Here is a 123,394-nt window from a genome sequence, read left to right as displayed (position 1 = left end):
TTCAGTTCCTTTTTTCTCTCCTAGTTTGGATATCAAACTAAAATTAACTTTCTCTTTGCTTTAATTGCTTACTACCAATATAAAAAATTAAAAGAAACTTCCTAGCAATTGTTATGGAATACTAGTTTGAGATGCGTTACATTCATTTATACTGTGGAACATTTGTTTAATGATGCAAAGATGTGTTGCATTCTTTTATGTTGCATTTGTTTAACTCTGTGAAGCTGTGTTACTTTGCCTGTCTAAAACACCTGATTGGTCTAATAAAGAGCTGAACAGCCAATAGCTAGGCAGGAGAAGGGATAGGCAGGGTTGGCAGGCAGAAAGAATAAATAAGAGGAAAAATCTGGGAAGAAAAGATTGAGGTGCAAGAACAAGGAGAGGAGGACACTTGGGACCAGCCACCACACAGCCACACAGCCACATAGTCACACAGCCAGCCACAGAGTAAAAGTGAAAGTAAGATACACAGAAGTAAGAAAAGGAAGAAGCCTAGAGGCAAAAGGTAGACAAGAAAATTAAAGTTAAGGAAAGCTGGCTAGAAATAAGACAAGCTAAGGCTGAGCATTTATAAGTAAGCATAAGACTCCATGTGTATATTTATCTGGAAGCTGGGTGGCAGGTCTCCAAAAGAGTCAAAGAGCAAAAAATAAAAACAACCAACTATAAGCAATCTTAATGTCTTACTTTAAAAGAATATGTAACCATGCATTGTTTAACAATGGGAATAAATCTTGAGCATTAATTTTAGATGGTTTTATCATAGGTCAAACATAAAGTGAATTAGCACAAAACTAGTTAGAATGAATAAGTTATTTTGTATTTTCTCTTGATGCATGTAACTAAGAGATACAATTAACATGAGAAGTATGGAACTGCCACTGGTATAGCATAGCATACTGTTTTATAATAAGTCATTTTAAACAGTCAGGGGTACCCTGCAAAACAACAATTAAAATGGTATAGTAAATATATGAATCAGCAACATTATCATAATAAGCCAGTATATGGTATTTATGTTATACTATGTTCAAGAGCACAGCAATTCACTTTACTACATCATGGATTCAAATACACAAGTAATGCTTTATGCTATGGCATTTAAAGCTACAATGTCAATAGGAAATTTTTCAGTTCTTAGTTGTCACAGAACCATATGTAAATGTGGTCTATTGTTGACTGGAATGTTTTGTGGCATATTTCCTATCTTCTTTTCCCTCATGTAGAACCATTCCTTTGCCCTATCTGAAGCCTTGAGCCTAGTCTTAAGTCTTAGTACCCACCCTCCCCCATTTGGAGCAGTGCAGAGTGGAGGATAATAGTGGGATTTAAATTATCATAGGTCTGTGCTAAACTGGCTCACTCTCAAGTCAAATCACACACTGATCTTTTTCATAATTCAAATAACTGACCTTCAAGCTCCCTTGTACTACAATTCTCATGCCAATTTTTTTTTATCTTGATTACCCAATTCTTCTCACAAGTCTCTTCCCTCTGTCATTCAAAGGTTGCTTCTACTAGCCCATTATATACCAATATATTCATCATCTGTCCTGCTGTTTTAGTCAGGATTTCTATTGCTGTGAAGAGATTCCATGACCATGGCAGCTTTTATAAAGGAAAACATTTAACTGGGGTTGGCTTACAGTTTCAGAGGGTCAAATCATTTATCATCATGGTGGAAAGAATGGCAGCACACAGGCAGACATGGTGATGGAGAAAGAAGCTGAGAGTTCTACATCCAAATCTGAAGGCAGGAGAGGGAGAGAGAGAGAGAGAGAGAGAGAGAGAGAGAGAGAGAGAGAGAGAGAGAGAGAGAGAGAGAGAGAGAGAAGCTGGGCCTGGCTTGAGCATTTGAATCCTCAAAGCTCACCCCCAGTGACACTCTTCCCCCAACATGGCCACACCTCCTAACAGTACAACTCCTGATGAACAAGCATTCAAATACACGAGTCTATGGGGGTCATTCCTGTTCATACCACACACCTTCCTACTTCAACTAAATAGTATCTATATAGCTTTAGTGTTCTTTCCACCTAGATTTCCTGCTTACTGTCTCTTCTCTGATATGGCTGCTTCTTGTTTGCCAGTGATATAAGCTACTTCTTCCACGGCCAGCTGCTGTATAACCTAGGCATCCAGCTTGAAGGAACATCCTGCCTGTACCCCAGTTGGGTATATGCTGGCCCCTGTCCTGTCCAGTTACAGTGAACCCATCTATGTTTAGCTACCAGGAGATGTGACATAAATGACTCGGTTTTATGCATGTAAAACAGTCTCATTGTCCACATATCAATAGCATGATCCAAGAAGTAAAATGCCCTTTTCAGTAGCCATTATGACTCAGTGATCTTCACATTTGGGCTTAGAAAATCAGCCCCTTCCCCAGTGTTGTGACTCAACAATCTCAAAGCCTCTGGCATGCTAGGCAAGCACTTTGTTACAAAGCCACACAACAGCCCAGAAAGTCTTTTTATTTTTTTAAGTTAAAATATAATGAAATTGCCATCAAAGTTTATCTCCCTCCTATGTCCCCAACTGCCTCTCAAATTCATAGCTTCTTTTTCTTTAATTGTTTTTGTTAAACACACACACACACACACACACACACACACACACACACACACACACACCTGCATAAATATATAAATAAAGCCTGCTGTGTCCATTTAGTGTTGCTTGAATGTATATGATTTCAGGGCTGAGCACTTAGTTTTGGATAACCAGTTAAGGAGCTCATCCCTGGGGAGGACTGACTCTCTCTCTCTCTCTCTCTCTCTCTCTCTCTCTCTCTCTCTCTCTCTCTCATCTCCTTAGTTGCCTGTAGTTCTCTGTCTAGGGGTAGGGTCCCCTTGAGAGTACCACTTCCCCATTAGCATGTCTATTGGTGTTGTGTCTGTTCAGATCCTGTTTAAGCAAATATACTGTTTAGGAATCTTGAGTAAAGCTTCCCTATTATTTCTAGGAAACATACTCTCACTGCAGATTTTCTGTTCCCCTGGCTTTCCCATTCTTCTGGCACCTCTATCTTGATGTTTGCTGGACCTTAGGTGCAGGAGATATGCTGTAGTTACATTCATTGACAGACCAGAAAGTCTTAATAGCATGATTGAGTGTGCTGCTAATATGGCCAAATACCAAAAATGAGTGCATGCATTTCTCACTCATATATTGGTAAATCTGTTAAGTAGAATGTAAACAAATTACCTTCGTATAGTGATTCTTAAAATTAATATCTGTATAGCAAAGAGCTTAAAAGAATATTATTTTAAAAAAATTATTGTAATTCTTTGGTTCATGCCTAACTGAACAATGAAGATCACTGAGCATTGGGGCACATATTCTAGCACTGAGGTTTGCAGTCTCCTATAGAAAAGGATTCTTAGCTTAAGGGTCATATAACATGTAACAGGTTAAAATTGGCAGTTCTAACTTACCAGGCTGTGTTCTAGCTTAAACACACACACACACACACACACACACACACACACACACACATCTTTAGAATAAGTAGATGTGCAAGTCAGTTGTTGGGAAGACAGAAAAAAGGAGTAGAAAAAAAGGTCTATCATGCAAAACCACATTTGCTTTGCCTTCAAAAAAGACCTTCACATTTTTAAATATGGCAAGTTTTTCTTGACTATTGACTATTTCGCTAGGATTGTGAATAATTTTTTAAACACGCTTGAATTTTATCAAATAGCAAAAATGTCCATAGGGAGAAGCCAGTAGATTACCTCTAAACCTAAAGAAAAACTTGGGGGGGGGGTATGTTTTGAAGCAATGCATCCCTTAAAAAGTCTTTTCCCTCATCTAATTCCAGCTCAATTCCCAGCTGATTACATTCTTATTATAGGGTTACATTACCTCCAAATAAAAACACAAGGGAATTTTTAAAGCCACTTTGTAAACAAATATGAGTGTGTCAGGTCAACATTGCTAGACGTGACAATCATGGAGCGAGATTTTCATTATCAAGACAAGTTAATGCGGGGGAGAGTGGGGGAGAAGGGCTCTGAGTGTAGCGGGTTACTGGTAACCCTTTTCTGCAATACACAGCTTGCTTCCAGTTTATTTACAAGGGATACCCTCGGTCACAATGTATCTAATAGGTTCTGGGAAGATCTGAGAAAACGGAAACAAGGGCACGCGGGGGTGGGGTGGGAGGGGTGGAGACACATTTTCAGAACAAAACATTCTCAGGGATCTGCCTTTGCTACTTGGTTTTGTGGCTCTAGCGTTTATCACTCTCTTGTCTGATTCCTTTCACTCGGCCAGTTCCGTTAAACCTCTTGTGACTCCACCTTCCTCTCTCTGGTTCTTTCTCACTGGGCTCCTGAAAGCTCCTGCCAATCTTCCCGTCCGCCTGGAAATCTTAGAGACGGGATGTATATTCTGAAACTTCTGAGTGTTTCTAAGTGACGCTGAGCATGCTCAGTAGCTCAAAGGCAAGGTTTGTTCTCCAGCCGCTGACCTGATTCGACCTCTCCAGAAATAGACATTTAACTCTCTGAACCCCTGTTTAAGTATAGAATTCTTTTGGGCGCTCTCTTCATTTCTAAGGTTCAAAGGGAAGAGGCGAAGATTCCAGGGTCTTACCGCCCTCGCAGCCAATGAGGGAGCCCGGGGGGAGGAGCCTGGCGAGCTCTAGCTGATGAGAGACTCGCCCCCAGTAGATGCGGTGGAGTTTGAGCTTTGCTGCATCCGTCACTGAAGAACAAAATAAAGAGTAGAGGAGACAGGCTGCAGAGCATGGGAGGCAGTGGGGCTTTCTGAAACGTTTGCTGGGCTTTCCGCGGAGCATGAGCTTTTAAAACGAATTCTTTATTTTAAAAAGAAACTCATTTGTGTAGCTGGGAAAATGATACATATGCTAAATGCAGCAGCCTATCGGGTGAAATGGACCAGATCCGGTGCTGCTAAGAGGGCTGCCTGCCTGGTGGCTGCGGCATATGCTCTGAAAACCCTCTATCCCATCATTGGCAAGCGTTTGAAGCAGCCTGGCCACAGGAAGGAAGCAGCAGCAGCAGCAGCTTACCCGCCTGCAGAGAACAGAGAAATACTGCATTGCACAGAGATCGTCTGTAAAAAGCCTGCGCCGGGACTGAATGCAGATTTTTTCAAACAGCTACTAGAACTTCGGAAAATCCTCTTTCCAAAACTTGTGACCACTGAGACAGGGTGGCTCTGCCTCCATTCGGTGGCTCTCATCTCAAGAACATTTCTTTCTATCTATGTGGCTGGTCTGGATGGGAAAATCGTGAAAAGCATAGTGGAAAAGAAGCCTCGGAGTTTCATCATCAAACTAATCAAGTGGCTTATGATTGCCATCCCCGCCACCTTTGTCAACAGTGCTATAAGGTACCTGGAGTGCAAACTGGCTTTGGCCTTCAGAACTCGCTTAGTAGACCATGCCTATGAAACCTATTTTGCGAATCAGACCTATTATAAGGTGATAAACATGGATGGGAGGCTGGCAAACCCTGACCAGTCCCTTACTGAAGACATTATGATGTTCTCACAGTCCGTGGCTCACTTGTATTCCAACCTTACCAAACCTATTTTAGATGTAATCCTAACTTCCTATACCCTCATCCGGACTGCTACATCGAGAGGAGCAAGCCCAATCGGGCCCACGCTGTTAGCGGGACTTGTGGTGTATGCCACTGCAAAAGTGCTAAAAGCTTGCTCTCCCAAATTTGGTACCCTGGTGGCTGAAGAAGCTCATAGGAAAGGCTACCTGCGCTATGTTCACTCCAGGATTATAGCCAACGTGGAAGAAATTGCCTTCTACAGAGGACATAAGGTAAGACAACGGATGAATTAAAGCAACGGGTGAAACGTGAGCCGGTCCAAGCAGCCGCTGCACGGCTAGATACCATCTGTTGTCCTATTGACAGGCCCACTTTCTGGGCATTTCAGAGTCCGCTGGTAGCTAAACTGGCTCTAATATATATATATTGCATGAGCCCTTTAAATCACCAACTGTTAAAGAATTAAAGAGCCCAAACTTTATGAAGTTTCATGAGAATAAAAGTTCAGACTCTTAAAAAAGAGAGCCTACAGAGCCTGTTATTCAAATATAACTGAAATGGCCTCAAAGGCATTTCCTGGTAAATTAAATACTAGCTTGGTGAGTGGCTCTGTACATGTGAAGGAAATGCATATTTGGGAACTAAGAGTAAACTTCTTTGGATTGAGATGGAGGTGTTAGGGTAGTATTCTTTGTTCTTTTGTGTCCAAGAGAGGGAAACTACTTTCAAAGAGAGAACAGTTTGGACCATTTTTTCAAGACTGATCAATGAGCAAGTGTCCTAAAATGTAAGAAATGCAGAGGGGTGTCTAATGAAATGGCATTTCCTTTACTTTTAGTTCATGTTGAACATGTACTTTTGACAGAGATAATTACATTTTGCATAGTAGAGAAGTGAAAACAAAGATTAGGAGGACAGAAGTAGGTAGATGCACTAGGGTGGTATTTTTAAATGTTATGGATCTTCAACAGGAAAATAATTAGCCCAGGTACATAAAATTGTAGCATGTAATAGTTGCTTCAGAATGTAGAATATGATATAAATTTGGGGGTGGAACGTATGAAATCTTAATATCAGTGGTTTGACAATTTATAATGAAGTCCTTAAAGATATATTTTTAATTACCAAACAGAGTGGTGTACTTTTTAAAGCATCAAGAATTATCGTTGTTTCTTTTCAACAGCAGAACAAACCCAAAGAAAAGTTTAAACTAATTTAGGACCTCTATTCTCACTTGAAATTGACCTTGGGTGTTGTATGAATTGTGGTGATTTGTTATTTTTGAATTATTGAACTCAGTGGAAATTAGTGGATTCTTTGCTTAAAAGATAAAATCTGGGAAAGTCTAATTATACATGTTTTGTTTGTTTTTGGATAATTTTAGTATCCTCAAGAATGATGATGGGTTTAACATTGCTCACCCATATATTTATAGAATATTATTTAATTTTAACATCTTAAAATTTAAAATCAAATTATGTATCTCTCTGTCTCTGTTCATTTTATATCTGTCTAACTGCCTTCCTCCCCACCCCACCCCTCTCTCTCACTGTGTGTGTGTGTGGGGGGGGCTCTCTGTGTCTGTCTGTCTGTCTTCCCCATCTTCCCCCCCCCCTCTCTCTCACACACACACACAGAAAGAGAGTTAACTGTTGAGAATTGTACCTCAGGCCTCATGTATGTCAGCAACAGGCAAGTGTTCTAACACTGAACTTTACCCCATCCCACTCATGTGCATTTCAAACAATATTTACTGAATACCACGTTTTAAAAAATAACACCAGTGTAGGCTAAACTATATAATGACTAATTCTAATATCTAGTTACATTTATTGGTTATAGAAATGTAGCAACAATGGCTATGCTAAATAAAGCAAAATAGTATACTCATATCATTAAAGAGAATCTTTGAGTAATTACAGAATTTATTCCCGTAGTTCATGCAGGATTAATTATTATATTTTTCTCTTTTCAGGTAGAAATGAAGCAACTGCAGAAAAGTTACAAGGCTTTAGCTTCCCAGATGAACCTTATTTTATCCAAGCGTTTGTGGTACATCATGATAGAACAGTTCTTGATGAAATATGTGTGGAGCAGCTGTGGACTGATTATGGTGGCAATACCCATTATCACTGCAACAGGCTTTGCAGATGGTGGTAATAACATCCATACTTAATCTTAACTAGATGCTTAACATTGTTTCCCTTTAAGATGTCATTTAATGTCCCATGTGTGGCTGTGTAGACAGGCACTGTCTGTAGTTATTTGTACTAAGAAACAGTGGCAGTTTTCAGTGTTCAATAATGAGACCATCAGTATGAAAGGAGCAACAGGCGGCTCAAAGGACCTTGCCAAGGAGGTCTCTGACATAATGTCTCTGGAAGTCTATCTGGAATAATTTTAATTACATTGCCCAATGACTTTTCAGTTTATAGTTAACCACAAAGAGAACATATTCCTTCAAAAAGGGTATGACATAAGCTCACCTCATGTTTTGTCCTTAACATCTTATGGATCAAGCATATAAATTTTATGTAACTTAATTTGCCCTGATTTGTGATTTGGAAGTTGGTTGGCTTACGTTAGATAAGCAGGAATGTTGTTTTAGGGTGCATGGAAGTGTCATGGAATGGGTTCTCTGTTTACATAGAGACGTTCCCATGACATGATTTGGTGATGTTTGTGGTGGCCAGGGCAGTGCATATCAAAGCCACAGCTATCTAATTCTGTCCTCTTTCTCTGAACAGTTCTTTTTTTTTTTTTTTTTTAAAGCAACTATTCTTCTTTTGGTATAGCTAAGGAAGAGATGGGCAAGAAGGACAATGTTACAATGCTCTTCCTGTATGAAAGCTTGGATCTTTACTGTTAGGAATGACAGGATGACAGTTATAGCTCAGCTTCCATAGATCCACATTCAAGGATTCAGCCAAGCACAGAGCAGACATGGGAGTCCAAAGCCAACACAGAGAAAAATCTGTCCATAATCAACACGTACTTTTTATTCCCTAGAGAATTCAGTGTAACAACTGTTTCCATAGCATTTGCATCACATGAAGCATTGCAAATTATTTACAAAATATTGTAAATTTTCATTTAAACGTTGCCAAATTTGACTCATTACTAAGCTAAATATAGTCATGTCAGTGAGCTGTGACTTGTCGGTCCTTCTTTGTGATCAGCACTAAACACATAATGAATACACTCCACGAGTGAATTGCCAAATCAGAGCTCTGAGCATTGATTGTTAGTGCTTGGATGTGTTCAGATTTACCAAGAAATAATTGTAGATTTGTATTGGGAAAGGTGTTCTTCGTAATAGTGTTCAAGACATAACAACCTTTCCAAAGGAGCATCTACAGTGACAAGGAAGACACTGACGAGCATATGCTCTTAAGACCGACTTTGCTAAGGAATTTGGCAAAATATAAATTAAAAAGTTATCTCTTAAGCTAATAACATCCATCAGAAAGTTCCATGTTTAATGTACGTTAGAGATAAGTCCCCATAAGAAGATTATAATACAATGCCGTTAGCAGTGTTTGGTCTTATTAGAAAACCCTAGTGTAATCCACACAGAATAGAAAAAAAAATGCAGTTATTAATGGTGACAAATTAACCCCACTGAGGCTAGTAAGAAGTAAACATGTATGCTATGAAACTAACTAGCTCACCTACCAAGAGGTAATGGGATGTCTAAAAATAACTCCTACAAATTAGACAATACCAGCTGAAAGGAACATTTTATGTTGGAATCGTAAGTGAAACAAAGTGTCATGTAAAGCTCATCCCAAAGACGATCTTGCAGAGGTGGGTAAGGTAAAATCCTCACAGAAGAGAAGTGAATGTTTCGAAGTCTGTAAACTTGAGGTTGCTGTATGTGTGTGGTGTGCCCACTCTACTAACTATATTTGGCCTCTGGTGACTTACCAAGTGAAAAATACCATTTCACTCAGTGAAACATTTTCTTTTCGGATACTGACATCACCTTCAGATATAGAAATTATATGTTGTATTCTCTAATATAGTCTTAAATTTTAATTTAAGCCTAGGTGTGGTGGTGCAAGCCTTTAATCCCAGCACTCTGGAGTCAGAAGCAAGTGTATTTCTGTGAGTTCCAGGACATCCAGGGTCTATAAGTCAAGCTTCAGGACAACTACTAAGGCTATGTAGAAAGATATATATATATATATATATATATATATATATATATATATATATATATATATATATATATATATTCTAATCACTTAATTGTCTCTCACATTACAGATAAAATAATTGCACGGTGCTATAGGTTTTAAGGCATAAGAAGATGGAAAATGAGTGAAACAGTGGCTTGAGACATGGCTAGTGGTTAAGAGCACTTGCTGCCCTTACAGGAAACTAGAGTTCTGTTCCCAGCATCCCTGTTGAGTACCTCATGGGTGCCTGTAACCCTAGTTCCGGTTCTCTCATCCTTTTCTGGCCTGCGTGGGCAGCATCTGTCCTCACTTGCACATACCCACCTGCCCCCACACATATGCATGATTAAAAATTTAAAAAGTATGAAACAGAATAGAAAAGAGAATGAGCAATCTATAGGGGGAATGGGTATATGTGGTGGGGATAGAAAAAGAGAAGGAGGGAAATCCTTGGCCGGATGTAACAGTTAACCAAGCCTTGGGAAGACTACCTAAATTTAGAGGCCCCAGTTTAACCATATGGATAATAACACCTGTCTTTCAGAGTTGCTGTGAAATTATAATGTACTGGTGTGCTTTGAAACAGTCCTTGTTAAGTAGTAAACAGCAAGGTACCAGTTCTTGTCAGCATTTAGTACAGTCACCAGCCTGTGGGATCTGGATTAGAGTGCTTGAGCTTAAAGGCAAGCTCTCCTGCCTACAAGTGACTCTGGGAAAGTCATTCCACTGTTTTGTGGTTCAAATTCCTCATACCCAAAATAGGGAAAGTTAGCAGTGTTGTTGTAAGGATTAATGTAAAACTTAGTATGGCATCTGCTCATAGAAAATAATGAATGGGCATTTGCTGATATCATCACTGTTGCTGAAAGAGGCGAGGGTATGAAAGTGACTAGGAAGTCAGAAGTCAGGCTGTTTAGGAGAAAGACTCTGTATAGCTTCTGTTGGAGGGAGGAAAAGGTAAGCAGCAGCTGTTGTAGGTCTACTTGGCCACGCTTTTACACTGTCAAGTGAGCATTCACAGTAAGGACGGGATATTTACACTGAAAACAAAATCACTTCTAGAACGTACTGTTTTTCTCTTCAGAAGAGGGCCTCAGAGCCTCTTGCATGTCTACATTCAGATGTGTAGTTAGGTGGAGCTCTGGGGATGGGAGACACTGTGTAACTCCTGGTACCCTGCCTTTCCCCCTGCACCACGGCCACCACACTGAGATGTGCCCTGTAAGTTGACAGTCATGATGTCCCAACCACTGAAGTGGAAACATTGGAGTCTTCAATTATTATTCTGTTTATTATTTTAAGGCTATGCACCCCTTTCTTTTAAGAGAAAGACAAAATAGGCAAGAAAACATGTTAGTGGCGATTCTGTTCTTCACATAAGAAACGAATGTGCTGACCTGAAAAATAAGATAAGTGAGCATTTTAGGTCATGGATTTATATCTCTGACATTAAGGAATCTGGCCTTGTCAGAGAGGCCAGGCCCTTAACGGTTCATGCAGGGTTATCATTACTGGCGCTGCTTCCATGGTACCTGCCAAAGAACAAGGTAGTTTGAAAGTTACACACTGTGAGAAAATATTTACTTTGTTGCTAAAAGCATAAAGAAAACCCAGAAGGCCTTCATCTGCCAAAGCAACACCAGGGCTATGATTCCTTATCAACCTCTAGTCCATCTGTGCAAATAGTTTTTTGTTGTTTTTGTTGTTCTTAACGGAGATCAGTGAAAGGTCAAACCCCTTTTAACCCACATTCATAAAAATCCAGTGATTAGTTGAGATGGTTAGCCAGATGGTCAAAATCCAAACCTTTTCTTGGTTTTAGCTCACAGACAATTCACTATGTCAGTAGCGGGTTGAGAACCCTGTAGGATTGTTCTGTTGGTTATCTACATCCCATTATACATTTCAATACATCATCAAAACTTCTAGAGCCAAGCACGTGCTGCACAACCATAACCCTAGAACTCAGGTGAACGGAGACTGGAGGATCACAACGTCAAGACTCAGTCAGTTTGGTCTATGTAGTGAGAAGAAATCAAATGTGTACATTCCAAAGGACTGACAGAGATGGGTATGTTAGTGATTCAGCTGAACCATGGGGTAGAAAATGTTTGAGAAAAGAGGAAAATACCAAAATTATGAGGGCCAGACTAGTTCAAACTCCTGTTATAGCAACCAGACCATAATTATTTTTAATTTGTATTCTAGTTAGTAGGTTGGTGCAAGGGGACGGGTATGTGGTGTATGTACATGTTTGCATGGGCCTGTGCATGTATGCACATGGGTGTATGTATGCATGGGGTGTGTGGGTGCATGTGTGTGAAGATCACAAGTCAATGTCAGGCATCTCTTGAAATAACTTCACCTTTATTTTTTAATGTTGATTTGCTTTCAATTTTTAAAATAATTTTTTTTATTATTTAAAATTATCATACATGTATACATATATTACTCTGTATGTGTCTGTGTTTGTGTCTGAATGCAGGCACATATGTACCACATCATGTATGTGGAGGTGAGAAAACAACTTTTGGGAGATGGTTCTCCTACCATGTAGGTTCTGGGGATCAAACTCCAGTATTAGGCTTGGCAGCAAGTGACTTTACCCACTGAACCATCTCAACAGCAACCCCTCCTCCCCTTCTTTTTTTTTTTAAACCTAGAGCTCATTGATTTATGCTGGCTGGCCAGTGAGCTCCAGAGACTCTCCTCCTCCTCCAGTGCTAACGTGATGGCCACGCCCAGGTTCCTTTATAGAGTGTGTGTGTGTACAGGGAATCCAAACTCAGGTCCTCCTCATGCTTGCACAGAAGGCGCTTGACTGAGCCATTGTCCCAGGTCCCTCAGTTTAGAACTTCTGTTGAGACTGTCAGGAGAGTTTGTTACACAGTTGTGATGGTAGCAGAAAGTTGGGTACGGAAATGGTCTAAAGGAAGCTAAAAGAGAATAGCCTAATGCCTATAGATTGAGTTGTGCTAACTCTTGTTCTAAATAAATAATGTAGAACAAAACTTCTTTATTTACTTTATTTATTTGTTTATTTATTTATTTGTTTATTTATTTTGGTTTTTCGAGACAAGGTTTCTCTGTGTGGTTTTGGTGCCTGTCCTGGATCTCGCTCTATAGACCAGGCTGGCCTCGAACTCACAGAGATCCTCCTGGCTCTGCCTCCCCAGTGCTGGGATCAAAGGCATGTGCCACCACCACTCAGCCAGAACTTCTAATAAAACCTAAATTCATTATATTTAATAATATATAATAATTAATATATTTCTGGGAAGTTGCTGGTAGTAGTGAAATATTATTATTTTAGCCATAATTTAATTAATATAAAATAAGACAATTACTTAAAAAGAAAAAAAAAACCTCAATATTTCTGTGCTTTTTTTCCTCTTAGATCTGGAGGATGGCCCAAAGCAGGCTATGGTTAGCGATCGGACAGAAGCCTTTACCACTGCCCGAAATTTATTGGCCTCTGGTGCTGATGCCATTGAAAGAATTATGTCTTCATACAAAGAGGTATTTGAATTTCTTGCAAATTTGCTTAAAATATGAATACATCTGAAAATAAAGCAAAGTGTAAATTATGAAGAATGCATAATATTTTAAAAACATTTTTTTCTCTCTCTTTATTCAAAACTGCCAGGAGTATAATTGAGATGAAGGGCAGCAACTCTGAAGTGAGGTGTTCAGTTATTTCTGTTTACAAGCATGATTTTAAATGAAGAGAACAAGAAATAATCGCTCTTGTGTGGCCTCTAGAGCCCATGCCTAATCTACGTTCAGACTTCATCATTTACACATCACACGATCTCCTCAAGCTCCTTGTCCGTCTGGATCCCTGTTTCCTTCATTGTAAATTGGGGTGATGACAGCAAGGATTTTACAGGGTGTTAAAAGTTCATAATGTGGGATACTCATGTCAGTGCATTTCAGTGCTCAACAGCGTTAGTTAATAATACCACTTTACTCTTGTAAACTTTGCTCATCCTTCATTGGTGAAGTCTCACCAATAATACATAAATAAAACCTCATGATTCCACTTCTTCTAGCAGCCTTTGAAGCTCCTGGGTGGGCTTCTCTGTCTCTGTCACTTTACCACAATATGGTTCTCTCCCCTGTACCTGACCCTGAGCTCTCTGATCACAGGGAATGTCATGCTCATCTTTTCATTCCTAGAATTCATTCTAATACTTAGGAATGTAGCTAAGAAGTATTTTTAAAAGAATGGTAAAACAACAACAACAAAAAAAAAAAAAACCTGTAGCTAACACTGGGTTAAGATTAAAAAGACTATTCAATTCAGGTATTTCTAACATTCTATTAATTAGTCTTGCAGATCATAAAACAATATGAATTGCTCAAGTACTATTGCAAATTTATCTTCTAATTTAATTAAAGTACAGTGCATGATACAGCTTCAAAGTTTCTAAGTTTATTACAGAACTGATTTATTGAATTGAATTTTTTTCCACCTTAAAACCAATAGTTTGGTACCACTTATTGAAACTACTCAATTTTTAAAAATTCAAACAGTAATTTTAATAACCTGGGAGCATAATCTTGGGGATAGTTTTTAAAAGTAGTTCACTTTAATATTAAGCAATAAGATATTTACTATTAAAATTAAATGATGACAGGCAGTGGTAGCACATGCCTTTTATCCCAGTACTTGGTGGGTAGAGGCAGGCAGATCTCTTGGGAGTTCAGGGCCAGCCTGGTTTGCAGAGTGAGTTCCAGGACAGCCAGCGCTACACAACAAAACTCTGTCTTGAGTTAGGAAAAAAAGCAATAAATAAATATGACAAAATAATTTACCCATCTCACATAAAAACATGCTAAGTCACAGAAGGACCATCATTTAACCATTCTAGATTATCTCCAATGATAAACATGCCTTCATTTGTCATTATCTTGACTTTGTATGTATTGAATCTAAGAATATTCAGTTCTTAAAAGCACATTGTGCTACTGTGAGTGAACAACTCATCATCCCTTCTCCACCAGCTGCAGGGGAGCAGAGGCTCCTTCTTATTTGGGATTCTACATTCCACAACAAACTCCCTGGTGCCCCAAAGCACTTACTTATCTTCTGGCATACTCTTAGTTTTTATAAGTTTTTATGGGTGAGCGGTGCTGCATGACACTTCTGAGCAGGTGGTCCTGAGCTGTATAAGAAAGTGGGCTGAGCATGCCATGGGAGCAAGCCTGTAAGCAGCACTCCCCACGGCCTCTGCTTCAGTTCCTGCCTCCAGCTTCCTGCCTTGAGTCCCTGCCCTGACTTCCTTCAGTGATAGAGTGTGACCTACAAGCTGTAAGATAAAATAAACCCTCTCCTCTTCAGGTTGCTGTTGGTTGTGGTGTTTTATCATGGCAGTATAAATCCTAACTAGGACACACAAGTTTCTTTTAAATCCATATTTTGTTAAACCATGTCTCTCTTTGTCGCTACTTAACAGCTCAAGACTCCCTTCCAGATACCATTTTCAAAGTCATCCTTTAGATAGCTATAACATTAACATTCATCAATAAATGATCGAATTACAAGCCTCTTCTTCAGTAGAAGGCCCGTGGCACCAACACCTATTCATTATAGCTTACATTTTATACACAAAGGTCTCAGCCATCTGCCAGCATTCATGTGCTAATCTACATATGACGGTTACGAGACATCTTTTGTGACATGCATACTTATTGGTGTCAGTTTCCCAGTTCTTTTGAGAGACAAATGATACGGATAAGACAAGTCACCTTTCACAGTCCCCTGGTAGCAAGCTGCTCTGGCATAATAGAAAAACAGCAGGGCTTTAACCCAGATGGACAGCTGGTAGAACCAGAGAAAGTATCTTTCTACAGAGCTTTGTGGGCTAAAGCAGAAATTTATTTCACCTTCTCTCATAATCTTATCCAGAAAAAAGTCATGTATTTACAGTTTTCCCTGAGCATTGAAACCATACTTAGATTGACAAGAAGCTGGATTGTGGGATTTCTACTGTGAAGCCTCTCACTGGGCTCACTTTCACAATGTGTGCCCTCTAGCACAGATATTTCTCTGCTCAAACAGGAACTTTGACAACATTTGACTTAGCAACACTCATTTATAAATAAGACAAAAAAGTACTTTTCTCCTATTTAAGATATTCATATCTACATGCACATAAACACACCTGCTTATTGATGCTGCTTGTGTTTAGGAAAACTGCTTCGGATTATATTTGGAGACAGGAAATATGGCTGAATGAGTTGCTTGCCTTTTTAATATATAGCTAAGAAACAGAATTAGAGTCAATGTCATATTGTTTTTATTGTTCTGTTTTGAATTGTTGAATATCTATGTGTATTTGGGGAGGAGTGAACCCGGGACTTCTTATATGCTACACAAGTGTTCTATCACTAAGCTACATATCCAGATGAATGATCTATTTTAAATAGAAAGAGAAAAGGGATGGTAATTGTAATACATAATGTTAATCCCGGTGCTTAGGAGGTAGGGCAGGCAGATCTCTGTGAGTCTGTGGCCAGCCAGAGCCGCTGCACAGTGAGACACTGACTCAAAAACAAAAGAAACAAACAAAAAACCTATACAAACAAACAAAAAACCAACCAAACAAACAAACAAAAAACTCAGACAAACAAAAACCCTAAACAAACAAACAAAAAACCCAAACAGACAAACAAAAAACCTAAACAAAGAAATAAAAGACCCAAACAAACAAAAAACCCAAACAGACAAAAAACCCAGACAAACAAAAACCCAAACAAACAAACAAAAACCCTAAACAAACAAACGAAAAATGCTAAACAAACAAAAACCCAAACAGACAAACAAAATACCAACCAGACAAAAAACAAAAAACAAAAAAAAAGAAACAAAAACCCAAACAAACAAAAAACCCCAAATAGACAAAAACCCAAACAGACAAACAACCCTAAACAAACAAAACCCAAACAGACAAACATAAAACCCCAAACAAACAAACGAAAAACCCTGAACAAACAAACAAAAACCCAAACAAACAAATGAAAACAAATATGAAGGATCGTCATTTTATTTAAACAGGCCAAGTCAGAAATGTGACTAAAAGACCCTTATGAGTCATTCATATTATGAAAGCGTCCCATTTCATTTTGAACACTAAGGTCAATCAATATTTTAGTTTTACAACTCCCATGAGCTCTACGCCGATGTCTTCCTTTATTGTACCTAATGAGTTCTTCTTGCTGTTTGTTTCAGTAATCAGATGTATATTTTTTCCTGTCATATACAGTAAAGTAGAATCCTTAGCAACAAATCAAGAGGTTTATATATGACATAAGGTTGAAAGGTGTCTGTCATGCTGTATTAACTCATTCTTTACATACTGATTTTAGATCACTGAACTAGCAGGCTATACTGCTAGAGTGTACAACATGTTCTGGGTCTTTGACGAAGTGAAAAGAGGCATTTATAAGAGAAATGTCACTCCGGAGCCTGAAAAGCATAGCAAGAGCGGAGGTGACATGGAGCTACCCCTCAGTGACACCCTAACGATTAAAGGTAACTAACTTTGGGCGTTTTCACATTTTCCTTAGAGTTCAGCGTCATTTTACGAAAAGATCTGAAGGTTTCTTCTCTAGGAGACAGCTTTTAACAGTTATAAGAAACTAGGATTTAAGTAGGAAACATTATTTAAACAGCAGTCTATAGTTAGTACTGCAGTTTGAGTGGCAGCGATAATAGCACAGTAAGAAGGAAATACGGCACTTACAGCCAGGAAATGGTGTTCGCATTGTGTCTGGAGACAGCACACGTGGCCGAAAGAATTGTTTGCTCTTCAGATTTCATCAAATGAATAGAATTAGTGCTAGTGCCAAATTGTTTTTCATTATTCTGTGTTTCTAAATGTTTGTCATGTATTAAAATATATCACTTCTTAATTCCCTTCTTGGAACGGTGTATTTTTTCCTTGTAGGAAATAGGGCAACGGAATAACTCTAAATTGTATGGCTAGGTTGTATCAGATATAGTTGATGTCTGCAAGGATAAAGATATTGATATTTGATTATAAAATTATTTTCTTGGGAATGTTTTCTAAATAGATTAAAAATACAGATAGATATTAAACTTCATCCTATTTATTTTTTCCTATGATTTATAGATGTGAATTATCTTTATAACCGAGTTTGCCCATTCTGTCCTATTATTCTTCAAGCTAGTTAGCAGGAACTTGTGACAGCCTCTGTGACATCAACTCCCCCTTGATTCCAGGGACAGTGATTGACGTGGATCATGGAATCATTTGTGAGAATGTGCCCATCATCACACCAGCAGGAGAAGTCGTGGCTTCTCGACTGAACTTCAAAGTAAGATCCTAGTCAAGAGTCTTCTGATTGTTGGCCTCCCACTGTAGAAAACAACTCAGAACCCAGTACTTTATGTTAAACACTCAGAGAGGAGCGTGTAGAAGAGGGGAGGTCGATAAGGTACGCACAGTAGCTCAGTTACCGAGGCAGTACCTTCCCCAGAAAGCAGAGAGAAAAGAGAACTTTCATTTCTGCTGCTTTAGTGCCAGAAATTACATCAAATTACAGACCACCGAGAGCCATTCAAGGTAGCTTTGGGGAACAAGAGGAAAGAGCAGAAATTAATATCTGGAAATGAATTTTAACTTTTTATAAAAGTTGTTAAGAAATCTGTAAGATTATACTTTTACAGACTTTCTAAAAATACTACCTTTCCCCAAAGGTCATTATCAAATTCAGTTTTACTAATACATGTTTTCTAACTTAATTTCTACTTTAAATAATCAGAAGATTCATGGATTCAACTTTAGTTTTTAATACTGTTGAAAATAATTTATTATTCTACATATAATTACAAAACTAAGAAGTACAAAACAAATTTGTAAGCCCACAGCCATGGTGGGTTTTTGTTTTGTTTTTGTTTTTGTTTTGTGAGACAGGGTTTCTCTGTGTAGCTTTGGAGCCTTTCCTGGAACTCACTTGGTAGACCAGGCTGGCTTCAAACTCAGAGATCCTCTTGCCTCTGCCTCCCAAGTGCTGGGATTAAAGGCGCGAGCCACTGGCTCCCCGGCCATGGCTTTAATGAAGCTTTGTGAAGTTGAAACATACCTTTGGAAATAAGTATAAAGTGGCAAACATGTTGTGTTGGTTACTTAAGTCTTTAGGTCAGTACACTGACAACTTAAAATGAGGAAGCATTTAGTTGGCTCCCGGTTTCAGGGCATTTACTTGGGGTTGAGCTGTCTCACTGCTGTGGGCCCGAGAAATAGCTGAACATCTGTCAGGAATGTGAAGCAAAGGAGGGTCCTCACTGCAAGCGAGATAGCAAGCAGAGGAAGGGAATGCACAAAGGGATAGGTCAAGGAACAGTCTAAGGACACATTCCCACTGACCTGCTTCCTCCGTGTCTGAGGCTTTCCACCACCTTCCAAAATGTCCCAGAAGTTGGAGACTTGGTGATCAACACGTGGTGCTATGGGAGACATTTCAGAGTCACATCATACCAACTATAATGAAGGCCATTGAGCTATAATGAAACTTCATAATCAAATTATGAACATCGTAATACTAGAGATTTGGGAATAGATCTTTAGTCTTAATTATTAGACATATATTTGCAATTAATGAAGGTTACTGTGTGTTGAAAAGAGTGGATGCAATATATTGAGCATAGGGAAAATCCTGCTAATAAATTGGAGAGAAATTGTTTAGTCATGATTTATTGTTCCATTATAAACCTATAGAACGGTTTTATTACTAGGATATGACATGAGTACCAATTAGCTACTCATTGCAAATATGGAATATTTTATTATCTATTAATACTTTAGCAATTTGGCTGGGGATAAAGCTAAGTGGATAGAGAGCTTCCTGGCATGCAAAGGCCTTGAGTTCGGTTCTCACCCTGGAAAACAAGGAAACAAAACCAACCTGTGATTTTCATATGGTTCTGGGTTTGTGTTGTTACTTTGTCACTGTAGGTAATATCAAACTGGTTCTTGCTCCAATTCTTTAATAAACAGGTGGCAAGGCCTGAATGTTGCTGTCCTCTAATGATGCCTATGTAGAGCCATCACGCCACGAAGGAAAACACAGAGCCCAATCTCTTGTAGAAAATAAAAAATAATGTAGTGGAAGATTCTTACAGATTTTTAAGATACTATGAAGGTGTATGTTATTATGACATACTGTTTGCTATTATATTTGCCTCTGGAAGTTCTATTTCAATTCTAATATCTCTAGAACAGGAAGTTATACTTTTTCAGTATTAATTGGAAATACATACTATTAAAGGAAAATTATTTTCATCCTTTGTTGGAACTTCAAAATTAAATTTTCACTTACTGGAAAAAATCCAAAGTGTGAGTTAAGGAAATATTAAAATGAAAAAGTTTCCAATTTCCAACTTTGAAAAAAAAGTGTCAAATTTTTAAGAACTCCTGATAGAAACTGACCCTTTGAAAACATTTTATGAATATACCACTCACTATGGCATGTATCTTCCAAAACTCTTTTGGAGAGTTCATGCATCTCAAATTAATCATCCATCATCAAGGAGTCTAGTGAAAGAAGAAAAGAAGCAGGTCAGAGTTCACTCTTTGCACGTTCTCCTGAGAACTTTCTGGAATGCTAGCAATTCACCTTTGCCTTTGATTTTTGGCATTGTGTCTTCTGTACAATGGAAAGTTAGATATTTGTATCCATTCAATGAAAATATAAATGCATAGACATCCTGCAGAGTTCTAGCTCTGGCCTTTTCATCTTATCTTCATCTTCTGCATCACTGGTTATGAAACAAATCAAGTCTGTAAGCAGTGTTCTCGCCCCTTGCTCTTCATGACGCGCTGCAAGTGTGATAGGAAGGCGACCTCCCCGCCCTACTGAACGGAATGCGAAGTTGCGAACTCTAACTGTTTAAATTTAATTGATAACTAAGACAAATGATAAAAGGGGAGCTTCTGATAAGTGACTAATAAGTAACTTGTTTTATCAATGGATAATACATGTATATGATCTCCCTTTATATAGAGAGGGTGAATATTTTATGTGTGTACAGTCTTCCTATGTATCCTTGAGGGATATCCATGACATCCAAATCTGATAACATTCAAATCCTTTATGTAAAATTTTATAGAGAAAAAGATTCTGTACATATTCAATACAGATGCAACCTTTTTTTTTTTCCTTCAAGTATTTTCAGTCCGTAGTTGGCTGACTCTTCAGAACTGGAGTCCTGGCTATGGGGACTTACCTACATGTGTTTAAGCTCAACCTGCAGCTTACCTTATGCCACAGTGGCCTTGCTTTCATCTGGTTTGGTTTCATAAGCATATGTTTTAACATCTGTGAACGAAGCAGAATTAGAATAATCTTTTCTCTTTGATTATGTGCTTTCGTAGCATTTCAGACACTAAAGTACAAAATTAAGACCCCAGCTGGCTCCTTGGATAACTGCTGTATTCTATATTCAATTTTCAGTTGCATTTGGATTTATATAAATTTAAATAGTAATATAAATAAAACAAAATTTAATGTCTTTAATTTAAACCTTACGATTTGTCTTCTTTCCTGTGTAGTTCATTTCTCTGCATATATATGAATCTGATAATACCTCAATCAAAGTGTTGAAGAGTCAGTGTTCTCTCCAAGAAGATCCATTTTATTTGCAATTAATTATTTTATGATACTTTTAGCTTCAGAGACTAGTCAAAGCCAAACTGATGCTCTAATCCTGATATATATTTTTATTTTTTTACCATCCAAGATTATCATGTGATTCAATGTTTTTAAATCACCTTTAAATGCTACCAAATGAAATAATTATTAAATATTGCAGCTTATATATTTTTTTCTGACTTTAGGTAGAAGAAGGGATGCATCTTTTGATAACTGGTCCTAATGGTTGTGGAAAAAGCTCTCTCTTCAGAATCCTAAGTGGGCTATGGCCTGTGTATGAAGGAGTCCTTTATAAACCACCTCCCCAACATATGTTCTACATTCCACAGAGGTAAGACATTTTCATATCAAATGAAGACGATTGCTTTTGCTCCTGAATTGCGCTCATTTCACAGGCTCTTTGGTTTGTGCTCATTTAAGGATATTTTTATTGAGAGAAGCTATTGAGTAAATGGGCCTGAGTTCACTTGTCCCCAGAGTTCTCTTTTACCATTCTGACCATAATAGACTCTGAATCAGTGCCACTTCTTGTAGTTTTTATCCTTGACAAGATGCTAAGAATAGTCAAAGATTTCAGATGTCTTAGGAAAGAATAAATGGATCCAAAGAAGAATTAGATGTCAGATGATCTTCTTACAGATAAAAATATAGTGCTTTGGTTTTATTTGGGTCTTTCCATCGTGCTGCATATACTCATGCATCCTAAAATTATCCATTCATGCCCAAGAGCCCCTTTAGCATCTTTATTGTGATTATGCTAGGTAATTAATAATCTCCACTACCTTAATCAAAATTGTTTTAAGAATGAGAATAAGATAAGCATGGAAAAGTTCGTTGTTTTTTGCCAAAATCTGTAGCCATCTTCCCTCATAACAACACAGAAGTATCTAAACTCAAAGTTATATACTTGGGACTTTGGAGTATTTATTGTGGGTGAGAGAAAATCAGCTGTAAAGAAAAGATAAGCTCCTGTGGCCCAGTGATTTCTTCAAATGTCACCCAGGCTCAATAGATACTGCATTGTATGCATACGCTCTGGGTCACCCTGTGTATCACCTGGGTTAAGCAGACAGGACACAGTGTTCCCTCTGGATCAGAGGACTTCACTGAGGCCTGTAACAGAGCACCTAGGACGGAAGTGTGGGCCTGGAGCACAAGCACATGTCACATTGAGGCCAGGCAGTATCACACACTTTCATTCCCTCTTCTTTGTAGGTAAAGGGTGCTATCATCCTGCCATTTGGTCTGAGTTTTAGGCCATAAGCAGCAGTTAGGTTCTGTGAATTTATTTTCTCTGAAGAAAGACTCATGGCGGTAGCAGCAGGCTGCTGTCTGGTGTATAGGAAGATGAAGACACGTGTTAGCTGAAAATATTAAATATGAGCAGTGTTGTTGGTACCTGAGTTTAACACAACACAAACGTCCTGTGACACCATAAACACTGCTTCTTTTCTGACTTTTGGAAAGCTTTAAATGAAACCTCAGTTTTATTGCCTCGGTTTAAGTTTTACAAATGAATGATAGCAAGAAGCATTATTTCAATTCTGTACTTAAGCTATAAGGTATAGAACCATGAGAAAAATGGTCTATCAAGAAATGTATTCTTGATGAAAATGAAACCACATAAAGTTTACATTTTACCCATTAGATGCTTCATATATTGTATGAATGAAACAACTTTTGAATATACATTTGACATAGTCAAAAGAGTTTTCCAAGCAGTGGGCAAGCTTATGAAAGTGACTAAATCAACCTTTACCCTCAGAGTGAGCTAACCACGATGTTTTACAATAGAAATCATTAGGAAATTTTGTCTTATGAAATGTATTTTTGCCTAAGCAAAACTGTCAACTCTAACCTACTTAAGGAGAAAAATAAGCAGGAGTAGTCTATATTTTCATTCTTAAAGGACTATTGTTTTAAGTTAATTCACCTTAATTATATGCATCTAGAGGCACAGGGAATCATATTTACACTTACCATTTTTATAGAGCCATGGTCCTCCCACTTCTGCTTAACACACAAATGTAATCTAAGGAAGTCTAATTGTAGCATTTATTTCTTGTATTCTAAAAGCCAGTGATTTTTTTTTCAAGTAAGTTTTGTAATGATCACAGGAGATTTTTATCAGGTAAAAGAAGATAAGAACATGACTTCTTTTTAAAATACGTGTCAGTAAATGAACTTATGTCATCCCATAAATGGCTGCTAGGATTAACTTTTCTGCTACTCTCTAGCAATGGAATGTCAGCTAACTACTAGTTTGGCAGAAAAAACCAATGCAGAACTCAAGCCCAAGTTTGAACTCTCTAAGTCATTAAACAGATTTTACAGTGATCGAAGTATTTCTTCTTAGAGGATGGGACTCTTTATGCAGTGATGAAATGCAAAATGTGTTGCTACTTTCACTGGTGAAAATGAAGCAGGTTTTATGGCAGTGGGTTTCTTATATTATGTAGTAAGCAAAACAAAACTACCCGGGAAAAGCAAGCACACTCTTGGTTTTTGACCAAACCTTCACACACAGAGACCCAAACAAAAATGCTCCTTTGGCTCACTTCGTAAATTGGGAAACATGAATTCCTGAGAAATTGTGAAATCGCCCAGTATTTTCCCAGTTGATGTCTTCTTATGCTTTAGCAATGCTAATAATAAGAACCAGATTCTTTGGGAAGCCGTGCCTTGGTACAGGAAGACAGAGTTGGTCTGCATAAATTGAGTCCAAACTATTTTCCCTCACCCTGTCTTCATCAATGACAGAATATAAGAACTGGAGCATCTGTTGGTTTTAGGACAGAATGTTTCATCTGAAAAGCGCATTAGCCACTTGCCTTCTGGGGTGTGGTGAATGGAGAGAGGCTGGGGCTTTGCTCCAGTAGTACCTGGAAACCTACCCTGGCACTTTCCAGCAGATGCCTGATGCTTGTCACCCCTTGCTGGACCGTCTTTCATGACTTTTAAGAAGCACCTTCCACTTGGATGAATCTCCCGAATTGTTTTGCCAATTATTAGTGTGTTTTCTCTTCTTCCCAAGCCTCTAAAGATAGGCTTATGGCCCTCTGCTCCTGCTTTCATTTCTTCACTAATTTGTGGCCTATTACTCACTTACTTATCCCTTGGAGAGTTTCTGTGTGCAGCTGTCACGGCCCCCAAAGCCAGCTTTACGTATATCTAATTTAGTTTTCTTGCTAATTAACACTTTCAAATGCACCATCAGTCATCCAAATGAGATATTGAAATATGGGATTTGGGAGAACCTGGAGGGAAGGAAGAGTGGCAGGGTGGTGACTTTTCATCTCTTTATGCTGCGTTAGTTAACCCCCAGAGGATCGTTTGTGTACATCCCACTCTCTTCTCAGCAACAGTCTATGGTTGGGCAAAATCCAGCATGGATTTGTATTTCAAATGTTCCTGCTCTCACTATTCTTCCTTGAAAGCAATATCTCAGGAGAGAAGTGCTAACAAATATCTTACTATATATAGTATAAATATGTGTAAATCCTGTCCATCTTTGACTCTGAGTCTGAGAAATAAAACATAAGGAAAATGAGAGAAAGATTGCACTCATAAGGATTGTATTAAGCCAGGCATGGTGGTGCACGCACCTTTAATCCCAGCACTCAGGAGGCAGAGGCAGACAGATCTCTGAGTTTGAGGCCAGCCTGGTCTACAGAGTGAGTTCTAGGCCAGCCAGGGCTACACAGGTCTCAAAAAACCAAAACCACAAAGGATTGTATTAAATTAAACAAACCTTCCAGTGGGTGGGTGGTTCGTGTGTCGAGTCCATGGCCTCATGCATGCCGAGCACACACTCTCCCACTGGGCTTTACCCCGGTACTGAATGGCTGACAGATTTCCTGTCTATTGGCAAATTTGCCCATCTGCCCCACGTCTTACACTATGAACCATCTGTCTATTTTGTTACTTGCACTGGGTATATTGCCTAATCCTCTTTGTGATGGATAAATGCCCGTCAATTAACAGTTCTTTTTTAAGGAAATTGCTGGGGCAGTGATGAGGGCTCAAGAGAGTTCTTGAGGCTAATTTCTTGCTTTATAAGCACTAGATGCAAAAAAAAATTGGATGATACAATTTTCATAATGTAAATATCTGTTTTGAGTTAAGTATCTGTTTTTCTAAAAAGCATAAGAATGTGAGGAATGATTTTATGCATTCAGAACTCAAATGTTGAGCTTTCTGTGCACACACACACACACACACACAAAGCCTGACAACATGATTGGTTCAACCTGTGCATTTTCCGATGATTGACAGTGAATATTCATGGTTTGTTCCACGTTCTTACTGTTTGGCCACAGCTGGAGAAATGACATATTACTCTTCAACTTGAGACTCCCATGCCTTAGAGATAAAAATGTTGTTGAATTTTTTTATCACTGTTGTCCAGGTAACTATATAGTTTTAAAATGTTCAACTCTGAGCACAAGGATAGAGATTACGATTTTCTGTGCTCTCTTGTTCTTTCCTCCTTTGTCTCAAATACAGAATAATCAAAAACCAGAGGAATCTAGTAGACAATAAGTTATATCAAAAAGAAATATCCAATAGTTCAGTGCTAGCACAGGAAAATGAAAGTACAAAGGAAATTTTAAAAATATCTAAGATGCTTGTAATAACTAGTAACTATAAAAATATAATTATTGGGGATGGATTTGATCTCAAATACTTTTAGTATGACAGTTAATAGGTTTTTAAGTAGGTACAGATGTATGATTTCACAGAAAAACAATTACAGTTTGTTGCTAAAATTCTTTCCCAGGAGAAGCAAATTTTCCTTCAGGTTTCTATATTTCAGATATTTCTATTAGCATCTTGAAAACTGAGTAGGAAATGAAGCATTACAAAGCTATAATTATTTTGCTTCATCAGTGAAGAATCCTCTTGAGATAAATTTCTATGTGTAAACCAGAGAAAATTAGCTAACTTTGAAAAATCTATAGAAATCATAAGTATGAAGTCTTTTGATGAAGTTCCATGTTTCCCCTGCTTTTATAACAATGAAGGCATCTGAGGACTCTGAATATTTTGAGTCCTTTGAAACCCTGTAAACTGCACCAGTGAACTAGATATTGCCCAAAGAAAATCTTCTAGATAAACTTGAAGTACTTTCTTGAGTACTTCACAGGATCTATCTTTAATATCTATACAGAAACCTGTTATCCATCAATCACATTAAGCATAATAAAACTTATTATAAAAAAAAGCAGACAATTATCTGATGAAAGCAAATTATTTTGTTTTTACTTGTTCTTTTCTACAAGATTTTTGTTTTCATTGCTGGGGATCACCCTGCACTGCATGACAGCCAAGTGCTCCATCAGTCACTCCTCTGAGCTTTGTTTTCCCTTAGTTAGAGAACGCAAGAGAAATGAACTTGTTTAAATGATGATCACTTACTGAGTACCTTCCTTTGCCCCTACGTTATAGTAAACAATCTTACCACATTACTTCACTTAGCTGTTTCGTTCCACACTCATGATAAATGGAATAAAATAAGTGACTTCACGAACGAATTAGGTCAAGTTCAGAGTTGAGTAACAGTACTACAGTAGTGAGATCAGGAGTATATCCCAGAACCACCTCTCTAAAGCCCGTTATCACAACCATTACTCTACACTGTATAGCATAAAGCCCTGGACACTGAACTGCAGATGGAAATGATGACGTCATCAAATCCTAGCCCTTTGTCAGGGTGCATGGCAGAGCCTTTAGAGGTACCCATAGCCTGGATGCATACGTGTATTTTTGCCCTTGCAGTCTTGACTGAGCCGTGTGACAGGTCTGCTCTTCGAATCAATATCTGTGCTTTATGCTAAGGGTTGGAAGGAGCTCTGCACCTACTGATATGTGTTAAGTTGGAGCTGGTATCAATGTAAAGTCAGTCAACATTCCCTTTCCTAAGGTCCTGAATAGTTACTGAGCACCTTGTGACAGCCGTTCAGTGGCCCTACTTCATACAGTGTAACAGTGCTCCCGTTACAATTTGTAGATGTGAATTTAAGGTAATTCCGTTTGTGATTGCTTAAGGTGCTGTGTGTAAGTAAATGAACACAGACTGTATTCTGCTTGAAGAAAATTGGGGTAGAATGGAAAGAAAAAGGGAAGAGGGCTGAAGGAGAAACCTTAAATGTATGGAAATGAGACTGGAAATGGTTCGACCATTTTGGAAAATGGCCTGGCAGTTCCTTAGAAAGTTCTTTACCCCCACAGTTCCATTTACTTATTTATACTCAGTATGCATAATGCCCCAAAGTAGGAAACAATGAAATATCCTTCAAGAGATGGATGGATGAATGTGGCATACCCCTACAATACAACATCATAATAGCATTCGTCTCTAAAAAGGAATATGGCACATTCTAAAACACACATGAACCTGAAAACATTTTGCCATTAAAGAGATGTCAATCACAAAAGAGCACATCTTGTGTGAGACTGTGTATTTGGCATACCCAGAACAGGCAAATCCATGGAGACAGGAAACAGGCTGGTTACAAGGAGCAGACAGATAGCATCTGATCCTGGCTACGGGGCTTCTGGAGGTAGGAGCCAAGAAAAGTATTCTCAAGTTGGGGGTGATGGTCGCTACGGGGCTTCTGGAGGTAGGAGCCAAGAAAAGTATTCTCAAGTTGGGGATGATGGTCACCTGAGCTTGTGGATGTGTTGGAAACCATTGAATTATAGACATTAAAGGCTGATACGAAATTTGAATCACATGCCAAGTTAAACAAAAATACTTAAGTGGTTCTTTGTATTTATAAAGATCTGTGTGTGTGTGTGTGTGTGTGTGTGTGTGTGTGTGTGTAGTTGAAAACAAACATTTTTATTTCAAATAATAGTTAAATATATTACAAAACAATTATGCATTATGTGTCCCTCACAGAAATACTTTGTGAATACTGTGAAAAAAATAGGTGGACATTTGGTCTGTAAAGCATGTTTTGTATTTAAAGCTTTTCTCTTCAGTCAAACACACAGGGCTGGTGTAATTTTTTTAAATATCTTTAGATGTGTGTAAGTGTTTTGCCTGCATGTATTTCTATGCACCACATGATAACTGGTGCCCATGGAAATGAGAAGAAAGTATTGGATCCACTGGAACTTACAGACAGTTGTGAGCTGCCATGTGGGTGCTGGGAACCAAATGTGGGTCCTCTGTAAGAGCAGCCAGCACTTTTAGCTGCCACGCCACAGCACCTAGTGCTTGCTGTCTGTATAAGACAGGCCCTTTAGCTCGGATGACCTGGTGTCCCCCACGAAACCACTCCAGTTGTGTATGGTGTGCGGAGTCCCTGCCTGTGTTAGTGTCCACTGCTGCCGTCACAAGTCACTGAAATACTGATGGTTTGAATACATGAAGAGTCATTCTCTCATAGTTTGAGACTTGCAGAGTAAGATAGAATCAGCTTACACTTGGTGTGAAAGCTGAAGGGGAAGGCCGAGAAGATGATGCAGTATGTAAAAATTCTTGCTGTTGAAACCTGCTTTATTGCCTACATGATCTGCTCATTTGAAAGGATGGCCTTCCACTAGTCCAGAGGAGAGTGGAGTTAGCAAACTGTTTTTAATCATTTTAATAATGAATTGAAACTATGTAGCCAATATTACTTACGTTAATTAATTCCATTCCTATCCTTTTTCCTCCTCTCTTTTGGGGTCATGTTATCTATTTGATAGTTATAAACAACATCCAGTTCCTTGCTTTTCAATTAATTTTAGTTAATTCTTTGATGTTATTCATTAAATAGTAACATTTTAACATAACTATAAAGTCAAAGCTTGTATAGAAAGGATGTGGTGCACATCTTTAACCCCAGCACTGGGAGGCAGAGGCAGGTAGATCTCTGTGAGTTCAAGGCCAGCCTGGCCTACAAAGACAAAGACAGTCTTCTGGGACAGCCAGAGCTACATAGTAAGACCCTGTCTCAAAAAAAAACAGGAGGGGGGAGAGGGAGAGAGAGAGAGAGAGAGAGAGAGAGAGAGAGAGAGAGAGAGAGAGAGAGAGAGAGAGAGAAGGAAGGAAGGAAGGAAGGAAGGAAGGAAGGAAGGAAGGAAGGAAGGAAGGAAGGAAGGAAGGAAGGAAAAGAAAAAGAAAGAAAAAAATGTTTAGAGAGCATGTTTACTCTATCCATATCACCACCTTGGGTGACCTTTTCATGAGGTTCTGGCTTGCTTTTTCTGTTTCCTTCTGTAGGTGTAACCAAATGCGTGTATTTATATCATCCTTCATCTTCTTTTCATAAAAGGTAATATACTGTCTACCAGTGTTTCTCAGCTGGGGACAGCTTTGTAACCTAGGGGTATTTGTCCCTTGTGGAGACTTGTAGACAACTTTTAAAATCATGTTTGAGGAGATGCTGCTGACATCTAGTGGATAGAGACCAGGTATGCCACTAACCTTCCCTGAACAGGATGCCATTGGCAAGGACAAGTCATCCATCAGTCAGTGAGTCAGGGCTGTGGTGAGACATCCTGATCTAGGTCCACTTTCACCTTTTCCTTTTCAGTGAATGATGATCACAGAACTCACTCTGTATTACTCCATGTGTTCCTGCCTGGACTCTTTAGTGCCTCATAGTAGGTACAGATAGAAATCCTCATCGTAGGTGCAGATAGTTGATTCAAGGATTCTCTCCATCTGGTCCTTTAACTTGGTTTTGGATATTCTGAGACTACAAATGGCACTGTCATGGGTAAACTTAGGCAAGTTTTCCTTTTTGACATTTTTAGGAGCATATCCTCCGAGAAAATTCCCAGAAGTAGGTCAAAAGGCAAATGACATGTCAATTTGCCAGATTTCCTCCAAGGAGGTTGGATTTTCACCATTTTTTGGAAACATCTGTTTTTCCCATGGGCCCATCAGCTGACTGAATTATCAAGCTGTTGGATTTTTTTTTTTTTGCTAATCTGATAAACAAGAAAACCCAGGCATATTAATTTACATTTTATTATTAATAATATTACGTCTTTCAGTTTGTTTGTCTATATTGCTGTCAGAACTCCAAGTTTTCTGTTTAATGCAAATAATTTTAGATGTATAGAAACAATATTTATTAAATACGGCTGTGCTAGTCAGGGTTTTCTAAATGAATAGAACTGACAGAATGAAGATAGATGGACAGACAGACAGATAAATATTGACTTAATTAAGAAAAAATACATAAAGGGGATTTATTAGAGTGGCTCACAGGCTGTGATCCAGCCAGTCCAACAACAGCTGTCTACCAATGGGAAGTCCAAGATTCCAGTTGTTCAGTCTCCAGGGCTGGATGGTTTAGCTGGTCTTCAGTATGTGCCAGCATCCCAAGATGTAGGCTGTAATACCAGTGGGGGAGTGGACTTGCCAACGGAAGTGATGACAAGCAGGCAAAGAGAAAAAGCTTCCTTCTCCAATGCCCTATCTATAGGCTGTCACCAGAAGGGGTGGCCCAGGTTAAATGTGGGATCAAAAGAAAAGGATTGAGAATGGGTCTCCCCACTTCCAATGATTTAATTAAGAAAACGAACTCCTCCATAGCATACCCAGACACATGGGTTTTAGTTAGCTCCAGGTTTAGTCAAGTGAACAAACAAGAATACCCATCACAATGGTGAAACAAACTATTTTTGTTACAGAAAATATCAAATGGTTTCTTACAAAAGCTTTTCTGTATGGATATCTTAGTATCTTTTTCATAAACCAGGTATTATTTTGAAGTCTTTCCAAGAAACATAATATAATCCTATAAATTGAGGGTTTAAAGTCTGGTGTGTTCCAGCCAGCAGGGTGTCGTCACCCTGGGTAAGCTAGCATACCTTTGCACCAGGACTCACATGTGCTTGATGTTTTACAGGCCATACATGTCTCTTGGAAGTCTTCGTGATCAAGTCATTTATCCTGACTCAGTGGATGACATGCATGAAAAAGGATACACTGACCAAGACCTGGAAGGCATTCTGCACAGTGTCCACCTCTACCACATAGTTCAAAGAGAAGGAGGTAGAGTATGTGGTTTGTTTTTTTTTTAAGTGTGGTTTAACTTTATTTACAGAGAAAGTTTGGTCTGTGTGTGATGATGTGCACCAGTAATCTCAACACTTGGGTCATGGAGGCAGGAAGATCAAGAACTCAAAGTCACCCTCCCCTATGCAGCAAATGTGAGACGAGCCTGGGATACATCAAAACTTTGTCTCAAAAAAGAAATCAATTAATTAAATAAATAAGCTTGGGTTTTATACTAGGTACCAAATACCCATCAGAAACAGCCCAGGGGCTGGGCTTCTCCTTCTGCTGAAGGTGTCACTTTGTGATGGTGTAAAGGGTGTGCTGTAGCACAGTGCTCTCCTGGGAAAGCTCCGGGCTTTCTCCTTCTCTCCCTCTTGTCCTTCCTGAGCTTTGCACACCGTATCTTCTTTGTATGCCAAGCCTCTCTGGAAGCACGCTCACTGAGACACATGGGTGTGCTACATAATGGGCGACTCCAACTCTAGTCAAGGTGACAACAGCGATGACGGTCCCAGGCGTGTACGAAGTCTGTGATTTCTGAATATATGATATTATTAGACCATAGGTACATAAGGAGAATTTCTTCTTTTTCCTTTATAGATACCCTGGCTTTGCCGGTCTTGTGACTAATATGGCACACTGCACTTTTACCAGTCACCTTCACATCCCCTTTAGTGTTTAAAGACCTTGATATTTGCATGTATTAACTATTCCTTATAGCTCCATTGTTCTAGATGTATGTAAAGTCTACGATGAACTATTTGTTTGCCAAGCTCTCTCAGTTTACATTAAATATAATTTTGGAAAGTGGATCTCACATAACGTGTTTGTCATCAGTCCCACAATCTTTCATATATATATATATATATATATATATATATATATATGTATGTATGTATATATATATGATTAAATAGCGAGTAAAACTTCTTCATTGTGGGTTTCTTTAGAATAAGACATATATGAAAGAGTGGGAATATATATACATATGAGCTTTTAATCCAACTATTTCCTAAAAGTTATTCTCTCAAATATTTGGTAAGTCATATGATTTAGTAGCCCAGAAAATTACTTAAAAAGCAAGCCAGAAGTCTAGGTTGAGTTGTACATGCATAGATTTTATGCTTTTCTTCCCCAGCCTAATTACATTATTGGGGGGGGGGAGCCGTATATGACAATACCTGAGAATATGGACTTTTATTCAGAGTGACAAATCCTAGTTAGCATAGCTCTCTGTGTCTTCAATGGTAAAATGATGAATCATTTTTTTTCTTTTTTTTTCAAGGCTTCTGTGAATATTAAATGAAACTCTCTGTGCTGTATTACTGTGGTGGCAGATGTGTAACAAGTAAACATGAATAGTGAGCTAATCCCTCCAATAAGTAAATAAAGCAGGCAAAAAAGCTATGACTGTGTTTCTATTTATGATGTCTGCCCTCTGAGGAAAGTAGATTTTTCATTTAGCATCAGATGGTCAATCCTGTCCCAATTTCAAAATATTTTAACAGTATAGATTCTACATATTATGGGCAAACTAATGAAGTTTGGAATTCCATGATTAAATAGAAATTGAAAATAAACACAAAAATTCTAGTATTCTTTAGAAGTCAGGATGTTCTAGAACTATTTTTAAGTTTCAAGCCTAGAGGTTTATACCCCTTTTCCTTGGATACATACCAAATTTTGTTTGTTCTTTTTCCCATAAATAAAAGAAAGGAGTACCTGGACTTTAGTGATATAATAGCAACAGTTATGGTTTGTTGAGTATTTGCTGCCCAGAATATACCATGTTCAAACAAGTACCTATTGTTTCTTTCAATGTTCATGGAAGTCCATTGATGATGCATTGCTATCTCCATTGTACAGATTAAATTCGGGGCGGTTACTTTACAGTAATTCCTATAACAGATGGTAGAACAGAATTCAAACACATATTTAACTTTGAATGACCATGTTCAACACTAGGCATGACCTGTGTTCTGTTGTCATATAGCATACAGCACACAGTATGTCTCTTAGCTTTTTAGACATAAGAACTGTTATGTCATCTCACATAAATATATCTTTCCTAAGAAACTAGTTTTACTTAATCTCTAAACATAAGGCATCTAAGGCAGTGGTTCTCAGCCTTCCTAATGCTGAGACCCTTTGATGCAGTTCCACATGTTGTGGTGACCCATCCCAACCATAACATTATTCTCATTGCTACTTCATAACTGTAATTTTGCTACTGATATGAATTGTAATGTAAATATCTGATATGCAGGATATCTACTATGCAACCTCCAATGGGTCATGACCCACAGGTTGAGAACCACCAAGCAATGCAGGAAAATACTTCTACTTACTAGTATATAACTCCCCATTGGAATTATTTAGATTAGCTAATTCTTGGCTTAGCAAAGAATGGAGGTACATCCTACATTTCATTCCCATAAGTAGGTTTCAAAATAGAAAAGAGTAGAATGAAAACAAACAGACATAAATGCAAAGCTTATACATCTTCAAGAAGCAGGGGAATGATGTTCTTCTTAGCTGTCTTAGTCTCAGTGAATGAGCATCAGGCATCATGGCTGTTGCCAAGGATGCTGATGGAGCCCTCTGGGTTCAGTAGAACAAAGGGTACAATTTATTAAAATATGTAAAAATTAACTCTCCCTCGACTGAAAACATTGTTTCTCAGTTCAGGGAACAAATCATTCTCACCAGAGAATCCTTTATAGCGCTGCCATCTAAATCTGTTCCTCAAGTCCTCACTTTCATTTCATAAGTGCTATCAAGTTTGGACACATAAAATTATGATTTCAACAGTTTTCCCCAGGATCAAGCTGGCATTTTGAGGGGTCTTGTAATATAATCTTATAAGGATCTATTTTTAAATAATTTCTAGGCATTTACTCAAGGAAATGAAAGAGTGATCCCTCTGAAGATGCTGACTGATTGTTGTCAGTGGGAAATAATGTTACACTCTAGATGCTACTCTATTGATTATTGTTTACAGATTCCTTTCTACTTTTGTGTATATACTTTGTGAGGTAAGGCTAGTTGAGTACAGGTGCCTAGGGAGCCAGAAGAGAGTGTTGGATCCCTTGGAGCTGAAGTTATAGTTTGACTTTTTTTTTCCCTCAGACCAGAGCTGAGGACTGAACCCAGGGCCTTGTGCTTGCTAGGCAAGCGCTCTACCACTGAGCTAAATCCCCAACCCCTTAGCTGAAGTTATAAGTGGTTGTGAGCCACTTGCCATGGGTGCTGGGAATCAAACTCGGGTCCTCCACAAGAGCAGTGAACCCCAGGACCATCTCTCTGGTCCCAGTATTATGTTTTCTTCTCTCTCATTTCTCCACCTCCCCTAACTCCTTCTAGATTATTCCCCGCCCTGCACTGTTTTATATGTCACTTCTATTGTTTTTCCTTTTTAAGTTTTGGAGGAGAGAACACTTTCACATGATTAAAATTTTTAAAATAACTGAAGATATATCCTTAAAACCGTCTTTCCATCCTTGTTCTCTCTAATTATTATCTCTGTACTCTGTTTAATTTCTCATTTATAACTTCAGGCTTTTTTTTTCTGAGACAGAGTATCAGGGTGTAGCACAGGCTGGCCCCAACTGCTGACACTCCTGCCCTTGCTGCTGACCCAGGATTACAGGCAAGTTTCACTGTGCCTGCTTTAATTTTACACTTTCTAAAACTTGTAGTACACTTTACAGTAATTTCTAAAAGAGGAAAATGTTTAAAAAATAAAGATGAATTCTAATTTGTCAATTAACATACATTATTCTGTCCAAGACTCTTACCTTTTGCATGCTAAAAGATAAATCCATGCCGGGCAGTGGCAGCGCATGCCTTTAATCCCAGCACTCGGGAGGCAGAGGCAGGCGGATCTCTGTGAGTTTGAGGCCATCCTGGTCTACAGAGAGAGCTCCAGGACAGGAACTAAAACTACACGGAAAAACCCTGCCTTGAAAAAGCAAAAAAAAAAAAAAAAAAAAAGACAAAAAAAAAAGATAAATCCCATATTCTGCCTTTTGATTAGCAAAAGAATTAAATAATTGATCTGCTAATTTCTTTCTTCAGGCACCCAGAGTTAGAACAAAGACTCTACTTCTTCCTGTAACCAATAACCAACTCTACTTAGAAATTTTATTAATTATGAAAGGCAGCTGAGAGAGAATGGTGGATGCATAGAGTGTGGCCCTTCTCCAAGGGGATAATTAAACCACAAACACTGAAGATGTGGAAATGTTGCCTTCAGTATTGTCAAGTTTGGACAGTCATTTTCTTCTCTGAAAATTGGAGTCTGAAAAAAGTAGACCTTGGTTTTGTTCTTAAGTAATATTTTCTAATTAATTATGTCATAAATAAAATAGTCATACAAATAATCAAATATTACAAATGTGTTGACTTCAAAAACAAAACTCTCATAATCCCACTCCCAGATGTGTGTCTGACATGTGTGTGCACATTTTCAGAAGGGTAGCCATAATATATGCCATTCTGAAATTTGGGCTTTCATTTAAATTTTTCTGATATTATTTTCATTAAATATAAAAAATAGTTGTCATATATATCCCTTAATTTTAAAATTAGAAGCTCACATTGTAAATGAATGTCAAACAATCAGTAATTAAGAAGTTTTAACAGATAGGCTGCACCAACTGTGAAAACATTAAATAAACCTAAATATAAACCCTAGCTCTAATCTGCTAGATAACTCTAAACTCAGAAGTGTCTATTGCTCCATGAATTCTGCATGCCCCACTTGTAAAATGCAAATAAAACCAGCTATCTTGTAAGCTGCAGAAGAGTGAAAAGACTTGCATAAAATACCAGGCATGTGGGAACTGTTTAACTTAGCTCCTCCCACACTGTTTTAGGCCTTGATGAATGTCCTATGCAAATTGTTTGTCCTATGCAAATTGTTAAATCTCTTCTCCCACTACCCTCAAAAATCAGCATATGTACATCAACCCTTTGAACAGACTGAGAAACAAATGGATGTTACTGAGTGCCAGTATTTACAACTCTTTCAAGATGTCTATCAATGGAAATAATTATTACTCTTTAAAGAATATCATATTTAAAATAAAATACTCATGCATATGGCTCTGGAATCCATCCATATGATCTCCAAAACACAAAGCTCTTCCTGTTTTCAATCAGAACAGGCCAGGAATCGCTTGTCCAAACTAGAAGTAGTAACAAATGAACAAAGTATCCATAAACTATATGTATGTATGCATTTTGTTTATTTGTTTATGTTTGTTTGTTTTCAGGATGGGATGCTGTTATGGACTGGAAAGATGTCCTATCAGGAGGGGAAAAGCAGAGAATGGGTATGGCACGGATGTTTTATCATAAGTAAGTGTGCTGTGTTCAGGGAACTATGATCCATTACTGACAAAGTATTCAGCAGAATTGAGTAGTCCCATCTTAGGTTAAATAATATCTGACTGGGAGATTGGCGAGATGGCTCAGTGGCTAAAGGTGCCTTCCACCAATGACAGCCTGACTTGGATCTCTTAGACCAATGGTTCTCAACCTTCCTAATGCTATGACCCTTTCATACAGTTCCTCATGTTGTGGGACCCCCACCACCACCACCATAAAATTATTTTTTTCCACTTCATAATTGTAATTTTGCTACTGTTATGAATTGTAACACAAATATCTGATATGAAAGATATTTGATATGCTACCCCCAAAGGGGTCATAGCCCACAGGTTGAGAACCACTGCCTTAGACCCACATGGTGAAATGAGAAGCCCAACACCTACTGCACATTGTCCTCTGTCTTCCACACATCACATGATACACACACTCACACACATACAAGTAAATAACTGTAAGTAAATAAATCTAATAAAACAAAGGTAGAGGAACTGAATGACATTTTTAAAAATTATATCTTACTAAAGATGTGTAAAATTTATACTTTTAGGTTTGCTTACTTTTTCTGGTATTAGACTCTCCAAATAGTTTAGTTTTAGTTTTAGTAAGATGATAGCACATATTATTTATCATTAGAAGAATATATCATAATTATATGTTTATTTAGAAAACACAGATGAATAGAAAGAATTAGAAATTTCCTATCTCATTAGCTGTCAAAAACATTGTTAACATTTTGAATAAATTTCTTCCTGGTCTTAGTACACACAAGTTGATGATAATCTTAATTGTCTTCATGTGTTTCATAATTTCCAATTTATATCCCTCCTTTAGTTTCATATGCTATCATATGCCTCTCTTTGCTATTATATAATAGTTAGCCTGAGTTCATTATCATTGTTATAATATGTATGTACTAAGTATATGTTGTAAGTATATAATTCAATAATTTTTATAAATGTAGGTACATTATATAACCAACATCTCAACTAAGATAGAGAATGCTTTTAATAACCTGGAAATGACTTTTAATCCCCTTTTATATTTCATATTATACATATGTCCATATCTGTTCTGGTTTATCTGCTTTATAATCTCACCTAAATGAAATCATACACTATGCAGTTTTATGTATAGCTGTGATTTTTAGTGAGAAAAAAATAGTTGTCTTAATATATGTATTACTTAATTTTACATTGTTAGTATGAGAATAGAGAGTACTTTTTTAAAAAAAAAAAGAACTGAATTTTACCACCTCTGGACTTTTCATGTTGTGTTTTGAAATGCTGCTCTCTCCAGTGAGATTCAAGGGCAAACTGCAGCTTGACATTTATGACCAGCTGTTAGTCCATCTCTGTGAATTGGCTTGGGTTTCATCCATAAATACTCAGTAATATGATCAGCAACACAGCCTGTGAAGGGTGATGCGGTAGATTACAAATGTGACCAGTTTTCCATTTCTCTGTGTTAATAAGATAACCCGACATTTCAAGTACCTCTAATTTGGAATAATTGGTATTTGTGATTGTGAAATGTAGTAGGTATAACGTAATAATGAGTGACGTTCAGGTCAAATCTGTGAGATGAAGGGAGACAAGCACATGGTTAAAAGGCAGCACTTTTGCAAAATTATCAGATAAATTAGAAAATTAAATACAGTGAAGGAAAAGTGTGATGTTGAGGATTTGTTTCTTCCCATCCTCACAGGGTCAACAATAAGGTTATGACAAGGAGATTACAATACATACTGAGCTTTGATAGGAAAGATCTGAGTCGGCGACAACAGAGAACTCTGGCCAGAAATTATACTAAGCATTACAATAGAATATACTTTATGAGAGTCTTATAATTTTAATATTTAAAGAATGACCAGGAAAATCCTGCCTTAAGGGGAATAGCTTTGTTCCTTCACATATCCTACACTATTAGCGATACAGCAAGGGGGCAAAAAAGAAACAAAAATCTAAGAGATGATATCATTTAACACTGTGAGTATTAGTTCTGTAAGTGCTCAGTCCCAGCTGTGTGGTTTGGTATATTTAAACACACACACACACACACACACACACACACACACACACACACACAGTCTAACCCTGCCAAGAAAACAAGTGTATGATTCATCTTACATTCCTTAGACTAGAAGTTGCTATAACAACAGAATATAAAATATACTTTTTCTATTTCAAAATAGCATATCTTCTCTAGTTCAAAGCACTCTAAAAAGCAAGACAAAATACAATACACAGAGTGCCCAGAAGAGCGTCATACAAAAAGAAAATGTTACCTAAATTTTTCTCTCGTATACTTTTCTTCACTTTTTCTACTAGATAAAAATCACAATAGTTGACACAGAGACCAACAATATTTGATATATAATAAACAACTCCACTGTTGTCATGGGGAAGGGGCAGTTATTACTAAATGGTTTCACAATCTTATAGGGTGTTAGAAACGCCTTTTGCTCCTCTATCTATCAGCCTTCACCACCATCTCCAGAACAGGTAACAGGGTCCTATTAATCGGCAAACACGTGTTAGAAAACAACTTACAATACTAAGTGATTATTTATGTAAAATGAGAAGTTTCTACTGAGTTGATGTTAGAGGCCAGGAATTCGAAAGAGAACAGGATGGGTTATATGGGAGGACTTGAAAGGAAAAAAGGAAGGGAGAAATGATGTAATTATAATCTCAAAAAATAAAAATTAAAAATAGATATATAAAAGTAATTTCATGGTAAAAAACTGTCCGGGAAAATGTCGAAACTACTTTTCAAAACTAAAATGAAAACATCAAATGAGAGTGTTCATGTTGACTTTAGTCTCATTAACTAAGCTAGGCTGGGTTGCTGACCAAGCAGAAAAATAAAATAATAAAAAAACAGCTGCTTTTTGCTTTGTCACTTACCACCATGACCAATGATGTCACATTCTCCTGATCACCTCTGAGGTTGTCAGGATACAACTGCTGCCCAAAGAACGACACAGTTCCAGAGCAAACTCACTCACCTATTTGGTTTTTTTTTTTTTCTTTCAGACCAAAGTATGCATTGCTGGATGAATGTACCAGTGCTGTGAGCATTGATGTTGAAGGAAAGATATTTCAGGCTGCTGTAGGGGCTGGGATTTCCTTACTGTCCATAACGCACAGACCTTCTCTGTGGTAGGTGCCTCTAGGATCCTACTCTGGGATGGATGTTCTGTCTGTTTTTCTTAAAGGATAACTTTGTTGGTTCATTCAGAAATCCCATAAAATTGCAAAATAGGAAACAACAATATATCAGCCAGCAAAAGACCTGTAAGGTTTACAAAAATACCACAGAAAGCATTATTAGACAAACCCCCTCCAGGAATATCACTGGGTTTGGTCTGTGTTGGCCATCTACTGCTGGACATGGGGCCTGCCCTAAAGTGGGGTTTGTAGCCCCAGTGAGACTCCATTGGAGAAAAGTTTTTTTTTTTTTCCTTTGTGAGTGGTTATCTATTGGAAATAGCTTCTGGGATAGAGGTGGGGGCTTGTGTCCACTTCTCTCAGCATGGGAACCCCATCTGGCTTAGGCCTCCTTAGCAGGCCCTATACATGCTGGCAGTCTCTAAGTTCGTACGTGCATCAGTCCTGTTGTATCTACAAGGCCTCAACTCCTCAGAGTTCTCTCTCCTCTCTGGCTTTTAAAATCTTTCAGTCTCCTTTTCTACAGAGTTCCCTGAGACCTGGGGTGGGGGGGGGGCGGGATTTGATGGAGACATCTCATATAGGATTGAGTGTTCCAAGGTCTCTTACTCTCCACACATTGTCCAGCTGTGAGTCTCTGTATCTGTTCCCAGCTACTGCAGGAGGAAGCTTCTGTGGTGATGGTGAGTGAGTCATTGATCTATGAATATAGCTGAATGTCATTAGAAGCGATTTTATTGTTAGTTTCTATAACAGATCTGTAGCATTTGGTTTTCCCCTAGATCATGACCTATCTAGTCTTAGGTTCCTGGCCATCTGTTGGGAAGGGTTCCAAATAATGGAGAGGGCCTTAAATCCAATCAGATAGTGTTTGGTTACTCCCACAATATTCATGCCATTATTGCTCAGGCATAACATGCAGGCAGGTCACCATTGTAGATCACAGGGTTTACAGCTGGATTGGTATTAATTTCTCCTCTGCAAGTGTGCAGAATACCTTCCAGTACCATGAACACTAGTCAGTAGAAGTTAAGGATCCAGGTGGAGACCAGCCTGACTTCCCTGTGCAAATGTAAGTGTTGTCTTCAGCAATGGGGTCTTACCATCAATCTGTGGATAGCAACCAAACAACATGGCCTAAGTGGATATGGGTTTCCATGGGGCCTCTTTGGCCAACAATTCAATTGGATGTATTCCGTTCCTGGGACTGGAGGTTTCATTTGGTGGCAAGTGATGTTGATGTTGGGGCTTTGTCTCTCCCATTACTTGGTGTTTCTGTTTAGATGGCTTTCACATACTGTAATAACTTTCCATACTCCTCAAAGTGCCCTAGTTTTACCTATTCCTCCCATATTCCCAACTTCACCCCTTCCTTCCCTTCCCCCATTTAATCCTCTCATTCAGCCCATTCATCCATCCATCCATCCATCCATCCATCCATCCATCCATCCATTTATCCATCCATTTATCCATCCATCCATCCATCCATCCATCCATCCATCCATCCATCCATCCATCCATCCATCCATAACTTTCTATTCTATTTCCCCTTCCTTGGGAGTTCCTTCCCTCCCTACGAATCCCTTACCCCATACCTAACCTCTACGGTTATAAGGATTGTAGCTTGTTTATTGAAAGCTAAACAGCTAACATCCACATGTAAGATAGAAGCTGATTGAAAAGGATGGCTAGTTATAATAAATAATAATTTGGTGAAATAAATATAAGATGAAAAACTGAAGGAAGACAGAAAAACTAAAGACTTGTGAGCCAGTTATGCGAAGTCACCAGGTACAGGTGACTCACCATGGGAACAGCTCTGCCAGCCGCACTCACTTCACCCACCCGACAAGTCCTCTGCTAGGGGGGTTGCCTTCTCTTAGGAGATGGATTGCCTCCCATCTTTCAATACAAATCTCTCTACCTGTCTGCAATTCCTATGTAGCTGAGCCATGGAAGAAGAAGGAGTCTGTGTGGCAACAACAGAATGTCTTTAAAAGATTCCTGGGGGGCAGGCATGTAAAAGTGATTCTAAATTATTATTACCGAGAAAGCTGTGTTTACATGGAATCCATCCCAGAGGATAGTATTACATACAAAGACATTGCTTTTGTGTTTCCTTTGTTTTCTTTAGTTTTTCTTTATATGATCATTTAAATTGTATGGTCTTCCCTCAGTTTTTGTCCTTACTTCCATTCTAAGAAGGCTCTGTTATTGATTCAGAAGACATACTGGGTTATGGGGGGTAAATTAATACAATAATAGTCTCCTTTTATAAATTATATGTACTTGAATTATGAAATAAATTCAGTAACATCAAGAAGAATTTCTTAGAAACTAAAGACTCTGGACTTTAAAAATTACAGTGTTTTCTGAGGCAACTGTAGCAGAAATCTTAAAAGTTCTTATTAATAAAATCAAACCCGAGGCCAGTTATTGGGGTCCATGCTGGTAGATCAGAGAGACAGAACAAGCCACAGCTATCTCACCTCGCGGGATCCTCAGCTGGTCTTGTCTCCTCAGACTGGAGGCCTCTGAGTCCTCATCCGGAATGGGTCTCAGCTGAACTGCTGCTGGAAAGCCTGAAGCTTAACCAGCCACATGCTTAACCAGCCAAATGCCTCTAGTTTCTGGTCCTCACACCTTATATATATATATATCTTCCTGCTTTCTACCACCACTCTCTGGGATTAAAGGCTGGCTTTCTGGGATTAAAGGCGTGTGTCACCATGCTTGGCTGTTTCCAATGTGGCCTTCAACTCACAGAGATCCAGAGGGATTTCTATCTCTGGAATGCTAGGATTAAAGGTGTGAGTGCCACCATTTTCTAGCCTTTGTATTTAGTGGCTGTCTGTTCTCTGACCCCAGATAAATTTATTAGAGTACACAATATTTTGGGGAACACAATACCACCACATTTCCTCTCTTTTTGTCTAAAATTAAAAAAACTTATAACTAATACAAGAAAAACTATCCATAAGTATATACAATATATACAGCCAAAAATTACATTAATGATATCTAGTCCATTAACATTTGACAGATTCAGATAAAAACTCCATTATATATATTAACAATGTTTATCCAGTAACATCTGATAAACTCAGACCAAAAAATTTTCATTACTTATCTTATTTAAAACAAGTAGTTCCAGCCGGGCGGTGGTGGCGCACGCCTTTAATCCCAGCACTCGGGAGGCAGAGGCAGGCGGATCTCTGTGAGTTCGAGGCCAGCCTGGGCTACCAAGTGAGTCCCAGGAAAGGCGCAAAGCTACACAGAGAAACCCTGTCTCGAAAAACCAAAAAAAAAAAAAAAAAAAAAAACAAAAAAAAAAAAAACAAGTAGTTCCTTTTTAAAAGTAGATTCCATAATCTCCCTTTTTATCTTATTATATCCATATTCTCTCTTTGTTCTTTTCATAATACATTCAGTAGTCTACCTTTTGTCATTTTTATATCTTCCCCTTTTTCTTCAGTGTAGATTCAATGATCTACCTATTTATCCTATTATTTCTTTATCTTTTTTCTCAGAGTAGATTCGATGATCTATCTCATATCTATATTCTCTTTTTCTTTTTGCTTTCTAGGGGTGAAGATATCTTTAGGGAATCTTGAAAAGAAAATTTTGGGGTTAATCATCAAGTCCTTTTTCATTTGTCCAGTCTCTGCATAATAGGAAAGTTCAGGGCTTGTTTCAAGTCCTTGTTTGAGTAGTCTGTCAGGCTGGATCATCTCAACTAGTCCTCTCGAAATTGTTCTGACCAGTTTGTAGTCCAAAGTCGATTTTTCCATGTTGTTAATCAGCTTAATGGCTTTATCATAGTCCATGTGGAATCATCATTGTAGGATCCTGTCATCTTTTTGAAGATTTCAAAGTCACTGTTAGGCATGGTCATGGTTTCCTGCAGACTTTCTTTCTTTTTTTTTCTTCTTCTTCTTTTTTTTTTTTTTTTTTTTTTTTTTTTTTTTTTTTTTTTTTTGCCTTCTTTGTGGTTTGGGGCAATCATAGTCTGATAAATGTCTGTCTCTCGGAACCATGAACATTCTTCCCTAGAACAGAAAATCTTCACAGCAATTTTTCCCCACCATTTGTCTTGCCAAACTTTTCCAAACTGACCTTTGCCGATGCTTTCTTGTAACACGATGGTCCTAGCAATTCTTCTCTGAACCAGCAGCAGTAAACCCTTTGTTCCAGGTAGCAGCATCACCGCAGTCACCAACATGATGAGAAGGAGCTGGCAATATGGAAGAGTAGCCACTGCTTCCATGGTCCCATCACTGTTTGTGGTTCAGTCCGGGCTAAAGCTTCTCCCAAGCCTCCTAGGCCGGCCTCAAACTCGGGATCCTACTGCCTCTGTCTCCTTCAGCAAATCCTACCAGCATGTGCCACCACCACCGGCTGAGTGTAGCTTGGGCCTGAGCTGGGGCTCACAAGGCCACAGGCAAACAGCTTTTTCATGAATTCGTAACACGAACGTTGGGCGCCAGATGTTGCAGGATTCTTAAAAGTTCTTATTAATAAAATCAAACCCGAGGCCAGTTATTGGGGTCCATGCTGGTAGATCAGAGAGACAACAAGCCACAGCTATCTCACCTCGCGGGATCCTCAGCTGGTCTTGTCTCCTCAGACTGGAGGCCTCTGAGTCCTCATCCAGAATGGGTCTCAGCTGAACTGCTGCTGGAAAGCCTGAAGCTTAACCAGCCACATGCTTAACCAGCCAAATGCCTCTAGTTTCTGGTCCTCACACCTTATATATCTTTCTGCTTTCTACCACCACTCTCTGGGATTAAAGGCTGGCTTTCTGGGATTAAAGGCGTGTGTCACCATGCTTGGCTATTTCCAATGTGGCCTTGAACTCACAGAGATCCAGAGGGATTTCTATCTCTGGAATGCTAGGATTAAAGGTGTGAGTGCCACCATTTTCTAGCCTTTGTATTTAGTGGCTGTCTGTTCTCTGACCCCAGATAAATTTATTAGAGTACACAATATTTTGGGGAACACAATACCACCACAGGCAACATTAAAATTCAAATGTAGAATATCCACCTCTACTAAAACTTGTCTTTGAACATGAGTTAGAAAATTCTATAGCTAAAATGGCTTTTCAAAATTATGGCTACTAACATTTCATTTTAATTGTGCAGGAAGTACCACACTCATTTATTACAATTTGATGGCGAAGGAGGTTGGCGCTTTGAGCAGCTGGACACCGCTATCCGTTTAACCTTAAGTGAAGAGAAGCAGAAGTTAGAGTCTCAGCTAGCTGGAATTCCCAAAATGCAGCAGAGACTCAATGAACTATGTAAAATTTTGGGAGAAGACTCGGTGCTGAAAACAGATCAAAAGGAAAAGGACTCACCCTGATTTGCCTGGACACGTTTTAAGTTCACTTTTAGGTAAAGCCTCAGAGACTCTCTCTTCACTGCATGCCATCTGTTAAGCTGAGTGCAGAGAAAGCAAGCCAGCAAAAAGTATTTTGTATGATTTTAGCATCAAGGAAGTATAAGATAACTTTTTGAAAGAAAAAAGGCAAATGCATTAGTCAAGGTTAGTCATGACTTCCATTAATGCCCAATGAAAGGCCAGCTCACCTATAAAACAGGACTGTCTACGGGGATGCCTGCGGTCTGAGATTCTTCTTGTGGGAGAAAGCCCCGAAACAAAACAGTAAAGGCAGCACCTGGGTTGATGTCAGGTGCTCAGAATTACAACTTGGAGTGCTGTTTCCGCCCACTTCCCATGCACAGTAGGTGCAGCACCTGAAATCCATAATCGGCATTGCTAGTGGCCAGATAAACATGTGTACAAAACAACAGTTTGTTTAAAAAAAAATTCAATATGAAAAAATGTATTTTAATGACAGTGGTTGAAAACAAGCATGGTTAGACAAGTATAAAGTACTGTATGTAAAATTTTCAGACTTTGAGCATCTTAACACAAAAAAATTAACTTTAATTGGAATTGTGCATATTTATTAAAAACCCTTTTATTTTTAAAAAAGAGAATTGTCCACAGAGAAGAGGAAGATCCAGACAATGCTTGTACTGGCTGTGGCTTGAATCTACAGTGCTATCCACTTCAGTTTTCATGCAGAAATCCTGCTTGTTTTGTGCCCAAAGAAACATTTTAAAAACTTGATTACTGTCCTAAATACAGATCCTGGAGTTCATAGTTATTCCCACATTCTTTTCATTTTACTCTGCCTTTGAAGCAATCTTCTGAGGCATATTGTTTTTTGCTCATTTGTTTCTGAGAAAACAGACACTCAGATTTATTTTAATAGTGTGACTAATTTTGCAAGACAATGTAGCGGTCAAGGGAGATTCTCCTGACTCTGATTAAGTGCTGTTAGCCTTATTGCCCCTTCAATTTAACTGGACTGTAATGTCAATAAAAAAAAAATGAGATAGAGCAGGTAGCTGGCCGGAAATGAAATTGTGGGCAGAGCAGGAGGTAATGGAAAAATTAAAGTAGATTAGAAAATACAGTTGAGGGCATGGAGAAATGACACTTGCTTCTCTTGTAGGAGGTCTGAATTTTATTGCTAGCACCCACATGGTGGCTCCAAAGCTATGTCTAATTCCAGTACCAGGGGATCTGATGACCTCTTCTGGCCTCCAAGGGCCCTGCATTCATGTAGGGCTCATACATATATGCAGGCAAGACACTCCTATACATAGCATTAAAAATAAATAAATCTGAAAGATAGTAATGATAATGAAAATTGGCAATGTTAATATTATTATTTAATTAGTGATTGCAAGAAATGAAAATTGAGTAGGAAATGGAATGGTTACTGGTCTTTGACTTTGAAAGAACCAAGGAAGTCAGCACACCGCAGCTATGTCCATCTCCTTGATGTTGGAGCGTCTGCAGCATCAGCACTCGGAAGGGCAGTACGTTGTACTTCTGGTAAGTCTCATATTGCTGGATATGATGAGAAACAATCTATGTGAGTACATCATGTGAAATGGGTCTCACCTGTTTGTGTGCGCTGGTGTACAGAGCCGTACCTGATGCTTTACCCTCGTCCTCTCTCAGGCATGACGCTATGTATGAAAAACTAAGAGAAACGGACGGTCATAGTGGCTCCAGATTTTGGTTACACATTTAGACATCATCTTAGCGGATGCTCATCTGTCGTAGGCTATCTGGGAAATAGACTACCTGGAAGTCATTCACAATGATTGCTGTGAGAAATTACAGCATGTCCACTTGTTCAGTTCCACAAAACTGGGTGATTTGAATTGTCAATAAATGTAACCACCTTACATGAAGTAATAGAATATATGTTCCAAATCAGTGATTTTTCATTTATCTGTTACTGCTACTTACTACTGGAAATGTGGGGCAAGAATGGAAGATTTTTCTTTAGAGAAAGCGTGGAACTGGAAAGTGATGCTTGTATTTTAAAAGGATTCCATGTCAGCAGTTAGCCAGGTTACAGTGCTAAAGGGGAAATGTTTGAAGCAAGTGTCTTACATTAGCTTTTAAAGGCACCAGAGGAACATTGACGTTCACATTTGAAACTATAATTTTCATGATTTAAAATTAAACCCTTTAAGACCCGAGAGCTTACATTTTTAAGCTTTGCAAAGAATGCTAACGTCAATACTACAAACTTGACCTTATTTAATAGATGTTACCATGAGCTGAAGTGAAATTAAGATAACTCATTAGATGTTTAAGATTCTATACTAAAATTCTGGTCATGGAATTTAAAAGTTAAAATTTCAGGACAAACAAGCTGTTTTCCAATGGCTTAAAAAAAAAAAAAAACTACTGATTATCTGAATTACTTTTTCTAAGACCAAATATCCACTGTCTTGCAATCTGATGTGAACTTGTGTTATGTACCACAACACTCTTTCCAAAGTGGGAGACCAGAACTGATATTCTCACAGGCTCAACTGTGAAAACATTGAGACCACTGAGGCATCTTCTTCTTTGAATAGGACAAAGGAAAATGAAGTATAACTTCAGTCGTCAAACTACTTTTATTTTCCTCAGAAAAGGTGTGAATTTATGGAGCTTGATTATTTGGGAGGTTAACTCATAAGCTGCATTCCATGTAAGTGTGACATTCTATTTCTGCAGCATGCTATGGTATGCCAAGCATGAATCTGAAGCTGTGTGCACTCTTATAGACAAGATAATCTCTAAAATGCTCTTGAATCACAAGGTTATTGATCTAACTTGAAAACCAACCCAAATTACCCTGTGTTTACACAGGAATGGTTTTCCTCTGATGGTAATTTGACTTTTGCCCCAAATTTTGGTGTGTCAAAAAAGGTATGAAGAAATGTGTTGGTTTTTATTTGAGGCATTAATTCCAAGTAAAAGTGTGTATTTGTGAAAGATTTAGCTTATCTTGATGTTTGAAATAGTTTGTGTGTTTTTTTTAAACTAGTGTACTCTCAAAAGCTTGTTATGCGGTAGAACCAAAACCCAGAGGAGGTCACATGCTTAGAGATGTCGTAAACATGGTAACAGTTATTAAATTATTTATTTAAAGAGATACCTCTGACACAATTACTTTGTGGGCAAGAGCGCCCCAGGTTTGAGTGTAGAGTGCTTCCACATGCGCAGCACACCAGAGTGCTGCTGTCCCACATGCAGACATGCAGTGTCTGAAAGTTTGGATGTGAACTTTAAATATTGCCACATGAACGCTTTCACATGGATGCACGTTTTTGAATTAAAAACACATTTTCGCCGGGCGTTGGTGGCGCACGCCTTTAATCCCAGCACTCGGGAGGCAGAGCCAGGCGGATCTCTGTGAGTTCGAGGCCAGCCTGGGCTACCAAGTGAGCTCCAGGAAAGGCGCAAAGCTACACAGAGAAACCCTGTCTCGAAAAACCAAAAAAAAAAAAAAAAAAAACACATTTTCTTCACTTCTGGTGACTTTTCTGATTACCTGGTACACCATTTAATGCAAAAACTTCAGAAGCAATTGTCCTCTTATGAACTTGAGCTGTGTTGATGAAAGTGAATGAGAAGAAATATGTCGGGGTGAGAGTCAGTCTAAAGCTAAGTAAGAATGTGGCTGTGAGTACATCATCACTCACCTCATGTGCCAGAACTTGAGCTCAACACCTTCAGTGGTTTGAATGAGAATGGTTCCCCTAGGCTCTTATATTTGAATATTTGGTTCCCAATTGGTGGAAGGTTTAGAAAGGACTAGGAGGCGTGGCTTTGATGGAGGAGGTATCTCATGGGGGAAGCGAGTGGACTTTGAGGTTTCAAAAGCTCACAAGACCAGACCCAGTCTCATTCTCCCTCTGCCTCCCTCTTCGGATAAGATGTAAGTTCTCGGCTATTGCTCCAGCCCCTGTCTTCCTGCCTGCCTACTGCCATGCTTTCCACCATGATGATCATGGACTCACCCTCTGAAACTGTAAGCAAGTTTTTAATTAAATGCTTTCTTTTATAAGTTGCCTCAGTCATGGTGTCTGTTCACAGCAACAGAAAAGGAACTAAGACAAGATTCATGACAAATTCTTTAATTACTATGAAAAACCATGATTATTAGAGAAGCTACAAGCTATTCCAGTGGTGTAAAGTTCCTTATTTCTGTATTACAACTGTTGGGTTTGTGACTACATATACTTTAGTTACACATTGGGTGGTGGTGCCTCCCACCAGATTCTATCATTTAAGAGGCAGAGGCAGGAGGATCACCATAAGTTTGAGGACATCCTGGGCTACATAGTAGGTCCCTGGCTATCCAGGACTATAGGATAAGATCATGTCTAAAAACAAAAAATGGTGGAAAATTGTTCATAACGTTTCCCAAATAATGGTTTCTTAAGTAATAATTTTTCTATTAGTTCAAATCATGCATTAAATTTCATTTTATGCCAAGCACTGTGCTAAAAACTCTTTTGTCTGCCTATCACTTTCTCTTCTTAGATGATACACAAACTCTTATCAACTGCAATATTCATCACACATAGAAAAACACATGCCAGCTGGGAGACAATTAAAAAGTGCTTGTTTGATAGGGTATGAACAGAGGAGTGAATGAATGAGTTGGAATGTGGCAATAAGGTATATAAAGAAAAGAAAATGAAGTAATGATGAATAATTTCACTGGTGAGAGATAGAGTTCATGCTTCCCTTCACATCCTATATGTTAAACTCCCTGTAACTAGAACTGTAATGTTCATGCTTTCCCTTTTTCTCAACAGAAAGCTGAGGCTCTTGGTGTTCTGTACTGCTTGCTTTATCAACTTTTTCTCCTCTTCTCTGCACTAAGAATTAGTTCACTGCTTCTGATCTTTTCAACAGGATGCTCTTAGATGTACTACAAATGGTTTTGCTCACATCAGCAGCACATATACTAAAAATGCAATGATACAGAGAAGATTTGCATGGCCCTGGTGCAAATATCCCTTCTAATTCCCTGATACAACAGAAAATAGATGTTATATTAACCGTTCTAGTTGAGTTACTTAGTTCCACTTGCATTCTCTTTCTTCTCCAGCCCCCCAAATTCCAAAGTGTGCATTCTTCTTTCTGCTTCATTGAGTGCTTCTCAACATTCCTTGTCATAAGGACAAGGTCCAGGAATCTCTATACCTTGCTGTTTTTATGGATCCCGCTGACCATCTCAGAAGTCTTTGTAAGTAACAGAAGTTAGAGACATGGACAGATTCCTACTTTCTTAATATTTACATAAAGTTTAATATCGTCCGAACTACAAATAACGATGGCTAACTCTCAATGATAAGAAATTAAGGCAGAAATGGATTTAACTAACAGTTGAGCACATTAGAAGCATGATACTCTCCTTTGCCCTGGGCCACAGCTGATTGGGCTTCTTGGTTGATCCTATTATAACCTCAGGGTGAGCGTGCTTCTGAACTAGCTTTTCTGTGCCTCAGGTTTTAGACTCCTTAGATGTGAGGATTAAATATATTAGTGTTTGCACAGTGCTAGGAGAGAGATCGACATGTGAGTATAGCTATTGCCAATTACACCCATACTAAAAAATGAGTGATGTCAATAAAAATCTAATCAGAATCACCCAGGAGATCGTTGTGTTTTATGAAGTCATGAAAGAGGGAAAGAGAATTCAGGGCAACCAGAAATCCTTTTGGATTTAAATACCCCAAATGTGGGTCGCTGGAGGTCAGAGGTCAATGCGTGAGTCATGTCAGCTACTCCTTATGTTTGTGGACTAAATAGTGATGGGGAGGCTGAATGAATATGTGAGTGGGGTATTAACAAAAGAAAGAGATAAGTACGAGCCAAGGATAAAGCTGCTTTCTTTGCTGTTCCAAGAGTCCAAACGTAATGAGGATGATGGGGATTGTCTAGGGAGTTGCAGAGTTCATTCCCTGGCTAGTACAAATAGTTAAATATCCAGGAAGGGCAGAAAACCAAGACACAGAGAAAGGGAAAGTAACAACTTTATCCCTTTGAGATGGGAGGAGCCTAAGGCTGGAAGTCTGCTAACCCACTTGGCTTTGGTATTTTATGTGGTCCCTGGGTCCTCCACTTTCCACCATTGGTCTTGTTTAGATACTGGACCCTGTTCCTCAACCCTCTTCCAACTTTTCTCCTCTGAGAACTAAAAGCTGTCCTCTCAGGGAGACTGCTTTCACTTTTCTTGACTACCTATGTCTGTCTCTCTAACTCCCTTTTGCAAGTTCATGCTGGTGCATTGCTGACATTGTGTGGTCGTTCTGTATTTGGAACAGAATTCTAAAAATGATATGTAAAACAACAGCTACAGAAACCTGCACCATAACTCAAATCTCCTGGGGACCCTAACAATGTCCACTTCGTGGTTATTCCTTCTAGATACTCTGCACATGGAGAGGGGGTTTAAAGAGGAGAAAGGGACTTGGAGTAGTTGGAAGAGTAAAAGATAAGGATGGGACTAGGAAATGTCCCCACGTGGTTGAGGCTCCAACAACAGGGGAAAGTGCTTAAGGAGGAGAGGAGAGTACTCTGGATACAGACCTCCTCCTCTTTCTTACCTTCTCAAGTGAAAGTTCATTTTCTAGAGAACTCTGGAGCCTGGACCTATTAGTACTCTCTTTTTCTTTATAATGAGGTGGAAAACTGGACTTTGGCACATTATCATTTGGGGCTTTTGTTTTGTTTTGCTCAGTTTTTGAGAGAGGGTCTTACTACATAGCTTAGCCTGGAGTTAAACTCACAATCCCTCTACCTTAGCCTCCCAAGTGCTGGGATTACAGGCACACACCACCATACATGGTTTCAATCTCTTATTTATGTATTTTAATTAATTATACAACTTCAAACATTGTAGCAGATCTTTCTTTGGACTGCCAGCTCCCAAATAACGACACAGAGACTTCTTATTAAGAATGAAAGCTTGGCCTTAGCTTAGGCTTCTTCCCAACCAGCTCTTATAACTAAAATTAACCCGTTTGTATTAATTACATTATAATAATTATATGTGGCTCGTTCTCTCCTCAGTACTGTACATTGACTTCCTCTGTGTCTCATTGGCTCAACTATGATTCCCTCCCAGAGTTTTCCTATCTCTGCCCAGAAGTCCCGCCTACCCTCTCCTGCCTTCCTATTGGCTGTTCAGCTCTTTATTAACCAATCAGAAGGTATCTTGGCAAAGACATATCTTAACAATGTACAAAAAGATTATCCCACAACAAAACATGCTATTGACCAGACCCTCCTGGCAAGATTCCAAACACCCACGATCTGGATCACTGCTTCTCTTTATACTCACACAGAAGTAGCTGGATGCCTCTGGAGAAGTTCTCCTTGGTTTACTACACACTCAGGGTGACTCATCTCGAAACTCCCAGCACCACATGGCAATCCCACTATATTTCTTTTGCTCTTTTGTTCTTCCTTTCTCAACAACTAGTGTTTCAAACATTCTCTGCTCTGTGAACAATTGCAACAAACGCACCCTTTCTTCTCTTCCCATGGCTGGCCATTGACAAACCCTTCATTTCCAGTATCCCCTCACCTTAACCATCACTCCTTCCATATGTTATCCTTTCAGAGGACCTACCTCTTTTCCTGCAGACATCAGTTGCTCCTAGGAGTTATCTTTGGCATCTTCTTCACACAAACCCCTGCTTCTCTTGCCTTCTAAATCATAGCTTTTGAAATTATCTGCTCCTTTCCAGATTCATGGTCAGGTTAAAGAAACATTTGTTTCCTCCTAGTGACGCTTCTGCCATTGACCCCTCTTCAGTAATTCCATTGACCTGTTCTTAACGGATTTTTAAAATACCATGGGAGAGTAAACACAGATTGAAAACTGCAATAAAAACAAAACTTTAATATCAGTTTGATTCATCATCACAAATCCAGCATCAGGCGAATTACCACACAGGCTGAGGAAAAAAGCCCACCGGTGGTGCTTCATGATATAAACCTCCTATCACTAACCTGTTCCTCCACCTCTAATGTAGCCACCATCCTCTTTGCCACAACATATCAGTTTTGTGCTCTATGGATTTTGTTGTTATTTCTAGATTATTTTATTTCCCTGGGATTCACCCAGGTTAGGTATGATAGTTGTGTTTCGTTTGTTTCCACAACTATAGAGTAACTCACTGTGTACATGAACACAAATAAACTCATAAACACAAATTGTTTCCTGTTGAATAGCCATAGTTTAAGGCTATCAAGAATAGTGAACTAGGGCATGGGGGAAAAGATGGAGGATGGAGCAGCAAGTGTGGCCGAGAGAAGCAGAACTAGAGACACAGCATCGGCGACAGCTACGGGAGCACAGCCACAGAGGACAAAGGAGTAAGTCGTTGCCAAGTAGAGCTGGTCCTCAGGCCGCGGGGACACTTGGGCCACAATTGGGCCCCCCTGGCCCTTGTCACCACCTGTTAGGACGGTGCCACAGCCCAGCCGGGGACATGGAGCCACGGCTGCTGCTGCCACAGTCGCTACTAGAACTGTTCACTGTCTTCCCTGCTTAGGGGGGGGAGAGCATGGAGCCACCAAGGGCTTCAAACCAGAGGGTTGAACCGCCAGGGTAGCCTGTGCCACGGGCAGGGTGGTGTACAGCAGTCGGAGCTTGTGCATGTCCTGCCTGACCCAAGACACTTGGTTCAACCACATGAGCACCCCAACTCTGAGCAACAAGATACCCAAATTGAAGAACAGTTCATTTTCTGTGTTGTCTCCTCAAGAGACTTCTATGGTTCATGCTGCCACAGGAAACCAGGTTGATGTCCACAATCCGTGCTGCGGGCTGCTATGGGCAGAGAGGCATCTTTCGCCGTGGCATGGATGACTGCAGACTCATAACTGAGAATGAAAGACATTGAAGGCTTCTGTGCCAACCCCCGCCCAAAAAAACAGTCCAGACAACATGAAGCAACCGAAGAGAATCCTTAATGACTGTGATAAAGATGCTAAAGTGAAGCTCTTCACAGTTGACGGCTTCTGCCAGGCAGTGTTGGGGTTCAGGTGGGAAGCATTCAGTTTTCCTTAAGGGCCTGGTTACTGGGAGTTTGACCATGCTTCACTGAGTATATGGACAACATAAATTGGACTTGTTTGTTTGTTTTTTGGAGTGGGGAGTGAGGACATAAGGCTGGGAGGGTGGACCTGGGGAGAATGGGAAGCGAGTGCAATCAGGGTGCATTGTATGACATTCCCCAATAATCAATAAAAACATTATGTCGGTGGAAAGATAAAAATATAGAAGAACTAAAAAAAAAAAAAAATAGTGAACTACATTATGAAGACCTTTAGCTATGTCACACGCTGCACGGGAAACCTCACCCGGCTTGGACACGGACAGGACTGACAGATTGATAGCTCTTTCTCGATTCCTGCATACATTTCTCTGGTCATAGCAGCCAGAGTGGCATTTCCCACTACAGAGCCAAGCCTGTGGAGCTGGCAGTTCAAGCCAAGATCCTCACTTTACCACAACTCATAGGAAAATCTGAAATCTGTACGTTGTCCTGCAAGGCTTGGCATCCTCCGAGTTCCTTCCCTCACTCTCTTTTCTGTTCTGGAAACTTCCTTGCTTGAGGTGGGAACAGCCCTTCTCGGTCACCCTGTAGTCTCCCAGGGTTGCGCCACTCCGACCTTCCACCGCTGCCCCAGCTTACCACTCATTCTTCTTCAGACAGACAGTTGTGTATCCAGCCCCACGGGGAAGCTTTGTCTGTCTCCTCCCCGGTTTCATTTTCGTAAGTCTAGTATTCTTAACATTCACCACATCTGGAACTCCCTCTTCTTTATTAAGGTCTACTATAATCTCCCTGGAGGAAGGAGATCACAGATCAGCTAGTAGGTTGGTCCAAAAGTAATTTCAGTTTTTGCAAGGCTGAAACTTGCCATTTGGCATTGAAATAGATTTTTGATACGAGTGGTTGTGTTGTACATTGTTTTAAGGCACATTTCTTGCATTCTTTTTGCTCATTACTTATTACTTGTTTATTTTAAATTCTGAAATAAGTATTGATTGACAGTTTCATATAGTTGTTTAATGAATAGTTGTTTTCATTCCCATTTTCTCCTGTCATCCTCATCACTCTCCCAATGAAACCCCTTTTCTCAACAAGTCCCCCTCCGATGCTCATGTCTTCTTTTTGTTCGTGGTCCAGAGCTTAACTAAAGTCCCTTGTCCAAGCATGGGTAGGAGTTATTTACTGGAACAAGAGCATCTTATGAGTGAATATACAACTGGAGAAAATAGCATCTCCTCCCTCAACTCCATCATTACTTTGTGTTATGGAAATATTAGACAAACTACAAAGTCATTGTACAAAGCAGTTGTCTCATCTGAGTACAAAATGGGTCGTAAACAGCGAAGACAAGTGGCACACTCAGAAATGCATTTGGCTTGGCAACTTCTGGGGAACATGAAGTGTGCTGGCAGTTCAAGAAGTCTCAAAAGAGACAACAGGCTTGAAGATGAGGAGGAAAGTGGTGGCCATCAGAAGTTGGCAACCAGTTGAGAGTCATGATCGAAGCCAAGCCCACAGGAGAAGTTGATAAAACTCAAGTGGTTGGGCATTTGAAACAAGTTGAAAAGGTGGGAGAGAAAAGACTGCCTCATGAGTTAACCAGAATTTAAAAAAAAAATCATGATTTTGAACTGTTTTATTCTATGTAGTAATGAATCATTTCCTGGTAAGACTGTGTGTGTGTGTGTGCATGCACATGTGCACATGCATGCACCACATGCTTGTGGACTAAGATGTAAGCTCTCTGCTATGGCTCTAGCACTATGCCTACCTGCCTGCTGCCGTGATACCCACCGTGATGGTAACAAACTCACCCTCTGACACTCTAGACTATTTCTTCTATAAATTGTCTTGGTTATGGTATTTTGTTACAGCAATTGATAAGTAACTAAAACACTCATTCTGAATGTAGAAAACCTCAAGACATTTCCAATAAAATATGTAACAAGACAAGGATGCCCCCTCTTACTATTCCTATTCAGTATAACTCTTGAAGTCTTGGCTAGAGCGGTAAGACACGTGAAGGAAATAAAGGGGATGACAACAGGGAAGAAGAAATAAAATATCTACATATGCAGATGATATTATTCTGTATATAAAAGAGCCTAGGCTGTACCAGAAAACTCTTATAGCTGATAAATGCATTTAACCAAGTAGCAGGGTACAAAATTAATACACAAAAATAAGTACCCTTCCTATACACAAATGATAAACATAGCAATAAAGAAATCAGACGAAGAGCCAGGTGGTGGGAAGAGCCAGGTGGTGGTGGTGCACACCTTTAATCTGAGCACTCAGGAGGCTGAGCCAGATGGATCTCTGTGAGTTCGAGGCCAGCCTGGTCTACAGAGTAAGATCTAGGACAGGCACCAAAAGAAATCAGAGGAACAATCTCATTTATAACAGTTTTGAAAATACACATATTGAATAAATATTACTAAGTAAGTGAAAGAATTATGTAATAAAACCTTTAAAACAATGATAAAGAAAGAAATTGAAGAAGACATAAGAATATGAAAAGAATCTCATGTTCATTGATTGGATAGATTAACATCATGAAAATGATCATCCTATCAAAAGCAATTTACAGATTCAATGTAATCCCAATCAAATTCTAACTCAATTCTTCATAGAAAATTGAAAAGATAATCTTACATTTCATTTGAAAATAACCCTGAATAATAAAAAAAAACTTTTGAAGGAATCACCATTCCAGATTTCAAGTTGTATTACAGAGCTCTAGTAATAAAAAAAAGCATAGTATTAACATAAAAACAGACATATTCATCATTTGAATAGAATTGAGGTTCCAGATATAACTCCATACACTTATGGACACCTGATTTTTATGAAGAAGCCAAAAATAAACATTGGAAAAAAGACAGGATCTTCAAGAAATGGTGCTGGACAAACTGAATAGTTGCATATAGAGAATGAAAATAAATCCATGTCTACTGAGCTCCAAAAATTCAATTTCAAATCCATCAAAGCCCTTGACATAAGACTTGATAACCTGAATCTGACAGAAAAGCATGTAATAGGCACAGCAAAGGACTTTCTGAACAAAACCCTGATAGTACAGGCATTAAGACCAATAATAAATTGAACCACATGAAACTAAAAAAGTTTCTGTATATTCAAGGATAACATCATTCAAGTGAAGAAGCAGCCCATAGAATGGGAAAAATCTTTACCAGCTATACATATGATAGAAGTTTAGTTTCTAGACTATACAAAGAACTCCAAAAAATTAAATGTCAAGAAAAGAAACAACCCAACTGAAAAATGGGGCACGGTTCTAAATAAAAAGTTCTCAAAAGATGAAATACAAATAGCTGAGAAATATCTTGAAAAATGTTCATTTTTAGCCATCATGGAAATGCAATTTGAAATTACTTTGAGACTTCATTTTACCCCATTCAGAATGGCCAAGATAAAAGAGACAATGACAACAGATGCCAGCTTGGATACTGGACAAGGGAAACACTCATTCGTTGCTGATGAGGGTACAAACTGGTACAACTATGAAAATCACCGGGAAGGCTCCTAAAATAACTGAAAGTAGATGTTCAGCTACACCACCCTTGGGCATATACCCAAAAGGTTCTATAACCTACTACAGAGACACATGTTCACCTATGTTCATTGTTGCTTTATTTACAATAGCAAGGATTTGGAAACAGCCTATATTCCATCAGCTAGTGAATGGATAAGAAAAATGTGGTATATTTACACCGTGGAATATTATTCAACTATTAAGGAACATGAAATTATGAAATTTGCATGTAAATAGATGGAGCTATAAGTAGTCATCCTGAGTGAGGTAACTCAGACTAGAAAGACAAATGTTGAACATTCTCTCAACCCTGGATATTAGCTTTGCATCTTCATATATAGGTGTTACATTTGTAATGCCCACAAAGGTCAGGAATTTAGCAAGGGGCTATTGGGAAAGGTTCTTCAAGACCAGGAAGATAGAACACAGAGGTATAAAGAGTTGAGGAAAACAGTGGCATGACAATGGTTAAATTTTGGTGGGGAAATTGGAGGGCAGGATATAGAAGTGAATAATAATAGGAATGACTAACACTAAAGGTCTTTTGAAGAAGACATGTGGAATTCTACTACTGTACAACATTATATATATATATATATATATATATATATATATATATATATAGAGAGAGAGAGAGAGAGAGAGAGAGAGAGAGAGTTAATATAATTATCCTGCAATGAGATGAGAAGGAAATAATAGCCCCTACTAGACACCCCATGCTAGAAAATAAAACCAGAGTTTACCACAGATTACTTATTTTTGAGTTGTTGGCCAGCAGAGTCATGTATACATCCTTAAGCGTTATAGGCTATTGTCAGTACTCTTGGCTACTCTCCAGAACTTGACAGTAAGACCTTACTGGTAAAAATTCCACATGCTTAAATCACAGAACATGGAGCAATCAAGCTGGTTCTTACCTGGAAACTTCATTCCTACTGATTAGTGTTCATGGTGCTGAAATGTAATATGCACACTGTTGAAAGAGAAAAGGAATCTCAACTCTCACCCAGATGTGAACCTTGTAAGCTATAATAATGACTGGCCTGACAAGATATTCTAACCTTATGGGATTATCTAACCACAATCATATCTATTGCCCACACCATGAAATGGAATCCATACCTGGCACTATTAACAAGGTCAAGAAATTTTGACTAGATAGGTTATAGGCCCTAGGGGAGAACCCAATACTATTATTCTGCTAAGTGGACATAATATTAAAATGACTCCTAATTATTTATTGCTACACATATAGATCAGAACACCTTTCAACCATCATCAGAGAAGCTTTTCCTTCCAGTATATGGAGATTTGCATATATACTTACAACTACTCAATGTACACAATGTAGAGAGTACAAGACTATGGAGTACTCATTCCTAAATGGGACATCTAGATCACATCTCTCCCTGCAAAGTTCTGGGATCTTTGTGGAAGAGGGGCGGAAGGATTATAAGAGCTTGAGGTGGCCAGTAACATCAAGAAAAGAGTGATTTCTAAAGGGGTTGGGGATTTAGCTCAGTGGTAGAGTGCTTGCCTAGCAAGCACAAGGCCCTGGGTTCGGTCCTCAGCTCTGAAAAAATAAAAATAAATAAGTAAATAAATAAAAAGAGTGATTTCTAGACACAACAAGATAGACACACATATGAACTAGTAGTGATTGTGATAGCCTACATAGGACCTGTGCAAAACCCACCAGACAAAAATCCCAGAATAGAAGTGGGAAGATGAGCAGGAGGTCCCACACTAACTATGGAGCTATTGGCATTTGATAGCTACTGGGAGAGAAAGTCAGTTTTCTTTAACAATGTGAACCCTGAGAGGTTGACCACACACCAGGGCAAGCCCATGCCCAAGGATATTTGGGTAACACTAACTGGACTTGATGGGGAAAAAAAATAAAAATTAATCTCAAAGTTGGGTGGGAAGGGACATCCCTTAGTTAAGATTTCTGTTGCTGTGGTAAAGACCATGAGCATAAGCCACTTGGGGAGAAGAAGGTTTATTTCATTTTACAACAGTTCCTTGTCATAGTCTATTATTGAAAGAAGTCAGGGCAGGAACTCAAGGCAGGAACCTGGAGGCGGGAACTGAAACAGAAGCCATCGAAGAGTGCTGCTTACTGACTTGCTCCCCATTGCTTGCTCAGCCTGCTTCTTATACCATGCAGGACCAAGGGCCCAGGGGTTCCATTGACTCCAGTAGCCTGAGCCCTCCCATGTCAATCATTACTCAAGAAAATGCCCTACAGGCTTGTCCACAGTTCAAGCTTATGTCGCCATCATCTCATTTAAAATCCCCCTTTCCCAGATGTCTACGCTTGTGTCAAGTTGAAGGAGGGTGAATACGTTAAAATTTTTTGAAAAAGAAAAGATGGTTTAAAAAAAAAACAATAAAAATTCTAGTAATCAGAGAAAAAAAAGCCAATGGTTTAGCGGTAAAGGATAAGGCCCCATAAATCCCTCCCTTTCCATGACTGGACCTGGCAGGACCTGTCTTCTGTGTGTCCAGTGCGGGCAACCATAGCTGTGGTGAGTTAAAGGCTGCAGTCATTGTGGAGACTCTGGAGAAGAACATTCTGTAGCCCTTTCCTTATATTCTGACTGACGTACTTCCTGCTTCTCTTCTGCATTGCTCGCTGACACACACACAGGGGTATAACCATCTTATTTAGGCAGGCACAGAACCCTCAAAACTCCCAGCACAGCGGAACACACGGAGTCGGGATTGTTCCCAAAGTACCAGAGCAACATAGTTCAAATAAGAGGATAGTGTGAGCAACCAAGAGAAATACCGAAATCTCCCCAATATGGACTCTCTAAAATGTGCTCATTACAGCCTGAGGTGCTAATACATGCCTGTAGAGCACAGGTGGTAGAGTCGGGAAGACCAAGGCCAGCCTGGGCTACATGAGACCCTGTCTAAAAAAATAAAATTAAAAAGCTGAATATAGTGTTCTTTCTAGGCCATTTTTTGTTTAACACTTTTGACTTTTTGAAACAAGGTTTCACTCTGTAGCCCAGGCTAGCCGAGAACTCGTCATGTAGCCCAGAACAGCCTTGAAATGACAGCAGCCTCCTACATTTGCTTCCCGAGTGCTAGGATTGCAGGTGTGAGCCACCATATCTGGCTCATTAATTTATTTGTTTATATTCCAAGCCATATTTTGGCAGTATAGGATATCATATTTTATAGTTTGTATTTGTTTCTAGGTATGAATACATTTTTACACAAGCAATACATTTCAAACCATGTCTCAAAGTTAAGACATTATTTTAATACTTGAAGTAGCTTGGAGAGCTAAGTAAATATAAATTTAAAAATTTTTGAAACTTAAACAAAAATTGACCTGAGGTGTTTTCTATATAGAGGTGTTTGCATTTTGTTGTTGTTTGTTTTCCGAGACAGGGTTTCTCTGTGTAGTTTCGGTGCCTGTCCTGGATCTTGCTCTGTAGACCAAGCTGGCCTTGAACTCACAGAGATCCACCTGGCTCTGCCTCCCGAGTGCTGGGATTAAAGGTGTGTGCCACCACCGCCTGGTGATGTTTGCATTCTTATTGAATATCAAGATTAAGTTCAAGAAAACGATCCACTGAGCCAGAAACGATGGGTCATGCCTGTATTCTCAGCACCTAGGAGACAAAGGAGAGGTCACTAGTTCCAAGCCTGCACTGGCCACATAAAGACCCTGCCTGAAACAAAACAAAACAGATGCAATCCGCAAGCTAGCTTTGTTGCTGTGAAAGGAAAATATTTGCTCTAACCCAGTGGTTCTCAACCTTCCTAATGCCCTGCAATACAGTTCCGCATGCTGTGGGGACACCAGCCATAAAAGGATTTTCATTGCTTCTTCATAACTGTAGTTTTGTTACTGCTATGAATCATAATGTAAATACCTGTGTTTTCCTAAAGTCTTAGGCAACCCCTGTGGAAGGGTCATTCGACCCCCAGGTTGAGAACCACTGCTCTAAAACATATTTAAGGAAATAGTTTGCAAGGTTCCGAAGGTGGCTCAGCATTTAAGAAAACTTGCTGCTCTGGCAGAGGACCCAGGATTGATTTGCAGCCCCCACATGGTGGCTCACAAACATCTGTAACTCTAGTTCCTGAGGGACTGACACACTCGTTTGGCTGTGCAGGCACCACAGAAGTACATACAGAGGCATTTGCATTCTTATTGAATATCAGCATTAAATTTGAGAAAAGGAGCCATTGAGCCATGTGGTACCCAGACATACATGCAGGCAAAACATATATGCACAAAGCAAAATAAATAATTAAAAATACTTCACATGTGAGAAAACTTTAAAATAAAGTCAAACTTACTTTTAATAATTAAGATAGCAACTTCTGTAGTTTCTTTAAATAATAAACAACCACAGAAATTATAAGGGACCTGAGATTTATTTTTACCATGGATAAATTTTATTTTTTTACTTATGGATTTATAGATCATTTAAGTGTCTAGTTCTCCATCTTTACCTTAGAAGGTGGATTAGATGGTTTCATACAGTTGTTTACACTCAGGTTTCTGATTCCCAGTGTGCTTAGGGTGAATGGACTGCAGAAGCAAATCGCCTGGGAGGATAGATGGACAGATAGAAAGTCAGTTAGGTACTAAGAGAAAAACTCAACGAGAAGCCAGGGCCAGACAGCTTAAATCCAGGATACAATAAAACAGATTGTATCAATAGATCAGTGTTTCCTGGGCAGACTTTGTACCATAAGCTTATTGTTTATTTTCTTAATTAGTCTACAAAAATTCCGTGGAGACTTATTTTTACAAGCAAAAGAATTAGGAATGGGAGGGCAAAGTAGCATTCCCAACAGCAGATTTGAAACTATAGTGTTAGTATTGAATTTCAAAGTCAAGGCCCTTGCAACATTATGTAACAAGTGTGGTTGTTGAAGATAAGCTGGAAGGAAGCTGGTCTTTCGTCTACAGGGCTGCAACCTGTGGTTGGCTCAACAACTGGACTAGCAGGGGCATGATGGATGTGACAGGGCCACCACCCTGCTGCACACCTATCCACCTACTTATGTTCCTGTGGAACTGGAAGTCAGGGGTGGAGTGCACTAATGACTCCCAGATTTATAGCACAGCACCTCGGTTTAACTGGGTGGAGGTGGAAAGAAAACTCGGACATACTACAACCATTTCAGCCAAAGGAGTGATGTCTCTTCTCCAGGTTCTGCAAAGAACAGCACCCACAGGAAGCAGTTCTTTGCCACGTGTACTTATGAAGAAGAGTAGCTTTAGTTTTTCATAATGGCCAGATGCTCTTGTTTTTCCTTTATTACATGTAATAGTGTATCTATAGCCAAAGGCTAGGGATGGGCTGTGTTTAGTAAAACAGCACACTGGTTCCAGGCAATACTTAGAGACACTGAATAGTTTTCAGTGGCATTTCTCAGTCAGGCAAACAACACAGGTGCCAGAGGATGTCTTTGAGTTCTAAATGCTGAATAGCACTTGTCAAAACAAAAAACTCGAGATTATTATTTATTTAAAGTAGTATTTTTGACAGTGATGGCAATTGAACCCAGGGCCTTTATATGATATGTAAGCACTTTAATACTGATCAATACCCATCAAGTAATATTTAAGAAATATTTGAGGAGGCTGGACAGAATAGTTAGTTACAAGCACCGACTATGCTTCCTGAGGACCTAGGTTCAATTCCCATCACCCACATAACAATTAACAGCTGCCTGTAACTTCCAGAGGAGCCAGCACAGTCTTCTGGCCTCCACAGGCACTCCATGCAAATAGTAGTTCACAGAACTACATGCAGGTAAAATACCTATACACATAAATAAAAATGAAATCTCAACCAAATGAAAAAATTAAAAAGAAATATTTGAATTGACTCCTAATAAATATATGTGTATATAGAATATATATGGAAATATATTTGCATAGAAATATATAGAGAATTTTTTCTATGATGTAGTCCTCACTTTAGCAAACCTTTACATGAACATTTTAATTACAACTTAAAGGCTTTTTTTTTTTCTTAAATTATTATTAAATACAAGAAAAACTCTTGGAGCTCTTTGTTCAGACTCTTCCTTAAATATATTTGTTCTTTTAATATTTCCTTTAATGTTCAAAAACTGCCCTAGCCCTTGGTGCTACTTGCGCTGCTAAGATAAATATCTCAGCAGTTTTACTTTATGGCTCTCTTGAGGAAATATATTGCTTAGATCGTCACAATAGCCCTTGTAATTTATGTCACTATCTGTTTTGTATAAAGGGGGTCAGTTGCCCGAGTGTGCATATGGTGACAACTTGTGGGAGTTGGCTCTCTTCTTCCACCATGTGGGTTCCAGTGACTGAATTTAGGTCATGAGATTGGGAGGCAAGTGCCTCCCCCCACTGAGTCGTATCACCAGCCCCAGGAGTTTTATCATTAATGGTAAGAATAACCATGGCGGGGACTGGAGAGATAGTTCAGAGGTTAAGAGCACTGACTGCTCTTGCAGAGGACTGGGGTTCAATCCCCAACACCCACATAGTAGCTCATACCTGTCTGTAACTACAGTTCCAGGGGATCTGTCATCCTCACACAGACATACATGCAGGCAAAATGCCAATGCCTACAAAGTAATAAAAAGTAAACTCATTTAAAAAAAGAATAACCATGGCTTGCAATAACTAAAAAGATGTATAAAGAAAGTACCTTGGATCTCTCCCTCTCTTTAACTCTATCCTATAATACAATCCATCAAATTAAGTACATTTCCACACCTTTCTCTGTCTTTATATCAATACATATAGAACTTGCTTCCCATTTGTTGGTTATTCCATCTATAATTTTGTAACTTCAAGAAATTGCTTAATGCATCATCAATACTTTCCTTGAAATATTTATTCCAAACATTTTTGGGTAGATGTGTATCATTCCATGTTGCAGCTGACCTGTCCCAACGCTGACAGGTATTTTGCTTTTGTGTTTTTTTTATACTATTATGAAGATTACAATAGACAGCTCTGTGCAGAGAGCCTCCATATTGTTATGACTGCAGAAAGTCCCTATAAGTTAGTATCAGAGCACTGACATGTATTGCCAGGGTCTCTTTCTAGGAAAGCATTAGTGGCTGCTCATGGTACTTGGGGTGGTTTAAATGAGCAATGTGCCCCATAGCTCGAACCTTTGAACATTTGGTCCCCAGTTGGTGCTGCTGTTTGGGAAGGTTTAGGAGGGGTGGCCTTCCTGGAAGGAGTGTGTCACTGGAGGTAGGCTTTGAAAGTTCACAGCTTCTCCCGACCTTTAGTTCACTCTGTCTTTCCTGCTTGCAGTTGCTGATGTGAGCTCTCAGCTTCTTGCTCTTGTTACTATGTTTATCGCTTGCTGCTGTGCCTTCCCGCCATGATGGGCTCTAATCACTGTGGAATCACAGCCAAAATAAAATTATTCCATATGTAAGTTACTTTTGGTCATGACGTTTTGCCACAGCAACAGAAAAGTAACTCATAAAGTATCCAATTATTGTTGTCACTATTATTGAGACGAAATTTCTCTTGAGCTGCTCAGGCTAGCTCAGAACCCCTGTACTCAAGTGACCTCCACCCCAACTCAACTTCTGCAGTAACTGGGATTAGAAGTAAACAGATCACCACATCCGGCATCAAAGCATCAAACTGCTTTTTACATTGTTTTTCTCTGACTCTTGGAGGCACTAAACATGTTTTCAAATGTCAGGTTCGTTTGTTTTATTTGCTTGCTTTTGTTGTTCTGTGCTGGAAACTGAATGATTTAGAAAAAAACGATGTATCTCCGAATCTCTGTCACTCAGATTCATTCTGGGAAGCTCCATACCTAAGCTTCCCATTCGTCTCACGTCCAGCCACCACACTTGAGTCTGCTCACTGTACAGGGTCCATTTGTTCCCTTACTTCTTAATTTCTAAGACACCATCTTTACAGCAAGTCATGCAATCTTAGGGCCACACTAAACTTTCTCCCTCTACATAGAATTGCTCCCACTTCTGATTTTCAGTTTATCCTGACACCGTCTTTCTAATATTGCTTCTTTCCCCCAAATATTCCCAGAATATTAATCCAACTAACTGAGATTTTCAGTCCTATCTGTTGTCCCATACCCATTAACAATCTTCCCCAGCCAGGCAGTGGTGGCTCACACCTTTGATCCCAGTACTCAGGAGGCAGAGGCAGGCAGATCTCCGTGAGTTCGAGGCCAGCCTGGGCCACAGAGTGAGTTCCAGAAAAGGCGCAAAGCTACACAGAGAAACCCTGTCTTGGGGGAAAAAATCTTCCCCAAATCAAGCAATGGAAGCTTTTGGGAGTTAGGCTTCTTAATCATCTCTGGAATTGTGTGATATCCAGTGGTTTACAATCTGAGTAGCTCTAGCCACTGTCTGAAAATATGAGAGTCATGCTGGCTTGTCAGTAAGATAAAGAAGGCTCAGACAGCATTTAATATTCAGACTTCTCAGGATGCATGTCCTCCCAAACCCAAGGTACCCACAAAGATGATTGTCCCCACAACAATAAACATGCAGTCCTCTTAATAATCTGATCAAAGCAGGAAGGCAGTGTATAGCCCAAGGGTTCCATAGACCCCCATGAAGCCCATTCTACAAACCCCTGCCTGAACTATATACCATTCAAAACTGGTCAGCAGATTAATGGTCAGAAATTTCTGGGCCTCCTTGTATTAATCTTTCTGCCATACCCAAACAAACTGTTCTTTTCTTGTCTTTTAACAAAGTCTAGTTAAGCATAAACACAATAGCAACCACTTTACTTTGGATCAGAGAGATTAAGAGTTTTATAAGGAACATCACCAAATCTAGAGTTATTCTTTAAAATGCCATAACCTGGATAGATCTGATATAAATTATTACTTCTCACCACAAATGCCTTCTTCCATTTCAAACTCAACCTAAAGAAACTTGTTGTTAAGCAACACCTTTTTCTTTCTGTTTCTTAAAGGATTAGGTAGGGCTTAAAGCCGAACTTAAGCTATAATTTTGTAGGAAACTTGGCAGGGTTTTAATGGGGTGCTCACTCTTCATAAGGTATGCATCAACATGGAAAAATAAAACCAGCAAAGGTTGTAAGGGCTTCTTTCCTCTTACCCCTTTCAAAATTGGTGGAGTGATTTTCCCTGTTTTTTTAATGGCAGAAATAAATACTGGTCTCCGTGTGTCACATCGTTTCTCTATGTGTTCTCACTTCCTGTCCTTCCACTATCTTAGATGACTGTTTCAGGGTGGAAAAATCTTTACCTTTTGTACCTGGCTATTTCATTTAGCACAGTGCACTGAAGGTTCATTCATGCTGAAGCTTCCACGTTTAACTGTTTTCCTTTAAATGGTGAATATTATGAATTCTATGTCTACACCACGTTCTGCTTACTAATGGTGTCTCTTCCACATTTTACCTTTTGTGACTAGTGATGCTATCAGCATGGGTGCATAATTATCTTCTTGAGACTGTGCTTTCTATTACCCAGAGATAGAATTGCTGGCTCAGACAATCCTTCATTTTATTTATTTATTTATTTATTTATTTATTTATTTATTTATTTATTTATTTATTTGAACCTTCATATGGTTTCTCACAGTGGCTGTGCCATTTTACATTTCTCCACATGTTTATCAGTAGTTTCTCTTCTATTGTTCTCCTAACAGCAACCTTATTAGGTTAAAAAGTGTTTGAGGCATGTCAGTTGTCAGGAAGAAAGAAGGACTAGTGCAAATAAAATGGCTAATAAAAGAGAACATGAAGATTTATAATGTCCAGTCACGTGTGAGACTGTCCAGCCTGTCGATCAAGGAAGTCAGTTTTATAATCACAAGAGGACCTGAAGCAAACGTTAAAATGCCTCCCAATGCTAGGTGTTGGGGAGGATGGATAGGGTTCCCCGGTGAGCTTGTGGGCAGCATGGCTGCAGAGATACACCTGGCAACCCCAACAAGCTAGTTTTCACCACTCACCTGTTGACAACGAGAGAAAGGAGATTTATTCGTCCACACTTGGAAGAGGAACAGATAAAGGGTCCAGAAACAACAGGTTAGTTTGTCCGTGCGTGCGTGCGTTCATGCATGTGTGTTTGGGTGGGGTTACTGATAAGAGCTAGGTATAAATAGAAGAATCGGGACAAGAGAAAGGTGTAATTAATTAATCAGTCCTGGTCAAGATGTAGTCACACCCATTATAATACCAGCTTCAATAAGAAGTTGTTATATTCGTTAATCTTGTTTCTACATGACTTCTGCCTGGGTGGCCTTACTGTTCCTTGTGGGGAGTCAATACTTTTTTTTTTTTTTTCCCAAAAGCAGTTTCTAAATGCCTGTTATACCTCTAGAGCTGCAGGAATTTTTGTAGAGCCTGGAAAGGACATAGTGTCAGGCCAGAGCATAGGACTCTGATAATGTCAGTGGACATTAGGGTTCAGTGGACAAACCCCCAAAAGGGTTCCAGGTTCTCACATCCCCAAATAAAGAATTAAGTGGGAACATAAAGTTATGGCAGAAGCAGAGGCAGTTTATCAGGAAGTGGTATGCTTACAGCCCTATGAAGACAGAACAGTCCCTAAAGTGTTGCACAATGAGGACCTGGATCCCCAGCACCCATGTTAACAACCAGGCATGGCAATGCTCATCTGGAAACCTAGAACCAGGAGGTGAATACAGGAAGTGAATGAGACTAACAACAACACTAATCACCCAACACTGATCTTGGGTGATCTTTGGGGTATTAAATAGCCATTCTGAAAAGGATTTTATAGGTTTGTCAGAATGTTAAGTCTGGCTTGTAGCAGGATGTTAGGTCAGACACAGAGAGGAAGCAAGCAATAGGGTCTGCAACTGGCACACTCCAAATCTCTCCATAGTCGTTGACGTTTAAATAAACTTGTCTCTTCAGATGCAATTTCTTTTAGGGATTCTCATTCACAGACTATTAAATATATATATAAAGTTTTTTTTTTACTTTGCATATGGCTGGAGAAAAATTAATCATCAATATCACCCAGCTACAAAACAGAGACCTGCCTGCAAAGACACACTAGTGACAGAAATATTATAGGAATCACTAACCACTATTTTACTGGATTTCAGGTCCACTCCAAGAGATGGAACCCACTATATGACACTGTTGATGTGAGCAGGAACCTGAGACTAGATCATTGGCCTAGGGGCAAACTTACTACTACTATTCTGGTAAAGGAAAAGAGCAATAACATTACTCCTGATGACATATTGCTGTACCCACATATCAGAGCATTGCTCAACCTTCATCAGAGAAGCTTCTCCTTGAAGTATCTGATAATTAACAAAGAGACTCACAACGGGACAACATGTAGAGGATGAGAGACTTTAGAGAACCCAAGCCTTAATGGTGTGTCTTTTTCAAACCCCTCCCTTGATGGATCAGGGATCTAAGTGGAAAGATGAGACAGAAAGATTGTAAGAGCCAGAGGAGATGGATGACTTCAAGGAAACAGTCTCTTCAAGAGAAAACAAAACTGATGAAGATAATAATTTGGAGAGATCGTGACAGTATGCATAAGACATATTCAAACCAGGTGAAGGGGGACACAATCTTGGTTTTGCACCTGTAACTAAGATGCTATTTGCAATTGATACCTGCTGGGAAAGGGGAAATCAGTTTCTCTAATGCAGCGTCATTGAGTATATCGATCATACTCTAGGTGTGTTCCTTGGCCAACACAAAATGGAATCCACAGTTTTGGGAATTTTTTTTAATTTAGTTTATATGTTTTTGTTGTTTGTTTTTTGTTTTCAGAAGAGAGAGAGTATGAAGGTGAGTAACTAAGGAGCTCAGGAGGATCTGGGAGGATCTGGGGAAAGAAGAAAATATGATGAAAGTATTTTGTATTAAAAACTATGAATCATAGCCGGACGGTGGTGGCGTATGCCTTTAATCCCAGCACTCAAGAGGCAGAGGCAGGCGGATCTCTGTGAGTTCGAGGCCAGCCTGGTCTCCAAAGCTAGTTCCAGGAAAGGCTCAAAGCTACACAGAGAAACTCTGTCTCGAAAAACCAAAAAAATAAATAAATAAATAAATAAAAAATAAAAAAAAAGAAAAAGAAAAGCTATGAATCAATCAAATCTTTAGAAAACATTATAATAGCTTGTGTGATTGGAATTTATACTAGTTTATGTTGTTATTTCATTTTAAAGGTTACTGAGCAGTAGTCAAGTTGCTGATATGAATTGTCTCTTGTTTTTATACATATATAAACATATGTATGCTTTTATACTCTATATAAACACATATGTTTTTATATTATATGTATGTATATATGTTTTATACTATATTATATCAAAACTCTTCTCTTTTAGAGTTTGGTCCTTACCCCATATTGTTGCCAGAAGAATGAATATTTATCCTCAACACAAAAACACAACTTTCATCTAAAAAAAAAAAAAAAAAAAAAACAAGAGATAATTTATTCTGGAGACAAATATGAGTGACCATGGCCTGAGAACACAGATTTAGGTTACTCCAAATTGTATGTTCCAATTAGGTAGTGATTTTGTGAACTTTTTGCAGGGTTATCTTGTTTATATTGTTTATTTAGTAGTTATTTCTTGCTTTGTTTTGTTTTGTTTTGTTTGTTTTTGAGACAGGGTCTCACTATGTAGCCAATACTGGCCCAAAACTTCGAACCTTCCTCCATCTCCCAAGCAGTCAGGAGTATAGATACACACAACTGAGTACTGTTCAAAATTATATCTTTTAGGCATTGTGTGCCCCTAAACATGAGCTAACAATAGTTTAAAATCCATTAACTGGTGAACTTAAATTATATCGAGAACTAAACTGATGGTGCTACTAAATTCCCAGTGATATTTCCATGGCTTCTCACATCACCTTTCCTGGGATCCTTCTGTCTTCAGGTGGCTGTCAATCACAGGGGAGTGTTCATGTTTTCTACTCTGAAACAGTCCTATGAGTATTTACGTCAGAGTGGGTCTACTAGCAAGGAAGTCCTCACCTTTTGCCAGTCTGGAAACGTTTTAATTCCTCCATTACCTCTGAGGCACCCTTCTGCTGGATAGCAGATTCCTAAAGAATGTGTGCTTCGTCACTTTGAAACTATCAACCTAATTCTTCTGCGTCTTCAAAGTTTCTATTAGGAAGCCTGCTACCGATGTTACTGAGAGATTCTTGGCATATGATAGGTTATTTATTTCTTGCTTTCAAGATTTTTTTCTCTTTTAAACATTTTTTTTTTAATATTTTCAAAGAGTCTCATGGGCTGGTGTGATGGCTTAGCAGCTAGAAGTACTTGTGTGCCGGCCCAATGGCCTGACTTATGTCATGGAACCCCACATGGTGCTAGGAGAAAACCCAAGAGCTGTCCTCCGTCCTCCTCCACACACAGTCTTTGGCATACATGCACCTGCATATGCAAATGGGGCCACACACACACCTGCATGCACGCACACCCACACACACACACACACACACAAATGAGTTCATTTTATAAACATCAGTGTTAGCCTTGAGTTCATCTTCTTTGGTGTCTATACAAGTTCTTGGTTATTTATATGATAATTAAATCATTGAAGGCTTTTTCTCATCATCTCTCTGCCCATTCCTCTCCACCTTCCCCTTCTGATAGTCCCACAATGTCTGCCTGATGATGTCCACGGGCCCAGAAGGCTTTTCTTCAGTCTTTTTCCTGTGTGTTCATAAGACAATAATTTCCATTGTCTTATCTCCAAGGTTGTGGATTCTTTTATTTGCCTTTAAATATCTCTGGTGAATTTTTCCATTTCGGTTATTTCATTTTATGCTACAACATTTCTTTCTTTTTTTTTTTTGTCTCGTTTCATTATTAGCATTTCAATTTTATTTTCACTTTTTTTTTTTTCTTGACTTTCTTCGCATCTTCGATTTGTTGTTTGAGAATCTTCAGGATGTCAGTTTTTATCCTTGGTATCAGCCATTAGGTTTTGTTCAAAGACAGTTTCTGCTTACTTGGTTGTTGTTGTTGTTGTTGTTTTAAATGAGTCATGCTTTCCTGGTTCTTTACACTTTGGGATTTTTTTTATATACTTTTGAATTCAATAATGGGGTTCTTTTAAAAGTGAGTATCTCCTCCTTGCACAGGGATTGCTATTTTGTCATTTTTATAATTGTCTCTACACCAACCATTAGACTGAGAGATAAGCTGAGAGTTATTTCAAGCCAGTACCTTTCTGGCAAGTGAATTCACATTCTAGTTTTACCCATGCACGCAGTTTGTTTTCATATTCTCATAATATTTAGTGTCTCAGTTAAGGCATGTGTTTTAGTTAAGGTTTCTATTGCTGTGAAAAGACACCATGACCATGGCCACTCTTATAAAGAAAAGCATTTAACTGAGGTGGCAGCTTACAGTTCAGAGGTTCCGCCCATTATCATCATGGCGTGGAGCATGGCGGCATGCAAGCAGTCATGGTGCTGGCTACACCTTGACCAGAGACAACAGAAAGTGGACGGACGGAGACATTGGGCAGTATCTTGAGCATATGAGACCTCAAAGCCCGCCACCACAGTGACATACTTCCTCCAACAAGACCACACCTGCTCCAACGAGGCCACACCTCCTAATAGTGCCACTCCTTTTGGGGGTCATTTTCTTTCAAACCACCACAGTGTGAAAAGAGGGAAATTAAGTGAAAGAGAATGGGCACAGCCCTTTAAATGTCCTGGAAATCAATTCAGCTGGAGCAATAAGGGCTCGTGACAGTAAGTGGAGATGTAATAAGAGTAATCATCTATCTCTTTGTCTGTGTGTCTGTGATGAGAGGCAGCAGCCAGAAACCCAGGTCAAAGTTCATCAGAATTTGGGGTATGTGGTTCCAAGCCTACCTGGGATTCCCAAATCTGACTATCCATGCTGGATCTAACGGCAAGAGATAGATAAACAGCTACTGTACTAAAAGCTGAAATTACTAAAATGAACACATCTGCCTTCCACATCTCCTGCTGTAAGTTGTGAGCCTCCAATAGACTCGAGAGTTTCAAAATATTTACATCTGCCAGAGTCCGCCAGGGCAGTGCCCCGCGTGGAGGCAGAGCCTTGGTGTTTATACACTGCCAGCTTCCCACCATTCTTCAGGAATAGTTTCTTTTAGATTCCCCCCGCTTTTCGGTTATGGCTTTTGACTTGGGAATGGTCAGGAGAATTGATACCGTCATCTTGATGCTTATGAAGATTTACACGCATCATTTTGCTTCGAATGACTACAGCCAAGGTGTAATATCAGAGCAAGTAAAGTGAACTATCAATACAATGGGGTGACATGATCTTAGTAAAAATCCTTTAACCAGAAATAATAATTATAAACCACAAAAAATGTTTTAGCATAAAATATGGGAAGAAGGGTACCATGTTGTAGAATTTTCATAATCAGATCTGTGGGTTCTAATCTCAGTTTATTATGACTCAGTGGAAGACCCTGGGTGTGTCCTGGTGTCATTTTGCATTTTATTTCCTCAGAGACAAGCAAGGCAAGGAGGATATTACTCACCTTACCTCATAGGGAAGATGTTTGGACTACCTAATTAGAAACTGTAGAGGGTGGTGAAAACATACTATGTAATTACTCTTGAATGTACATCTTATCCTATGTAATTAAATGGAAAAAAAGTATTTTATTTTTCTAGTCATCTCTATTTATTTAAAAAATTGTATTGATTAATTTTGTTTTAATTCCATAAATATAATATACTATATATGGTATTATAATTACTTTCTCCCCACACCCTTTTATCTCTCTCATCCCTATCAACTAACCTCATCTCTACCAGTCCCTTTCCCAGGTTTATGACTTTTGGTTTTGCTTTGTGACAAATTTAGATTAACTAGGGTCATCTGTGTCATCACTGGATTGGAAGTGGCCCTTGGGGACTGGTGAGGTCATCAGTGGTTTTGCAGTGGGCAATGATGTCCCTGTCCCCTGAACCTGTCAGCTGCTAATCATTCAGGAGAGGAGGGTAGGACCCTCGATCCCATCCTCCACTGTGCCTTCCTGTTAACAGGCTGTTCTTTTGTAGCACCATAAATATTCAGACATCCATGGATGCTGTGATGATTGCAATAATGGCTGAGCCTTGTCCAGAAGATGACATTTTACAGCCTTCCTCCTTATCTTCCTGCTGTTCCATCCTCCCTGCCCTTCTTTTGCAATGTTCCCGAAGCCTTAGAGGGGATGGTGTGTGCCTGTCTTCTTCAGGGCTGTACACCCATCTGCCACTTATTCTTAGCACCTTGTGCAACCACAGGTTCCTGTGTCCCCACCATCAGCTGGAAGGATTAGCTTCTCTGATTAAGGGTGAGAGTAGCATTGGGCTATGGATATAAAAGGCAGTTTGAAAGGTGGGTGTGGTGTCTCAGACCTTTAACCCTAGCACTTTGCAGGCAGAGGCAGGTGGATCCCTGAGTTCAAGGCCCGCCTGGTTTACAGTCAGTTCCAAGACAGTCGGGGCTATATAGAGAAACCCTGTCTCTGAATGAATGAATGAATGAATGAATGAATGAATGAATGAATGAATGACAGCTTGACATTGTCAGTTTAGCTAAATAACAATTAGAAGTTCTCCACCAGGGCCTATGTCTCCCTGGATGATTTTTTTGACAGGTTGACAGAATCAGGCATGGACTCCCTCCTATAAATAGACTTAAAACCCAATCCAAGAACAATTTGGTGTCCTGGTCAGGGTGTTTTTTGTTTTTTGTTTTTTTGGGGGTTTTTTTTGTGTCTTGTTTTGCTGTCAACTTAACACAAGTTAGAGTCATCTAAGAAAAGGGACCCTCAATAGAGAAGAACCCCTCTACAAGACTGGTTTGTAGACAAGCCTATAGGGATTTTCTTGATTAGTGATTGATATGGGAGGGCCCAGTTCATTGTGGGTGGGGCCACTCCTGAAAAGGTGGTCCTGGCTTGTGTAAGAAAGCAAACTGAGCAAGCCTGGGAAGTCAGTCAGGAAGTATTCCTCCATGGTCTCTGCTTCAGTTTCTGCCTCTAGATTCTTGCCTTGAGTTCCTGCCTTGACTTCCCCTGATGAGGAACGGTATGCTTTAAGCCAAATAAACCATTTCCTCTCCAGGTTATTTTTAGTCACCATGTTAAGCACAGTAGAACTGTAACTATTACAGCTGGCTCTCCACATTAGAGTAATAACACCATTGTCCAAGTGGTCACACCTTGGCTGGCAGATTTGCATTGAAGTTAGTAGGATGCACAGCTGAACAGAACCATTGATGTCTTTTCTCCCCAGCAGTCTGTATAGCATCCTCCAGCACTGTGGAAGGCTTACCAGTAAAGAGGTGGCTTCCAGATCAGTTCTAGCTTGTTTTATGGTATCTTCGGTAATAGAGTCTTATCCTCTACTTGTGGTGGGAAACCAAGAAAAATGGTGAGAGGCTATATTTCAAGGGGAGCCTTTGGAGTATGTGTATGAAACAACTCATAAAGTGTTACACATGTCTTCGTTAGGGTTAATATTGCTGTGATGAAACACCATGACCAAAAGCAACTTGGGAGGAAAGGGTGTATTTGGTTTACATATCCCGAGTCATAGCCCATTGAGGGAAGCCAAGGAAGGAACTCTAACAGGATGGGAACCTGTAGGCAGGAGGTTATGCAGAGGCCATGGAGGAGTGCTGCTTACTAGCTTGCTCCTCATAGCTTTCTCAGCCTGTAGCACCACTCATAATGGATAGGGCCCTCCCCATCAATCACTGATTAAGACAGTTCTCTGCAGGCTTGATTACAACCAGATCTTACGAAGGCATTTTCTCAATTGAGGTTCCCTCCTCCCAGATGACTCTAGTGTTTGTCAAGTTGACATAAAACCAGCCAGGACACATGACATAAATGGTGTTGTTTAATAATCTATGATTTCTGGAGTAGAGTTTTCCAACTATGCACAGTATCTCCTTCAAATTACCTTAAACTAATACATTATTTTTTAATTTGGTTACAAGATTTTCACGTGGCTTTATCAGACCTTTGTTTTTGTTAAGCCCCCTCCCTCCCTGTCTACTTGTCTCCTCTACCCCCAAGTTGACAACCAAAGCTAACCATCACAAAGAGCATGGTAGTAGTTCAGAACAGACACGTAGATCAACGGAATAGAATAGAAGACTGAGGTTCAAATCCATGCAAATGTAACCAACTGATTTTTGACAAAGATGCCAAAAATACTCATAAGAGGAAAGAGAGCATCTTTAACAAATGGTGTTCGGAAAACTGAATGTCTGCGTGTGGAAGAATGAAACTAGACATTTATTTCTCACCTTGCACAAAAATCAACTCTGAATTGGGGGTGGGGGGAGACCAACCTCAGTAAACTGCTAGAGGAAAAAGCAGGAAATATACTACAACTTATAGACATAAGGAAAGACTTCCTAAATAGGATTTCAGTTGCTCAGGAAATAAGGCAACAATTGACAGATGGAGCCTCATGAAATTAAAAAGTTTCTGGACAACAAAGGAAATAGTTAAGTGAAGAAGCACCCACAGAATAGGAGAAAAATCTTTGCTAGATATACATCCACCAGAGGATTAATATCTAGAATATAAAAAGAACTGAAACATAACGTCAAGAAAACAAGTAACTAGTAGAAATGGAGTGTAGATCTGAAAAGAGAATTCTCAAAGTAAGAAACACGCAAGTGAATAATAAACACCATCACAGCCATCAGGAAAATGAAAAGTTTAACTCTCCACTGCCTCTGAAGATTTTATATAAAAATGTCTATTGTTCTTCATGAAAAGAAAAACTTTGCAATATGATGTTTGTGTTAAATATGGCAGTGTTTTTCTAACTTCTTATTGAGAAAGAACTGCAAACCCAATGAATAATTGTGTGTGAACACAGAATATTTAATATACTAAGGTTTCTCATGAAGTGCCACTTCCTTTAGCTAACTCAATAAGTCTTCCTGCACACTTAATTTTGAATTCATCATGAAAGATCACACTTCCTTACCATGTAAATTATGCTCAAATTACCTTAAACAGTGAAAATATTAAACCTCATTCATATTATCACTTAGTGAATAGAGCATTAGAATTTAGGACCAAACTTTAGCAACTGGCATCTATAAAATATTTGGATAAGTCTTTAAAATTGTTTCTTTTCCCACCTCTTACTTTTGATTACAGAAACCAAACTAAATAAAATGAGCATTCTGAAAACTCAAAACATGAAACCACATGGTGGTGGTGGTGGGGTGCATGCCTTTAATCCCAGCACTTCAGAGGAAGAGGCAGGCGGGTCTCTGTAAGTTTGAGGCCAGCCTGGGCTACAGAGTGAGTTCTAGGAAAGGCACAAAGATACACAGAGAAACCCTGTCTCAAAAAAACATCAAAAAAGAAAAGAAAAGAAAAGAAAAGAAAAAAAAGTGAAACCACATTTACAAAGCTTTTTACAAATTGTATTGTTGTAAAAAAAAAAAGTTTTAAAAAGCTACATTGTTAATATCCCTTAAAAAAAATGCTGCTGAGAGAGAATTATCTATATTCCTTTGTCAGTGTCCTAGAAGTAACTGTTGTAAAGCTGTGTGCACCAGGGAATGTTTTACTCTGAATGGAAACTTGAATGTAGGTAATGCTCTCGGTTAGAATGTATCTGAGATGTGATGGCATTGAGTCCATAGATTGCAAATTGTAGCAAAAATCACTACAATGAATCCACTGTACGGATTGGAGTAAAATGTGTCAGATTTGCGGAACCAAATTTCATGAAGCTACAGGTCTATTCAAGTAGTCATAGGTCCAGCATGGCTTAGGGAAGTCATTTCTCGGTGGGTGGCCAACTTGTGGGGTAGAATTAGAGACCCACTAGTGGGAACACACACTCCAATTCAGCTGTGGCTGTTCTTGAAGTCTCGTTCCAGTCCCAGGCAGTCCACGGTATAGGTATAGTGCTGTCTTCAGAGGTCAGAGTGTTTATTCATTTGGTATGGAGGTGGGGTGGGGGTAGGTGTGACGTCTGCATATGTGTACACAGACAATAGAGGATTATGTCCAGCATCTTAGTCATCTATTACCATCCACTTATTCTCTTGGAGTCTCTTGTTCAACCTGTGGCTAGGCTGGCAGCCAGCAAACCCCAGTGACCTCCTGTCTCTGAATCCACTCCCGGTGCTGAGGTTGCAGGTGTGAGGTTAGGTCTCACCCAGTTTTTCTTTTTTTAAGGGTGCCAGGATCCAAACATGAGTCCTCACGTTTGTGCAGCAAATTCTCTTGCTCATCTCTTCAGGCCCCAAGATATTCTTTACAAAGCAATATAAGCTTGGTCACTTGCCTTTTTGGTATCTTTAGATCTTATAGGAAATGTTAGTATTTGCTTATATGCTTTCATTAAAAAAAAAAAAAAAAAAGCTTTAGATAGCAGTGTAGATAGATTTTTCTTTGGGCCTCCAGCTCATGAAAAAAAATGACAGAGACTTATGAATTCTGAAAGCTTGGCTTACCCATTCATATTAATCTACATTTTGCCTTGTGGTTTTTTTTTTTTTACCTCTTTTTCACCCTGTTTCCTCTCTGTGTCCTCTGGTGTCTCTCCCGTGCCTAGATTCGTCCCCTCTCCTTCTCTCTCTGCCCGGAAGTCCCACCTAACCTCTTCTTGCCTAGCTATTGGCCATTCAGTTCTTTGTTAAACCAATCAAAAGGCGCCTGGGCAAAGACACATCTTCACAGTGTACAAAAAGATTATCCCACAACAGAGCAGTTTATTATCCATTCACAGGTGGTATCTGAAGAGACAGGGCTAGTGAACAGAGTTCTCTTATAGCAGGCAGAGTCCCAGAAAACAGGGCAACATGGGGTGCCAATCTGGGGGATTTTTAAGAATTTGTGGTACAAACTGCAGCAACATATTGGAAGAGTGAGTTGGCCATTCTGACAATGCAGCCACGATGCATCCAGGTGCCTTTTCTTGGTCTCAGTTACACGAGCCTCTAGGTAGACGAACATGCCTCTTTAGGAGATAAGAAAGACACAAGGACCAGAGCCCTCTCCTGGCATTCCTGGGCTCCAACATGAATGTTCTCTAGTCTTCTGCTTTGAGGTCCCCACCTGGTCCCAGGCTCCAACATGAATGTTCTCTAGCCTTCTGCTTTGAGGTCCCCACCTGGTCTTATCAGTTTCATTCTCCTGTTCTCACCTGCCCCAGTCTGAAGAGGCAAAATTCAGTTAGCAACCAAAGCAGTGATCAGAGCTTCAAACACTTCTGTATTTCTGGCCTCCAGTCATGACAGAAACAAGGACATTTTTTGCTTATAGATGAGGGCATGAATCAAGGTCCTTATCTCCAAACCGCCTGTCCTATATGCGCTTATTTTTAATTGACAGATTATTTAAACTTACATACTAGCTTTGCCTATAGCTGAAAGGTATTCCCACATCTGAGCTAGCTGCACGGGTGTGGGAAGACGTGAGTTCATTTAACAATTCACTCATAGCCCTTTTCTCATTACTGTTTTACTTTGAGTGTGCAGGGCGGAGCTGAACTTTCCTTCACACCACAAGTCAGCAGAGCTGTGCAACCTCTATTACATTCCAGTGGCTGTCAAAACTAATCCATTAACCATGGTGACCAGGGAATTTTGAACAAATACACATATATTTCCAGGTCCTAATCTGTAGAGTTGTACCTTAATAGATCTAGAGATGAGACTTGTTGAGCCAGATGTAGAAAACACTGCCCTTTGCATGCCTTGCTTCCTATTCATTGCCTTAGACATCATCACCTAACCGATGAGTTATTACATACAGTGTACAAAGTCCTTTTCATTTGACCCTTAAAAGTTCTGTAGGATGTATGTTTTATTCATTAACATAAAAATATTGCAGAAGAATAAAGAGACTAAGACAGAAATCAAGTGGTGGACTTAAGATTCAATCCCCAGGGTGTCCAACGTCAGAGTGCTTGGTTGCTCATACTTGACCTGAGCAGATTTTATTTCATCTCACTTGCTACTGATCTTTTAATGTCTTTTTTATTTTTTCCTTTCTGGCTCCCTACTAACTCAGATGTTGTAAGTTTGACAAATGTTTCCAAGAATTTTGTTGAAAGTAATTTTCAAATGCCCTTTACCACAGTAAGTAGTCACCGAACCTTGAAAATAGATTTTCGCCGGGCAGTGGTGGTGCTCACCTTTAATTCTAGCACTTGGGAGGCAGAGGCAGGCAGCTGTCTGTGAGTTCAAGGCCAGAATGGTCTACAAAGTGAGTTCCAGGACAGCCAGGGCTGAGTAGAAAAACCTTGCCTCAAAAAACCAAAAGAAGAAAAAAGAAAGAAAATAGGTTTTCATTTTTAGATGCTAAGACGTATTGCAGATCAGAGTTTTCTATGCACACTTCACTATGCTTTGTCCCTTTTGTATTCAAATATCACACTAAGCTGACATGGTTTGAAAGCTGCAAAACGCATGTAAGGCTTTTATTTTGTTGCATTGTTAAACTGAAACACTCTGCTTCTAAGTAGCATCGACTTTCAAACTCCTTGCTGACAGAAGCCATACATAGTCCAGGTAGATAATAAAAACTTAAACTCTTTTGTAAAAAGATTGCATTTTTATTTTAATTATGTGTATGCGTGTATGTCTGTTTGTGTGCCTGCAGAGGCTAGGAGATGGCATCAGATCTCCTGGAGCTGAAGTGGAAGCTGGCTATGAGCCACCCAACCTGGGTGCTAGAAACCAGACTGGTCCTCTGTAAGAATGGTGCACACTGTTAGCCACTAAACCATCTCTCCCGCCCCAAACTCAAACTCTAACAATGATTGAAATCTAGATATTAGTCTATTGTTTACCAGTGTGATCTGTTGGGCACTGTGGTGGTTTGGGTGAGAACAGCCCCCATAGGCTCATATGTTTGAATGTTTGGTCTCCAGTTAGTGGAACTGTTTGGGAAGGGTTAGGAGGTGTGGCCTTGTCGAAGGAGGTGTGTCACTGGGGTGGGCTTTGAGGTTTCAAAAGCCCATGCCAGACCAATTCCCTGCCCCCTCTGCCTCCAACTCGTGGGTCAGATGTGACCTCTCAGCTACTGCTCCACCACCATGCCTGCTGACGTGCTGCCAAGCTTCCTGCCATGATGATAGTGGGTGGACTAATCCTCTGAAACTGTAAGCAAGTGCCCAATAAGTGCTTACTTTTATAAGTTTTCTTGGTCATGGACTATCACCACAGTAACAGGATAGTATCTAAGAAAGGTAGTGATGTAAAAAAATGCCCCCATTAAACATATCATGAACAAAACATAACAATCCTAAACTTTGCATTTCATTTTTTTAATAATTAAAATATTGAAATCTCTATTTCTAGCTGTTTAAAAACTTAAAACTGGGCTTGGGGATTTAGCTCAGTGGTAGAGCGCTTGCTTAGCAAGAGCAAGGCCCTGGGTTTGGTCCTCAGCTCCAGAAAAAAAAAACAAAAACTTAAAACTACACACACAGATAAACACACGTGTGTTGAAGCACACACAATTGGAATTCTTAAAAGTGTCACTCCATATAGTATTTCATTGCCGGAAAGTTTGTCTTTCGTTATGGCTTTTACAATATGTGAGTTCAACAGAATTTACCAAGTGGAACTTGCTGCTGTATTAGTGTAGTCTTCCAAATAGCGAAGATTTCCCTCTGCCACAAGAAGACATCTCCCTACTCTGCCCTTTATAGCCATAAGCTTTCCCCATGCATTATTCTTTCATTAAGAAATATTTATTGATTTCTATGTGCCTGGCATTAAAATCTGCTTTTGCATTACTTACTAAAGAAGCGAGGTTAATGAAAGGGGATGAGATCTTTGCATTTTTAACTTCATTTCCTGTTAAAGGAGTATGAAGAAAAAGGGAGTCATTCCTGTGCCTACTTTATGATAATTTCTTATACATATAAATAGAATTAATTAAGTCCAATAATGAAATTGCATCCAAAAGAGCAAAGAATGAGAAAGTAGTCATTTCAACAGACGACAAAGAAAACATGCTTTCCTTATCAAGATTTTTGGTATATTCATCTTCAATATCTAAAATCAATCATTACATATTAAATTGAGTTAACAAGTGCCTATTCGATGCTTTGTGTCTTAGATAACGTGTATGAAAGAATTGTCTGGCATTGTTACTAGATGATTGCCTCCCTATGTTTAAATAGTACATTTTAATGTTTTTAATTGACATAGAATTATATCTCTTTCCCTACTCCCTCTCCTCTCCCCAGCCCCCTCTATATACCCTCCCTCGAATCCTTCAGCATCCCCTACTCTCAAGTTTTCTTTGGAAATTATTGATACATATATATATATATATATATATGTATATATATATATGATGTGTGTATATGTATGTGGAAGTATGTATAAACAAAATCTGATGAGTCCCTTTGTGTTGGTGATGTGTATATCATATATGTATATCAAGGCTAGTCACTCTGCATTGGACAATCAGTAAGAGGCTTCATCCCTGGGCAAAGTCTAATTCTTCTCTTCTTGGTAGCCATTAGTTCCCTTTAGTTCTTCTCTATGTAGAGCTGTGACCCCAGGATATTGATCCCCTTCCATGTTAATAGTCCAGTCTTGTTTATGCAGCCCTTTCTAGGACAGATTGTTTAATGGCAGACTTCCTGGTGTTCTAGTCCTTACACTCTGTCCACCTCTCTTCTGTGATGTCCCCTGAGCTGTAGATGCCGAAGTGTCCTGTATTCATTAGGTCTGGGCTCCCCTGATCTGTTGATCTCTGCATTGTGTCCAGTGTGGTTTTCTGTGATGGTCTCCATTTGATGTAAAGAGGGGCTTCTTTGATGAGGGGTGGCAGCTGTACTTAGCTGTGGGCATGAGGATAAGATTTAGAATGTAGTAAAGAATTATACTATCCTAGCAAAGTGGCAGGTGTAAATTATTTTTTAGGGCCCATGACCTCACTAGCTCCTGGAAACTGACCAGACTTCAGTACCAGACATGATTTCTCTCCCGTTGATTGGGCCCTAAGTCCAATTAGACAGCTGTTGGTTGCCATTGATTTCTGAGTGCCTTTTATTGCAATTTTACGCTTATCTTCCTTTGCTGGTCATTATTGTGGTTCACAGGGTGCAGCTGGGCAGGGTCATTTAATTGCTCCCCTCACTTGAAGTTTGCATAGCATTTTCTGTTAATAGAAATATTAACAGAAATAACAGAAATATTAATAGAAGCTAGACTGCAGGAGAAAGGCTGTTGGTCAGATCTCATTTGAACCATCCAAGTCCTGTGCCCTAGGTGTTCTGTATCTTCAGCCATAGAGGTCCACCCTTGGCTGAGAGGTAACCAAGGGCCGCATCAATAATCTATATTGTTTTATGAGTCACTTGAACTACCCTGACAAACTATTAGAAAGGAGATATTGGGGGTTTTGTTAGTGTATGGCTTTTATGGGGTGCATTGTCAGCTCAAGTGATTTAATTTCCTTTAAGATTAGACAGATAGATAGATGATAGATAGATAGATAGATAGATAGATAGATAGATAGATAGATAGATAGATAGATACAGACAGACAGACAGACAGACATAGAGATAGATAGATAGATAGATAGATAGATAGATAGATAGATAGATAGATAGATACATAGATGCATAGATACATAGATACATAGATACATAGATATGCAAATATAAAATAAGAAGATTCTTTAAGACCTTATCAACCTTGTTATTTGTCCCTTGGCCCCCTTTCTCCTTCTGTATTTACCTCCCTCCCACCTCCCCTGTTGACAGCCTCATTTCCCATTTTATTTCATCTGTATCCTATTATTTCCTTCTCTTCAAGCCCCTCCCCCCGCATGGTACCTTCATATTTTCCTGGTTACTCCATGTGGTATACTCACATCTGAGTAAGGTTACCTCACTCAATATGATCTAGGTCCATTCATTTACCTGAAAATTTCATGATTTCATTTTTCTTTAAAGCTGAATAGTATTGTATTATGTACATGTACCACATTTTCATTATCCATTCATGTGCTGAAGGACACTTAGGTTGTTTCCATTTCCTGGCTGTTGTGAATAGGGCAGCAATGACTATGACTGAGTATCTATGGAGTAAGACGTTGAATCCTTTGGGCATATGCCAAGCAGTGGTAATAGCTGGGTCATATGCTAGATTTAGTTTTGGTTTTTGAGGATTCTCCATATTGATTTCCAGAATGGCTGTACCAATTTGCATTCCCACCAACAGTGAATAAGGGTTCTGGTTTTTCTCCACAACCTCGCCAGCATTTGTTGTCAATTGTTTTGCTCATTTCAGCTGTTCTGACTGGAGTGAAATGAAATTTCAAGATTGTTTTAATTGGCATTTCCCTAATTGCTAAGGATGAGGTATTTCTTAGCCTTTCTATTTCTTTTATTGTGAACTCTGTTTAGGACCCTAGTGCAATCTTTAAGTGGGTCATCTGCTTCCTCAACTCTCTTTTAAGTTCATTGTATGTTCTGGATATAAGTTCTCTGTCAGATGCATAGCTGGCAAAGATTCTCTCCCACTGTGTGGGGTTTTTTCTTCATTCAGTTGATTGTTTCCTTAATTGTACAGGGTTCTTTACTTTTTCTGTGGTGGTGGGGGGTTCGAGACAGGGTTTCTCTGTGTAGCTTTGCGCCTTTCCTGGAACTCACTTGGTAGCCCAGGCTGGCCTCAAACTCATAGAGATCCGCCTGCCTCTGCCTCCTGAGTGCTGGGATTAAAGGCGTGTGCCACCACCGCCCAGCTGGGTTCTTTACTTTTAAAGGGTCCCAGTTGCCAAGTGATAGCCTTGATTCCTTGCCTAAGAGAATCCTGCTTAGAAAGCCCTTTTCTACACCTATATCTTGTAGGGAGTACCACTAATAATTTCTTCTAGCAGTTTTAGTGTTTCGTATTTCAAATTGAGGTATTTTTTTTTAAATCCAATTGCATCTAATGTCTGTGCAAAGTGATATGGCAGGCTTCTTCTTATCTAGTTCTTCTATCTTAAATTAACCCATTTCTATTAGTCTATACTTGGCCACGTGGCTCATGGCTTATTGGTACCTTACATCTCGCTTGTCATGGCTGAGGCTGGCAGCATCTCTCTGCCTCAGCCTTCCACTTCCCAGAATTCTCTTCTCTTCTTGTCCTGCCTATACTTCCTGCCTGACTACTGGCCAATCAGCATTTTATTTATACAGAGCAATATCCACAGCAGAGAATTCTGACCAAGAAAACAAGACAAGAGTCTTGTGACCTCAGTTTCTTCAAAATACAAAATTGTTCTTGGAATGTGTTTGTTTTTGTGCTCCTCCTGGGTGTAGCAGATGGATAAGAGGAAGTTTATTTCAGCTGTTGTTATTCATTTGCCTCTATGGAAAAGCATGCTTTTTGCCATGTGTGACCTGTCTTTGTCATTGTACAATTTACTCATGTGATTCTTCTTAACCCTTAGAGCATAAATTGTTAGATGCTCTGAATAAAGTTGGGTATTGCATGAGACATTAGTCCACTTCATTTTTAGAGCCTGCTCTCCCAGGTTCATACTGCCAGCTAGAGCGGCAAACAACTGGCTATAAAATAAGAGAGTGGCGACCCTCGCAGAAGAAGGTGAGTGAGTATAATGGGGCAGAAACCAGGGAAGGCTCTGCCTATGTTGAGATTGTGTATCATTAATGAAAGGAGGAGCACAGGTATAATCCCGTTTTCTAGACAGAGGAACTTTAGATGAAGAAGTATGGGAAAGAGTGTGAAAAAATATTGAAAAGGCATATAAATAAGGGGGAAAGATCTCTGTTCAATTTTGGATCACTTGGGCATTGATTTGAACTGTTATTAAAATACTTAAAGAAGACAAGGAGGATATTAATCAAGATGAAGAGATGGTTAACTCCGTGAATGAATATAAACTGGATGATCAAATCTTAAAATTGATTAAAGAAGCAAAAAAAGGACATTTATCCTATGCAGGCAAAAGCCCCACTAAATTGTCTCCTGCACATTTTATATCACAAGTGGGTAGACCATTGGAATGGGTTTATTTATGGAAGAGCCATAAAATACCAACTACTTACCTTACGATTCTTGCTCAATTGGTAAATCAGGGAAGAACCTGATGTCAACAATTATGTGGATTTTATCCTTGCTGTATTATATTAACCTTAACTAACAATCATTTTTTAAGAGAATGGCAGAAATCTATGAATTTTCAAATTTCCTTTGCAGATTACCATGGAAGGATAGGAAATCATTATCCGACTAGTAAGCTATAGGATTTTCTGATATATACTGAATTTGTGATTACCAAAGTTGTCTAACCTTGTCCACAGGCAGACACTTATTTTATTGATGGCTCATCTAATAGTATGGGAGAGATTCATGATCCGGATATTCATCAATCTATTAATACTTCTTTTTCTTCAGCCCAACTGACTGTTTTGATTTACCTATTTTGGGTAGTTCATAAACCTTTAAATATCATTTCAGATTCTGCTTATGTTGTAGCATTATTTCTAGCAACAGACTCATATTTGTGCATACTCTGACCTCCCCGGTTTTATTGCAAAAGGAAATAAGCAAGCTGGTGCATTAATCTACCCTATTTTTATTTCTCCAGTAGAAAAAGTGGGGAAGGTTATGCATCTGTCATTGCAGACGGATCCACTGAAACATTGTGGATTCCTCTCTGGCTTCTCCAGCCCCAGACTATCAATGATGAGGAGACAGTGGAAGTCACCAAAAAGATAACAAACCTCCTGCTAAAGGGCAAAAGGAGATATTAACCATATATTAGACATAAAATCTGCCCACCAGGAGATAAGTCAAGACCCTATGCACCAAGGGAGAAGATATTCTACTAAACATGCAGAGCCCTAGGTCACCTGAGAATCTCTTTCTGGCAATTGCTAGCTGCTTTGACCTGTGCCTAGGTGGTGAGTGCTTCCAAACATGTGTATTGCTCTTATGTTCCTCATCCTCATTTACTTCAGCTTATAGATTGGATGGACCTGTTATCTTCACCAGTGACTCTGCATTTATGCCTCAACCTTGGGACTACACATCCATCTGAAGAAGGAACTGCTTGGGTTATAAATCACTTCCTATTTGCATGACATCATTAAATTTGTATACCTAGTAGAAGGCAAAGATGGACTTATGCTTTATCAGACACCAGAATTACTAATCATATAGGTCTCTTTTCAAGCCATTCTCTAGGCTTTTCTGATCGATATAATAATGTATCCAATAATACTGGATCCTGGTTGTGCTATTATTTCTTATGAAAATTACAACTATATTCCTTTTCCCTGGTTCAGATGCTGAAGTGAAAAAGGAAAAATTATTCAACACGGTGATCATATGTTAATTGGTTGGGGTCCTCATGGAAGATTTGTTTCTAACTGTTCCATGGATAATAGTTGATGGTGTAATTATAATCAGTTGATTCTATGGCATGTTTATAATCACAGTATTTTCCACTCTCAACCCACAGGGTTAATGATTTGGCATGATGTATGCCTAGCTCCCCCTAGGCCTAGGTTTTAGTTTAATAATAAACTGGGACCTGAACAATGGCATATTTGGAAAATTCCAGGAGTATTACATTCTATACAGACATGTCTGGCAATTTTACACACACCCATCCCAGTAATTATACATTTTGCTTTAATAACCCCTTTCATATGACTTGTTGTATAAATTATCCTATGTTTTAACTGTAGGTAGCCCTAACATTATTCTTAAATTGAATAGTGTTCATTGTTTTGATTGCAAATTATATATGTGCATTAATAATACTATTCCTTTCAACAAATCCCTACAATCTACTATTCTATTAAAGTCTAGGATAGACTTACGGTTACCTGTAAACCTGACCAGGCTGTGGGAAGAAGGGCTTGTTGCTGGTATTATGATACAAGTCTTCGATAGGTTACTAGAGAGGACAAAATGTTTTATTGGGTGACTTATTGTTGCCATCATAGGAATAATAGCCATTGCAACAACCTCTGCTCTGGCTGGGGTAGCATTACATACACCAATACAAACTCACGACTTTGTATAAAAATGGCAACAGAGGAGCCCCCAACTGGATCAGGCCCTCCGGATAAATAAGACAGTGGATTAGCTTGATCTGCTTGGGAGGCATCCAGACAGTGGGACTGGGTCCTGTCCTCAGTGCATGAACTGGCAGTTTGGAACCTGGGGCTTATACAGGGACACTTGGCTCAGCCTGGGAGGAGGGGACTGGACCTGCCTGGACTGAACCTACCAGGTTGAACTCAATCCTCGGGGGAGTCTTTGCCCTGGAGGAGATGGGAATGGGGGTGGGCTGGGGGGAAGGCAGGGGTGGGTGGGAGGGGGGAGAACAAGGGAATCCATGGCTGATATGTAAAATTAAACTTAATAAATAAATTTTAAAAATGAAAAAAAAATGGCAGCAGAATTCCCATCATTTGTGGCTAAGACAGACAAACATTCACGAGCAAATAGAATCAGAAGTAGAAGAGTTACAATGGAAGGTGGAATGGTTGTGGGATCAGATCATAAACATGCAAAAACAAATGTCTTGAGATATAACCGGAATCCTAACTTCCTTTTGTATTATCCCTGCAAAATTTATTCAACAAAATTATACATGGGAACAGATTAAATATCTTTTACAAGATTTGCAAGGCATGTTGTGGGATGGGCCTGATAAGATCTGATTAGCTTCGGAGGGCTCTGATTTAGAGAACAGATGTCATTATCTCATGACTTGGCCACTTACAAAAGCAGCCTGCATTAAAAGCAGATCCAGCCCCCTGGCCCCTTGCTTTCTCTCCCTTTCTGGCCCTTCAACCTTCCACCTTGCTGTGATTCAACAAGATCTTCCTCAGATCTGGGTCTGTCAACCTTGATCTTTCCAGCCCTCAGAACTATAAGAAATGAGTTTCTTTATGAAATACCCAGCCTACAGTGTTCTTATAACAACACAAAGTCAACGAAGATACGTGGTAATAGTAATAATGTTAAAAGCCTGTTAAACTGGCCTTGTAGTCAACAGCAGCTCATCACAGACTTAAGCAATCTCTGTCTTAACCTTAATGCTGTTTTCAGTCTTTTAATATTATGAATAACGAGAGATTAACCTAAGCACACTTCTGAGTGTTACCTTGGGCTGCATTCTGGAGGTAGAGGTTGAAGGCTTTGTACATTTAAAACACTTTGCCTTAGATACTGTTCTTGAATGTGTGGAGGCAGTGCACAGATCTCCCTGTTGCATTTGAGCCGACGAGTAGGTTTCAGGTTTCAGGACAAACAATACATTTGCTGACACCTGAAACATGACTAATAACTGAATGTCAGGGGCATTCATTCCTACAAAGTAAAAGAAAAATGTGAGAAGCCACAAAGCCTTCACAAAGCGCTAGAGCTAAGCCGGGGGAAGGACTGTGGCTGCCGAGGAACCAGCCCCTCTCCCAGAGCTCCACGCAGAGGGTGGGGCTGGGAAGAGTTGAGCCTCCTCTGAAGCTGCATTTGCCTTAGTGCCAACTGTGATGCTGCCTTCCATACTTCCAGTTACATTCCTTACTGAGCTGCAATCGAGCCTCCTAGCTGTGAAAAAAAGCATCTGCCCTTGAAATGGTCAAAGTGGTAGTCTGATGCCAATTACCAATAAACACCTAATGGTCTGTTGGTACATGATAACCAGTACCTCTCTCTCTCTCTCTCTCTCTCTCTCTCTCTCTCTCTCTCTCTCTCTCTCTCTCTCTCTCTCTCTCACACACACACACACACACACACACACACACACATACACACACACTCACTCACTCACTCACTCACTCGTTCACACCACTTCTTCTTAGAACCTTGCATAGTCTCCAACCATACTGGGAAAGAAATGGTTTTTCTTGAGACAGGAATGAGGATAGCTCCAGTTAGGGAACAGTCAAGGAAATGTCACAGAAGCAAAAGGCAGGTTTACTGAACTCAACACATTGCATGACTAGGATTATCTCTGATTGGGAGGGACTTGGAACATGTTCATTCATTTATTTACTTTGCATTCAATGATTCATATGTACCGAATGTCCATTTAGAAGCAGGCTGTTGGTCACAGGAAAACCTGTCAGGGGCCATGCAAGAGGAACAGCAAGCAGCTTTGGAACTCATGGAACACGGCTCAGTGGTCTTCATAACCACACTGGGTGAGCTTTGCAGAGGCAGAGAAGGACTACATGCCCTGAGGACCTCATGCTGTTACTGAGCAGCCCTGGTTATTGCTCTCACAGTCACCACGTCCCTCATAATCTATATCTGAGAACTCTAAGGGGGTTTCTAGCCCCTCACTGGGCAATGTTACTGGTACTTACAATAATAATGAGTGACTTTTTTTTAAGCATTGCTGCTGGAGCAGATTAATGATTCAACCACCACCCTTGGAAAGAATGTAGAGATGTAGATTGTTAGTGAAGTTAGGTTAAGATGTTTTTGTTAACAGCTTTGATGTAGAAAATCTTGGGAAACAATTTAAAGTTTAGAGAGGCACACTTTTATTAGTCAAGCAAGGGACTTGATGAGGTCAAGGAATAAGAACAAAGGCAACCTGGTTATTACTAGCTGACGTGCCTTTCTTGCTAAAGATGGGTTGGTGATCAAAGGCGATGATTAATTCTTTGTACCCATTTCTGCCCTCAGCTTCCTCATATGATTTAATAAAATAATGTTGATGAGTGGGTATGCCTTCTGAGGACTTAGTGTAGAAATGACTAATGTTTTTTATATAAAAGTTTAGATTTTTGACTTTTAAGATTTTTTTGTAAGATTGCAATAATAAAATGAGATAAATAATAGAATGATTAATCCTTTCTTTGTAACCACAAGGAGCAGCTTGCTAATAATGGAACTGACTGAGAAAAATACCTTGCTTACTTACACTAGGTTCATCTATAACAAATTGCTTAGACATGACTTTATATGGATCCATGGGAATAATTTGTTTTTCACCTGTAATACCTAAAATATTTAATCATGTAAGGGCAATGAGAACATGCTGTTTTTTACTTGTATTCGTTGTAATCATTCACTTGAAGAAAAAAATAGAATGTAACCACACTGTAATTTTTATATTGCTTGAAAGATTTTGCTGGAAAAAAATAAGAAGGATAGATGTAGAAGAAATACATCAGGGAAGAGATAAAAGAAAAACATCAGGAAAGATGTAAAAGGAAAACATCAGGAAAGATACAGAATGAGAACAACTGGGAAGAAGAAGAAAAAGGAAGCATCAGGGCAGAAGACCAGAACGGAGAAAGAATAGACTAGAACAGCCAGCAAAAGGAAAAATAAAATGAAGAATTAAGTTTTGGCCCCCAGAAAAGTCCCCATGTGTCTGTCTATCCAGTAGTTCCCTGACTCTGCACCTCCTCTTCAGTTCTAGCATGTTCCCCAACATGCTAGAGATGTGCATGCATTTGTGTGTGTATTTTCCCCCTTTACACCAGCTCCAGAGAATTAAGTTTTGCTCCCTCAGAGAAAAACGTTTATTGTGGGATCGGTCATCAACTCCACACCTCCCCTTCAGTTCTTGACCTGCTGAGAACTGGTTCTCTTCAGCAGCAAAATTCAAAGTTAGGGATTTCAAAGCTATGGCTCTCAAGGAGCTGGCGGCCTGAAACACGTATCCCATCTTTTTCGTCTACGTTTGAACATAGAAGTTAGGCAAAAGGTAGACATACGTATTTCCAATATGTGGTTTCCTATGTTCAGCTCAGGGTGAGATTGGAGGAGCAGCTTGATTAGCAGGAACAGGAGGGGCTGACTGACGTGTAGAGCCTGTTGGGAGATCCTGGAATTGTGTTTTAGAGCTACATTTAGGATATGCTCATTTCATGGTGTTTACAGAGTTAGCAGTGTGTCATGGAGCTAAGTGCTAAGAACTTAGCCTTGCCTTGGAGCTGCATCTAAATCAGTTTGTCCTGGAAGTAAAGAGGCAAGAGAAAAAAAGTGATTTATTTGATGTGAGACAAAGGTTATTAATAAAACCAATACCAGATGTGTTAAGAAAGTTGTCAAAATAGACTAAGACCATTTGGGTTTATTCCGGGTGCTGCCTACATAAACTCAGGGAAAAAATGCAGGAGTTAAGAGTTGGCTGCTTCGGCTAAGTGGGGAAGCCTGCCCCTCAGTTACTCTGTCAGCCTTTAAGGCACACAGTGCAGTTGCTGCTCCTATTGGAAAGGCTGACAGTGCCCAATCACCAATCAAAGGATGATGCAATAGTCGAAAAAACGTCTGATAAGAAACAACATTGCAATTAGATAAGAAATGATTACAGTGTGCTGATTGTGCCACCAAAACCCAGATATTAAAAACAAAAAAGCAAAAGAAATCTAGTATCAGTGAAGGCTGTGAAGAAACAGTACAAAACAGAGTTTTAAAGAATTTTTTTTTTTGTTATTTTTGAGATTATGGTAAAATTGTATCATTTTTCCCTTCCCTTTCCTCCTGCCAAACCTCTCATACATCCCTCTTTGCTCTCTTTCAAATTCATGGCCTGTTTTTTTTTCACTAATTGTATACCATGCATATATGTACATGTCTATACATATATATTCCTAAATATGATGGGGTTAGTCTGTATGTTACTCAGATAGATGTTTTCAGGCTTATTATTTGGAATTAGATAACCAATTGGTGTGCTCTTTCCTGGGGAAAACTATTTCTACACTCTCAGCATGCCTTAGCTGCCTGCAGTTCTTTGTGTAGCGTTGAGTCCTTATGATCTTTCTGTATCCACTTCAAGATGTCTATTAATGTCATCCTTGTTCAGCTCATGTTTAGGCAGTTTATATTGGTAAAATGTTATAGATGTAGCTTATGACATTCCTAGGAGACACAATCTCATAGCAAACCACCTGATTGTCTGGCTTTTAAAATCTTTCCTCCACCTCTTTCTCAGTGATCCCTGAGCCTTAGGCGTTGGAGTGTTTTGTAGATGTATCCCCTGGGACTGAGCTCCACAACTTTGCGTTTTGATTGGTTGTGGTGTTCTGTGATGGTTCTCAGACTTTTGCACGGGAAGCATCCTTGATGAGGGCTGGGGACTACACTTATATTTGTGGGTATAAGGACAAATGCTAAAGAGAACTTTTTAAAATTCAAGTAAATGCTTGTATTCAAGAACCCAGGGATCACCAGCTTTCTCGAAAGATTTATAAAGTTCTATAAGCAAACTCTACTGAGAAAAATAATCAAGACTACAAAGATATACTTCAGTTGATTCAAATTATTTTCTAGTGTGCCACTAAGGAGTGAATTTGAGCAAATTATTTTTTCTGGCCCCCAATTCTTTGCTGTAGTTAGGAATTTTATGGGATATAATTTTTTCTTTTTTTCATTCTCTAGGTCTCACACATGTATGTATATGGAGGGCTGCTTGGTACTGGTGACTTGGATACTGAAAAGTTTGACAATTCTACGTGATATTATATGCTATTAAATAATCTCACATTGTCTTAAAAGAAAATGAAACTTTGTCTTATAGCTGAATGCACCTGTAGGGTATTCAACACACAGTGGCAGAGGTGGACTTATTGGAGGCCTGAGTGTAATGAAGACAAGGGTATGGTTCAAGGAAGCCCATGATAGGGTCTTTCCCAACCACCTCATAGCTCACTGGGAACCTCTGCTGTGTGTGTGGGAGTTGTTTCTGTATTCCCTGCTGTGCGTGTTTTCGCTCTCACACCAACATCAGAATTAATGAAATACCAATATCATGTCTTCCTGCAGTTTGGTGGCCCGTCGTCTCCTTACCAGTTGCTCTGCTTTAGCTGTGGCAGAAGTAGAGATCGCTCCTTTGCGTTTACAGGTTACAGCTGAATAAAGCCTTTTATTTTTCACCTGCTAAGTTTTTAATAGGGCAGAACAATTGGGGTTTTTTTTGTTGTTGTTATTAATTTGAAAGAAATCATCCTGGGCCGTAGTTAACACCCATCCCAGGCATGCCAAGTCAAGTATGTCAGCCATTCATCACTTCAGTAGATAGGGGAAGGTGACTTCCAGGTCAGGCACTAACCATGAGGAAGCATTCCCGTGTTTCATATATTGGATTGACTTATTATGAAATTCGTAAATATGGAGGGCATTGTGGCAAGGAGCGTGCAAATGTTTAGGTTGCCACCGCTTCACCAGGTTGCTCACAACACAACCTAGGTGTGGCCTAGTACCACAGGTCCTATCTTGCTGATTATTTATGGTAATTATACAGGGGGTGGATACACAGTACACGCTGGAAAAATAAAATAAAGAGCAATTGTTGAGAGCAAAGGTGAGAAGTGGAGGGGGAAGCAGAAAAAAAAGGGCAGTAAACAGAACCTCTGGCTCTTGAAGCTTAATAAGCATCACTCCATCAACCTTGCAGTAGACATCAAGGTCTCTGTAACACTAAAATGCCTAGAAATCCTGTTTAAGCTTCCATTCCTAACTATTGCTTTTGAAATACACTCCCCTGGGTTGATGTAGCTGATGACAAGGTGAATAACACACACTTGCAATCCCAGTGACCAAGAGGCTGAGGCAAAGGGCATATCTCAAAAACAAACTAACAAAATATATGGAAGCCTGACTCCCACCTGCAAAACTTAACTGAAGTCATCTGAGCTTGCCCATGCAGTGGGATTTTGTAAATCTTCCAAGTGATTCTATTGTGTAGTCAGTGTTCAAAGACAAGTGATTTCTAGGTAAGAAATCAGGCAGCTACAGGAAAGAAGAGAAGATCATCAGGGAGGGACATGGCATGGGTGTGATGGAAGATCTAAATTCCTCTGCAGAGCACAAGGACTAATATCCACTTACATAATAGAACCCTTACAAAATATAATAGACGTCTACCTCCATCTTTATTACTGCTTTGGAAAGTTGTCTACTTAAAACAACAACAAAAAAGGTTTGGAAGAGCAATGTAGATGATGTCATAATACGGGAGAAGAAATCATGTGTGGGTGCACAATCACAGATAAAATCTGGAATGATCCACAACAGAATTCACTGTAGTCATTTCTGTTGGAGTTAGAACTGTGCAGTATTTACAATGGATACATTTACTTTAAAATGCTTGATTACAATTTTTTTCCCCCTCAACCTAGTAATCCAGTGTTCATGTAACAGTTGAAGGCATGGGCAGCACAAACACCTCCAACAATTTGACATTTATCACCTGTTTCAGGGGTGTTGAGGCTCAGAGCATTGAGTTGGAAGTGTGTCCATCAGAAAAGCACACATGCTCCTGCTCTTAGCGGGTCCGCCATGGGCAGGTTCACTTCCTCAGATGTGTGAACCCCAGGTTCAGGGAAACACAGAGTGCAAGTTCCTTTTCTAGCTCCACAGGTGCCTGATGATAAACCCCTGACGCCTCCAGCATACACCAGCATAGAAGAGTCCTTCCAATAGCTCAAGCGTTTTCGAATGGAATTTGGGAGCTAGTCGGAATGTGGTGCTGCCAGGAGAATATTTGTCCTAACTTGTCTTTAATACACGCTTCTATAAGTCGCCAGTATCAACAGAATCTGCAGACACTCCCATTAATCTCTCCTTTGATACAGCACCATGAAGAAAATGACAGCATATTCAGCAAAGATATTTAAATCATTGCAGCAATTATGGAATAAAAAAAAATTGTGTCATTCAGTTTATGCAAACCCCCAGGGAATTAAAAAAAAAAGGAAAAGAAAAAAAATCTCTTATTCCTGATAATGTTGACCCTAATCTACTGCCAGGGTCTCTAAATAAAGTTTCCTCTTATCACCAAAACTCTGGACTCCTATGTCTCAATTTTATGCTGTTATGACCACCTCTCACATACCAGTTTACAAATGATTTGGCATTTTAAAAGAAATAGACACATTCAGTTAATTATCATTGGGATTTAGCTTATGATTACTGAAAAATAGAACATGTTCGGAACATTTAAAGAATAATACAGGATAGAAACGAACACTCATGTTTGAAAGTTTGGAAATGAAATCTTGCTACCAAATGAAGAGTCACTTTCCCATGAATCTCTCCCGCCTGCACCTTCCTAGACTCAATAACTATTTTATAATAACCACTTCTTTGATTTGTATTTGTTGTATTTTTAAAAATATCTATGAGCATATTTCTTTTTCTTTAAATAAATCAATATACCTAATAGTTTTGTGGGGGGTTTTTTTGCTTTAATTTATGGTTATATATTGTGTTCCTGCTTGTGTAAACCTGAAATGTCGTTTTTTTCATTGCTAAATAATATTTTGGTGTAGACATACTGTGGTTTTGTTTTGTTTTTGTTTGTTTGTTTGTTTTTTGTTTTTTCGAGACAGGGTTTCTCTGTAGCTTTGTTCCTTTCCTGGAACTCGCTCTGTAGATCAGGCTGGCCTTGAATTCACAGAGATCCGCCTGGCTCTGCCTCCCGAGTGCTGGGATTCAAGGCATGCGCCACTACCGCCCGGCAACATACTGTGTTTTTAATATGTTTTTATTAAGTCTTGAAGTTCACATGTGTACAATGTATTTTTATTGTATCTACACTCTTACTGCTCCCCTTAATCTTCCCATATCCACTCCCCACCTCCCCAACCCTGCTCAATTTCATATCTTTATTATTATTATTATTATTATTATTATTATTATTATTATTATTATATATAAGCCCCACAGAGTCTAATTTGTGCTACCCATATACTCATGGGTGTGGAGCCATCCACTGAAGCATAGTTGACTACTGCTGGCCCCACCCTTAAGAAAACTGGCTCTGCCTCCTCCAGAAACCGTCAGCTGCTAACAGTTCCTCAGCTAGGAGTGGGAGCTTGTGAGAGTCTCGCCTGTCGTTGCTGGAATGTTGATTGGTTTGATCTTGTGAAGGAAGGACTTGTGCAGACAACCACACTGCTGTGCGTTCATTAAGTGTCCCCATCCTCCATATCCAGAAGACGCTGTTTTGCTCCAGTCCTCACTGAACCTCTGGCTCATATAGTCTTCCTGCCCCGTTCTTCCTCAATGGTCTCTGAGCCTTAAGGGGACAATGTGTGATATAGAGGTCCCACTTGTGGCTGAGCACGCCACAGACACTTATTTTCTGAGCGTTAACCAGTTGTGAGTTTCTGAATGATGCATGGGTAAAGAGATGCAAAGTTAGAGGACAGTGAAAAATGATGGTGGTAGGCCTGTGAGCTGCTGGGTCATGAATTATTGTCCAGATTACAATACCAGGCAAATATACTCTAGAGTGGCTCATCAATCCCATCAGAACGCAGTTGGTAATCTTGTTAACATTCATGTCATTATTGCAACCATGGGCAAATCTTGCTACATTGCATTTCATGTTTTTAACTTTAATTTTGATTTGGGAATTTTAGAGTTTTCCTTTAGGTTTCTCTGCCTTTAGAAATCACCCATTCATTCTTCCCACAGGTTAAGGAAGATAAAGGGCATAGTAGAATTACAGAGAAGCCTATTAAACGCACTGCTAGGCCTAACACTCTGCTGAGACATTCTTGAAGCAGCAGAGCATTTACACCTCCTGGGAGACAAGTGCTTTGCTCCTGTTAAGCTGTGGCCACAGCTGTGCGACAGGTGCACAGACAATTCTTTCTTTAAACAGAGGCCAGGAGCCTTCCTGCCTTTGCCCACTTCTCCGTGGGTGGTCCTGAGGCACAAACCAGCAAAGACTTCTGTCTTCACCACTCTATTCATTAGGAATGACCCCCCACTGAGAGCACTGGGCCCCCCAGTGAGACCCTGTGTCCCCACTGATCTCCTCATTACGAATTACTCACTAGGAATGACTCCTTTTCAGAATTAATGTGGCAAGAACTGTGGCTGTTTTGCAATGTTGGTTAAGTCCCTTCTTTGGCAAGAGTGAGAGTAAACTGAAATCCAAGAATTTCTGCCATAACACTGAAGCTCGTCATCAAACTCTGGAAGGGAGAACCATCGCAATCTAGCAACAAAAGTATCAATCATCTTGACTAGAAGAGTTAAGTCCTCGATTAACATAAAATGCAAACAGGGGAACAGATTTCCACATGCATTTGTTATGTAAGGGGGATTTCAAATCAATTTATATAATGACCACAATTTCTAACCAGTAAATACCTCTAACAAACAGCTGTCTGCTCTTCCATGGTTCCCACCCTCCTTGGATCTGGCACTGGATCTGGTTAAGTAACGCAAGTAGCAACTCCAGCTACAAACAGGCTGTCAGCGGGAACGCTCTCCAAAGGCAGGTCACAGTGTGCAATGGAGACGCAGTTAAGAATGGAGACACAGTTACTGTATATGTGTGTGTGTGTGTGTGTGTGTGTGTGTGTGTGTGTGTGTGTGTGTGTGTGTATTGGAGCGACATTAAACTTAGAGAAAATTAATTGCAGGTCAAATACTCCATTTGACTAGGAAACAGAAGTAAGTGGCTAAACTGTTATTTCTGCAATGTTTCCCATCTTCTACTATGATCAAAGTTTCTATATCTGTAAAAAGAAGCTATTTCATAAGATTAGTAGTATAAATGGAAATTTAAATTCAAAAGCCAAGTTTTGTTGGTATAGTGATATAGGATGAAAAAAAAAAACCAGTTATTTCCCCACCTCTGCAGAGTCTACAGGAGGCTCAGATGTGGTCAAGAGTTCACACTTAACATACCATGAGGGCTGAGGAAGCTGCTGCTGCTGCTGCCGCCGCCGCCGCCGCCGCCGCCGCCGCCGCCGCCGCCGCCGCCGCCGCCGCCGCCGCCGCCACCTGTGTGTAATGGAAGGTAAGGTCAATCTTCAAGGGACCCCAAGGATTGCATCCTCACCCACAATGGCCAGCATGAAGAATTCACCAAATTGCCCAAACCTGACACAACTGCCAGGCCCATCCACTCTCCTTAGGTTGGATCTGACAGTGTGAAGTCTGTTGTCAAATCGGTGGAGGCCCATTTCCTTGAGGACCACCACAAACTGATGGGACTGCAAAGCCCATGATGGTAGGGGGAACGTGGAACCCTCTGTAAAACAGAGGGGCAGGGGAAACGCAATTCATAATCTGTTGCAAAACAAATACCCTCTTTCACCCTCCAAAAAACTAGGGGAGAAATTAAAGCATATAAAATAAACACTTTGAATTTCTAGTAAAATAGTCTTAAATGTTTTACATTTAGGTATCTGACACATTTTCCAATCTGAGCCTCAATTTCAATGAGATATGTGAGGACTGTTTTTACTGAGCTGGCCAGTTTCTCCTGCAGAGGGCAGGTAGAACCCCTCAGTCTTGATTCACTGGGCCCGGAGATGTTCTGAACAGGAAATAGTGTCAGAAGAAGAGAACGATATTGATGTGGTGCCCATGCCTGGGTGTGTTTGCTTGTGAACCTGGATGCCTGGCTAGAAAACTATCCTCCTTTTTAATGGCCACACTTGGAGAGCATTAAAGAAAAACCATTGCCACATGCCACAGAACACTGTTTCAACTTGATCTTTTTTTTTTTCTCACCTCAATATTGTTAATGACCAGGGAAAATGATTGTGGTATATTCTAAACTTGATTTTACCACAAAGAAAGGTCTCAGGAATTCTACATATTTGTTAGTAAATAACTGACATTTGTATGTTAGCGTGAGTTATTCAGAATGTCCTAATGATCATAGACTGTGTTAGTTTGAGATTAAACTCTCCCTTTTATGTCAAGACCTCAGCTAAACAAGTTACAGTGTCTGAGTTTGTCTATGATAAAATACTCATCAATGTGAGGCTCAAGGCAGAGGCAACAAATAACAGCAGATATCACTAGTGTATTTTTTATTTTCTCTTAAAAATACATATTAAAAGTAGCTGAGTTTATACCAAAAGAGTAAATATTTTGAATTATTGAAGACCAATTCAGAATATCAAGGAAAAAAAGCTTATAAATCTAGTAAGCACATCTTCATAATTAACATAACTAAAGTTTGTCTGACTTGTGTATTTCACATGTATAAGTGTTTGTGTGTCCATACATCTGTGATAGTGATGATATATGAGTTTGTTTGCCCACACATCTGTGATAGTGATGATATATGTGTTGTGTACATTTGGTAGTTGAAAATTTTTATTGAAGTCTGTTCTCTTTCACTCTGAGTAGAAACTTTCGACTATTGAAATATTTAACTCACAGTTTTGGAGACTAATTCAAAAGGGAATGTCCATGTGGCCTTTGAGAGGAAACAATGGTAAATCTAAATCACAAAACCTTTTTGATTAGTTACTCTCCTCCTAGAGGCAGTCAATCAACATAAGCAGCTTAAAAGGATAATGATTTGTATCGGTTGTGGTGGCAAAGGATTCCATTCCATCTGAGAAGGGCATGAAGGAACAGAATGTGCATCATGGCAGCCAGAAAGACAAGAAAAGCATAGAGGGCGAAACTGTGGCAGAACACCCACTGATGACCTGTTCCCTCCAATGAGGTTCCACTTCCTGTCTTTCAAACCTCCCAAATGCCATCATACTATGAATAAATCAGAGTCCTTGGATCTGTCATTAAAGACACCATCGTAGACATACTCAGAGTGGGCTTTATTAATTCCCTTGGTGTTTCTCAAGCTAACCAAGATGACAGTAAAATTTTTAATAAAATAAATAAGAATTCGCTAAAGAGCACGTTGTCTCTGTCTCCAAGAGGAAACAAACAGTAAATTGTGTATTACAGAATATGGAGGGACTGGCAATATGGCCCATTGAATAGAGATGCTAGCTGCCAAGCCTAACCACCTGAATTGGATTGCCAGAACTCATGTGGTGGCAAAAGAGAATTGAGCTAAATTAAATTGAGTAAATATCACGCAATTTACTCCTAAACAACCCACATCATAAATATTTAGTGAACAAAGCACCATCGCTAGAGGAAAGCTAGTAATACATGTGGTTGTCAGTCAGGTCGACTTGCCCTTTTTAAGTACTATGCAAAGCTTCCATTTTCTGTTGTTAAGGACAACAGAGGACTGTCTGTAAAAGAGTGTGCGGATGCATCATATCGCAACACAGGAAGGTGCTCCTATCTCCAGCAGATTCTGTTTAAGGTACTATTGAAATCCAAGGAAGAGGAAGTCAAGTCAATGGAAACCATTCATTATGTAGCACAAAGAGAGAGAGCTGGTAAGCTAGCTTGCTGGTCTCTGAACCCAGATTCATCAGTGATTGGCCCTATGATAAAACGCGTAGCCTTCAGGACAGTGGTGTAAATGAAGAAAACTTTATGGGCAGGAATGACAGCAGGTTAAAGTCATCTTAAGGAATGCAGAACTTCTGGCTATATGGTTGAGACAATAATGTACACAGTAAGGGGTTGGGACTTTCAGAGCAAGGAGAGAAAGCAATAGGTTGGGAAACTCTTACCATAAAAATAGCCTAGAAGTAATCTTGAAAAAAAAAAAAGCAGCCAGCATTAGATTCTGCCTTTAAAATGTGAAGATCTCTGGTGCTGGAGAGATGGCTCAGAGGTTAAGAGCACTGGCTGCTCTTCCAGAGATTCTGAGTTCAATTCCCAGCAACCACATGGTGGCTCACAAACCATCTAGAGTGGGACCTGATACCTTCTCTGGCATAAAGGCTTGCATGAAGATAGAGCACTCATAAACAAACAAACAAATAAATAAATCTTTAAAAAATTAAAATAAAATGTGAAGATCTCTAGGAACCCGAAGAATAAGAAAGTAAGAATTATTTGATGGGGCAGTTCATGGATATTTTCTTCATTATGGACTGAGTTTTGATGTTATGTCAAGGAGGTGACTTGAAAAGGAGGTAACTTTGTAGCAATGCACAAAGGAATCAACCCATTTCCCAGAAGTTTCCTTTATCCAGTGAGATTTTTGCTTGTGTCTTGGCTAGAGAGGATAGCTGTTTCCAAGAGAATGCCATTCCAGGGAAAATACAGTGATAATAATCTGAAGAAATAACTTCATCTGTGGAACAATATAACACTTCGCACCACTGGAAAAAGCCAGTGGTTACTTCACAAGGAATTAGTCATGTATGATTGAGAACTATGAAGATGTTTGTTAGGGTCCACACAGCCTTCTCCGGATTTTGAATTGTGCATTTTTAGCAGCACCATCGAAGGAGGCAGATCATACAAGATCAGCTGCTGGATGTGGTGATCTCCTAAAAGCCATATTGCCCAGAGTCCAGTCAAGGATGGAGGCCTTCAGTTACTTCAAAAACTGGGGGAGCACCTCTAGGATGCCCCCATCCATGGCTATCTAGGCCAGTAGACCTGTTCCTGGGACAGTGTTGCTCACGGTTTGGAGAGAATGGGTCAAGTTACTGAGTTTCCAAGCTAGTCATGGGGTCCACTAGCCTGGGCAGACCCCCCACAACAACCTCTTTACTGCTGTGCTTTTTGCAGCCTTTGGTGAGGGAGGACAGGGCCCAATGGGTGTCGGAAAGGAGGATGTCACAAGAAATGGGAGGGGGTAGGAAACATCTGCCTTTCTGCTGTCTTTCAAGGTTCTAGGTTCTTATTTTGGCACCAGTTGGACAAGGTCCATGGGATGTTCTGAAGAAATGTGATTGATATGGTTGATGACATAAAGGCCAGCAAGTGTAACAAGTCTTTCTATGTCCCACCAGCCAGCTCCCAAATAATGACATGTAGACTTATTATTAATTATGAAAGCTTCACCTTTAGTTTAGGCTTGTTTTAAACTAGCTCTTATAACTTAAATTAACCCTTATTTTTATTAATCTACATTCTACCACATGGCTATTACCTCTATCCGATTCTATGTGTCCTACTTGTTCTATGTCTGGCTCGTCTCACCTTTCTCCTTCCCAGAGTTCCCTCTGTACCCAGAAGTCCCATCTAACCTCTTCCTGCCTAGCTATTGACCATTTAGCTCTTTGTTAAACCAATCAGAAGGTGCCTTCATCTTCACAGTGTAATCAAATATTCTGTAACAAGCAGATAAGAAATAAGACAGCTTGAGATGATGATACCTGAATTCTGGGCAGACTGGGTATATTAATGAGAGCCCACAGAGAATCTCAATCAGAGGCAGGATGGTAACCCCTTTTAAGACAGCATGAGTCTTCTCTGAAGTTACTGAAGTAATATTGGTCAGAACCAAGATTTTCTGGAATAAGTGGGAGTGAAATGAGGACTCAGGAATTCAACTGGCCTGGGAATGAGCTCTGTTCAACAATCTATGAAAGAAGAGGGTGTTCCTGGCAGCCTGAGTAGCCTAGAAACACAGGACTGGGTGTGAGCTATTCATACCTTTGATTATTTTTCTTCCAGAATGAGGCCTATATCTTTGGCTGGTACTTGTGAAGTCACGTCAGTGGAGAATGAGGTGATATCCCTTCTCTTTAAGGCCTGCTTATCTTTCTTGGCCTTCTCGGGAGCTTCAATCTGGTGGCCATCATCTGCTGTCACCTCACAGATGCATCTTTGCCTGGGTACATTTTTTTAACCTTTCTTCTGGAGTGCTTTCTTCAGTGGTGGCATCACTAATGAGATCCCCGTACACCTGTAAATAAAGCCTCAACCATCCTCCTGTAATGAACTCAGTGGATTATTGACAAGAACAAAGTCACAGATGTGGAGGGGGGACTAGTTGAAAAGCATAAGGGAATTTGTGGGATTAGAGCAAAAGAGGGTAATGGAGACAAACAATCTGATCACAGTGACTTCTACACATGTATTAAAAGTAACAATTAAAGCCCATTTTAGTATAATTAATATATGCTAATAAAAGCATTAAATACTGTTTTGAAACAAGAGGATGTAATCTGCTAGCATAAAACATCTTGTCCAATTCACAACTAAATTTTTCTAAATGTCCTGGGAACAAGAAGAAAACAGCTCACCAGTATTTTCTCAAGCAAAGGTAACACTAAGGTGGTTTGAGTTACCGGACAAGCTACTTTGGCAGAACCAGAGGAGAAGACCTTTCCTTGGCTCAGTATGTTCAGATGATGTAATGTTTTAATAGGCTCCACCTTTTCTGGTAGGATCACTTTATCTGTTGAGTTCTGGGATGACAGCTTGGGATACAAAAAAAAAGAAAGAAAGAAAGAAAGAAAGAAAGAAAGAAAGAAAGAAAGAAAGGAAGGAAGGAAGGAAGGAAGGAAGGAAGGAAGGAAGGAAGGAAGGAAGGAAGGAAGAAAGAAAGGAAGAAAAGAAAAAAGAAACAAAGAAAAGCTGTTTGTGAGAATCTATTAGTTATACTATACAAGGAATTTGGGGGGGAAATCCACATTTTAACATAATAGCACATTGAGATTGAAAAATATTATATCCCCTACCAATGACATTAATGTGGTTGTGTCTGTGCTGTGTAAAGCATACAGCCATGCAGATAAAGCTTTGCCTGAACAAGAATTCACAATCAGCAAAGGGAGGGTCCTAATGATCTCACAGCTCTTATTAGCACTGTGCAATCACACAATGAGTCTCTAAGGAAACATGGAAACTTCTTCAACCTTATGTGGACATGCTGCATTTAATCATGTCTGAAGAATCAGCAAGTGAATCATCTATGTTCGGGAAGGAAATCACTTTGATACAAAGTAGACTGCTGGAATGGTTCCTGAATATACAAATAGGGCATGGAGGATAAACAAAAGTAAAGGAATTTCACATTTCTCTAGCACTCCACCTCTTCTGGGCCATTTCTCTCTTTACTTGCTTTATTTTTAAAGCCAAGTGTATTCAAGAATAACAGATCACAGAAGTGAAATGTCTTTCCTTGGTATTTGCTCCAAATATCACTTTGTTTTCACTTTGAAATTGCAAGCCAACCTTCCTCCCTTTTAAAAATTTGAGCATTTAATTTTCAGTTTAGAAATACAGATGGGATCAGTGTTTATGGTTCAAGGGCCAAATACACTATTTCTTCCTTAAGAACACTCACCCCAATACAAAAAATTCATATAAAATGAGGAATATTCTTGAAGTATGAGGATTTTTTTTAGATTTCTATCTTGAAGTCGTAAAGAAAGTAGATTCAATAAACATGACCTAAACTTTATGCTATGTGGTATAAAGCTCATGATGGTTATAGCTTAGAATTAATTATAGGAATATAATTATAATAGTAATACCGATGAAGCCAACAATCTCTAATTTCTATAGTGCCATGAATCTCTAAGTAAGTGCTTTAGGTGAACTACCCTATCTAACTATCCCTATTACCTTTGGGAGTACAGTACACAGACTATATTATTTCCATTCTATACATGAAGAAACCCAGTATCACTCTATTGGAGGAAACGGATTTTCTTTCCCTCTCCCAGCAGGTATCAGTGGCAGTTCGGTTGTTAACCTTTACCCTAGTGGCTAGGTTCATTCATTCATTCATTCATTCATTGACTTAGGGTAAAACCAAACAATACCTGCCTAAAAAAAGAAAAAAAATGTATTGATAAAATGACTCCTAATGATAATTTACTATACCCTTAGATCAGTCCCTTATTCAGCTATCATCAGAAAAACTTCCTCTTGGAGCAGTAGAGGACAAATATTGAGAGCCACATCTAAACATTATGCAGAGAGTGAAAAACCTTGGAACACTCAGCCCTAATGGGATGTCTCCATCAAATTCTTCCCCTCAGAGTTCAGGGATCCCCATTTAAAAAAAAGAGGCAGAAAGAGTGTGAGAGCTAGAGGGGTGTAGAACAACAAGAAAACATGACACTCTAAATCAACATGAGCAAAACTCATATGAACTCACAGAGACTACAGCAGTATGCACTGGGCCTGCACGGGACTGCACCATGTCCTCTGCTTATATATTGTGCTTCCTATTTGGTGTTTTTATGGGATTCCTGAGTATGTGAACGAGTGGGTCTCGGATTCTTGTGCCTTCTCTTGGGCTCCTTTCCTTCTGTTGGTATGTTTTGTCTAACTTCAATCTGTTAGTTTTTATTTTATCTTATATTTTATTTTGTTCTATTTTACAAAGATGAGTGAGTGTCATTTGATCTCCCAGTGATAGATACTATGACTTGGATGAGATGTTTAATTTTAATTTTCCATTGGCTAATGATGGAATAAACCATTTAAAATGCTTATATCACCCATTTCCATTTCTTCTTTTGATCATTTGCCATTCAGATTAATAGTTCACTTTGGATTGGCATGTTGATTTCCTTCATGTTTTGTGTTTTGACTTCTTTGTGTGTTCTAGATAATAATCCTCTTTTGGATTGGCAGCTTGTGAAGATATTCTCCCATTCAATAGGCTGTCTCTTTTCTTGGTTATTTTCTTTGCTATATGGAAGTCTTTTAATTTCATGAAGTTTCACTTGTTGGTCTTATTTTCTGACTACGCCCCATTTAGAAAGTCTTTACCTATGATATATGGTGTAGCATATTACCTACCTTCTCTTCTAGCAGTTTCAGAATTTCAGGTTTTATAACAAGGCCTTTGATTGAGTTGAAGTTAGTTTTCAGACAGATGAAGATGTATGGCTCAGATATTCTTCTATGTGTAGACATCCGGTTTTTCTAACACCATTTATTGAAGATGCTCTTTCCTCCAGTATACATTTCTGGCATCTTTGCAAAATCAGGGGGCTGTCATTGCATAAATTTAAGTCAGGATCTTCTATTCTATTTTATTGTAGTATGTGTCTATTTTTGTCAGTGCTATATTCTTTTCATAACAATAGTTCTACAGCATAACTTGAGATTAGTGATGGTAATGCCCCCAGAATTACTTTTTTTTTCTCAAATTGCTTTAGCAAACTGAATTTTTTAAATATATATTTCCATAGGGATTTTAAGAGTTTTTTTTCTATTTCTGTAAAGAATAACATGGGGATTTTGCTTGGGATTACATTGAATCTATAAATGGCTTTTGGTAGTATGGTCATTTTCACAACATTGATTCTAACAATCTATGATCACAAGAAGTCTCTCCATCTTCTAGTGTCTTCCTCTATCTCCTTCTTCAAAGTCTTAAAGTTTTCATTAAACAGATCATTTGCCTCATTGGTTGGGTTTACTCTGGGGTATTTTTTGTTTTTTGTTAGCTATTGTGCTTAGCCATCCCCTTTTTTCTCAATGTATCTATCAATGGTACATAGAAAGGCTACTGATTTTTGTTTGTTAGTTTTGTGTTATGCTAAAAGTGTTGATCTGTTCTAGAAGTTTTCTTGTGGAGTCATTAGGGTCTCTCATGTAAAACCTCATAGAATCCGCAAACAGGGATACATTCATGTATTTTTTTTCATGTTTGTATTCCTTTCATTTACTTCTCTTGTCTTATTGCTTTATCTAAGACTTCAAGCACTATATTGAATAAAGGTGGAGGGAGTGAACAGCTGTCTTGTTCCTGATTTTAATGGAATCACTTAATGTTTTTCTTCATTTAACACTATATTGGCTTTGAGTTTATCACAAATAGCCTCTATGTATTGAATTGTGTCTTCCTCCAACCTTGTACTCTGTAGGACTTTTACCATGGAGGGATGTTGAATTTCACAAACCTTTGAGGTAATTAATTATTTAATTATTTTAGCTCTTTCTGATTTTTTTAAAATACAGGTACTTGGAGCTAAAGATTTCCATTGTGGATAGTTTTCATTATATCCTAGAGGTTTTCGAATGCTGTATTTTCATTTAAAAAATTTTCTAAATTTTCTTCTTAATTTCTTCAGTGACCTTGTTCAAGAGTGTGTTATTTAGTATCTATGAGTTTGTGTATTTGTGGGGTTTTCTTTCACTATTGATTTCAAGCTTTATTCTGTTGTAGTCAGATAGAATACATGGAGTTATATCAGTTTTCCTAAATGTATTGAGATTTTCTTTGTATCTCAATATGTGGTCTGTTTTAAAGAAACTTCCTCAGGTTGATGAGAAGAATGTACATTGTGTATACTAGCTTTGGGTTTATCACAAATAGCCTTTATACATTGAATTTTGTCCTCCAATCTTTTACTCTCTAGGACTTTTACCTAGATGGAGGGATGTTGGATTTTACATACCCTTAAGGTAATCATTTAATTATTTTAGTTCTTTCTGATTTTTTAAAATACAAGCAACTTTGAAGGTGAAGTGTGTTTCTTGTAGCCAATGAAAATATAGATACTGCTTTCTCATCCAATAAACCCGTCTATATCTTTTGATTGGGGAATCCAGACTATTTATATTCAGTGTTATTATTAAAAGATGAACATTAATTGCTGTAGTTTTGTTGATTTTGTGGTGCTTGTTACTTCATTCCTACTTTGCAGACACCATCACAGCATCATTTTCCTATTGTAGCTTCAGAAAAGATGCACTTACCTTTTCTTCAGTCTGAAGTATGCCTTCTAATATTCACTATAGAGTTCATCAAGTGGCATAAATTCCTTTAGCCTGTTATTACCATGAAGATTTTTCCTTCTTTCTAAATTTTAAAAATAAAGTTTAGAGTTATGTGTATATGTGTATGAGTGTTTTGCTTGCATGTATGTATACATACTATGTATATGCCTGGTTCTCTTGAAGGTCATAAAAAGACATAGATCTCCTGGAACTGGAGTTACAGGTGGTTTCTAGATACCATGTGGCTGTTTAGAATTGAACCCAGGTCCTCTGTAAGAGCAAGTCTTTGTTTGAAGACAACTTCCTGGTAATTAGTGTTTGCTTGAGGAAGCCTAGGGAAAGAAATCCTATTTAAACCATTGCTGACAAAGTTCACTCAAGTAGCAGTGAATATTTGGGCTCAATATAATTTGCTTTTTAAAAATATATCTACAAAGGTAAGAAGTGAACTAACTCTTCTTTATTGCACACAAATGATTCCAGAATTAAAAAAAAATACATATTCTTTGAAATTCAATGAATAATGAATCACAGTTATAAGGTTCATTTTTCTTAGATAACTATCAGAACATAATACATATCAGAACAGTCAATGCATATTCTTTTTCATCTGATAATTGAGCTATGATCTGAATTACTAAGCTCAGTTTGTCTCTTAAGATTACTGCTACAAATAATTTAAAAAAATTAGATTTATTTATTTTATTTTATGTGTGTGAAGGTTTTGCCTACATGTATGTGTGTGTGTGCACTGTACCAAGTGCATGCCTGGTGCTCTCAGAAGTCAGAATGTCCCCTAGAACTGGAGTTATCCAGATTTGTGAGCCATCATGTGGGAGCTGGGACTCAAACCTGGATTCTTTGCAAAAGCATCAAGTGGTCTTAACTGCTGAGCCATCTTTCCAACCCCAGGAAAGTTATTTGAACTTCATTTTCAAGCTTTCCATTTCCTTTAAAACATTCACTATCGCCCAAACTTCAGCCCTTAAGATGGATTTAATTAGAGAGTAAGTTGAAGCCACGGAGACAAGTCTTATAATTACAATAATATAAAGTAACCAATGTTAGAGGATCACGGTGACTTACCCTTGTGGTTTCAACACGCATGAGGACGGGGCAGGAGGATTGGTGTCAGTTTTAGGCCAGGTCCCAGAGGAAAACCCACCCACAAATCCATGTTTTTAAAGTAAAAACAGACATTTTGACACGGGGTTCTGGACAGCAGATCAGTAAAGATAAGAGGAGTATGTTGCAATGAAAACTTGCAGGTTAACATGCCTGAAAGCCTGGGCAGCTAAGCTTCCAACTGAGGGTGGAATTAAGGACTTACTCATCACGGTGGAGAAACTGCTGCTTGTCCGGGCTGGACTGATGAAAATAGAAGGCATCACAGTAGAAGAAAAGAGAAGAGAAGAATGGAGCCATTATGGTGGCGAAAGGGAAGGCTCTGTGTACTTTAGATTAAATAAATAATGTGATTATATCACATTTACCAAAAGGATTAAGAACCAGAGCATTCAGCAAAAAGCAAAACATACAATTATTTTAATTACATTTAAGATGAGCAGAAATAAATACTAACATTGCTCTTCCTTTTAATTTCATTATTAAGACTCATAAAATAAGTAATTAGAGGCGTTCTTGTATGCATCACTCGACTCTCCTCCATAGTCTTTGCTTTAGAAAACTACCCTTTCAGTTCTGAATCTTCCCATAGTCTCTTTGGTAAGAAGAATGTAAAAAAAAAAAAAAAAACACATCACTAGCATGTCTTCATCTGTTTTTGCAGATGTGACAGAACATGTGGCTGGGCAATTGATAATAAATAGAAATTTATTTCTCACACCGACGGAGGAAGGGAAGTATAAGACTAAGACATCCCTTCTGGTCTGAACCTTCTTGTTGTAGCATAACATGATGAAGACCTCACATGTTAGAAGGGCCAAGGAAGGGGAGAGAAAGGGGGTCTCTCAAATGCACAGCAAGAAAGAAGTTCACCCTTTTGGAATGAACCTGTCCCTGCAATGAAAACATGAAGCCACTCATGAGGGCAGAGCCATTGGCCTGAACACCTAACAAAGGCTTCTTCTCCTAAAGTTGTCACAATGACAGTCTAATTTCAGCATGGATTTTGGAAGGGACAAAAATAAAATCCATGACAAGGTACATTGTGTTCATCAACTCGAAGTAATTTCTTGAGATAGGATTGGGGGATATATGTAAAGTCATCACAGCTTGTGGAACTGTTCACGTATCTTCCATAATAATTGGAAACAGAACCAGGGATGTGTGTCAAGGCAGCCAAGAGTCTACAGCGAAAGAGACAAATAGGAGAATTTCCATTGTATTTTGAAGAACTCGCTCACACTGTTCTAGGGACTGATGAACCTTGTCTGTAGGGCAAACCTCAAAGGAATAAAGTCATGCAAAGTTTCTGTTTTTGAAAGAAAATTTATTTTCATTTGTTTGTTTATATTTTTTTGCAGAGAACCCTGTGTTTTGACTGTAAGACTCCAACAAGTTAGAGAAGGCCCATACACAATCCCAAAAGGCTTTTACTTTAAGTCAATTATTTTAATTGACTTGCTTTCAGTGTTTCATGATTATTTATCAAGAATCCATTTTTCAGCTGGGCAGTGGTGGCACTCGCCTTTAATCCCAGCACTTGGGAGGCAGAGCCAGGTGGATCTCTGTGAGTTCCAGGACAGACACCAAAATTACACAGAGAAACCCTGTCTTGAAAAAAAAGAAAGAAAGAAAGAAAGAAAAGAATCCATTTTTTCCTCGATATGAAAGATCATTCTCTTGGCCTGGCATTTGTTCACTTTATCTAAGCTGTATATTGCACAGAATTCAACAGTTTAAAGTTTTACTAGTCACATGAAGACATACTCTGACGCAATGATTTCCTCAATTATTCTATCAAGAGGGCAAATTCAGAGGTCAAGAACGTGGTTGGCACGGACAAAATTAAGACACTCAAATTATGGTGTATTGAGTCATACAGTGTGGAGCCAGGAAAAGAAGAAAGGGAGCAGTTTGCCCCAGCTAAACCATGTTATAGGAGGAGCCCCACGATACCTGAATCCCTTCTGTAAAGTGCGCATACCTCTCCCCTACTTTGCTGCATTAGGGTTCTTGGCTCCTTACATGGTTTTGAACATCTGAGTTGCGCTGGTGAGGGGGCTCAGTGGATAAAAGCCAAGTGGAACAACCCAAGTTCAATGACATGAGAACTGACTCCTGCAAGTTATTCTCTGACTCCAACATGTGTGCTATGGTATTCACATGTGTGAACCCTCACCCCTACCCAAATTAAATGTGTGTGTGTGTGTGTGTGTGTGTGTGTGTGTGTGTGTGTGTGTGTGTGTACTTTAAAAAAGAAAAGAAAAAAGAAAAGAAAAAAAGAAAATCACAGTTAAGAAACTCACAGACAAATATACCCAGACACAACTCTGCAGGCTAGTCAATCTAATGAGCCACTATAGCTTTTGTTTGTGTTTCTTGGGTGGTGAGTACATGGGGCACCAACAAAGTCAAAGAAGGAAGTCTGTGGAACAAGTCAGAGTTTATTTTAGACAAAATCAGTGTGCTACTTCATGATACAGAACGAAGCTGCCATGCCACCGCAAATCCAGCTGCGGACGCCTCTTCATTCACCAGGGAGATGGGGACCAAACTGTGAGCCACACTTCTCAGTGGCTCACTGCCAGTTCCTCACCATCCAAGAGACCCCCTTGGGGTCTCTTCTCATTCAACCACATGTCTCCAGTGAAAACTCCGCCCATTGGGCCAAGCCGCTCCTTATAATTGACTAGTGGGCCAGCCTCATAATTCCCGAAACAAGAGTCAAAGTGTGTTACCACAGTCCATGGCTACCATGACTGTAAATTAGTCTTTATATCTTTCTGTCTGTTTGTAAATAACACTTTCTCACCACATTTTCTATCAAAACCATCTATTTTGGTGTGACCTCAAGATGATGAATTTACTCTTGATATTTCATGTTATGATTTTGCCTGCCATACATGCATGCTTCTTGTTTACTCATTGCTCATATTTTTATATCCTCTAAGCCTCCATCACTTTCCCGTCATAGACTAATTGTTTGCTTATTGTTTATGCCCTACATTTTCCAGAATTTCACCCACACTATTTATTTTCTCTTTTCTAACATAATACATTTTTTTAAAAGATTTATATATTACACTCTTGAAAGAAATGACCACAAACCTTATAAGCCTGAAGCTCATAGGAAATCTTAACATTCCATCATAAACTACAACTTCATTCTGGAATTTTGCCTATCACAACTTGGACTCAAAGCCAACTATAGATACTAGTATAGATTACAAGTATGGTCTTTGAGATTGCGTAACTCCAAGTAGAAGGAGTTCAAGCCATCATTACCACAGAGACTCATGTCACAATGCACAGCAATGCAGCAGAGGAGGGGATGGCATCTTTCGGAGACTAGCATAATCACAGAGGTGCCATTGAGGTTGGAACTGATTGGTAAAGGCTACAAGATGCTGGGCTGTGAAGAGGACAGCAGACAGTGCAAACCATGCAGGAAAGATATGGAGAAACCAAAACACACAGCCAGAACAGGGCAGGGGCAAGTCTGGACTAGCTGGAATACAGTTTTTCTAGGGGTTGGAAGATTAATAAGGTAAGGTAATGTATATCTAAAGATGTAAAGAGCAGCATAGGCCTTTTGTTAAGATGATGGACTTTAGTGAGTGACGATAAAAGACATTTAGGCTAGGGTATGACATAATCAGATTTGTCTTTCCAGATATCACCCAATTTGGGTTAGATGGCTTAGATTCTGATCTTGGTTTCTACCTCAAGGCTTTGAGAAACTGTGGTTTGCTGCCAGCCTCCCCAGTTCCATCCAACCGGCACCCATGACCCAACATCAGCATCTTATAACTCTCAGCCAACACTCCTCCTTGAAGCACACGCAGAAAGGCACACACTGTACTTTCCAGCTCTAGTCCAAGATGAGGTTCCCACCTATCTGCTTATGCATGCATATCTCAACTCTCACTCTTTTTAGTGCAAGTCTATCTATGCCAACTTAAATTGAAAAAATACAAAGCATTAGTACATATTTAGTTCAACGTCCTCTTTCTATCCTACAATGATTTCCCAAAAAGAAGCTTGAAATGTTTTATATTTAGTTCTTAATTATTTGTGACTATACATAATTCCCTAAATGTTCATTTGAAAGTTTCAGTTGAAACTTTTATTTATTTTCACATGAAATTCACGTTTAATTCATTTTCACATGCAAGTTATAAAAAAAATAAAATGAGAGCACAGACTTTCTAGGCAATTCAAAATATCACTATTAACCACACAAAGGCAAATGTTTTTTTTTTTCCACGAGTAATCAAGGGAGCACAAACACCTGACTGGCTCAAGATCCTGTTACATGGTTGCAGTGTGGTTTGGGGTGGGAAACAAGGAATCCATAGCTCTGCTGATGGCTCACACTGAATGAACTCCTGGTTGCAGCTCCCCCGCTGGCTTCAGAAAAGCCTTTGCTTAATCTCCTGCCTGAACACACTGAAATCCTTCTTTTGTCGTGAATGACATGTATTCAGGTGTCACTCAAGGTTGGGAAACACCCCTTTTTACCAGAGCCTGGGAAACTTGATGGCTCCTGGACTGAATGGCAGTGTTCTCTCCAAGAACAAAGGCTCAAATGGCTGTTGTCTGGAAAGCCCTCAGGAAGCAACTGGACAAGGAGTTAAATTTAAAAATGCTTAAAATTCAGTGGGATGGTAAGAAATGTATAGACATTTCTATTTTTAAACTCCATTTTGCTTTGGTTTTATTAAAGGTAGGAGGCAAAGCAATTTTGATGCTGAGTTTTAAGTTGAAACTCTTTAGACAACCTTAGATGGAAAAGTACAAAATCAGAATATGAACTGGGAAGTCTGATTCAATAAAACATCATCACTGGTGTCTGTCCATGACACTACTCTAGGGAGTTATGCTCATAATTAAGTCTCTAGAGCATTGTGTAGAGTGGCCTTATAATTAAATTAGTTCAAAAAGCCACCAATAATGCCAGACTCTTTATAATTCAAAGGGTAGAAAGAATGTTGGGAGAATAACGAAGAAAGAAAGAAGAGGTTGCCAGAATTCAAAAGAAAAGACAATAAATGCGACACAAATACCTCAGTTTCAGATGATCAGTGTCTGCCTTGTGAGTGGGGTGCTATGAGTAGGGGGTCCCTGAAGAGGGAGGAAGAGGACATGGGATCCCCTGGAGCTAGAGTTACAGGTGTTTGTGAGCCATCGGGCACAGGTACAGGAAACTGTCTTCAGGTTCTTCTCAAGAGGGTGAAGTGCTCTTAACTGTGGAGCCCTGTCTGCAGCCTTCCGTCGACTATTGTAAGGGATGAAGGGATTGCCCTTATGTGTGACTCCATTTTCCAGGCTTTCAATACACTTTATTTGTTCTGTGTTTTTTATCATTTTAAATATGATATAATGTGACATACTTCTTTTCTACTCCTGCCTACTTGGTGTTCTAGAAGCTTCTTATACCTGGATGGGTCTAAGATTTTTCTCTAGATTTTGGAAATTTTATGTTATGATTGTCTTGGAAGTAGTTTCTATACCTTTAGTATGATGTTACTCTCCTTTTTTTTCTCATAATTTCTGGACTTAGTCTTTCCATGGTATCCAGAGAGCTCTCATTCAGAGATCATACATTCATTTATTTTTTATTTAAAAGCCACCCATGTTCCTAACTAAATGTGACATTTTTCCCACCATCTCTTCAACTCATCATATTGTTTCCTACCAATGTTCCATTCTGTTAGGAAGGATATCCACTCTAATTTTAATTTTATTAATTGTACTTCTTATCTTTAGTATTTCAGACTAGTTTTTTTTTTTTTTTTTTTTTTTTTTTTTTTTTTTTTTTTTGGTTTTTCCAGACAGGGTTTCTCTGTGTAGCTTTGCGCCTTTCCTGGAGCTCACTTGGTAGCCCAGGTTGGCCTCGAACTCACAAAGATTCACCTGGCTCTGCCTCCCGAGTGCTGGGATTAAAGGCGTGCGCCACCACCGCCCGGCTTCAGACTAGTTTTTATTCAATATTTGTTTTCTCATTTTCTACCATTATTTTATTTAGCTCATCATCTGTATTCTTATTCATATCTCTGACTAGATTTATAGTCATTTGTAGTAGAATAGTATTTTAAGGTGTGTTACTTTTGTTATGTTGCATTTGTTTAACTCTGTGAAGCTGTGTTACTGTGCCTGTCCAAAACACCTGATGTTCTAATAAAGAGCTGAACGGCCAACAGCAAGGCAGGAGAGAGGATAGGCGGGGCTGGCAGGCAGAGAGAATGTATAGAGGGAGAAATCTGGGGGAGTGGAAAAGGAGGATCTACTAGCCAAAGAAGGAGGAGGACTCCAGGGGCCAGCCACCCAGCTACACAGTAAGGCACAGAGTAAGAGTAAGATTTACAGAAGAGAATGGGAAAAGCCCAGAGGCAAAAAGATAGATGGGATAAAGTAAGTTAAGGAAAGCTGGCAAGAAACTAAGCTAAAATAAGGCCGGCCAGGCATTTAAAATTAAGTATAAGCCTCTGTGTGTGATTGATTTGGGAGCTGGTTATCTGGCCCCCCGGAAAAGGAGTTAAAACCAACAACAACAGTCATTCTTTCAAATTATCTGTTTGGAATTTTCATCTATCTTTCTCATTTGCGGTCAGTAATCTGTGACTGGTAATTCTTGGAGATGAGTTTTCTTGGTTTTTCATGTTACTTGTATTTTTCCTTTGGAACATAAGCATCAGGAACGTGACACTGTTTTGTCGTTGTTGACCACACCCTATGTCCCTGAGCTCTCTAGTCTCTGGTTCTTGGTCACCCAAGCAGTATCAGGTATGGGTTTCATCTTATGGAGTGAGCCTTAAGTCATATCAGATTTGGTTAATCCCACAAACCCTAGCATATCTTGCATGCAGGATACTATTGCAGATCAAATGGTTTGTGGCTGGGTTGGTCTTTCTGTTTCTCTTTTGACAGCGTGCAGAGGACCTTCCTGTACTAAAGTCACAAGAACATAAGGGTGAAACATTATATAGAAACCAGCGGGACTTCTCAATATTTAGTGAGTTAAAGGTGTTGTACTCAGCAATGAGGCCTTCCTGTCAGTTTGTGGTGAGCAACCTAGAGTCTTGGCAAGAGCCAGGGTTGTTTGGAGGTTCCCATGGGAGGAGCCCTTTGAACAACAACTCAAATTGATGTGATCCAATCCCAGACTGGAAGCTTCATTTGGTGACAAGAGATGGTCAGCTGGAACTCTGTCTCCCTCATTATTGATGACTTCATTTAAAATACCTTTCTCCATCTCTCTCTCTCTCTCTCTCTCTCTCTCTCTCTCTCTCTCTCTCTCTCTCTCTTCACGTGTGTGTGTGTTGTGTGTGTGTGTGTGTGTGTGTGTGTGTGTGTATGCATGTGTATTAGGAAGCTTTCTTCAGTTGTCTTATAGCTCTAGCTAAGACTTTGAGTACTCTGTGGAATAGATACAGAGAGAATGGAAAGCCTTGTCTTGCTCCTGATTTTAGTGGAATTGCTTTGAGTTTCTCTCAGTTTAATTTGATGTTGGCTATAGGCTTGCTGTAAGCTGCATTTATTATGTTGCATTATGTCCATTGTATCCCTAGTCTTGCCAGAACTTTTATTATGAAGGGGTTTTTAATTTTGTCATAGACCTTTTCTGTATCTAACGAAATGATCATGTGGATTTTGTCTTTCCGTTGTTTACATGGTGGATTTCATTTATTGATTTTTGTATGTTGAACCATCTCTGCATCTCTGAAATGAAGTCTACTTGATTATGGTAAATGATCTTTTTGATATGTTCTTGGATTCAGTTTGTATTTTATTGAGAAGTTTTGCATCTCTGTTCATAAAAGAAATTGGTTTGTAATTCCTTTCTTTGTTGGGTCTTTATGTGGTTTGGGTATCAGGGTAACTGTGGCCTAGTAAAATGAATTAGGTGATGTTCCTTATGTTTCTCTTTTGTGGGATAATTTGAGGAGTACTGGCATTAACTCTTCTTTTAAAGACTGGTAGAATCTTGCACTAAATCCATCTGGCCCTGGGCTTTTATTGGTTAGGAAACTTTTAATGACTGCTTCTATTTCAGTAGGGATTATAAGTTTATTTAATTTGCTTATCTAATCTTGTTTCAACTTTGGTAAGTGGTACCTATTGAGAAAATTATCCATTTCTTTTAGATTTCCCAATAGAGTACAGCTTTTAAAAGTATGTCCTATAGAAAATATTTCTGAAAACTTACAATTATGGAGGGAAAAATCTTTTTTTTTCAAAACATTTTTCTCTGTATAGTCTGGCTGGGAAAAAGATCTTTAAGAAGTAAAAAGATGTAGGGAGGTGGTGGCACAAGCCTTTAATCCCAGCACTCCAGCACTTGCAAGACAGAGGCAGGTGGATCTCTGTGAGTTTGAGGCCAACCTGGTCTACAGATCTAGTTCCAGGAGAGCCAGGACTACACAGAGAAACCCTGTGGTGATATTTTATTTGTGCTGAAATGTGGTGATATTTTATTTGTGCTTTGATAAATAAAGTTTGCCTGGAGATCACAGGGAAAAGGCCAGCCATTTTAAGTAAACAAAGTCAGGCAGCACACCCCATTAATCCGATCACTTAGCAGGCAGGATCTCTGTGTATTCAAGGCCATACTAGGGAACAGAGCCAAGCGTGACACATGCCTTTAATCCCAGTACCAACATAGAGACCTGGAAGTCTGTACAGACAGGCAGTGACAAGGAAATGAGGTAGCTGGGCTAAGAGCCAATGAGAGGGCAGAAAAGCAAGGCATATAAAGGCATGGGTAGACAGGAAGTAGCTTGCATTTGGAAGCTGCAGATTTGGTGAGGTAAGGTTGGCTGGTGGTTCTCCCTATTTCCCTGATCTCTCTAAGGCTTTCACCCCTATATTTGGCTCCGTGTTTTTTATTTAATAAGACTATTTAGAAATTCATCTACAAAATCCTATCTCAACATCCTGTCCCCCCAAAAGTAAAAAGAAATCCAATAAAATGACACATATGTTGGCGAATATTATTTTAAGGTGTGTTACTTTTGTTTATGTTGTGTTTGTTTAACTCTGTGAAGCTTGTTACTGTGCCTGTCTAAAACACCTGATTGTCTAATAAAGAAAGAGATGAATGGCCAATGGCAAGGTAAGAGAAAGGATAGGTGAGGCTGGCAGGCAGAGAGAATATATAGAAGGAGAAATCGGGGAAGAGAGATCTAGGAACAAGAGAGAATGAGGAGGACTTCAGGGGCCAGTCACCCAACTACACAGCAAGCTATGGAGTAAGAGTAAGATTTACAGAAGTAAGAGAATGGGAAAAGCCCAGAGACAAAAAGTAGATGGGATAATTTAAAGTTAAGGAAAGCTGGCAAGAGTATTAATAATAATAATGTTATAATTATAAATTATAAATAATAAAATAATAATCATATAAATAAAGTTTAATAATAATGAAAACAATTCAAGGTATGACAATAGAATTTAATAGAGATAGAATCTCCAAGGAAAAATCAATATGAATTAAAACTAGGAGTGAAAAATTCAAGAATTCAAATGAAAAATTCAGGGGGAAAAAGTGAAGTACAAATGGCTAAAAAAATAGTTAAAAAAATGTTCAACACCCTTAGCCAGCAAGGGAATACAAACTAAAAGTATTTTTGAGATGCCATCTCATCCCACTTAGCATGGGAAAGGTCAGAAAAACAGAACAAAGCCCTGAGACAAATGCTGGTATGCAGTGGGGGAAGGGAAACACTTGTTTCCTGCTGGCCAGGGTGCAAGCAGTGCAGCTACCATGGAAATCAGTGTGGAAGTTCTTCAAGAAGCTAAAAAAAAAAAAAAATCAACCTACCATACGGTTTACCTATACCATTCAAAGACTCCATATACTGCCCCCAAGATACCTGCTTATCCATGCTCATTACTTCTCTAGTGACAACAGCCAGGAAACAAACAACCTATATGTCCACCAATTGATGAGTTGATAATGAAAATCTGGCGCATGTTCACCATGAAATATTGTTCAGCTATTTTAAGCAAAACAAAATTATGAAATTTGCAGGTACGTGGATGGAGTTGGTAACAATCATTCTGAGCAAGGTAGTCCAGACCCAGAAAGGCAAATGTCATATGTTTTCTCTCATTTGTGGATGTTAGCTTTGAATTTTAAAATGTTTGTTTCTTTTGAAATACCTGTAGAATTCAGGAAATTAATGAGGGACCATGGGGAAGGACTTTCAAAAGAAGGGAGATAGAATGAACTGGTACAATAGGTTACAGTGGAATAATGGAAAAAGAGTTGTTAAATGGGGATGGGGGAATAGAGGATGTTGTAGAAGAGGCAGTATGGGGGGGGGGGGGAGAAATAATACTAAAGACCTGCTGTAGAATATTATTTTAAGATGTGTTACATTTGCTTAGCTGTGGAACATTTATTTTATTGATTCAAGGATGTGTTGCATTCTTTTATGTTGCATTTGTTTAACTCTGTGAAACTGTGTTATTTTGCCTGTCTAAAACACCTGATTGGTCTAATAAAGAGCTGAATGGTCAATAGCAAGGCAGGAGAAAGTATAAGCAGGGCTGGCAGGCAGAGAATAAATGGGAGGAGAAATATGGGGGGAAAAAGAAGAAAGAGCAAGTAGGGACTAGGAGAGGAGGATGCAAGGGGCTAGCCACACAGCCAGCCATGGAGTAAGAGTGAAAGTAAGATATACAAAAGTAAGAGAAAGGAAGAAGTCCAGAGGCAAAAGGTAGATGGGATAATTTTAGTTAAGGAAAGATGGCAAGAAACAAGCCAAGCTAAGGCCAGGCATTTATAATTAAGAATAGGCCTCCATGTGTGATTTGTTTGGGAGCTGGGTAGCAGGCCTCCCAAAAGGACAAAAACAACCAACAACAAAGACCTTTAGAAAAATTCTTACAGAAACCTACTACTGTAAACACACACACACACACACACACACACACACACACACACACACACACACGAGTTATCCCTTAACAGGGCAACAATACCCCCAGTAGACACCAAAAGCTAACAAACTGAATAGTCCAGTAAGTGCTAGGAATGGGTTACGTCTTTTGGAGTTGTTAGCCACAGAGCTCTCATTATAGTTTATTGCATTACTTTTACTTACCATCCAGAAATGGACAATAAGACTCTCTTGTCTTGTTGAACATACCATATTCTTGAGTCATAGAGAAATCAAGGTGTACTGACCTGGCAGCTTCATCTCCATGGCTAGCTTTCATGGTACTGAGGGTGGTGCTATGTACACTATGAGGGGGGTGGGGGGCAATAATCATCAATCATACTCTGTTAAGAACCCTTACAACTATAGTAATGACTGACCTAGCAAGACTCACCCATGGGTGCTGTGATGAGTCATTGGAGCAGTCAACCACTTTCTGATTGGATTTAGGCTTACTCTGTAAGATGAAACCCATATCTGGTACCATTATCAGGCCAACAATCTGTGGATAGACAAACCATAGGCCCCAAGGTAGACTCTACTACTATTACTTTGCTAAATGAACAAAATATTAATCTGATTCCTAATGATGTCATTGATAAGTTTTTTGCACCCTCATAAGCCTCTCTGCTGATGTAGCATTCCAAATCAGACCAAATCAGCCTGAATTAGAAAACCCTTGGTTTAATGAGTAAAGAGTTCCTGGGCGGTTCTCAGGCTCCCCAGAGAGGGAACAGGGAAGAGAGACTGGAAAACCACATGTCTGTTTTCTGGGATGTAGCTTATATACCCTGTGGAAGTGGTCTTGAGCCTCTCTGGGGGAGGAGCTGTGTTTGGTGGGAGGAGTTGGGGGAGCGGAGTTGAGATGGGTCTTCCACCCAAACATTCCAGACTCTTTGGGTATAGGGATGCCAAGTGCTAGGGTGGAGGTGGATCTTCCACCCAAACAATCATTATACCCATAGATCAGTGCATCTCTCAACCTTCATCTGAGCAGCCTCTATTTGCAGGAGATTATGATTAAGACAGAACTATAACTGGCCAGAGTACAGAGAATAAGAGACTGCAGAATTCCCAGACACAAATGGGACATGTATATGTCACCCTTCCCCCCCTCCCCATGGTCAGGGATCTTTGTGGAGAGGTGATGAAAAGGTTGCAAAATGATGTGATTGGGGACTACAAGTAAATGGTGTTTTCTAGACGCAGCATGCACTAAGCCTGTGCAAGTCCAAGCCAGACCAAATTCTACTGTGGGGAAGGTAGTCAGGCATAAAATCCTATTCCTGGCTGTGGAGCAATTGGCAACTTTTAGCTGCCAGAATTGTGGGAGATAACCCTTGTAAAGTTGGCATCATCCTACTGGAAGATCACACATTCAAGAATATTTTAATGACATAAATTGGTTACAGAAAAAAAAAGGACACAAAGTTGAGTAGGTATGGAGGGGGGCGGTGACAGTTCTGGGAAGATTTTGGTAGTGTGGAAAAAAATAAAATAAAATATCTTGTGAAGAATAAATAAGTCATACACAAAACGCTGTGGGAACTCTTGGCACACAGCAGAAAGTCAACAAGAGTATCGCATCTTTGCTAAGGCTTGGGATTTCATCTGGATGCCATTGTTACCAACAACCTGTGAAAGAAGCAAAGTTATGTGCTTCCAAAACACCATGATAGGGAAAAACAGGATACACACCCCTATTTTCAAGCAAGAAATCATAAGGGAAAACTGATGGATCCTAAGCACATCTACAACATTGCCAGATATGCTCTGTTAGACTTACCAGCTTGAGAATTACCACCTTTTAATTGATGCTTTCTCCTTTGGGTCCCCTAGAAAGGCCAAGTAAACCCCATGGCTCTAGGTGAGGTCTCATCTCCACAGTTTCAGTCTTATTTGACCTGTTTAGATTGAGGCAGTGTCCCCACTGATCTCTGAATCTGCTTGGAGACATTTTTCTCTTCTTAAATGAGAGTGTATGTACATTTGCAGCCCAATAGCCCTATCACCCCATCCTATCAAATCCAAGATGACTGACAATCTTCCTTTATTTCATCCTCTTTCTGTCTTCAGTCTGAACTGCAATGTTTCTCTTTATGTATTCCGGTCCACTCTGATTATTGTAATAAATACCACAACATTCTATGGCTAAAGTAACAATCTATTTCTCACATTCTAGAGGCTGGGAATGCTGAGATCAACATGGTTATCTATTTGGCTACGACTGTGAGGGTTTCTTCCTGTCTTACAGGTGCCTGGCTTCTTGCTGTGTCTTCATATCCCTTGTCTTTATTGGGAGGGGAGAGGAAAGTGAAAATGCTTTCTGGTGTATCTTTTTACAAAAAGGTATTCGTCCCATCATAAGGGTCCTACCATCATGAATTTAACTTCTATCATTTCCCCAAGGCCTCATCTCCAAATATATTAGGCATTAATGATTCAACATATGAACTTTCTGGGAGACAAACATTTAGGATAGCACCCAATTCCAAAGACAGAAGCAGGGAGGGGCCTCATACACAGGGCCTGGGATATGTCTTTCTAGCCTTTGCCTACATCTTACGATTAGAGTCCAAGATGGAAGGTAGGGAAGGTAAGAGCCTTAACTTGTCAAGACATGACACCAACACTGGTAGTAAAATTGAAAGAAAGAAAGGAAGGAAGGAAGAAGAAAGAAAGAAAGAAAGAAAGAAAGAAAGAAAGAAAGAAAGAAAGAAAGAAAGAAAGGAAGAAAGGAAGAAAGAAAGAAAGGAAGAAAGGAAGAAAGGAAGAAAGGAAGAAAGGAAGAAAGGAAGAAAGAAAGAAGGGAGGGAGGGAGGGAGAGAGGGAAGGAAGGGAGGGAGGAAGGGAGGAAGGAAGAATAGAAGAAAAGAAAATTTAGTGTTTAGAATATAAAATTGAGATCATGAGAAAAATTATCATTTATACATGACATTGCTAAGTAAAAGTATCACACAGCACAAATCTCATTCTCTCCGCCCCCCTACACACACACACACACACACACACACACACACACACACACACACTTTACAGCATATTTCAAGTGACATGTGGAGTTGAGACCAGTTGAGATGTGAAAGGCAGTA

General features: G+C 39.3%; 1 protein-coding gene across 1 annotated transcript; it reads left to right on the top strand.

Moving 5' to 3' along the window:
* The first annotated feature begins 4,642 nt into the window (after positions 1–4,642).
* Abcd2 (ATP binding cassette subfamily D member 2) lies at positions 4,643–48,482 on the top strand. The gene is made up of 10 exons (XM_042264631.2): positions 4,643–5,806; positions 7,510–7,690; positions 13,113–13,234; positions 17,087–17,252; positions 17,964–18,058; positions 21,580–21,725; positions 31,249–31,394; positions 36,677–36,761; positions 39,830–39,955; positions 45,109–48,482. Exons 1-10 carry the CDS (start codon positions 4,862–4,864, stop codon positions 45,326–45,328), a joined length of 2,232 nt encoding a protein of 743 aa, XP_042120565.2. The 5' UTR covers positions 4,643–4,861; the 3' UTR covers positions 45,329–48,482.
* Positions 48,483–123,394: the final 74,912 nt, after the last annotated feature.

This window comes from Peromyscus maniculatus, chromosome 20 (assembly GCF_049852395.1).
Source record: "Peromyscus maniculatus bairdii isolate BWxNUB_F1_BW_parent chromosome 20, HU_Pman_BW_mat_3.1, whole genome shotgun sequence".
Classification (NCBI taxonomy): Eukaryota; Metazoa; Chordata; class Mammalia; order Rodentia; family Cricetidae; genus Peromyscus; species Peromyscus maniculatus.
The sequence above is the reverse complement of the archived record's forward strand: the minus strand, read 5'-3'. Positions and strand labels throughout refer to the sequence as shown.

Bases quoted from the DNA above. Each gene is read 5' to 3' on its own strand.
- Abcd2 (XM_042264631.2), top strand. From the start codon at position 4,862: ATGATACATATGCTAAATGCAGCAGCCTATCGGGTGAAATGGACCAGA. The intron at 13,235-17,086 runs GTATTTGAATTT...TACTGATTTTAG, and splicing joins TTATGTCTTCATACAAAGAG to ATCACTGAACTAGCAGGCTA. The intron at 31,395-36,676 runs GTAGAGTATGTG...GTTTGTTTTCAG, and splicing joins CATAGTTCAAAGAGAAGGAG to GATGGGATGCTGTTATGGAC.